At 40.9% G+C, this 144,179-nt stretch overlaps 4 protein-coding genes across 6 annotated transcripts in view; 2 read left to right on the forward strand and 2 right to left on the reverse strand.

Moving 5' to 3' along the window:
• The first annotated feature begins 4,369 nt into the window (after positions 1-4,369).
• RNF207 (ring finger protein 207) lies at positions 4,370-57,376 on the forward strand. The gene is made up of 18 exons (XM_075604966.1): positions 4,370-4,455; positions 7,457-7,647; positions 24,417-24,549; positions 29,222-29,366; positions 31,216-31,297; positions 33,566-33,641; positions 34,648-34,773; positions 37,923-37,969; positions 38,929-39,001; positions 39,180-39,248; positions 40,664-40,732; positions 42,435-42,556; positions 47,298-47,490; positions 50,823-51,008; positions 52,487-52,538; positions 54,404-54,521; positions 55,026-55,109; positions 55,743-57,376. Exons 2-18 carry the CDS (start codon positions 7,457-7,459, stop codon positions 55,915-55,917), a joined length of 1,941 nt encoding a protein of 646 aa, XP_075461081.1. The 5' UTR covers positions 4,370-4,455; the 3' UTR covers positions 55,918-57,376.
• A 6,202-nt stretch (positions 57,377-63,578) lies between these two features.
• ICMT (isoprenylcysteine carboxyl methyltransferase) lies at positions 63,579-77,015 on the reverse strand. The gene is made up of 5 exons (XM_075604967.1): positions 76,572-77,015; positions 73,201-73,289; positions 72,213-72,382; positions 70,853-71,070; positions 63,579-68,796 (listed from the first exon to the last, which is right to left on the reverse strand). The coding sequence occupies exons 1-5, from the start codon at positions 76,788-76,790 to the stop codon at positions 68,614-68,616; spliced, it is 879 nt and encodes a 292-aa protein (XP_075461082.1). The 5' UTR covers positions 76,791-77,015; the 3' UTR covers positions 63,579-68,613.
• Positions 77,016-89,768: 12,753 nt separating this feature from the next.
• Positions 89,769-94,030, forward strand: HES3 (hes family bHLH transcription factor 3). Of its 2 annotated transcripts, XM_075603178.1 has the most exons (4): positions 89,769-89,926; positions 90,084-90,168; positions 90,595-90,755; positions 93,662-94,030. In XM_075603178.1, exons 1-4 carry the CDS (start codon positions 89,831-89,833, stop codon positions 93,671-93,673), a joined length of 354 nt encoding a protein of 117 aa, XP_075459293.1. In that variant the 5' UTR covers positions 89,769-89,830; the 3' UTR covers positions 93,674-94,030. The 2 variants fall into 2 exon arrangements, with proteins under 2 accessions (XP_075459293.1, XP_075459291.1); XM_075603176.1 differs by lacking the exon at positions 93,662-94,030 and having other exon boundaries at positions 89,770-89,926; positions 90,595-92,149.
• A 48,646-nt stretch (positions 94,031-142,676) lies between these two features.
• Positions 142,677-144,179, reverse strand: part of GPR153 (G protein-coupled receptor 153) — a 66,928-nt gene continuing 65,425 nt past the window's right edge. For both annotated transcript variants that reach the window (XM_075604969.1, XM_075604968.1), the window contains exon 6: positions 142,677-144,179. This exon is cut by the window's right edge and continues 2,320 nt beyond it. The gene's annotated coding sequence lies outside the window, so the exon portion shown is untranslated.

The raw sequence follows: 144,179 nt of genomic DNA on the forward strand, positions 1-144,179 counted from the left end.
CGTCCGCACTTGTCCTCCACTTCCGCGTTCGTCTCGATGTGACGTCAGCGGTCTACACGGATCTCCCCCAGTGTAAGGAAGCCATCTAGGGGAAAGATACCTCCTGCATATGGCAACCAACGGCACAAACACTTCTTTCTGCGATCCTCTCTCTTACCTCATCAGAAGAGAGCAGTCTCCTGTAAGCAGGGGGCCCTTTAAGTCAGTTCGCGTCTGGGTTGGCGTCTGTGGAGTGCACCCTCTGGCGGGTTACAGGGTTCGCTGCACCCTGGAATAGAGGGTATGGTTGCTGGGGTTCTCTCTGGCCGCACAGTCCTCAATGCTAGAGAGATCTGTTTCTAGGGATCTCTTGTGCAGCACAGTCTTTCTGTGCATAAGAGCCTCAGGGCTCACTACAATACTCAAGCAAACCTGACCAGAAGCAGTGGAGAGAATCATCCAGGGCATTTTGAACCCCCATTTGTGGATGGCCACCACGAGGACTGCTAAAACAAGGGTTCTTCCTGGAATGTACCACCCACTCCCTAGCCCAGAGTGTCCAATGGTCTACGTTTACTAACCTACCTGTAAGTGCTTTCTGCTTTTTATTATTGTGTTATATAAAGTTATTTCAATTATTCCTGTGTCCTCTGCTTTTACCTTAGCCGGGAGTATCCTGCTTCCCCCCCCCCCCCCAGTGATGACCGGCCACATCTCCGAAGTTGGTTACTTGGAACAACCTATATGCTCATTTTGCTCACATAGAATGTGAGTACCCCTTTTATATTTTTACCAACAGTTGATGTCATTTTAACTACAGTACTACACTTTTTTCGATTTTTTGTTCGTCTCTTTTATATATATATATATATATATATATATATATATATATATATATATATATATATATATATATATATATATATATATATATCCACCGGATGTGAGTGTGCTTGGGATGCTCTCTGCATTTATCCTCATAAGTGGTCTTGGATCGAACCTACCCTTCTGCTGGACCCATCATAGGACATTATATACATCAACGTAATATCTTGGACTTATCATATGATATTTTGATTATAGCATTTGTTGCGCTCGTTTTTTTGCCTCTAGCTGTTAAGTTTATAAAGTTAGCAGTTAAGGTTCCTGTTAGTAAATGCACAGCAATTACAAATTGGAGGCTGAGATCAGGATTAGATAAAGAAACAAAGCGAGGGATTTCATTACTGTGGCAGGCCATGCCCTCCTGAGGAATGCCCTGGCAGGAAGTAGCGATGTGCAAACCTTTCGCTCAAGTTCGCGAACCATGTAAAATGTGCCCTTTTTTCAACCAAAGAAAAACATGCACAATTTTAAAAGTTCGCAAGCAGTTTGCCCAGTAATAGTAAAACTCAATTCCAAAGTCTGACATATGTTTGTGGCAAGAGAGAAACCCCTCTTTCAGGGTCTGGATGTTTGTTTTAATATTGATTTGCCAATTTCTCTAGAAAGTGCCAGCAAAAGTTTCAGGACTTTTTGGCAAAAAAATAAATAAATAAAATGAAAGGGAGTTTTTTGCGAATGTTTTAGAAAAGTTTGTGCGAAAAAGTGACAAGCGACTGGTCAGATCCGCACATCTCTAGCGGGTAGTTCGGGGACAACAAGAGAATTTCACGGAGGTCTGACTAAAATTTAGAGGCAGGTCCAAGCCAAAAGGAAAATCACAGCCTTCCTGTGATCTGGGTGGTACCTGTGATTATCTATTGAAATATGGCTCTCCATAATCAAAAGTAATTATAGTTTGTAAATGATTAGTTAACTACTGTAATCATACAGCAAGAAAACAAGAGTCACATATACATATTTGCTAGTTAACATGTCAACATTTTGATCTCATTGCAAAATGTTCAGTAGGACAAGTAAATGGACATAATAAGTGAACTGTATTAATATGGGGATGTGCGTGTTCTTTTCTTGCTGTGTGGTACCTGTGTAAGCCCATTTTCATTATAAAGCACATTTACAAAGTACTAGAGACAAATAAGACTGTTCACAGTGCATCTCTAATAGAAAAGGATTCATAAGATAGTTTTGTGCTGTATCTATGTTTTTTCATGTGAAATAAATACTAAGCTCAAACAGAAACGGCATTATTGCCTGAGCTACAAGTAAACAAAAATACCTTCTAAAAGTATATAGACATAGCACAAGCACTGGAAAGAAAGATTATTGTGTGGTCTTTCCTCTCCAATGTAAATATTAGAGTGACAGTATGCTAACTAGTGCCAACTGATCCTACAGGTCTGACAAGAATTAAATTGCCACCAATGAACTAATTTAGGAATGGGTATACGACTGTTCTGAAACAGAAGTACCCACAATGTACACATCTGCAGTTAATATTACATACTCATTACTGTGTGACAATGCTGTTATCAACTTTTACAATAGATCGATCTTCAAAACCCCAACTGCTTCCATTAGCTAAAGTTCTGTGCTATATAAATGCAGTCTTCCATACTAAAAAACAAACAAACAAAAAAACCATGAGTGTTTAATCACATCCAGTGTCATTTTTTTCAACCCATTGTTATCCTTTTTATGGTTCTGGGAGCTCCAGCAGAGTTCAACCACACTGCTTCTGTTTCCAGGGACTCCCCTGTTCCTGCTAAATAAACTCTGGAATTTCCCAGACAGCTGGAAAGTCAATATGGCCATTGTGTAGGCCAGGGGTGCGCAAACTGGGGGGCGCATCAGGGGGTCCGCAAGATTTTCATGGGGGACGCAGCGGTTACAGAGGCCCTGCGCTCTTCCCCAATGCATTTAAAGTAAATGTCAGGGGATCACGCAAGGCCTCTGCAACTTCCCTTAACTTGTCTTCGGTGACGTGTTGCCATGGCAACGTGGCGTCAAATGACGCCATGGGGGTCACGTGACATCCGGTTGCCATGGCAACGTGACGTCACTTGACCCCACAGCGTCATTTGACACTGGAGACAAGGTAATGAGGGGGGTCGAGAGCAGGCAGGGGGGCGCAGACTGAAAAGTTTGTGCACCCCCTGGTGTAGGCCATCGCAAAAAACTACAAATGTGGCCATGGGGGATCATTAATACATTGCTGCCACATCTTCCAACGATGTTTGTGGCTTTCTATGGGAGATCCTGGATGCCAGGCTTGTAGATTTTTACAAGAAACAGCAAACAATAATGTAAAGTTAATTTTAAAGGTAAGGCCTCGCATATAGTATGCGCGCGCGATGGTGCGCCTGTAGCTTGAGCGATCCATGGCCTTTGGGATTCGTATGACGTGCACAACGGGGTGGCGTGGCCGTGTCATCACGTGAGTGGTTGGCCCTCATTGGCTAAACCGCTCACGTGACCTGGCCATCGCGTGACAAAAAAAATGTTTGTCATCCGAAAACGCCGTCGCATGCTCTATGGCCCCGTAGCGGTGCGGCCTGTTCACGCCGTCCGGTCACCCACAGTATGGATGCGGCCTAACTGGTGGGATCTCCCGAGCAGCGAGTAGCACAGTTGAGCTCTGGGACCTCCAGTGTCTCCTGAGAAAGGAATAATAAATGTAATTTAAAACGCGCTACCATTTTTCACTTTACTTTCCTGTTCATGTGCTGATGTTCACTTGTATTGATCATATAAGTATAATATACAACATGAGGGTAGTTTTTAACAAGTGGTATAGTTTATTCTATTTCTTTACAACAGAAAGGAGTAGGGTAGCAACATGTCACTGGTGTAGGTACAAATGATTTTCAATGCTAAATTTGGTCCTATTATTGAATAGGTTTTAAAATGATTGGTACTTGTTGTATTGTAGATATCTAGGATCCACATCACTTATGATCTCAGAGAAAATTTCTTATGAGAGATGTGTCAAACGTTCCCTGAAGTTCACAAACCCAGGCAAAATGTACCTATTTTTTTCGGGACAAGTTTCATGAAAATCGTCAAGGGTCAAAATGTTTTTGTTTGTTTTTTGGCAAGCATTAAAAATGAATGTGCAAGGTCACGTGGCCCTTTATATACAGCTATTTCTGCAAAATTCTGGCAAAAAGTGGAAATTTAAAGGCAGAGATAAATCAATCTCTTACCCAATATATATCTTCAACCCCAGCGCTGCCGGTGCAGGCTGCAATGCATTGGCAGTGAAGAGGTTAAGGAAATTGTCTAGGTTGAAAGATTCGTGAAACAAACAAGTGACACATTTGTAGCAAGTCTGCAATAAATAAGTAATATTTCTTCTCTCTTTTTTTACATTATAAAAGAAGGTAGACGTTTTTCAATGGTTGCTACTTTGCATTGGCAATGCTGCTCTGGTTACTGTCTTCACGTCACTGGTATTATTCTTGCCCTGATGAGAGCCCTTACATTTCTGTCATTCCACTCTCTCAGAGGAAGCAGGGACAGGCAGAGCAAGGGGCAGGGGAAGCACTGGAACTGCCAGAGGGACAAAGTGAAGAACAAAACTCTCTGAAGAAGGTGAGTTACTTTACTATATTACTATAGCTAATGGTAACTTGGATCAGATTTAAGCTTTATAATGTGGATATGCACAATGGTGTATAACTCATTTATTCTGAGTTTTGCATGTTAAATGAATTGCACTGTTGTGTGCAGTATGAAGGAAGACTGAGGACATGAAGATCATGTAAAAAGTTGATTTGAAACTTCTACTTCTACAGTACCTCTGATTCTGTTTCTTGGAAGCTGCAAGATCAATCTTTTATCCTTCAAGCTCTCACACTAACCTTGCATTGTGAAGTAATAATATCATATACTATTTAAGGTACAGTAGAGGCTATTTACCCGGCGGGCTGGGTATATAAGACACTTGCGTTATTTAACCAGCAGCGAGATAAATATTGGACTTGTTGAGCCTTATTTTACTGGCAACAGAATAAATAGACGTTCCAGCCTAACCCTAATATGCCAGCTTAACCCTTACACTAATAATGCCAGTCTAACCTTAGTCTAATATAATTGTTTGCCTTCCTATGGATTAATATACTGTAAATACAAATATCGGATTAGTATCTGTCGTCTAAATTTAACATAAGGTGAATTTAATGGAAATTTGTTTTTTTTCAACCTATGTAGCTAATATGTCAGTCTAACGCTTATGCTAATATGCCATCCTAACGCTTACGCTAATATGCCAGCCCAACGCTTACGCTAATAAGCCAGCCCAACGCTTACGCTAATATGCCAGCCCAACGCTTACGCTAATATGCCAGCCCAACGCTTACGCTAATATGCCAGCCCAACGCTTACGCTAATATGCCAGCCCAACGCTTACGCTAATATGCCAGCCCAACGCTTACGCTAATATGCCAGCCCAACCCTTACGCTAATATGCCAGCCCAACGCTTACGCTAATATGCCAGCCTAACGCTTACGCTAATATGCCAGCCCAACGCTTACGCTAATATGCCAGCCCAACCCTTACGCTAATATGCCAGCCCAACGCTTACGCTAATATGCCAGCCCAACGCTTACGCTAATATGCCAGCCCAACGCTTACGCTAATATGCCAGCCCAACGCTTACGCTAATATGCCAGCCCAACGCTTACGCTAATATGCCAGCCCAACGCTTACGCTAATATGCCAGCCCAGCCCTTACGCTAATATGCCAGCCCAACGCTTACGCTAATATGCCAGCCCAACGCTTACGCTAATATGCCAGCCCAACGCTTACGCTAATATGCCAGCCCAGCCCTTACGCTAATATGCCAGCCCAACGCTTACGCTAATATGCCAGCCCAGCCCTTACGCTAATATGCCAGCCCAACGCTTACGCTAATATGCCAGCCCAACGCTTACGCTAATATGCCAGCCCAACGCTTACGCTAATATGCCAGCCTAACGCTTACGCTAATATGCCAGCCTAACGCTTACGCTAATATGCCAGCCCAACGCTTACGCTAATATGCCAGCCCAACGCTTACGCTAATATGCCAGCCCAACGCTTACGCTAATATGCCAGCCCAACGCTTACGCTAATATGCCAGCCCAGCCCTTACGCTAATATGCCAGCCCAACGCTTACACTAATATGCCAGCCCAACGCTTACGCTAATATGCCAGCCTAACGCTTACGCTAATATGCCAGCCCAACGCTTACGCTAATATGCCAGCCCAACGCTTACGCTAATATGCCAGCCCAGCCCTTATGCTAATATGCCAGCCCAGCCCTTACGCTAATATGCCAGCCCACCGCTTACGCTAATATGCCAGCCCAACGCTTACGCTAATATGCCAGCCCAACGCTTACGCTAATATGCCAGCCCAGCCCTTACGCTAATATGCCAGCCCAGCCCTTACGCTAATATGCCAGCCCAACGCTTACGCTAATATGCCAGCCTAACGCTTACGCTAATATGCCAGCCCAACGCTTACGCTAATATGCCAGCCCAACGCTTACGCTAATATGCCAGCCCAACGCTTAAGCTAATATGCCAGCCCAACGCTTACGCTAATATGCCAGCCCAACGCTTACGCTAATATGCCAGCCCAACGCTTACGCTAATATGCCAGCCTAACGCTTACGCTAATATGCCAGCCCAACGCTTACGCTAATATGCCAGCCCAACGCTTACGCTAATATGCCAGCCCAACGCTTACGCTAATATGCCAGCCTAACGCTTACGCTAATATGCCAGCCCAACGCTTACGCTAATATGCCAGCCCAACGCTTACGCTAATATGCCAGCCTAACGCTTACGCTAATATGCCAGCCCAACGCTTACGCTAATATGCCAGCCGAACGCTTACACTAATATGCCAGCCCAACGCTTACACTAATATGCCAGCCGAACGCTTACACTAATATGCCAGCCTAACGCTTACACTAATATGCCAGTTTAACGCTTACACTAATATGCCAGCCTAACGCTTACGCTAATATGCCAGCCCAACGCTTACGCTAATATGCCAGCCTAGGTCGTCTCCAGAGCTGAACCCCTTTAATTTCAGCTCCGGGGACCCCAGCTTCCGGAGATACTTATGTTCGTAATTGGTGCTAGTAGCCGCTCTGCTTGGCTACCATGGGTTCATGTTATGGTGGCGTTTCACAGCTTCTGTGCCCTGCGGGCCAATAGGAAGCGGTGAAGTCATCAAGTTCGGCTTCCTATTGCCCCACGTGACACGGGAGCTTTATACTTTAAAGCCCAGCTAGCCTAGTGTGGCGGCTACCGGCACCTCCCATACAGGTCTGTATCTCCGGAAGCAGGGGGTCCCCGGAGCTGAAATGAATGGGGTTCAGCTCCAGAGACCCCCTGCTTCAATCCTGTGTAAAAAAAAAAAAAAAGTTGCTTGGATTCCTCCTTTTAACTCTTTGAGCTACATACTCATACATTAGTAATATTGATGTTTAAGTGCAACGGGAAACAAAGTCAGTGGACATTTCCTCTCATAATTTAGTTTCTAAATAACTAGGTTTATGTGAAGTTTTTATTTTGCTTAATTTGTTGGTTTCATACAGATGTCTGGAGGGATTTTCTCTCCTCTGGAAAACCTACACGACTTGGATAAAGCAAACTGCCACCCACTGGTTTGTTTCTTGTGCCATGAGCAATATGAACATCCCTGCCTGCTGGACTGCTACCATAACTTCTGTGCAAGTTGCCTTCGAGGACGTGCTATAGATGGTCGCCTTACCTGCCCTCTTTGTGGGTAAGAGACTACGGCCGGAATTATCCTCTCTGCAGACTATTTTATGTGTGGTTTCCAGAGGCTTTACAGTAGATTCAGATTGTTGGTTCAATGTTTAGGTCACTGCAATATTTCTGATGTTATAGAGGGGATGCCACACATACAGATGTTGTACTTTTACTGTACAATGTTCACACATAAACAGGTCACCTATTACCAGGAAGTAAATGTAATATTTTGAGGTCCCACTTGACCAAAACTTATTGGGTAGTTCCAGAAGTTATACATTAAAAGTGTGGACTTCCTGGCTTCAAGGACGAGGGGGGGTTTGGGGGCCCCTGATTTGGTCAGATATTACCAGGCGGCCCAGCTAAGGCAGGCGGTGGTCTGGAATAACCCTCCGACCTCCAACTGGTGGTTGGAGATAGAAACCCACCACGCGGCCCCAACCCCCTCCCGGCCTTACTATGGTCTCAGGCTCACAAAGAAAGGAGGCCCCTGAGATTTGAGCATGGGGCGATGAGGTGCACGTGGTCTACTTGGACTAAAACCAAAGGGAAACATGGCCTAGCTTCATCCCCCTCACAACTCACCCCCATCTTCGGGAACCCGGACTTCCCACCCGGGTGCTCCCGTACTCAATTTGGTCAATTCCAGGACCTAAAAATCAGAGTGGTTGCGGATCTGCTGGAAAGCGATGAGGTTCTGTCCTTCAAAGAGCTCAAAAACAAACTCTCCTCCCCAGACCTCCCCATCTTCAAATATCTGCAGATAAGGCACTTCCTGCGAGCTCTATCTCCAAACCATAAATTCCCAGTACGCACCAGATTCGAAACCCTCTGCCTAAAGGGGGAATACCAGAGAGGATTAATCTCTGAAATCTATAGAACTATAGAGGCCTCCCACCCCCCACCCTCACATACATATATGCAAAAATGGAGCGCGGATTTAAACGTCCCAATAGATATTGAGGACTGGGAGGACATCCGGGAAGCTGCCACCAAAACGTCAATTTGCTCAATCACCAAAGAAAACATATATAAAATCCTATTCCAATGGTACCTGACCCCGAGTAGACTGAGCCAGATCTTCCCAGGCACCACAGATGTGTGCTGGAGAGGATGTGGTCAAAGGGGGGACATGCCCCATATTTGGTGGGCATGCCCAGAGATCCAGAGGTTCTGGACTAGGATCCAGAGTCTCTTGATTGAAACCCTAGGACTGGAGATCCCCCTGGACCCCCTGACCTACGTGCTGGGAAGACCAATTGAAGACCTCCCCGCCCCAGTGGCCAGACTGACCTCAGCGATCCTAACGGCCGCTAGGTGCTGTATAACGGCGGGCTGGAAACAAATAAAAGCCCCCTCCAGAAGAACAGTCATAAAGAGAATAGATATGGTCATGAACATGGAGAGATTGACAGCCATGCTGAAGCAGAGAATGCCTCAGTTTTATAAAACCTAGGAACCCTGGCCAGGCTCAGGCGCTCCATCTCTACTACAAGCACTGGCCCAGACATAATTTCCCCCGGGCTGGGGGGGGCCGGGAGTCCCACCCACTCCAGCCCCCGCTCCATCTCCCCTCTCCCCCTTCCTTCCCCTCCCCTCTTCATCCCCATGTCGTTCCCAACTATCTACCCGATCCTCGTTGTCCCCCATCTTTTTACTACTAAAATAGGAAAAAAAAGGTTTATTGAGCGTCTCAAAATAATTCATTGTCATGTGCCTATGACCTATAATCATTTACTAAGGTGTGATTGTTACCTGTATTTTCCACATGTATATACCTTGCAAGACGCCAATAAAGGAAAAAAAGAAAATTAAAAAAAAAAAAAAAAAAAATGTGGACTTCATAATTATACATGGAAGAGGGTGTCACTAGAAAATGTTGTCCACCGAGACATACAACATCTGGATTTGCATATTTACATTTGACTGCTTTTAAATTTTTATAAGGAGTATTCTGAAAAAGGGGTTAATTGTGCATGTATGGTGTCATCCATGTACATAGCGCTTCACAGCAGTAATATGCATGACAAAATAATAGGAGACATAGGGCCTCATGCAGTAAGCCCCTATAAGGCTTTTTCGGCATTTTATAGCCGTTTTTTGCCCTCCTGATTCAGTAAGCCCCGATAAGTGGGAATTATCGGCAACTTTTTTTCCGAAAAAATTTTTTTCGCCACCCGGCTGCCGATAAGTTACTTATCGGGACTTTTTTTTCCCGCCTGAATTCAGTAAGCCCCGATCAGCTTTTCTGTGCTGATCGGCAGGCCAGATTGGAGATTTTATGGCCAATCCAGCCCGCCAACTAAAGTTGGCAACTTGCTGAAGGAGAAGCATCGGCAAGGGCGACACTTAGGAAAAATCAGCCCTTTTTCCTGCCTGTGATTGATGCCGGGGGTCTCCGGAGCTGATACCCGCACCGGAGCCCCCCGGCATGCATCCGAGGCAGGAAAAAGGCATTTAAAAGCCACTTCATTACCTTAGCGGCTAACCGCTAAGGCAATGAAGGGGTTAACCCACCGTGCCAGCTTTATTGTGGGTAGCGGGGATGGGTGAGGGGGGTATTTGGCCCTGGGTGTGAGTTTAGGACTTGCGGGGGGGATGCGGGGGCACTTAACCCCTTCACGACCGTAGCGGTTAATACCGCTACGGTCCTGAAGGGGTTAAGGCCTCCCGCTACCCACCCGCAAGCCCTAAACAACCACCGTTGGGGCTAATGCCCCCTTCACACACCCCCACTACCCACAATAATAAAAAAAACACACCCCAGCCCCACAATAACGAATTAAATAAATAATTAAATAATTATATATATATATATATATATATATATATATATATATATATATATATATATATATATATATATATATATACCCAACAACACCTATACCCCCCTAACATACAGTATAGTAATGGGCAGAATGACTATTATCCACAAATGGATAATAGTGCAGTTGTCCATTTACAATACATACACAACAATAAAGACTTTAAATACACATAGTCGGTGGTTTGGGGCATAAGTCCCAATCACAGTGCTCAATCCAATTCTGAACCTTTAGACAATAATGAGTATAAGTCCACATATCATGGTGACAGGAACCTGTATCAGCCAGCAGGTAGAATAATGAGACCCAGTGCTATATGAATGCAGCAAGAAGACACTCAGTGTAATGGCAATAGTCCATGTGTCATAATAAAATGAAGGGATAACATACCGTTGTTATATGGGACTCGGCCATACCAAACCCTTAAGCTGCAGCACTATTCCAGGTCATCCAGTATCCCTGCGAGGGAGAAATATACTCACAGCAGGCTTGTTCCAATGCAGCGTGCAGCACGCTCAATATTCACGTAGGGGTTGAAATCCAAAGATTCCTGCGGTGCACAGCCAAATAGGGTAGAGGACCAGCAAGGTGTAGTTTAAAAATATTCTTTATTGAAACAGCATGGTACAGGGGATACACACTCTGACGCGTTTCGGACTGGTATAGTCCTTAGTCATAGAGCTATATATATATATACCCAACAACACCTATACCCCCCTAACATACAGTATAGTAATGGGCAGAATGACTATTATCCACAAATGGATAATAGTGCAGTTGTCCATTTACAATACATACACAACAATAAAGACTTTAAATACATATAGCACTCACCCATGTCCCACTGCCACGATGAAGGCCATCCTCATCTTCATCCTGCCCATGCCCCATCCGCTTCTGCAAAACAGACACAATAATTAAAACATTCTATGTAATGTCCCCTAACCCCTTAATCACCATAACGGTTATTAACCGCTACAGTCATTAAGGGGTTAACCCACCATCACCCACATACCCTCTCCCACTAACCCCCCCAACCCTGAGGCCCAACCACCCTCACCGACTATCCACAGGGGAGTACTACCAAATACCCTTGGGGCCTATACCCCCTCCCCCAGCACATACAGTACAATAATGAGCCAAATAAATATTATCCACATAGGTATAATACATTATTTGGCCATTATTAAACACATTCAATACGGTAATAAAGTGATTTAAATTGTACTAACCTCATCAATAAGAAGTCTCCATCACCAGCATAATCCTTGGTGTCCGTTGCCAAAATAATAAATAGCCAAAACATTTGAATACCAGTAACATAACACTGAACCCCTTAATCACCTTATCGGGTACTAACCTGAAAGGTAATTAAGGGGTGAAGCCATCCTGCAATGCCTACAACAGTTATGCATAACATCCTCAGTGAAATAAAAACCAATTGCCTAACCAAATTCCATTTAATCATTCAATCTGTAGGCTCACATGCCTCATAAAACATTGCATTTACAGTGTATACATGTAGCATAACATGTAAACTGCATGTACACGCTGCAAATCAATGTTAACAATACAATAATCTCACTCAAATCGCCATACATCACAAGAAGTATATTATTTAATCCAATAATCTCACCATCAATGAATTACCACACATCACTTACATCCCTAAACAATTAAAATACCATCCATACCAATTACACAATGAACTAAAGCTATCCTAACAGAGAACAACTTCAAAACATAGTCAAAAGTACACCAACAATTACAATATACTAAAGCAAGGCTTTCCATATCCTACTGTACGGCCTGGAAGCCCAAAACTTACATCTGTCTAAAAATAAAATACATTTAGCACACATCAATGCATAGCCACAATGATTAACAATACAGAATTAGAAGCTTTAACAGCACTATCATTTCTTACCCTGTATATATATCTGTACACATACATACAGACATACATACAGTGGGAAGAAATGATATGCATTATAAAAAATGAAAACATGAAAAAGCAACAAAAAAAACAGTTACATTAAGTACATTTCTTTATTTAACTTACCATTACTTGCCCCCACCGACTCCCGTTGATCAGCTTACTCACGAACCAATCCACGACACCATCCACGACACCATCCACGACACAATCCAGGAACAAATCCACGAACCAAACCAGGAACCAATCCAAGAACAAGTGCAGGAACCAATCCAGGAAGCAAGCCACGAAGAAATCCACGAAACAATCCACGACACGATCCAGGAACAGGAACCCATAAAAGAAAAAAAACAAACAAATTAAACATTAAAATAATAAAACATGACAATCAAGGGTTGTACTAGTTTTATTCTTAGTGAATCTGTATTAAAATACCTTGTTCCGGGGTCTTCTTGACGTCCGGTGCCACGCCCTGGTCTTCAATCTTCAGGAGGAGGTCCTTCCTCCTCGGCGTCTGGCTTCAAAATGAGACGACATAGGCTTTTATAGGCCTATGACGTCACATTTGTCGTCATATGGTTCCCATGGCCCTGATTGGGCCGTGAAAACCATGTGTTTTGGCCGATGTGAAAAAATTTGATGACGTCACTTAAAGGCAATTCCAGCACAGCCAATCAGAATGGCTTTGCTGCTATTGCCTTTAAGAAAACGTCATGAAATGACACATGGCCGGACTCACATGGTAAGCCAGCCAATCAGAGCGTGGGAACTCCATCCCTACTCTGATTGGTTCAGAGTTGGTTTGAGGTCCGGGGACCCCCTGCCCCCCGAGATACAGGCCCCTTTATGGGGTGCCGGTATCCCTCTGGTTTGTTTACAGGTCGCGGTCACGTGATCGGGACCTTTAAACGCCGAGGGATACCGGCACCTCATAAAGGGGCCTGTATCTCGGGGGGCAGGGGGTCCCCGGACCTCAAACCAACGCGGTTCAGCTCCGAAGACCCCCTGCACATGTACACTATGAATAAAAGTTGTTTTTAAATACTTTTTTTGGTGCCGATGTTTGCGCTGAGAGAGCGGCTTGTCTCTCTCAGCTGCAAACATCTATCGGCACCAAAGGCTTATCGGGAGCCTTATCGGGAGCCAGGCTGTATCGCCACAGGTCATCGGCAGCTTTGCTTTCGCAGTGCTTCAGCAGGGATCGGAAGGATTCGGCCCTTACTGAATACTGCGAGGGCAAATCGCCCAAAAAAAACATTTTCGCAATTCGTGCCGAAAATTTTGTATCGGGGCTTACTGCATGAGGCCCATAATGGGAAAAAGCGTTATAGACATAAAAGTAAACATGAAAAAGTGTCCTTGCCCTGAAGAGCTTGCAATCTAATTGGTAAGTAGGGTGAACTTACAGAGAGTAGGAGGGTGTTTTGGTTAGTGTGTCTGCAAGGGGTTATGGTAAATGCATATGAGATGTATAGTACTAGCCAAGTGATTAGTACTTTGGAGCTACTACAAGAGGCTGCGTGGGTTAGACTTGTGAGTGTTGATTAGTGATGAAAAGTAGATTTTGTTTAGCCTGAGAGAGGAATAGGATATATTTGTAGATGAGGAAATCAGCGAGAGTATCAGATTTCCTCCAGAGGCATTCAGAGGAGCAAGTGCAGGAACAGAGCATGCGTGTGTGGCCAAGGTCTGGGTTTAGAAGGGCAAGAATGAGCACGTATGTGCTGTCATCATGCATGGACGTCTGCTGAAGGAGCTCCGGGGACTTTCATGAATAAAAATCATAAAACAACCTAAATAACTCTGCCAAACTTACCTCAAGACTACCAGTCATACAGGAGCACACAGGATGTCCCTGAAATATAAGAAACCAAGGGCGCTGGAGGTGTCGTTGTTTTTTGGGGGAAGCCAGCTCAACGTGGACCCGGCAATGCAGAGCATGCTCACTTTATCTGGAGCTGAGAGAGAGGGGAGTAGAGCGGTTACCAGAGAATACCTAGAAAATCTTTTCAAGGTCTTGCAGAACTCGTTCCAGTCAGACCTTCATAAAGCAGTCAAGGAGTTTCAAAAATAGATTCATTCCTTCAACTCCAGGTCAACACGGATTATGAAGTCCTCAAGTTAATGGAGGAACTAAAAAAAATAAAAGATAACCAAAAGGATCAGGAGAACAGGGAGCAAAGGCAAAACATCAAGATTTGTAACATCGCTGAATCGATCTCAACAGAAAACCTTAACCTCTACCTGAACAGATCATTCACATCAATAGATCCAGCTCTGGAGGAATGGGACTTAAAGATGGACAGGGTGCATAGGGCTCTAGGCCAGGGATCCAAGGACCCGAAAAGAAGAGATATTATAATCGGACTGCATCATTACTTGACTAATGAACATATTATCACCTGCTGCTAAGAGAAAGGGGACATGGTCTTAGAAAATTCCTCACTTTAGGTCTTTAATGACCTATCGTGGAGAACTGTTGCCAGGAGGAGAGGTCTACAACCATTAACTACCCTTCTGAGGGAGAGAGGTATTCGCTATAAGAGAGGCTTTCCCTTCAGTTTAACTGTACAAAGAAATGGTATACCGCATTCGCTGAGAATACCTGAGGAGACCGACGGATTCTTGAATAGCCTGGATATAGACCAAATGGGAGAAGGCAGAGCCCCGTCTGGAGCACAGAGACTAACAGGAGGTAAAACACTGGACTAGATGCCGACCCTGAACCCTGCTCAGACGGACATAAAGATACGACCCAGCTTTGCCAATGGGCCAAATATTTTGCCCTTCCGAGTCTCCTTCCGAGGGGATGGATTATCTTAGATTTTACAGTACCTATGAAAGGACACTTTGAATAGTAGCAGAGTTTCAGGAAGACCCCAAAAGGACCATACTGGCCATGGGAGGACTCAACCCTCCCCCCTCCTCCACTTGCTCCGCTCTCGGTTCGCAATATAAACTTGTGCCATACAATTCAGCTGCCATTTTTGGCTGTGCTGATGTAACAATCGTACTCACCACAAACCGGGCCCGAGCCCCAGGGCGGAAGTGGGGATATGAAAACACTGACCTTAGACCACAAAGCCGGTTCTGGGTTGCGTAGTCCATAGTCAAACATAGCCAGGTCAGGGTTGGAGAGTGCAGGGTAATCCATAGACAAGCCGGGGTCGGGGTAGGCGGCACAGGAGCGGAGGTCGCGGTCACAAGCCGAGGTCGTCATCAGGAAATCTTGGGTGAAGCCGCTTCAGCGTAGAAAGCAGGAAACTGGAACTAAGCCGTGTCAGAGTAGGGAGCAGGAAACTTGGAGCCAACCCGCTTCAGTGTAGAAAGCAGGAAACTTGGAGCCAATCCGCTTCAGCGTAGAGAGCAGGAAACTTGGAGCCAAGCCGCCTCAGCGTAGAGAGCAGGAAACTTGGAGCCAAGCCGCTTCAGCGTAGAAAACTGGAGTTAGGCCGCTTCAGCGTAGAAAGCAGGAAACTGAGCGGACCTGCTACAGTGTAGCAGAGTTTATGAAAGGAGGGAACTGGAGGAGAGGAGGCCATGGGGAACCAGGAGTGCAGACACGCCACAGGAGACGCTGAGGACATCAGCGAGCTGCTTCAGCGCGGTGGAGACGAGACTGCCAGGAACAAGGAGTAGCACTGAGGCTACCGAGCAGGGAGGCCTTGGAAGCAGGAGGTCAGAAGGGAGAGACACAGGCACAAGGAGGCCAAGCCAGGCCAAACAGAAGAGTCTGTGACAAGCACAGTTACTTGCAACAGGTATTGCAAAGTTTATGTCCAGCAACTTCCTGGGGGAAAGGTAGCAGCTAAATAGCAAAGGAAGCCAATCAGGCCAGAGCTGCACAGGAGGCATCAAGAAGCAGGTGATACCTGATTGCAGGTTTAGGGAGGGCTTGTCTGGAAACTGAATAGCCCTGTAAGGGTGAGTTCCAGCCAAACCCAGGAGCAGAATCCTTACAGCTGAGCTGTAAGGGACTTGAGAAGCGGAACAACTAGAGTCTGAACCTTGGAAGCTGAGTCTATGGCCCAGTCCGCTGGAAGCTTAAGACCTAATGAGGGACAAGGGAACGAGGAAATACCCAGTGAAAGTGTGGGGCAACATTTCTTGGTTAAGTTGCTAACCAGTTTATCCTATATCTCATATATGTAACATTTTACCAGAGTACAGTTATGTTCAGTAAGTAGAGAATATAAGAAGAGCTAGAATTACTTTTGGTAGTGATTCGTCTGCTTTTCTCTCTTCCCTTTCTCCACTCCTTTCTTTGGATCTAGAATCCATATACTCAGAGTTATGAAAAGGAATATTCTCAACTACTACATAGAACATATGAATGCCTTAATCCCTTAAATGTTTAGATAAGGCTATGCTGGAGAATCCAATGTTAAAAATATTCCCTGTTTTTGTTCTACATTTTATATTATACGATTCACATGATCCCCACCACAAAAAAATGACAATGGTGGAGAAGAGGGGGCATGTAAATCAAGAAGGGAGGATAAGGAAGAGTTATAGTTCAGGACATGGTTGTTGGGGTCACTAGAGTAGCACAGAGAATAGAGGTAGGAGCACAAAGTGGAGTCAAGAGCCAGTATGTTAATGGAACGCAGGTCTCTGCAGAAATGAGAGTTAGATGGTGGTGGAGGAAAGGAGAATTGAGAGCGAGTAAATGAGATGAGGTGATGGTTAGAGAGAGAAAAAAGGGGGAAATGGAGAAATCAGAGAACAGTTTTAAGTGAAAATCGGTTCCAGATAGCATCCATTCTTGTCCATGGGGAAGGTCAAAAGAAGAGGATAAGGAGATAAAGCAGGGCAGCCCGTCAGATGAGTCATCAATATGGCAGTTGAAGTCCCCAAGGAGAAGGGGAGTGAAAGAAGGAAAGCCAGGATTCAAAGTCAGAGAGAAAGATGGAAGGGGAATGAATAGAGGAAGGTGGGCGATAGATGACAGCCACCTGGAGAAGGAGAGAAGAGAAAAGCTGGACAATGTGAGCCTCAAATGAAGAGAGAGGAGGCATAGGAAAGGGCCGGTAGCAGCAGATGGAGGAGAGTAGCCCCACGGCTACATCCCATCCATCAGGGCAAGGAGTGTTGGAGAAAGAAAGACCACCTTAAGAGAGGGCAGCTTCCAGTGCAGAGTCAGACTGAGAGCCAAGGTTCAGTTTTAACAAAAAAAGAGCAGAGACTGAGACAGAAGTCATGTACTGAAACTTGAACAAACAATATAAAGTCCCCAGCGCTAAAGTCCAAGATACCGTGATCTTATAGGCAGTCTCTGGTATTTAAGATAGTAATTGGGCTTTTGGTATAGATGCTTCAGATGGGATAATGTCCTTGTAAATGGATACACCGTCTGGAATGACAGATACAAGACACACTTGATTGCGCAGCGTATTTCTGCAATCAGAGCCCTATCTGAGAGTGAGAGGAATACTACTCACATAATGGACGCCAATGCAGACAGTTGAGAGGATCTGTGCTTGCTCCCCTTCTCCTCTGCTCCTCTCACGAACCCCACGTGGAGACTGCTTACTGGAGGCGACCTCAATCTTCAATGTCGTCAGTGGTTAACTCGTTGCGAATTCCACCGATATGTGACAAGGATAGGCACAATATAGTGTAGTATGAAGTGACCTTTATTAAACTAAAAACACTTACAAATGATAAAAACACTCACATGGTGCAATACTGGACCGTATTGCTCAAAATGCCGTCCGCAGCTTGTATACCCTTCTGCCGCAATGGAGAGGATCCCTGCACACTGACACGCTGTCGACTCGGCGTGTGACATCAGTGCTGCCGGAGGCTCTCCCTGGGGTCAGGCTACGGGTGCTGAGATGGCTCAAAGGACTAAGCTCCTCCTCCCTACGCGTTTCGTGACACGTGGTCACTTCGTCATGTACTGAAACTTGTTAGAAAGGGAATGGGTATCCTAAAGGGCACAATAGAAATGGAGAGGGGAGGGATGTAGGCCGGGATGTATATGAGGTTAGAAGGGTTAACACCAAAAAGAGGACAAGTTGAAAGTAGGAGGTGAAGATGAGAGTATGTAGGAATTAGACAGAGCCCAGGATTGGGCGAGATATCCCCATAAGAAAAGGGGAGAAGCATGGAAAGAAACAGGAGTGAGGAGGATTTGTAGGTGTGTGTTGTAGGATTTTCAGCCAAAAAGAGCTCGAACAGCCACTTTGCCAAATTTCTATTGTTTCATGAAAGTTGAGCAACAAAACTTGTAATACGATATTTGGATTTTTTTTACACAAGATATTTTTGTTAAATCTATTTTAAGATAAACATAGTGAAATATTAGTATTTTTTTATTACGAGACCATAACTAACATTTTATCTTTGATGGTTACTAAAGATTGATAACATTCACAAGTCAGTCTGTGAAACCTTGGTAGAAGAGGAATAAAAAAAGGCAAAAGAAAAACAAGATGCACATCTTCAGATAACCACTGCAATTTACAATCAAGGGGCCATTTAAGAAATATGGAAGAATCTTACAGCATTATCAGTGACCAGCACTTACTCTGCACTCTGATTGCCTTGTAGTTATTATTATTTACTCCTTCAGTATTTGAGAGGCCTGCAATGCATTGTAAATATTGCTGTGCAGTCCGTGAAACACAAGGGGTGCTGCCTGCTACATTTCGACAATTGAAAAGATGTGCCTCTATAATTTAGGCTATTACAATCTCCCTTACATATGCTCTCCTCAATGTTACTGTTGACAAAGAGACACCTGTATCAATAATCTTTTTAACACAATTATCGACCCTAGTTGTAATTCGTTCATCTATATTTTCTGTATGGATATTCCTTATGAGAGGCTGATCTTGGGCAGACAGTACTGCCTTAGGATATGTAAAATGATGAATACAAAAGGAGCATGAACAGTTGGCCAGTAGTAACTGCCACGGGTGCTCAGACTTCCACAAGGATCGGAGTTCGCTGAGATAAGTAAAGAGCTGGCACTCCAGTGGACTTTTGGTGTGAAGGTTTATTGAGAGGTCAAGACAAGGGTCCAAATAGGGACCGAAACATTGATCTCTCAACAAACCTTCACCCTTCCCCCGAAAGTCCACTGGAGTGCCGGCCCTTTATTTTTCTCATTCTGATACGTAAAACACATCAGCTCAAACCCGAACACCTCTGGCAAATATCCTCAAACGTTTTTTTTTTTTTTTTTTTGTGCATCAAATCCTACAGAATTGATGCTTCATTGACTTTCTCTAACGATATCCAGCACAAAGAAAGCTTGTAAGGGGGCAATTCTATATCTGCAAAAGCTGCCGTTTGGGCCCTTTTCGGTCAAAAATGCCCATAGACTGCAATGGAGATTTTTAGCTGAAAACAGCCTAAACAGAATATGGAATTATATATATGATATGGAATTATATACGCGTATATGAAATTTACCCTATGTGGTTATGGATCTGGGACTTCAGCAAACACGGCCTCCAGTTTTTCATGTGTTGATTTTAAAACCCTATAAAGCACTAGGTTTCAGATTCTTGCTGCTTTTAAATAAACAATAATACTTACACTGTAATTTATCTTATTCACCAATTGAATCACGTTGCTGCTTTAAATCTGTAGCCTTTCCATCCAAACATAAAATAAATCCTTTTAATATACCTTATTTCTACATAATTTTTTTGTATGAAGTACTCTGGATGTGTTTATAATATAATAGCAGTATCCACCTCCTCCTTCTGTAACGTCACGAATGTGCAGGACAGTCTAACGAGTTTGAAAGTATTTATTTTGTGGCCCATTTCATAAAATGTATTGAGCGAGTGGGAAAAAAGGATTGCTGAATATTTTTAAGAGTGTTTTGATTTCCCCAAAACATCGAGGACATAAAGATTTAATTTGTTATTTTATTTGGCTACTAGAATAAAGGTCATGCAAAGTTGGAGATAAACATATCCCCTTGTTTATAACATTGCTTTCATGTCTGAAATGTAATATACCTAATCAGAATTACTTTGGCTTTGAACAGCTGCAGCAGAAGTACAGTAGTTCTGCTTTTAGCTCAGACAGAATGCAGGCATGAGAGCTCAAACACTAGGCAGGAATGTGATAAGGGGCATATCAAGCTGCCAATGTCTTCATATTTATTCTTTTACTCAAGTCACCTCGGCAAATACTGATTATCTCAAAATAATAAATCAATACCCTCTTCTCTGTTAAATGTGTTTGTGGAACCAGAATTAATACCGTTTACATTTACATAACTGGAATACTGCCATCATTGGCCCTTGGCCCAGCACTGTTTTCTCAAGTGTCCATTTTCTACAGAAACAAAATGGGATTACAAAACAGAGATTGTATTGAAATGTCACGATAACATGGGGTTAGGTTGGCAATACTGTTACAGCCCACTAATGCAATGAAGTTCACTTATCAAAATTGTTGGGGAAAACTATAAGAAGTATTTTCCCTTGGCACATACAGCTTCTCTGTATCAATTTATTTTGCTTTATATACATATGACATATGTCAATAGGAGTTATGGCAAATTTAGGTGGTATTGAAACATGTATTAAGTATATGGTTGCCAGGTGGCTTCTCCAAAAATACTGGACACAATGGGGAAAGATGCGACACACACACACACACATCTCACCTCTCTCTGCTCCATGCTGGTTCCTCCTCCCCTTGGCCCCAGGCTCCTGACACCACCTCCTGATTGGCTGCTGCTGGGTAATGCAGCCAATAAGGATGGTGGAAGCTGCCCAGTCCCCTAGTAACAGCCCTGCTGTCTCCCTGCACGGGGAAATCCCGCAGCCTTCTAAAACGGTAAGGTCACTATGTCCAGAGAGGCAATACCAGACGCATACATGTCCAGTATTACCACAAAGTTTTTACTGGACAGTATACAAATATAGAACAGTCCCATTCAATACTGGACACCTGGCAACCCTAAAGTACCTTTTGCTTCTTTGCATTATTATCTATTTTTTTTCTGCCTCTTAGGTACTGTACAGAGAACCTCTTTTTGGTTAAACATGTGTGCTAGATTACTTGTTAAATTTGTTAAACTTTGTTACTTGTTAAATTGGCTATAACTAGGAGCTTAAAATGTTGCCGTTCTTCAGAACAAACCTGAGTAGTTACAATTTTTTCTCTAAATTGTATCATCAGAATAAACCTCTCTTTGTGGCAATACATTAACACAAATCTATGTTGTAACGAACGCCCCTATTTGTGAGCACATGACTGTGTATGTGAAAGAGGTTAAAACATCCAGATATCCAGCCGACTCACTCCCCTCCCCGAGGACACTAAAAATGAACCATAACTACCCAAAAACAATCACACTACACTTCAATTACGCTGCCGCCACCACCACCAAGAATAATTTAAAGTCTTATCTTCAGGAGTCCTGGCCCACTGTTTACTAGAAAAATGTAATTAACACAAACACAATGTAGCAAAATGTGTCCGTAAATAGTTAATCTTTTCAAAAAGGTACTAGATTCAATTAGAAACCAAAGACAGTACAGCTGAACCCCGTTATAACGCGGTGCTTGGGGTCCACATTTATCCGCAATTTTTTTTTTTTTTTGAACACTGAATTGAATGTTTTCATATACCATATCTTCTATTAATCTGCATGGTTGGTTTACAATGGGAAATGTAAAATTCTATATCTGTCTGTAATTTGTTTTCCTAGTTGTCAGTACATTACTTATGTTATTTATAAAATGTTATACCAGGAAGTAATACATTGAGAGTTACCTCTCGTTTTCAAGTATGTCCTGGACATAGAGTTAAGATGACAAATAATACATGGTTGCAATACATAGTTACATAAGTGAACAGGGTATACATTATTTAAAAGACATTTCATGCACAGTTAGAGATAGTATCTACAGTATTATAGCCGTATGTAACTCATATTAAAATATGAGACAGCTTTAGTTTTGAAAGAACTTAGACTGGTGGTGGCTGTGAGAGTCTCTGGTAGATTGTTCCAGTTTTAGGGTGCACGGTAAGAGAAGGAGGAGCGGCCGGATACTTTGCTGAACCTTGGGACCATGAACAGTCTTTTGGAGTCAGATCTCAGATGGTAAGTGAGGAGCTTGTTCAGATAGAAGGGTAGCTTGCCCAGAAAGTATTTGAAGGCAAGAAAGGAAAGATGAACTTTGCGCCTAGACTCAAGAGATGACCATCTTAAAAAAGCCTTTGTGTCTGCTCCCATTCTCATACATCCAGATCACAGCTATCATTTACCTTGGAGGTGGACGTATCTGATGTTGGGGCCGGAGCCATCTTATCCCAAAGAAAGTCACCTCAGGCCAGGCTTCACCCCTGCGCCTTTTTTCAATTTTATTTGCTTCTGCCGAGCAGAATTATGACGTGGGTAACCGTGAACTCCTGGCCATCAAGCTTGCTCTCGAAGAATGGAGGCACCTGTTTGAAGGTACGGAGAACCCTATCACCATCTTAACTGACCACAAAAATCTGCTATACATAGAAGGCACTCGTCACCTAGGAGCTCGACAAGCTCGCTTGTCACACCTTTTTTCCCGCTTCAATTACATTATCCCTTTGTACCAATCCGGTGGCATATCGCCTATGCCTTCCCCCATCTATGAGGATTCCTCCAGTGTTTCATGTTTCCCTACTGAAACCAGTCTTCCAGAACTCTCAATTTCCCTACTCTTCATCACCCCCAGCACCTCTACTCATACAGGAGCAACAAGAATATGAAATTCAATCCATAGTGGACTCCAGGATCTCCAGAGGATCGGTCCAGTATTTGGTGCACTGGAAGGGTTTTGTACCTGAGGAATGGTCCTGGATTCCTTATCACCATCTCCATGCACCCGGATTTCTTCGGCGGTTACATCTGAGATAGCCTCTCAAGCCTTCCTGGAGTCGCCCGGAGGTCGCTCCTGAAGGTAGGAGGGTACTGTAAGAATGCAGGAGTTACGGCGCGCTCTCGCCTTACCTCGGACTGCAATCAGGGCTTCCGCTACCTGTGACTCATCGTCGGGACCCGCGTCTGCCGTCAGCGGCAATGTGCGCAGGCACGCATACAACATGCCGCCTAGTACTGAAGGGGAGGGCCCCGCCTCCCGGTTGCGCACGTGCACAGATGGCGCCGGCCCGCGATGTGCGCACAGTGCATGCAATATCCGCCTCCACTCAACTTATCTGCTGTTCTGCCAGCACCTGTCTCCTGCTCCGCTACACCCAATCTCCGCTTGCGCGGAGGACACACTTCCGCTCCGCCTCTCCTCTCATTGGTCCCTCTCTCTCATATATGCTCAGCTGTGCCACTGGCACATTGGCTCGCTCTCCTCTCCTGTTCTCGCGGTCACGACTCTTCTCGACATCTCCCCCTGATGACATCACTGCTGAACGTCCATCTCCAGGTCACAATGGCGTAGGCCACCCTATGCTCCGTCACTTCGTCAGGGGTTATGCAATTTAGCAAATTATCGCGGAAGCCCGGACACTGCCTCGCGGAACCCCAGTGTTCGGAATCACTCGGCTGATATGTCAGTATACTAAAGGTCTACAATAACTAAGCCACAGTAAAGATATAGTACATGAAGGGATGGTGGAATATGTCTTGTTCTGGGTGATGCTGAGAGATCTGGGGGTGTAAGAGTTTAACAATATGGTTAAAATACCTTGCTTCTACCACACTTAACAAGTCATTTTAGCTTTTTTCAGCATACATTGGGAAGCTGTCCATAGAAGAATGGGTATTACTGTATGTAGGCAACTTTAGGCTCATTACAAATAATAAATATTTATAAGAGGGTACAAATACTGTGTGACCTGGTTTCTTGCGTTTATAATTGGGGTTTCACTTGGTAAATGACCCTTCCTCTTCGTTCTTTTAGAAATCTTCAAATACGACACTGTTTTAAATAATTCTGCTTTATTAACCTGTTTGTAATTGGAATGTATTTTTATGCTATTTTTTATTCTAGGGACACAGGTCTCAATAAGAAATTAAGTTTGATGTTCTGTTCCTTTTCTTTTACACAGACACCAGTCAGTAGTGAAGGGAAATAATGGTCTACCTCCAGTAGACCAACTGCTTAAGTTCTTGGTGGACAGTTCTGCTGACTGTGAAGATGTGGTCCAGTGTGCAAACTGTGACTTTGAATGCAAGAAACAGGTGACCTAAAAGATATCAATGCTTTACAAAATGTTGGTCAGGTCACTGAACATTTTGATTGTAGAACCTACAGTATAAAGAAGCACAGTGAAGTAACCCAAAGGCAATTATTCATGTACACGGTTCTTGGAAACAATATTTTAACCTTGTTAGTGTTGAAGAACCTCCAGTCAAAGTTGTTTTGCATTTCAGCTCCTTACGGTACTGAAAATATCAAATTAACTATGTAAGTATGTACATTCTCTTGTACAGCAGTTATGGTATACACAGTGCAGTACATATGTTTTAGGTAAGTTTTAAGGTACAAGTCCTTGCCCACAGAACTAACAATTTAATTTAGCGCCTGAGGCACAGAGATAAAAATTTGTAAAAAAATGATTAGGAACGGATAATGGAACTTAAATAGGGATCCATTGCAAAAAGGTAGGGTTTTACCGAATCATTCTCCCCTGTTGACCTATCTTTCTCTCAGGATATTATAGCAGAGGTTTTTTTTTTTTTTTTTTTTTTTGAAATATGATATATTTTATTACGCCATTAGAAGAAAGAAAAAAAAGACACATTTTTGGCCTATTTAATGGATCCTACAATAAAATACCCTATTATGTGATAATAGGGGACGGATAATCCCGGTAATACTAAAAGGGGAAATCTCAAATATGGGATATCAAAAGTACGTTTTATTTTTTATTTTTTTTTTCAAATGTTTTTATTAGGCATAAATACAACAATAGTTACAAAACAAGCCAAATTGCCTAATCCAGAGACATTTTAACATTTTTTGGGAAACAGAATGACAACCTGAGTTGTCGAGTTAAGGAAGTGCCTTCAGAGAGGGAAGGCAGTGGGGAGGGGAGGGGAGGGGGGGGGGTGGAGAGGGGATGATGGAGTGGGTCTCCATCCTGGCTGTTGGGGTCCCGACCCAGACAGTGACTAGAGTGTTAGCTCCTTCTATTCCTTTATCCCTTATTCTTCCCAAGAGGGGATGGGTTTTTATCTGATTGGGACGGGTTGCCTTTCTCTAGTAAGGAGTATCCATGGCTCCCAGACCTTGTAAAATGCGAATAGGTTTTGTCTCAGGGTAGCAGTTAGTTGCTCCATGAGCATTACCTCACTGATTCTCCTTTTTATCGTTCTCGTAGCTGGTGTTGTTGTTTTATTCCAGGAGGCCTCAATCTCACATCTAGCCGCGGTGAGAATAAAGGAGATTAATTTCTGGTCGGACAATGTCGGTCATTGGCCTGGCCAGTAGGAAGGTCAGTGGTTCAATAGGTAATTCTAGGTCGGTGACCTCTTTTATCAAAATTTGGACCTTGGCCCAGTACTTTACAATTTCTGGGCATGACCACCAGATGTGGACAATGTCCCCTCTATGACCACAGCCTCTCCAACATAGATCTGATGCCAGAGGGTTGATCTGGTTTAAACGTGCTGGGGTAAGATACCAGCAAAACAGGATTTTATAAATGTTTTCCTTAATTGTAGTGCATAGGGAAGTTTCTGAGGCTACCTGCCAGATTTCTTCCCAGATCTCTCTTTCCACCATTATATTCAGGTCTGCCGCCCACTTGAGCATATAGTCATGCTGTGAGGGGGCCGTCAATTTCTCTAGTTCAAGGTAAATGTCCGATATAAGACCTTTTTGGTGGGTATTGACTTTGCAGGGATGTTCAAATTTGGTGAGAGTGGGGAATTCTGGGAATGGGCATATTAACCGAATAAAATGTCTGATTTGAAGATATTTGAACGTGTCCAATTCTCTAATTTTGTATTTGGCCCTCAGACCTTGATAGCTCAGGAGCTTCCCAAGGCTTAAGAGATCGGCAATCGCCCCAATTCCCCTTGTTCTGAGTTGGTCGAGCAGCTTAGAACCGCATCCCGGGGGGGATTTTGGGTTATCGAGGATGGGTATCAGTTGGGAGCTGGGTGAAGACAGGCCATATCTAATCTTACATTTCGCCCAGACTTCCCACGTGTGTAGTGAGGCCTGTAGTTTAAGGTTATGGGCATGTCTATCTCCTCTGTCCAGGCTCCAGAGGCATGCTTGCAAGGAAGACATCTTGGCATATTGAGTCTCTATTTTTACCCAGCAAAAAAGGACTGGATCTATATTCCACATTACTGCCTGCTTTAAATGTGCGGCTAGGTAGTATTTATGCAGGTCTGGGACTCCTAGGCCCCCCCTGGATCTTGATGCCAGCAGGACCGATCTCGCGACTCTGGGTCTCTTCCCCTGCTAAATGAAGTGGAACAACCTATTTTGGATATTTTTCAACTCAGTGCCAGGAACATGGATCGGGAGTGTCTAGAAAAAGTACAACATTCTTGGGAGTATATTCATCTTGACAGTTATCATCCTTCCGATCCATGAAATCTGGTAACCTTCCCACTGATTTAGGTCTTTTTTGATCCTCTCCCAGAGCTTCGGGTAATTGTCCCGATATAAAGTTTGGTATTGTCTTGACACATTAATTCCCAGATATTTAATGTATGAAGAACACCATCTGTAGCTAAAATTTAGTTTGAGTAGTTTTACTTCGAGGTCTGGGAGACTAAGATTTAGGGCTTCTGATTTGTCGCTCTTTATTTTATATCCTGATATCTTTCCGAATTCCGTCAGTTCCCTTTGGAGGTTCGGAAGGGAAGTTTGGGGTTTAGTCAAAGTTAGAATGATATCATCAGCGAATAGGGAAATTTTGTACTGTACTTTTCCAATGATAATACCCTGTATGTTTGGGTTGTTCCGTATTTTGGTCGCTAGTGGTTCGATTGTGAGAGCAAAAAGGAGGGGGGACAGGGGGCACCCTTGCCATGTTCCATTTCTAATTTGGAACCTCTCAGAGACTCCTCCTGGGAGTCTGACCGTGGCTGACGGATTTTGATAGAGCGCCCAGACTCCCTCTAAAAAAGAGTCTCTGAAGCCAAATTTTTGCAATGTTTGGTCTAAAAATAGCCAATCAATTCTGTCAAATGCCTTCTCTGCATCTAAGCTCAGTAACATTGCTTTTGATCCTGTCAGATGGACATGGTCGACTATATTAATTATCTTACGGGTATTGTCTGAGGCCTGTCGACCCGAGACAAACCCGACATGGTCCGTATGTATTAATCTCGGTAGAATAGGGTTAAGTCTGTTCGCCAATATCTTACTATACAATTTGAGGTCGTTGTTCAACAATGAAATTGGCCTATAGCTTCCACACTGGGTTGGGTCCTTTCCTTCTTTATGTATTATGGCCAGATTTGCGGTTGACATTGAAGGTGGATTAGGGCTTCCTTCCAAAAATGCGTTGAACAAGTTCAATAAGTGGGTGGATAATACCGGTAAGAATTTCTTATAATAGACATTTGTAAATCCATCTGGGCCCGGCGCTTTGGAAGTTTTAGATGCTTTTACAGCTGCCGTCAATTCTTCTATCGTTATTTTTGCGTTCAGCCTAGCGTTTTCCTCCTCTGTCAGGGAGGGGAGCTCTCAATCTTCTAAATAATCTATAACTGACGCTACGTCATTGGTACTTGGGTTAGCAGAATGAACCCTTAGGTTATGTAATTTAGTGTAAAATTTGGTGAATTCTTCTGCTATTTTTTTCTCGTTGTATAGTATCTCACCAGAGCTTTTCTTGATCGCCGTTATTTGTGATCTTTTTTGCACTAGCAGAGGTGTTTTATCAGGATTAATAACTGTTCTGAATTGCAGGTATGCTGATTTCAAACATGGTTGTTAGACATAGAGAAGTGACATTTCATATAGTAAATCTCTAGGGCACCATCTCTTCTGTTCCTGACTGCTAAAATATGCCTTCTGGGCAACTTATATGAGATTTTGGTAATATACCAGTTTTGTAGATACATGTACCAGGCATGTGACATACGTATTCTGGAATATGTCACAAAATGAATTATATAACATTTTAGTATGTAAAAAAGCATCATACAGGAAGATGAAATGCTACAGTGAATAACAAGACAAACAGTGAACCATTACTCTTATGTCCGTGGTGCAGAGCTCCACTAGACATATTGGTTGTAGTTTTTCTTCTTGAGATTGAGGCACTTTTTATTGGTCTAGAGTTTAAATTCCTCTCTTTGTACATGAGCTTTCAAGACCACCAAATAATTTTTTCTAGATGTGTTCATGAAGAATTTTCATGTTGGTTCAATTAAAGATTATATAGTTAGTATGGTAATACCCAGCTACTGTACAAAGCACATAATAAATAAATAACAGCCTCACATCAAATACAGATATTAAACTACTGACACATCCAGAAGTGTCTGATAGCAAAACAATTTAACATAATAACATTGTCGATAAGGTTAAAAAAGGCACACATCCATTATAACAGGACACAATACTCATCCTACATTATTTACTAATATGATGTAGAAGGAGGCAAACAATAAAACCCTAATGAAACATGCCACTATGTTTCGTAATGGGGTCACCCCTTCCTGACTATTAATCGCAATCAGATATCCCCCTGGATCAATGCTCTTCCTGATTTAACTTATTTGACATATTCCTGTATAACTTTCCTTTCTAAAACGATATCTAACCTTTTCTTAAATATATCTACTTTATCTGCCATCCCAGTCTCCTTGGGAAATAATAAACACTGTACAATAGTGTGTTTTAGCACATATGCAAAATGTTCCCTTGTCTCCTTTCCAGGATGGAGATACTATGTATTATTGTAACACCTGCAACCAGCCCCTATGCATCAAGTGCAGAGATGACACTCACAAAGCAAAAATGTTCTCCTGTCATGAGATTGTGTCACTGACTAAACGTGCAAAGGATATACAAAAAAAATGCTGTAAGTATGACTTGATCAATTAAATGTCCCTCCCCCCAAATATGACGTATATTGAAACTGACCCCCATATGACGCTCCGAATAAGCCGATTCCCAGCATAGTTTCCCTTGTTTTTTTCCTAGTTGTTTTTTATTTTATTTACATTTTTATTTGAAGGCCCCCAGCCTGCAGTAGAGTGTTCACATGGCGACTCCTGCTGTTTATTCTCACTTCTCCCCTCTACCAGCACTACAAAGGATCTAATCAGAGAATAATATTGTCTCTTATTCTTCAAAAATAAGGTTCTTTGATGTCTACTAATGTCACAAAGTGAGAAGTTCTTAGGAGACATTTTAATTTATGGTTCGGGCTCATAATTTAGACATAAAATAAAAATACACAGTTTAAAAAAACAGTGCGCAGGAAAAAAAATTAGAGATCTGAAAACAGACATCTTATTGTACAGTATTGTGAAGAAAGCTTTCAAAAATAAACATGCAGGGGAAACTGCCCCTTTAAAGATTTCTTGATGTATTTCCTATTCTTTCCCATGCTTATCCTGGGCACAATATACTTTTTGATATTACAGGAAGTATACAGTCTGTGGGTTTCCAACTTTAAAGCAGCAAACCCTTCTGGCAGCTGTTTTTTTTAAATAGATTTTTCTACATAATTGGGATGTGACTTTCCGGAGCGGAGCAACTCTACTTTTAGCTCTGGGGTCCACCTCGTTCTTGAGACCCTTACTGGTTAAGCTACCGAGTTTAAAGTTCCCTACTGGGGAAATATTGCTGCCAATCTCATTGGATCCACATGTCAATGGGAAACTTCACCATTATGGATTGCGACTTCTTATTGAACAACACTGTTGGCCATATTGAAGTATTCACCGGTAAGTGTTTTGGGAAATGGGGGTGGGTCGCTGGGGACTGAAAGTAGAGCAGTTCAGCTCCAGGGAACCACCCAGTTCCAATTACGTAAAAAAAAGTGATGTAAAATGTTGATTGTCCCTTTATTAGGGAAGGCAAACAAATATATTCAGATTGTTTGCGTGTAAGCAATCTAGGTGCAATAATCTAAATACAATATGTATTGTCTTTGGATGCAAAGTGACATATATGGAGCAACCGGCGTTACTTGACACACATAATATCAGCGGTGGATTTCAAAATTTGCCGCCCGTGGGCACTTACCTGTGGCGGCCGCCTCCTTGCTGCCGCCCTCCTTTTCCTTCCATGGCAACAAGACGTCATGTGACATCACGTAGTTGACGTTTGCAGCGTCATTTGACGCTGAGCTTCAGAAGGAGAAGGACGGCGGCAGCAAGGAGACGGCAGCAAGGAGACGGCTGTCACAGCCAAGTGCCTTCCCATCAGGCCCCATAGGGCAGAGAGTGCAGCAAATGTATATGGGGTGGACATTTGTGTCGCCCCCAAATTTTGACGCCCCAAAATTTTGACGCCATGGGCCCGGGCCTAACAGGCCTACTGCATACTATACCATATGGTGGTCTGTTTTTTGCATATGAAAAAGGGTTAGATTCCATGTTGATGCCATGAACAGAAAGCTTAATCCCTAACTCGCTGCATCAGTGTGTGGGATAATACAGTCTTCTTGATGCATTGTATGAAGCCTGGATTTCAATAACCATGAACCACTTCAATGAGAGATTGCCCTAGTTAAAGGTGTCTGTTGCAGCCACATTTTACAGTTTGTACATTGCATTACTTGCTATGTTTAATTAAACGGTGGGACAATCATAACTCTGCTTTTCCAAACTTCAGTTACATTTGAGGGTCTGTCCAAATATAGTTCTTGCAATTACATTTAAAAAAAAATCTTTAAACATGTGATTATATTTTGTTTTTAGCTCTTCATGAAGAACGTTACATTATGTTTTCCACTGAGAAGAAATCCCTGCTTTGTATTAATTGCTTCCGTGACATGCAAGTGTGAGTAGAAATCCTACCGTGTTACATGCTCAGCAAAACATACAATAATCAGGTGAAAACATGACCTAGTATTCTTAGCCTGAGATTCAGTAGCCGGTAGCCATATTGGTTTTTGTGCAAAGAGAAATTAGATTTTTTTTTGCAATTGTAAATTATGCAAAGATATTTTATGTTAGTATTGAAGAACACATAGGCTATTGCCCTTCATTTGATGAAGGGACCGATTTGGTTTCAGGAAAGCTCATTTACACATACATTATATGTGGTGCAGTGTAAGAAGATATTGATTGGGGACCTTCTGAACGTACTACTTCAAGACAAATTTTTAGGAGAAATACTCCTTCATCGGGTCAGTGAGGTCGGCCATTAAGTACAGTGCAGGTGGAAATGTAAACATACTATGCAATTTAGAATAAAACTTAATATCTTGTTATGCCTCAAGTCATCCAAAGCTTCCTCTCATTAGATGAAGTTGTGAGATACCTGCTTCTCTCAAACCACAGTAGTGGTTTCTGTATTACTGTATAGAGAGGGTTAAAAGGTGAGGAAATGATAGACTACTTTAGCCAATATGATTTCAGTTAGGTCTGCAAGCAATTGCACTAAATTAAATATTTAAAAAGTTGAACTTCAGATTTCACAGAATAGAGCATTTTTATGTCTGTGGTCCCTGTTCATTTAGTGTTATGGGTGGAGAGGCACTTTCACAAAGCATCACATGTTTAGTCAAACATACACAGAACTCTGTGAACATGACTTGATGTCACTCTTATGATAAGATGTGAGACACCTAGCATGGATGTTGATGGAAAATGCAGGTAGAAGTCAAGTTCGTGCTTGTAATTCTGCTCTTCTGACCTTGACACGAAGCATCTTTGAATCTGCAGAGGAGGAAACATCTCATGTAGGTATGGGGGACTAAGATATGGTCTGGTAGGGGTTGTATCTATCTGCATACAATGTGCAAAGGTTGGAAAGCAGTAATGACAGATGGGATCGAGGTGCACCACATTGGGAACATGATCCAGCAATGACTTATCCTCTTATTTCTAAATAGGCTGATATGAAACTTTACTACTGTATCTTTTCGATATTGAAAATAGTATTGTTACAGGAGCACTTTTAATATGAAAGAGGTGCATTATGGTTTTGATGCACTGAGCTCCGTTAAGTCAGGGAACATAACATGAGTCGTGACGTTACCTAAAAGAGGAACGGATGCTATGTTCCCTGAGTTAACATGGTATCCACAAAGCTATTATATGCAAAAACAATGTCCAAACTACATCTCATTAGCATAGACCTAACATCACGTTATTGGAGTATAATGTTGCCTTATCTTCTAATACCATGATGTTATGTCAGTCTTGGTGTTACTCCTATCCAGAACCTCAAATAGGGCTTTTGTTGAAGTGGAGAGAGGAGAGGGCAATAACGTTGTGTTGTTTAAATACACCAGGCTGTGTGATTTTCCAAGTCGGTCTTGATAGAAAAGCATGTGAGTCTGTATGAGAGTCACAGGAAATTCATTTTAACAAAAGAGAGAAATTAATTAAATGTTATGGGTAGTCTACCAAAGTCTGAGCACATGAAGAACACACATCTGGGGATCTTTGCAAATTCATATTCAGCAATCAAATAAAAAAATAAACCACAACCCAGCTTCATAGAATGGCAAAGCAGCAATCCTGCTTACACTTTGCTTTCAGAATTAGACCTATGGTGTCCTCTGCTGCTGAACTGCTTAACCTTTTTAGCTCCAGGGACCTGATCAGGAAATCAAAATGGCTGCAAATCCCACATGTGCTGTGGGCCAATAGGAAGCCACAACGGATGACATTGTATGACGGCGGTTGGCTATCTTTGAAGTAATCCAGCAGCTAAAATGGGAAGTATCTTGGGAGCAAGGGGTTCCCTGGAGCTAAAACAGTGCAGTCCAGCTCTGGAGAACACCCTCGCTCGAATTCTGTAAAGAATTCAATGCTCAAAATGGATGGAATATCTACTGTAAGAGAGGACAAAAATAAAATCACGCAATTGCAACCTTAACACTATCTGCTGGATGTCCCCACAGTTATTTATTTTTTAATTCAAATTAATTGATTCAGCTGGTGAATTATTTAGCAAAATTGCAATGTTTCAGACAATGTTGAATTCTTACATCTTCATTTGCGATATAACTTAATGACCAGGTACAGATGGATCATGTTGAAACATACTTATTTTTTAAAGCTCTGCCTAATACTATTTTGTATCCTGGTTTCATAGAGAAAGCCGTGCTCACTGCATTGATATAGAAACAGCTTACATGCAGGGATGTGAGAAACTGGACCAGGCAGTCATGGTAGGTTAAATTCAAAGGTCAATTTATATGATCAACAGATGTATGACCTGAACTACGAAGCAGAAGTGACGAACAGTATGGCCAACTGTACAGTAATCCCACTAAGGTATGACTATTTTCACCCCGCTATGTGTATGCTAAGTAATGACGTAATATTATTTATTTGGGAGAATTACTGGAGCAAAAAGGTGAATTAAATAGGCCGCATACGGAGCATGTTTATGACCACTAACGTTAAACCATATCCTTTACAATGCACATCGAAAAATATTACCAGGGAAAGGTTATATTAATGGGAGAAACTAACACAGACATTTGTATGTAATTACTGTATGTATATTATTATTTATATAGCGCCATCCAGGTACATAGCGCTTCACAGCAGTAATACCCGTGACATAATAATATAACACATAATGGGAATAAGCGCTTCAGACATAAAACAATAGGAAAAGGTGTCCCTGCCCTGAAGAGCTTACAATCTAAGTATCATTGCATTGACTCATCATCATCTAGTAATAACTTTTAAGATGTGTGAGAACATATTGGTTGTCAATCCATATAAATTATAAATATATTTAAACATACATTTAACTATTCCATTTTGCCATTTTCAAAATAGTTTTATATCTTTAAATATTTCAACACTGGCCATATAAGAATCAGTTTCACACTATTTAGGTGTTAATAACAATTAGATACATATTCTATACTCTAGTTGGTAAGGACAGTATATATACATTCGCATTTAAAGGGAGATACCATGCCGTTTTTAGGCATAGGAATTATGGCGACCCATATACTACACGGATTACTGGGATTACAGGTTTTTTTTATAGATGAAGATGAAGTCGTTATTTTGTGATGAAACAACAACACCACCTTCATTTACCTAGAAAAGTCCACCAAAGAAAGCAAAAGTAGTACATATTTTTCATTGGCTGTATAAGGCAACTTTGCAGTACTATTTTATTTAGGATAATTTCTGTATGTATGTGACATGTAGGCTGTGAAAGAACTACAGACATCAACGAGAGAAGCAATTATTCTCCTTAAAGCTATGATTGAAGAGGTGCGCAATAGTGCAGATGAAGAAGAGACTTCAATCAACAGTCTCTTTAGCAGCATGCAGGTAACCTAAGGATTCCATCTGGTCATATAAAACGTGCTAAGACCTTCGTAGTAACTTTAACTCTTTAGTTCCCAGGGGACCTGCAATGTATTGTAAAGCAGCAAAGGGTTCTTTTCTCATATCTGTATGCCATTCATCAAAAAGTTGTTTCCAATGTTCCTCTAAGGTAGAAAAAAAGCCAATTAGTTGTAGTTTGTCTATTTTATAGATGTACACTAAATTATGTTCCTAGCACTCAGTAATGACTGGTAGGTAACAGAATAAGTCAAAAATCATTTCATATGTAAATTAGAACAACACAAGGTCAAAGGCCCCGAGGGGTATATGTGATAGTGAAAAATGATAATCCAATAAGTGGAGTGAATGACTGTCACAGGAGACCAGGTTATTTACACCTTTTTAGCAGGATCATTCATTGAACAAAACAAGGTAGAGAGATAAATTGTAATTTTTTCGGCATAAATTCGCTTACACACAGTGAAACACAAAATACAGACGAAAAGACACACTTACTTGGGGTTGGGGTTGAAAACTAGACTTTCCTAGGTGCAAGAAACTCTTTGGGAGAGTTTTAACCCGACCGGGACTTAGCCCAGAATCTCCTGGAACCCAAATCGGCATAACATTCCATACGCCACCGCTACGTTCGTTTCTGAGAACTTGGATGCAAAATGCTGGACTTAGACTCTGGCGAGCAGGCTTTTCAGGCTTGAAATCGAAGCCGGGTGCTTTGCGTGCAGTCATTAGAAGTACTTTGATCAAGATGACAGGTGGATACCCTGTGTAAATTCCACTTTACATTTACATTGGATGAATGGGTGTAGGATTTTCTTTTATTGGTGTTGTTTATTCCTTGCTACAAGTATGCAAGTAAAATATTTTAATGTATACTGTAGCTTTCCCGAGAAAGAAAAAATGTTTTTCAGAATAAAGGTCAGTGTTGATTGCAATTTATTTTTGTTGCTTAACTGAGCGAGATGTCCACCTCACCTCCGGGGACCCCTCCAGTTCCTGATCTCTGAGAATGTTGTCCACCGGTTGACATAAAAAAACCCACATGGTCAGAGGTTGCTCCAGCAACTAATAGAAAGTTTCAACGTCATCGAGAGATGACATTGCAACGTTTTATTCATGACTGTAACAGGGACTTATCCCTGTTGAAGAAACTATCTCTAAAATACAGCAGCGATCTGGTTAAGTGCAGCAGGCAATTAACCAGACCCAACCTGGCCAATTAAGTCTATAAGAAAAGCCTCCTGTTGGAAACAGAAGAGAGATTCCTTAGCTCACAATTGGGCTGACATAAGGAGGACAGATCAGAGATTTCCTTAACCCACAACAGGGCTGACCTGAGGAAAATATGATGTCTTGATGCACACAGAAGGACTGTATGTGGACAGCAAGACAAGGGGACAAGACCTCTATACCTGGACACAGAGTGTGCCATAGCACATAAGGATGCTGACCCAGGAGAACAGAGAGACCTTCCCCTACAGCAACAACAGAAACATATAAGAGACTTTCTTGTTGGACTGTTGTATATCTATATCTATATACAGTATATACTACTGTGTTTCTTACAGCCTTTGAAGCAGTAATCACCCCCCAAATGATTTTTGTTAAGTTTTCCTGGACCAGAGTGTCCACCAGAGATGATCTGTGGTCCCTAACATTCAGGGATCCCCCGGATCCCAACATATTTGTGGCTTTTGACACAACTACAAAGATGGCCGCAGGGTCATTGTAAGAGATGTGTGCAGAGGTACATTTAATGGAGACCGATTAGGGTAAAATTAAATCCCAGCTTTAAATGAAAAAAAATATATATATATATATGGGGTGGTAATCAGCTTTGCTATCCACCCAGTTAGAGAGGGCTGGAGTAAAGGTTTAGATATTCTCCAAAATGGAGTAGGCCTTTATTTTGTGTAATCTGTCACTCCTGTTCCCTGTCCTGGCTCTCCCCACACCACCGCGGAGCCCTCAGCCCTCCTGTTGCCAATAGGTCACAGCACCAAAACCACCTGAAAGTAGCCGAGGAGTGTACCCCCAATCTCACGTAGGGGGGATATGATAAAAGGGTTACACATATTCAAGCATTTGAAAATGTAACGAAGATCTCATTACCCCCTTCACTAATTGGAAAATGCACATTTTATATAATGTGGCTGAGTGATCTCTCCATGTATGTTATGTTAGTTATGTTAAAAAGTTAACATTGTGCGATTTGTACTTTAAGTGTATCCACCTCGAATGTGTGATTTTCATTCGAGGGACACAATATGTTAGAGGCAGAAAATGTAATAAAATATGGCGCTATCACATTTTCCCTGCTATTCATTGCCTTGTCAAACCGCACTCTGACATATAGATACCGCAGCTATAAGGATAGGGCCCTTAGTCTCACATTTCTCTCCACATGGTGGCAGTGCAGCCCTATCATTACCCTGAGATTATGCATGACAATATGACATTGAAAGTTAAAGGTAAGAGCTGTATGGTTTTAATGTGGATTCTGGTGTCCATAAATGTATATTGTTATAACAAACAAGGTAAGAAGTCTGCAGTTTGCTCATGGAGAAAAGAAAAGTCTAATTTCAGTTCAGAAACGTTATTAAAAAATACAATAAATTGATAGATCAATAAATTAAGGATCCCAGACCCCACAATTATAACTAAGCTTGTTAATAATAACGATATGTGAAATTATATATTTTCTTAATGAACTTTTTTGCTCGTCCATAACTTCTGGAAATGTCAGTTTAAAGAGCCTTGTTTGCTCCCTTTCGGTATTTAGGGACCTGTGGCAGATTTTGCCAGCCCCAAGAACATAAAATAATATTTCTGTCTGAGCCCCAGGGACATACCAATAACATTGGGTTTTTTTCTAAAAAGATTTATTGGTAAATTTAGACAAGGATATTTTAGCCTGGATGGCTTACTTGGGTGAGACCCTTGAGAGAGCCCACGTCACGGAAAAAATCGACGAAGGGAGGGTCAGGAAAATGGGCTGTAAATGGAGAGGGGCAATGTAATAAATGCTGTGGTGGGGACTATGACCACCCCACTATTCCCAGTTTTGTCCCAGGAATTATTGACAGTGTTTATACAATTTTACCTTTAATTTTGTATATTGATGAATTCCGCAGGAAAAACTTGCAGAACGCAAAAAGATCCTCCTGAAAGCCGTGCAGTGGTAAGGACGCAAAAATATCCGCAAACTAATCAAGTTGCTATTTTATGTGGAACCACTAATAACGCCTGGAAGGAAGATTATTTTATTGTATTCGCTATGAAAAATTAGTACTTTTTTTGTACCAAATCATTTCTGCAAAGTGAGTAACTTATACTAGAGAGGTAAGAAGTTACTTGTTTGGATGAGATTTTTTAGAAATGGAGTTAGTGGATAAAAGATTTTAGCGATGGCAACTGCTAATGTTATGGCAATAAGGCATAACAGAATACCTGTATTGTCATGGTGGGGGAGGGAAATAGAAACTAATCACTGGTCTACCCATTACTGTTAGCTACAATGTAACAGGCCTAACATCCCAAGCTTAAAATCCCTAGGTTTTGGGAAGTGACTTCTTGGATAGAGAGTAACAGCTCAGGGTCTCAGAAAGGGGGAAATGGAGTTTGATTATATTAGTCCAAAGCCATTAAAAGTGAAACCACTTCATGCCAGTTTGCTATTTTGCCTTGAATAACTTGATACTTATACTATATACTTGTCTTGATACTTATTTTAAAAGATTATACGATGTTTCAACAGTTTTAAAAATAGAAAGGACTAGAGAAAGGCTTAAGAAACATATTTGTTTTCATCTTGTAATGTTAGTGTAGGGTGATATTAGAGATGTGTTAATGTCTTCAGATGGGCTGCGCAAAATGTTTTTGCGAATTTCTCATAAATGTTGTGCTTTTTAGCACAATTTTCGCTAACGTGGAAAGGTTTTTCTTTGCCCACAATTTTGTACAATTGGCGCTATCTAAAGGGCCACGAAGGATCTGAATATAGGGTCATGTGACCTGCAAATTGACGTTAAACTATTTTCACAAGACAAATTTAGAAAAGCTCCGCGAACGTTTCTCACGTCTCTAGATGAGATATTACTCCATGTTTCACTCATATGTCTTTTTGTTCCCTGCTTCAAGTCAACACGAGGAAAAGGAGAAAGCTTTTAAGGAGCAGCTTTCTCACTTGGCATCTCTTCTACCGACGTTGCAGGTAAGAAACAATCTATGGGCGGGATTAGGGCGAGAAAACCTGCATAAGCGCTTATTGATTCTCTCCCTATGTGTTATGTTTAAGAAAGTAGTATTCTTGGTAAGATAATTCGTTTTGCCCATTGTCTGATACCGAAGTGATATTTCCGATTAACACTGGTTTTCCTCCTTTTTTCCAGGTCCATCTGGTTACATGCTCAGCATTTCTGAACTCGGCAAACAAGGCTGAATTTCTGGACTTGGGATATGTAAGTATGTAATTAAAAATGATCTTGAGCGACATTTTCTGTTTCATCTTCCTACTATTCATTAAATGATGGCTTTGTAATACATCAAGGGTTTCAACAAGGTAATGCATATTTCAGGGAAGCAGAAAAACATAACTGTATTTGATGCAGCACTGATGCTTCATTTATTAGGTTAACAAAATGTATTATTTTGCACAGCATGGCTATTATAGGTAATATTACACTAATCATTTATATTTACTAATACTAGTTTTTTCTTTCTTTCAATCAAACGGTTGGGAAGGGATATATAACTTAGAAAGCAGTGCGAAGTTGACAAGAAAAGTGTTCTATATATACAATGAATATCAGTACCCTCAACAATCTTTTGAGTGGCTTTATACCTCTTAAAGCTTGACCTGTATCAGACCAATGGACCACATTGGTGACATTATTTAACCAACTCCTGATACACCAGATCTCAGCTAATCTTCATTCTACTAATTGCTTTATTGAAGAATAGTCATCCGAGAAAGCTGCTATCCATTGAAGCCAAACGTTTAAAGGGTTATTTAAAACTGCTGTCAGCTTTTCCATCTCTAGTACAAATCTCCCTTTGTTTGTATACTAATACTTGTTATAAATGTAAAAAATTTTAATTGTATAAATTAAGTATTCAATATCTATGTATGTTCAGTATGTCTATCTTTATATAGCGCCATCTATGTACATACTGTAGCTCTTCACAGCAGTAATACACGTGACATAATAATATAACACATAATGGGAATAAGCGCTTCAGACATATAAGTAACATTAGGAAAAGGAGTCCCTGCTCTGAAGAGTTTACAATCTAAGTGGCGAGTAGGGAGAACTTACAGAGACAGTAGGAAGGTGTTCTGGTAAGTGCGTCTGGAAGGGGTCATGGTCGATGTATGAGGTGTATCAGCCACGGAGCTACTCGTATGCTTCGTTAAGGAGATGGGTTTTAAGAAAGGCCCTACAGGGGTATTGAGGGGAAGGGCATTCCAGAGGTGTGGGGCAGTGAGAAAGGTTTTAGGCGGGAGAGGGATTTAGATACAAAAGGGTTAGACAGGAGACATCCTTGAGCAGAACGCAAGCATGGGGACGGGGTATGCGACGTTAACATTCAAAAATAATTTCAAGTATTCATACACACAACGCACATTTTCTGAAGGTTTGTATTACTTTTTTGTTCCGACATTTTTGACGCAACACAAATTTGAAAACATATGTTAATTCAGAGCCCTCACTGTCTGTACAGTAACATAAGTAAATGAATGAAAGAAGAATTCTTACTTGTAACAGGAGATTTTGCTACCTAAACACCACAAACAATTACTGGAAGGTCTCAAACATCTAAAATGTTCTGGAGGTGAAAGCTTTGAGAAAACAATGTCACTTTTTATTTTCAGCAACTAATGGAGAGGCTGCAAAAAATTGTAATACTTCCCCATCGTTTGCGACCATCTCAGAGCAGCAAGGTAAGACTATTACTGTGTCTTTGTCTTAAAGCAGCAGTCCAAGCTGCAGTTTTCTTTTTTTGTTTTCCTTTAATATGTGCATCAATACTGTACAATCTACACAATGATAAGTAATTAGCCAAGTTGCCAATTGATCCATTTTCCTGTGATCGATCGGCGAAGATTCAGCTTGAGGGTTCACTAAATGGTTGTCAGTGCAGCAGAAGAGGACCAAAGATGCAAAGTTCTGTGGGGAAGATCATGTGACCAGGCAGTCACTAGATACTAGAAGGGGATGTGACTTTGTAAATGGTTGCTATAGAAACAAAAAATGCTTGTTACATTATAATACATTAAAAATGTAATTCAGAGTTGTTTTTTGTTGTTTTTTCTAAATGCTGCAAGTATTTTCTCATAGTACAGAACTGATTTTTTTTTTAAATCCACACATGTAGGATATTGCTTGGTCTGCAGCTTTGAGCAGAACAAATGTGCATACTGTACTATACTCATTTTAATTAGACATTTGTTGCTGTAGCTTTTTTTCAGGCGGAAAGGACTTGGGCTACCAAATTAGTCTGAGAGATATTTAACAGACTTTTAACCAGGAAATAGATTTTGATAGAGGACGTCAATCTATACTGTATTTAAACACAAAGCCTGCAAAATGCGATTATTTTAGGATAAAGCTATTCTATGATAATGTACTGTAGGTAAATCCCAGTGACAGGTCTGTGCGCTTGTGACCTTGGGCGTCTCCAGAGAATACACAGAATTAGCTACATCTTTCTGTGCCTGAGGCACCAAAATTAGATTGTAAGCTTTACTGGGCAGGGACTCATTGTGAACGCAAAATTCTATGTACAGCACTGCGTACGCTGTCAGCGCTATATAAAGGGAAAACAAATATTATGTAATATCATTATAAAGGACCCTGTGACGGAGTGGCCTGTAGGCGAGGTCAGATACGAGTCCACACATGCATTTGTAGGGTGAACCAAACGTTGAGTGATTTCATTCTCCACAAAACAGCAACCAAAACATTAGGGCTACTACCCCTTTAAGGCAAAAACACAATCATAAAACAAATACCTACTCCATTTTAGAAGACTAAATAAACATTACTCCGGTCCTTTCTGTCTGGGCCACCAGCTAAGCTAGTTACCAATCCCAAAACATATGAAACAATATTAGGGAACAATATATATCTGTTACAATATATAACAGTCTTATCTGACTGATGCTGGTCCGGCATCTTCGATTTCTCCATCTGCAGGATTTGAATTCCTGCTGCTCCCAAGAACATATTTTGCCCTATCCATGCAGGCTTGTGCCGTGGGGGGCTTTGGGTTCCCCACTGTTGCCAGGCAAAATCCTATGGTCAACAAGCCTGGATCCCTGCGGGCGGGATCTCTGTTGTCTGTGTTCCTCCAACAAACTCCAACAGGGACACTGACAGCAGCTACTTCCTGCTTTTTATCCCTGCTCAATCAGTCAAAGACCGAGCCACTGATTGAGCCACCAGTGCTGAAGCTGGGACTGATTGAGCCACCTGTGCTGAAGCAGGGATATCCTGAAAACCTGACCTGTGGGTAGTTCTGGATGACTGAAGTTGGCCACCCCTGTTCTAGGACTATAAGGTTAAAAATAGAATGACATTTCAAGTTAGCAACACAGTGATTTGAGTTTAGATGCTTCACATTGTTATCATCTCATTTTTTAGATCAATACAGAGTATGGAGCAGAGTTTGCATGCTGCTTAGAGCCTTTGCTGCTGTTAAATCTACGCCGAGCTGGCAGTGTGAATGGTGGATGTGGTGGCTCAGGACTTAGCACTGGAAGCATGTAAGTGTAATATGTTTGTTTAATAGCTTTCAACCTTTTTCTTTTAATGAAGCCTGAAACACATTGCTATTTCGTAAAGTAGAGATCCCTCGCTACCCAACTGCATTGTATGTTATAATGATCAGGGGTCTCAGTCAATGCCTTCACCAGTGGATCCAATTATTGGATCACTTGCTACCAGGTGTCTCCAAATAGCAGACAATAAAATGATAGGTTTACCAAAAGTGAAATTTGAATGAAAACCAGAGGAAAACAATCGTAAACGTTCAAAACAATTGTCTTTAAAAAAAAAAAAAAAAAAAAAATACATTTAAGCATTTATTTATTCTACCACCCACATTTTATGCATATTGTGAGCATTTTAACGATAGTCATTCAATGAGCTGGATTCTGCCACAGATAGAACAAATGCAAGCATTGCTTGATTGCCTAACCAAATATTGAGAGACACTAGAAAGGTTTGTATCCATTTTATTGTATTACATTTTCTTTCTCGAAGATCACTCAAAAGAATCGGAAATGTTCATTATCTCTCTCTCTACTACTATTCGGTGATACCTTTTTTATTTGACTAACAATTTATGTCATAGGACAAGCTTTCGAGAGTTCTCCTCTCTTCTTCAGGTCTAGCAATACTGATATACACAGAAAGCTATGGCTAAAACTGTGTGTAGAGAAAAAAAAAACAGATATGTACTGTAGATAAGGTAGGGTGTTATTCTCTTTGCTAAAGTCCCTTCACGGGATGAAACGCGTTAGAGGTTTTTTCATGTCCATGTTTTTGTTTCAATAAAGGTTTTTTTTTATTTAATCATGCTTGATTGAGTTCACGGAGGCTAGCAGTGACCGCTGGGATCCTTTTTCCACATACCTTTATTTCTAGCCAATCAGCTTTTCTTTTGTCAGAACAGCTGTCAAGGGTTGGTTTTCGGCTGGAGTGGATCCCAGGGGCAGGAACAACAGGGAGCGTGGTAAGGGTCACAAGCAGAGGTCAGAGACAGGCGGCAGATAGCGTAGTCGGGGTCACAAGCAAAGGTCATAGGCAGGCGACAGATAGTGTAGTCGGGGTCACAAGCAGAGGTCAGAGGCAGGTGGCAGATAGCGTAGTCACAAGCAGAGGTCAGCAACGAGGAGACAGGAACAGGACAATAGCACAGCAGTAAACACAAGAACCTAGCAAGAGCTGAGAACCAGTATAAACAGGCACTGAGAGACAGGAAGGGGAAGTTTATATAGGCAGGCTGATAGGTAGAGCACAGGTGCAGAGTTATAAGGTTTCAGTGTCTGGAATCTTCCTTAGGCTAAGGCCCCGCTCCCTCAGTCAGCGCGCCCGCACTGCAGACAGGCGGGGCGCTGACAGACACAGACCGTGATATGCGGTCTGTAGGGAGCAAGAGCCGGGCGGGAGTGGGAGGGAGGGGCGTGGTTTAAGTGGAGGGGGGCATGGTTTAAGCGGAGGGACCCGCTACCCCCCCCTCCACGGTCTGCCCTACTCACACACTGACACTCAGGCACACACACACTCAGGCACACACAGACAGGCACTCATACACACACACACACACACACACACACACACACACACACACGCAGGCACTCACGCACTCAGACACACACATACACACACACAGACAGGCACTCACGCTGCTTTCCCTCCACACTCTCCTCCCCGCTCCCCGAAGCCTCCCCTCCTCCCGAAGCCTCCCCTCCTCATTGGCTCACAGCCACACCACGTGACGCGTCGACGCTTGGGATTACAATTCTCTTGAATCCCCTAGCGGCTGACGCGTCACAGCGTGTAGTGAGCTGTGCCGTTTGGGGGGACTGGGACCGGCTCGGGAGTATTCCCCTGCTGGTGGGGAACGCTCGTGCGGCCGCCCCCGCGCCACCGGGGGCAGCGGGTCCCAGGCCTTAGCAGAGCAGCAGCAATCCCGGTGGACAAGTATAGGCACTGCAGGCTATAACAAGACATTGAGAGAGTGTCAGCAATTCCGGTGGCCAAGCATGGGTACAGCAGGCTTAGAACATGACAACAGCTCTGAGACAGGGCAGAGGATTGGTCAGGAGGCAGGAACAGCTCTCAGACAGGGCAGGGAATTGGTCAGGAACCTGCAGCCAGGCATTGACTCCTTCCTCTGTGAACAGAGCTCCACAGACACAGATGAGGAGGGAGAGAGTGTTTTTGTAGCTGCAAAATAAGTGTCTGTCTGCAGGGTTTGTTTGTAGCTGCAGTTTCTGTCTATCTAGTGTGTGTGGCTGCTGCAGAGTGTGTGTGTGTGTGTGTGCCTGTGTGAATGGCTGCTGCAGTGTGTGTGTGTGCCTGCTTCAGAGTTTGTGTGTGTAGCTGCTGAGCTTTTGTGTGTATGTGTGTGTGGCTGCAGAGTTTGTGTGTGTAGCTGCAGAATTTGTGTGTGTGTAGCTGCAGAGTTTTTGTGTGTGGGTGTAGCTGCAGAATTTGTGTGTAGCAGCAGTGTGTGTGTGTGCGTGTATAGCTGCTGTGTGGGTGTGATGCTGTTGCTGTGTGTGTGTGTGTGTGTGTGTGTGTGTGTGTATGTGTGTGTGTGTGTGTGTGTGTGTAGCAGCAGGAGAAGAGTTTGGATGTAGCTACAGAATGTGTGTGTGTGTATGTGTGTGGAGCTTCAGTGTTGTGTGTGTGTGTGGGTACACAGAGGTGGGTGGCAGTGTGTGGATATAGATAGCTGCAGTGTAAGTTTACTGTATATGGAGGTACTTTAATGTATTTGCCCTTTTATTTTAATAAAACAAAGCCTACATTTAGCCTACAATACTGTAGTAATAATCCCCTCAGAACAGGGCATTATTGGCCACTAATGCCCTGTTTTTTGTGGATTTTTACTTAATTATAGGTGTATGTAATAGTTACCGACCAGATTAAAATGTGAGACAGCTTTAGTTTTGCAAGAATTTAGACTGGTGGTGACTGTGAGAGTATGTGGTAGATTGTTCCAGTTGTGAAGTGCACAGTAAGAGAAGGAGGAGCGGCCAGATATTTTGCTGAACCTTTGGACAATGCATAGCACAACAAGTTAACTCAAGGTTAACACAAAGAAACCTATATATCTGCACTCAAAGAAATTAAATAGCTGTAGTAGCCCGGGATGTCATATACCAATCACTCACTGGGCATTACTGTGTTAATATATCATGTGTACACAGCTGATGATTGGTATATGACAATTATATTATGTATCATATCTAGTGTGTTTACTCACCTTAAACTTATACAGGTCATATGCATATCGAGCTCTTATCACACACTGCACTCTGCGTCTTCCTGACTGGGGTTGATGTGAGTCACATATGTTTTGCCATTGATTATTCTATCTGTATCCTATTTGATAGTACCAACCAGTGACATTATACTATATTATCTGGTGTATTAATAGAGTACTACCCAACAGGTGACTTCATATTTGGTATTTCCTAGTCTGGGTTTTTTCATGAACCACCCCTAGGGGATTTTATTTCATTGTTGTTATGTATTCATTTTAAGTCGTCGAGGTTACATTAATAAAATGTCTTTATTTTGGTTTTGTGAGCTTTTACTCACTCTGGTGTGTCGTTAGGCAGGAGTAATTATACTCCACCTAGTGGGACAATTGACATCCCAGGCTACTACAGCTGTTTCATTTCTTTGAGTGCAGATATATGGGTTTCTTCGTGATAACCTTGAGTTAACTTGTGGTGCTATGTATGTTCATTACCCATTGCACCTTAGTGCATACTTTTTCATTGCAATAGGTTGAGCGTTGAGTTACTTCTTTTGTTGGTTACCCTTTGGACCATGAACAATCTTTTAGAGTTAGATCTCAGATGATAATTGCTGCATGTGGTAAGGGTGAGGAGCTTGTTCAGGTAGATGGGTAGCTTTCCCAGAAAGTATTTGAAGGCAAGACAGGAGTGATGAACTTTGCGCCAAGACTCAAGTGATGACCAATCTAGTTCTTTGAGCATTTAGCAGTGATGTGTGTTGTAGTTGCATTGGAGAACAAAACTGCATATTGAATTGAAATTATAACGGGAGTGCAGGTAAGTATATCATTTTTTGGACATTCCCACTAAGCTCTAAAGGTGTTCTTGTAAGCAAGGTGAATACTGAAGCTCAGTTGTTAAATATGAGAACCTTTAGGTTTCATATGTATGTCATTTACTTCTTACAATATGGTAAGGACTGTAAGGAGACATGCTGCATGTGCTTATTTACAAATCCATTCCTAATCTTTCTTCCTGTAGTTGGATATGGATATCCTTAGGTTATGGCCCCAGTCCTCACTGCTGTACGCGTGCCTGGCGGCGCGTGCACAGACTACATCCGCGATCGGCAGTCTCTAGGGGAGCGATGGGATGTGTGGGGGGTGGGGTCATGACAGGGGGCATGGCCATGGCGGGTCATATCTGCCCTTCCATTGGCTGCCCGCCGAGGGAAGACAAAATTCTTGTCTTCCCTGCCAGCGTACGCATCACAGCTCTTTGTGCGCCCACACACAGGCCCCCTGCCCCATAGAGGGCTGTGCTGTGGTGTGTGGAGCGCACGCCGTTACACGTGCCACAGCGGCCACTGGGTAACCTGGCCTTAGAGAGCAAGAGCGGGCTGCAGTTTTCATTAAATAGACCCATACCACTTTATTTAGCCCTTGTTCAAGCTCTTGATTAATTAACAATGGGGATGAAACTGGACAGTGCTTAGTTGAAGTACCATGAGCAATGTTTCTGTTTTCAGGATTACAAGCGGTCAGTCCTCCAAGACGTTGATAATGCCTGGATGTTCTGCTTCTTGTGACAAAATGTCCATCACTGGATCCATTATACGGAAACCTACCATGCATCGGTATATAAGCACAAAAGTCCTGTTGGCTGAAGGAGGAGAAAACCCTTTTACCAAACATTGCCATAGTTATGAAGACATGTATAGGGTACGAACTCAAATTGTAATATTACTTAAGGACCTCATTCAGGAAATAGTGGTAGTTCCACTCAGTCTGGTGCATCCATTGACTACATTTGGTAAATAATACAGCTAAACCTTTTCAATAAATGTAGCCCAAAATACAGGCTACCGGTACTCCCTTTTGAAAATATAGGCGCAACTGCTAAATAATGGACTTGTACAAAAGTGTAGCTACACAGAATAAAATCTCACAAACTATTGGGTATTTGTATTGTCTTCTTGTGAATGAGCTGGCAGTGATCATTAATTTGTGATGTTTATTAAAGGATGTTAGTAGCGATATTGGTCACAGAAAGAGTAAAATACTTCATAGGTTGTGATACATTTTAATAGACCAACATACAGTATCAATTGTACACATTCATTGTTTTTGTGCATAAGTTTGAGACTGCAGAGGTCATCTCATGAAGCGACCTTTGCAGAAACGTATGCACAAGTGAATAATAAATTCAGTGAATAAATAGTCGGATGCACTTGTAAAAGAGGGCCCAGGAAATGATCCCAACAGAATATTACAATTAAACCTTTCTGTGTAAAAAATAACAACAATACATTTTGGATTACTTCCTCAGGACACATATTCTGACTTTATTTTGTCTTTTTTTAAATTAATGTAGAAAAATAGAAAAAATAGGCTAAAGCGCTCCAATGCCAGGAAATAAAGAATATTGTAAGCCAAAACCACTTCATCCAAGGTATAAGGAATGAGTAATAGTATTGATGGTAGTACATAATAACCACTTGTATGGGTACTATCCTCCTGAAGACAGGTGGTAGATGGTACAAGCCCACCCACCATCAGTCGCATTGGCAGGTTCCCCTCAATAATAAGCAATACTCACAAATCCTAGGAGTGGTAGGCAGGCTGTGCAGCTTCCAATGGTGTAGTGAGCAGGGATAAAATGGTGAAACAAAGCGCACAAGCAGAAACGGAGCAGGAAGGACCCAAAACAAAAATGAAATAAAAGGGCACTTTAATGTGACAAATGACCCATCCAACGCGTTTCGAACGTCACAGCGTTCTTTTTCAAGGATAAAACATAGTGTAATACCATCCATTAAATACCCTCTTACCTGCAGTCAGATTCGCGCCAAAAACGGGCGCACGATGACGTCATGACGCAATGTGCGTCATCGCGCATGCGCAGAGCGACCCGGCGCCGTCTGAGGACAAAACTGTCCAAGTAGGCAGTGTGAAGCATTGTTAATAAGGGCAATGCATAGGCAACACAGTAATTCTAATGGTGTAGTAAGCAGGCAAATTTGCGCCAAAAACGGACGAACGATGACGTCATGATGCAATGCGCGTCATCGCGCATGCGCAGAGCGACACGGCGCCGTCTGAGGGCAAAATCGTCCCTACAGACAGTGTGAAGCATTATTAGTAAGGGCAATACATACGGCAACCACAGTAGAACAAAAAGAAAATGTCAAAAGACAATAACAAAGAGCAAACACTGAACCTCTTATACCTTATCAAAAACGATCAGGAGAGAAAAATTATTAAAAGATGCATATGACCACAAAGTATATTAAAATATATAATAAAAGATTATAGTATTTAAAACAAAAAGCAAATAATTGAAATAAAGAACGAAAAACAATACTGATTTAGCTTGAAGTAACAGGGCAATAAATATGAAAATACATATAAAGTGAAATATAATAACCTATATATATATATATATATATATATATATATATATATATATATATATATATATATATACAGTGAACACAAAGGAGTGTAATACAAACAAAAAAAGTCAAAAAATATATAATCGGAATATAATGAAAAATATATAGAATCAGAATATGATGAAAAAAATATATATAATGAAAAAAACAACAATGAAAAATAAAAAATAAAAAATGAAAAATGAAAAAACAGGGAATGTATTAAATTGAAAAGATAAATACATATAAGGTAACCAAATATTAAAAATTATCAAACAAAATTTATAATAACTGAAAAGAAAATGAAACAATGATATATCTCTTATAGAAAATGGGCCAATTGCCAATCAATATTTAAACCCATAGGGAAGCGCGTTTGGAGAATGAATATCCAATACGCTTCCCTACGATTCAATAAATTGATGCGATCACCTCCTCTAGGCCTATTATTAATTAATTCAATGCCCAGGAAAGAAAAATTCCTGATGCCCCCCTGACCACATTCGGAGAAGTGTTTAGAAACAGGATGATTAGTGTCATGTAATCTTATAAGTCTTAGATGTTCTAATATCCTGACCTTAAGAGCTCTAATCGTTATCCCCACATATCTTTTGCCGCAGCCACATGTTATAAGGTATACAACAAATTGACTTTTACAATTTATGAAATTATTAATATAAAATTTCTTAATGTGACGGTTGTCATCATCATGTGACTGCAGCAAATTATCCTGAAAAAAACTTTTGGCTGGTTTCATATGTTTGCAAACACTACAGGAACCACATTTGAAAGAACCACTGGTGATAAAATATTTATCAACCCTAGAAGTAGTTATGTCACTTGGGGAAACATATGATCCGATGGTTCTCGCCCTACGGTACACAAATGCAGGACTAGAATCAGTGTATTTTTTGAGCACAGGGTCCATAGATAATACGTTCCAATGTTTGGAAATGATAGATTTAATTTTCCCACTTTGTTGTTAAACTGTGAGATAAATAATGGACATTTATTATTGGATTTTGCAGATCTATTTGTACCGTGCAGATTCACATATTTCTCTGTCTCAGTACCAAGGCGAGAATCACCCATATCCCGAGTGGGCAGCAATGATGCTCGCTTTGTGTTGAGGGCAATGTCAAAAGCAACCTCAATGTTGGATTGGGAATAACCTCTTTCTGAGAACCGTTTACCGAGATCCTCAGACTGAGAAAGAAAACCACTAGGTGTAGAGCAGTTCCTTCTCAGTCTGAGGAACTGTCCTTTAGGAATGGCTCTGATCACATGAAATGGATGGCAGCTATCTGCCCTGAGAAAAGTATTCCTTGAGTTTAATTTCCTATATACATCCGTTTTAATCAATTTATCAATATCCACAAACAATTGTAGATCCAGAAATTCAATGTGATGTGAATGAAAATTGAGTATGAATTTAAGATTATACTTATTACTATTAAGATAATTAACAAAAGAGTGAAGTGATTTTTGTTTTGGGTCCTTCCTGCTCCGTTTCTGCTTGTGCGCTTTGTTTCACCATTTTAAATTAATGTAGTATAAAAATACTTTCTCCTTCAGTGTACTTAGTTTTAAATAAAATGTTATTTTTTTTTTAATCTGCAGACCATACAAATAGAGATTCAGAACCTGAAGGATCAGGTCCAGGAACTGCACAGAGACCTTACTAAGCATCATTCCCTCATCAAGACGGACACAATGGGTGAAATAATACAGAAATCTCTCCAAGTGGATGTACAGATAGCCTCTGAATATTCATCAGTAGAAATTATGAGAACTGCATTTGAGGAGGTAAGAGGGTTCATTACAGAGGTTATCAAAACACGTTTCTTACATATCCCATAATATTTACATGCCACCATGTGTGGAAATACTCTGCCTATCCCAGAACATGGCATGCCACCATGCATGGAAATACTCTGCCTATCCCAGAACATGACATGCCACCATGCATGGAAATACTCTGCCTATCCCAGAACATGACATGCCCCCATGCGTGGAAATACTCTGCCTATCCCAGAACATGACATGCCGCCATGCATGGAAATACTCTGCCTATCCCAGAACATGACATGCCACCATGCGTGGAAATACTCTGCCTATCCCAGAACATGACATGCCACCATGCGTGGAAATACTCTGCCTATCCCAGAACATGACATGCCGCCATGCATGGAAATACTCTGCCTATCCCAGAACATGACATGCCACCATGCATGGAAATACTCTGCCTATCCCAGACCATGACATGCCCCCATGCATGAGAATACTCTGCCTATCCCAGAACATGACATGCCACCATGCATGGAAATACTCTGCCTTTCCCAGAACATGACATGCCACCATGCATGAGAATACTCTGCCTATCCCAGAACATGGACATGTCCCAGTGTATGGGGAATACTCTGCTTATGCCAAAACATGGACATGCCACAGTTGTATGGGAATACTGTGCATTAACGTGCCCTCAGGCACTGCTTACGTTTTTGTTTTCTTTGGACTCCTTCTAAATATCATGGCTTTGTCCTCGCTGTGCTTTTTGAAGTACTAGTAGCTGTATTGGTCCTGGACAACTATTGATTCATTGTAGGTAGTGATACATTTTAGAGTTCTTCATAGATTAAGTTATAGTGTCCAGAGCTTTCACAGGTTTCTTCTTTGGAAGAAAGAAGAAAGTGGAGTTTGGTCTCACCACATAAATGACTTGCTTCAGTGCTACTCATTGCAGACCAATATAGCACATGTCTGTACAGCAATAAAAGAGTTAGGCAATTGTAATATAAAGGTTCAACAAATGTAGATGGAACTTTCCCCCCAACTATTACATCATATAATGTACCAGTACCCCTCAACCTGGTGCACTAAAACATAAAAAGCTCTCTATAATATAATAATATACGCACGAGATATAGGCCCAGCAAAAAATAATGCAGATGAATTCAAAATGGTGTTGATCTTGTGTTTTACAGAAATCAGGGAATAACTGTTCCTAATCCCTTTATGAAATGTTGGTTTTATGTAAATACTGTGTGAAAGTACATCTGTTATCGTATCCATATTTATGAAAAATAGCAAACGATACATAAACCACCCCAAATAATATTTTCTGAGTAGCTGAATGTTTTTCAGTACTTAGGTTGGCTGCTGCCTTTTTAATGGGGTATATTGGCTAAGTAATTGATCTACAATGGCTAGGACACAAGTGTTTTGTTTGGAAGGTATAATTATACTTCTGAGGTACCTGACGAATTCCAGATATTTTGTTTCAGATTTGGGAGGAAACATATCAGAGGGTTGCAAATGAACAGGAAATTTACGAAGGTACTGTAATGTGGCAGAATTGGTGTGTTGAACATCTAGACGTTAAGACTTTATCACAAACCCCTACCTTTTTCCTTATGTAACATTGTTGCCTAAGGCCGCGATTATAGTAAGCGCAACGGCGTGTGGTCGTGAACAAATGCAGGACCACTATGAGGCCGCACATAGCGCACGCGAGCGATGAAGAGCGACCGCGCAGCAGATGTTTGAAATGACAAATCATTTTGTTGTTTTGTGCCACGGACTCGTCACGTGAACGGATCAGCTAATGAAGGTGAACCTGCCTCGTGATGTCACGGCCACGCCTCCCCGTCGCCTCGGATCACAGTGCAGAGACCGCTCGAGCGACAGGCGCACGCAACGCCATGCGCTCCTACTATAAACGCAGCCTAACGTAATCATAGCTACTTCATTGTGTCAAGTACAAAGAATTCAAACCAATGCATCAATATAGTAATCACGATCTTGCAACATTATATATATGTATATATATATATATATATATATCATGTTACAAAACCTTTACTGACTTTTACTCACTAACATGGCATATATGTGTGTATTTGTAATTAATATGAAAAAGAAAAAATGTGAACAAGCGCTAAAGACTAAAACACCAGTGTGACAAGTACAAAATATATATATATAAGGCTGCCTAGTAATACTGTCAGTACTAACAGAAAAATTGAAAACAAAGAAAAACCTGGCGCCAAAAGTTCATTGGATAATCCTGTACTCCTCAGGGGATCAGCACACTTGCTTGACAGGTCATGTAGGGGAAAAAACACAAACAGACACAGATCATAGTGCAACACTGTAGGGTTAAAACAGGTCTACACTAATACACACACTGCACATATAACATAGAGACTCCTAGTGACTATAAAAACTATTGATTTTTCCCATCTGGATGACCAGCGGTATTCTCATTTGTCCATACCATTTTATGGCATAGTTTTTTTTTTTAATAAATAGTTTTTATAGTCACTAGGAGTCTCTATGTTATATGTGCAGTGTGTGTATTAGTGTAGACCTGTTTTAACCCTACAGTGTTGCACTATGATCTGTGTCTGTCTGTGTTTTTTCCCCTACATGGCTTGTCAAGCAAGTGTGCTGATCCCCTGAGGAGTACAGGATTATCCAATGAACTTTTGGCGCCAGGTTTTTCTTTATTTGTAATTAATATGTTACAATGTGCTCTGCTCTACACAGGTTTCTCTAATCTTTTTGTCTTTTATTGTAGAAAACACAAGGGTGTTGGTGTTTTCAGAGTAGCTAATATTTGGCAAAGGCAGAAAAGTATTTTGACAGCAAAAGGAGAGTAGGTTGCATATGATGCTTTATATATATTCCCAAGGGGAGATTTCCAAATGACCAGGGATAGGTAATGTGGGTAATTTCTGCCTGCATGTTGATAAATCAGCGGTCAGTTTAGGTTTCACCTCAGCTCATAAAAGACAGAAGAAGATCCATTCTGACTTGTATTTGCCATAAAGGATAGTGCAAAGGCCAATGAGGTCGAAAAACAGATTGTAGAAGGATGTAATCAAAGGACAAAAAGGAACGAAATTAATAATTGAACAAGTGACACAGGTTAGGACATGCATGTCATATTGCAGAACCTTTTAGCAAGGAACACTACAATCAAAATGAGATATTTTGGGAGGCATGCAAAATGCATAAAAGGTGTTACAAATAGAATGTGAACCAGCAAACATTCAATGATAGCATCACCTACACAGAAAATAAAGCACTAGGATTACAACAAAAATGAGCATTAGAATGACTGTATTTACACTACAATATATGATTTAAAGGAGTAACTATGATGACCTTTGTCTGCCCTGTACAAATATTTTTGGCAGCTCAGCTACATGATCTACAGCAACTGAAACAGGAGAACAGCTACTTGACAACAATTGCAAAACAGATTGCACCTTATGTACGTTCCATTGCCAAGGTCAAGGAACGCTTGGAGCCCAGGTATGGAGGTCCACATGGGTGTAAATAATAAATATGGGTTTCCATAATAAATGGCTCTGTTCCTTTCCTAGCAGACTTAAAAGGTCTAAATGTGTAGATATCATAGATGCAAGCAGGGAAGCTGAATATATATGGTATGGGATGTGAGAGTCTCTGCGCTTTGTGATTACACTCGGAACTAAGGCTATGATGGAAAGTGGAGGATATCTTGGTAGCCTGGGTAACTGTCTTCTGCAGGTGTAGGTCTGGCACACACGGCTCATTCATAAACTATGTTTTGTGATGGCATTGAACTTTATCAAAGGAGAACCAGACCCTAGCCATACTTCACCAAGTTGATCCTGAATAAAATAGGATATACTGTACATTAATTTATATCATCTTAATGAACATCGTCATATATATAATCTGTGTTAGAACCAAGAAAAATGATTTCAACATATCGCACTGTTTTTATTATATTGGGTTAAAAAAAATCTAATCTCTATTATTTAAATAAACTAGACTGAAAGAGCCAAAAGAATGGAAGGAAGATCAATCACAGAAAATATATGATGACATCTCAATGGCAAGCGAGATACACAACAGGTACACACCTCCTTTAAATTGGTCCTATACATTAGTAACAATCTATTAATTGTAAATATTATGAATGAATATATGAATATGTTCAATTTACCACACATTCAAGTGTAATGCCTGCATCCTGGTATGGTGTAAAAACATGACTGATTCAAGTATTAATACTAATAATAAAGGGATTCATCAAATATATTAAACTAAGGTAATAATGAAAATATTTATTGTTATTTTTGTAAGCTAGAAACTTGCAGGTATAAGTCTTGTACCTATATTTACATTCATTTAAAGTAAATAATATTAAGGTACAATAATTGCCCAAACAGTTTTGTGCCCAAAAGCAGAAAATAGTAAAGAAATGATTGCATTTCGGTGTTTCTATGTCCCCATACAGTATACAGATAAGGCCTTAATTGATTCAGTATAGTACTATTTAATGTTGATGTACAGTATGCAAAGGAAAATGCTATGACAATATAAGCTCTGTTCATACTCAGGTGATTCATTCCTTATAAATCTGATACTGGTTACCACTGTAATTCACCACATCCTAGTTTTGAAGAAAAAACTATTACTCAAACAAGGAACTCAAGATGTGATGTCACTGCACAAGCACATTATAATGTATATTTTCTGCTTCAGGAACGATTCGACTGTTTGTTCAGAAGACAATCATGAGAATTCCCTGGAGCTAAAAGCTGACAACCGAACTCTAAGCCTTCTCAACGAGGATCCCTCACTGAAAAGCAAAGATTACTACAGGCTCAAACAGAAGAGTGCAGCAGATGTCCCGAGCTGGAAAGGGTTAACCACTTGAGCGAACGTTCACTCATCAAAATAGCAGAAGGTGTATTGCATTGAGATGTGTGTATACTTAAGTATAACAAGATCATGCGTGTATAATTTAGTATAACAAGATCTAATAACCTTTTTGAATTTATGGCTACAAATCCCATTGTGTCCTCTAGAAAAACACATGCAGTTCACAGACCAGCGTGTTAAGACGTTTTCAAACACACAATCGTAAGTTTTACTTCAAATGTACTAAAATGAACTACCTTAAGTCGAGGATGGGGAATTAGTAAAGAGAACAGAATACCGTGCTGCTAGAAAACCATTCATTTCAACTGCAACATTGTTAGAGAGGCAACAACTGGACAGCACTTTTTTTTTTTTTAACCATAACAATTTTTAATCATAAACTTGAATTTGTTGTTTTTAAATATGATGGTATGAAATACTCATGTCTGTTTTTTTATTAATGTTAATACTCAAAGTTTATGAAAAATGTTACAGCTTTAACATAAATGAAAAATACAGGTAAGGTCGGTATGTGTGCGGTCACAGAAATAATAATGTGTATTTGCATACTTCCCAGGTAAATCAGATGTGCTTATGGGTATCTCTCCACATGTTGTGTACATGACAATGGGTACTCTCCCCTTCAAAATGGTTTGGTGAAATGTCAGTAGAAATGTGTGATGTTTGCCCATTTTTAAGCAATGCGAAATTCTGAAACTTATGAAATTTACAAAAAAAATACGTTTAAAAACATTGCGAACAACTTTTGGACACGTTCCCACATCTCTAATGAACCTTTGTTGTATTCACATGTTCACTTCAAGCTTTAATATTTTGGCATAGGTGCCACCACTTTCCTTATTGTTCCTTTTTTTCATATATTGTATTACATTGTATGGTTAAAAGGCTTACAGTTGGTTTTATTATTTGTAATGGATCAGTAGATTAATACACACTACAGGATTTTTATTTTACAATGCTGTTTCACATACATCAAGTCCAAAGTGATTAGTAGTTTGCGGTGTCAATGAAGGGAATGAATATGTGCCTTTGGTGTATGTCTACTGACATCTATATTACCAATTCATATCTGTTCCTCTATAACAGTATTGTGCAAATTGCTCTGCACATAGAAGTGGAACTTTCAATAAAATGATGACATGCCAGTTTTTCCAATAGGTATTGTTTGAATTAGATATGACTCTAAGCTCCAAAACATGGGAAGCACTGTGATAAAATGTTAATGAAAATGTGCCATACAGTATTGATTTATGAAATTATTACGGTTGGGTTAGACGTCCCAAGCCATGATAGAGGAAGAAGCGATTAAACTCTAAAATAGTGGTATTAATAATTGTTTGTTCTTGTATAGCGCTGCTAGTTTTTACGTAGCACTTTACAGAGACGTTTATTTTTTTTATTTGAGTACGTTTTATTAGTATCAGGAAAATGTAAATAAATATTACAGCACACTGGTTCTGTGTTCATTATTATCTCAATATATCCTATTATGCCAAAGATGGGATAGACTTGATGCAAATACAAGCTCTGCTTATCCTCAGCTTCTGGTTTATTCTTTTTAATCTTTACAAGCATGTGCGCCTCCCGTCCCCCCACCCCCCACCCAGGGTTTAAGTTCGCCCCTCCCAACTTTCTAAGTTAGCAGGTCTTTTTCATGTGACTGGGTTTAGACAGACCCAATGTGGCCATTCTCCCTCCAAATAGAGGTAAATGAGAATTTTAATAGGGTAGTGTTAGGATCTACTAATGGTCATGCCTTGATGTGGCTTGCTGGCTTATAATGTTTTGGCCAAAAGGTTTAACTAAATTACCCTTTTTCAAGAGAATATAATGTATTTCACTGTGTATTTTTGTCATATTGGATGTAGAATTGGGCTTTTCTGTCTTTTGTTGTATCCATCCAATGTAAAAAACAAATCGTGGGGAAAAAAACGTTGAATTGCGTCTTTAAAGCTATGAAACAAATACTTCAGCTCATGTCACCCGACGATATTTCAGAGGTGAGCATTATATATAATAATCCACATAGGACAATATATATACCAAATCAGCCAGGAAATATTTAATTATTTTAGACAGTGATCTTGAAACTGTACTTAAAGATTATATATTCACACTTCGGCTTCTTGTTACTACATTTGAACTCTTTCATATATTCGAAAGTGATTGCAAATGTTAAAGCCGCCGTTTGCACTGATCCTCATTTTTCTGTATTTCATTTTTTTTACTTGACTTAGGGCAGGCCCGTCAAACTCAGAATAGCTTTGGGGGCGATTCTTAAGTCCGACTACAAGACTCAGGTCGCACCAGAATTTTGTTTCGTAAACAGTCACTATAACTTATGCGTGCACTTTTTTTCTTGAGTTTTCCTTATTAAAAATACGTAAACGTCCCTGGTATCTCTCTCCACTGTCCCCCCCCCCCCCCCATTCCACTTCTATCTACCTCTCTCCCCCATCCCTTCTCTCTCTCTACCCCCCAATCCCTTCATCACTCTTGCTCTCTTCGACACACACACACAATACCCCCCTCAACCAATACTCCCCCCCCACACACACACACAATACCCCCCATCCCACCACACACACACACACAATACCCTCCCACCCCCACCACACACACGCAATACCCCCTCTACACGCACATTATCCCCCCACACACAACACCCTCCTCCCCGCCATACACACACACACAACTCCCCCCCCACCATACAAACACACACACATACATACAATACCCCTCTCCTCATAACAAAATACCCCCCACCCCACCATACCACACACACACACACACACACACACACACAATATCCCCCTCCCCACTACACACACACACAATACCCTCCTCCCCATCACACCCACACCCACAGTACCCCCTTCTCCCACCACACACACACAGAACCCTCCCTCACCACACACAACCACACACACACACACACACAATACCCCCTCCCAAACCACACACCTATATAAAATATGTATCCGTGTTAATAAATCAATGTTTTATGTGTTCTAATAGTCAAGTTCCTCTACTATTAGGTATCTGATGCATTTCAAAGCTGAAATAGCTACTGTTCAATTATTCAAGCAAAGAGAAGAGAGACAGTTTGCTGGCCACAAATGAGTGACCTCAGAATATGTACTCCGTGTTTAGAAGCCTAAGTGATCCTGTACAAACATTAAGAACTCCGTTTCTAACAATGCATTGTCTATTCAGTTTCATTGTAGATATCCTACTCCACTGCTGATTGAGTTATTAATTTGCTTAGTTTTTACTGCAGGTCCTTCACAGAAGCGAATAAGGAAAGAGGGTGACGCAGCTCTTTGTAACTACTTACTGAAAAACGACAAAGTTGTAAATTAAACAGAAACTCTGGGGAAATGGGGCAGGGGAAGGAGAGAAATATCCTTTGGGTGGGGACACGCCTAAAATTACCCACATTTGAGCTGGTGAGCTAACAATAAGCGTCCCAGCCAAGGTATCACTTTGTACTGTTAACCAGTATCCCTAGAACGACCAAAGATGAAACTAGTTCATGATGGGTACAGTTTTGGACTCCAATTTCTGGATGTATAGGATATTGGTGAGATCACATAAAAATAAAAATAATTTTAATACATCAAATAATTATTGCAAACTTTAAAAAACTATTAGAAATGTGAGGGTGATAGTAAGGTGTAACACGGCTAATACAAACACTAATGACCGTGAATGTATATGGAATCCTCAATTCAAACTTAACTGGTTAAATGCCAATTGAGGTAATGTCTAGAAATCCACTCACAGCAGAGAATAGAGACCTTGATATACTTGTTGCTATTACCGCTAAATGTCTAATACTAGTAGGTACTAATAATTAGTGAACCTATCTATGGCTTGGTAGTACTAAAAGTATATCGCAAAACTATCCCTAAGTAACAGACAGCTATGTGTCTCTTCAAGTAGAGTACACAGTAAATAAACACAGATTCCCAACAAGCTCTGAGAAACCCCAAACATTACCACATAATATATAAATGTCTATAAGCAAAGGAGTGCTAGTGGGCGTGGCTAAATGTATACAACAAAAAACAAAACAAAGATGCCCAAAGCTACTTCCAATGTGACAAAAATACACAGTGCAATACCTATATATTCTCTTGAAAAAGGGTCATTTAGTTTAGCCCTTTGGCCAAAGCGTCTTAAGCCTGCTGCCACTTTCAAGGCATGACCGTTAGCAGGTCCTGACACAGAGTTAAAATTCTTATTTACCTGTATAATTACAGGAAGAATGATCAGCATTGGATCTGTCGTAACCCAGCAAAATGAATCCAACTTGGAATGTGGGGAGAGGCGAGCTTAAACCTGGGGGGGGGGGGGGGCACTAACCTCCCAGAATCAGCTGAGACCACCTGCACATACAGTAGTTAATAAACACAGATTCACAACAAGCTGAAAAACCACAAACATTACCACATATATATATATATGTCCAAAGGAGTGCTAGTGGGCGTGGCTAAATGTATACAACAAAAAACAAACAAAGATGTCCAAAGCTACTTCCAATGTGACAAAAATACACAGTGCAATACCTATATATTATCTTGAAAAAGGGTAGTTTAGTTTAACTCTTTGGCCAAAATGTCTTAAGCCTGCTGCCACTTTCAAAGCATGACCGTTAGCAGCTCCTAACACTCAGAGTTAAAATTCTCATTTACCTGTATAATTACATTTACACATTTACACTTTCTACAAATGACAGATGCACTCACAATTGTTTATCAAAAAGCAAGCTCAATATGAGGACCTAACCAGAGGCACTTAGAATCAATTATCTGCACTATAATATGTGCAGTCATTTGGATTCATAGCCCTGGAAAACAGATTATTTTGAGATTGTATGTAAGAGATCTTAGAGTCAAAGATTATCCTACAAGACTCACTTTGTAACATACAACTCTATAGAGAGCATCAGCTAGTGGCAATTAGAATCATCTGTCTGTACAATAATAAGTACAGGAAGTCTGATTCATTCCCCTCAAAAACCAGAATACTATATGGTCATTTTTTTAAACAAAGGTGGAATCAAATAAATATCCAGCCGTATCTTTAATACAATTAAGTGGCCAAAGAAACAACGACAAAAGAAACAGCGCAAAAAACCTCATAGTGTAGTAAATAATAAATTATATTGTGATAAAACAGGTGAGTATTGCACGTACATCAGTTTAAAATTTTACTAGCAGTACATGTATATGGACATGTTACCAATCAGCAACAGGTGGTGGGCAGCGGTCATCAGATGGAGTCTCTTCTCCTCTCACGTCTCCCTTGAATGCTCTCTGCACAGCTCAGACCACCGTGAGGTAGGGCAGCAGCCCCACAGCGTGGACACAGCAACCCGATGGAATTCGGCTGTCCCACGGCGTACTCGCGCAGCTGTTTGCGGGAAGGCAGGCTCTCACACACTGGCTTTCAGGCGTCCGAGTTCACCCTTTGTTTCTATCACCACTTTCCCAGTTCACCCTTTGTTTCTATCACCACTTTTGCCAGTTCACCCTTTGTTTCTATCACCACTTTTGCTTAAACACATATTCACAATTTTTTGAGCGCAGTTCACCCTTTGTAATTAAGGGGCCAGCATGTTTATAAAGAACATAGTATACAATAGAAACGAAAGATCTTTTTTTGATACCATGAAGCTTGAATTAGTGCCTTATGCTCAGTATTTGAAATAGGCACAGACTAGCTGTTTTACACCTTTGCCAGTTCTGCCACTTTATTGTTTAGAGTAATGTATCATCATTCTAAAGGATACTTTTTTGAAACTACTGTGTACTCTACTTGGAGACATATAGCTGTATGTTACTTAGGAATAGTTTTGCGATATACTTTTAGTATTACCAAGCCATAGATAAGTTCACTAATTATTAGTACCTACAGTACGAGTATTAGGCATTTAGAAGTAATAACAACAATATCAAAGTCTCTATTCTCTGCAGGGAGTAGATTTCTAGACATTACCTCGATTGGCATTTAGCCAGTTAAATTTGAATTGAGGATTCCATATACATTCACGGTCATTGGTGTTTGTATTAGCCGTGTTACACACTACTATCACCCTCACATTTTTATTAGTTTTTTTTTTTTTTAAAGTTTGAGTGCAATAATTATTTGATGCATTAAAATTATTTTTGTGTGATCTCACCAATATCCTATACATCCAGATATTGGAATCCAAAACTGTACCCATCATTAACTACAGATGCAGCGGCCATTATTCGAACACTTCACGCATTGTATACCTCAGAATACCCATGTCATGGCGCGTGATTTCTTCCAACCGTACCCCCTTAAGACGCGAGTGCAGAAAATGGCATTTTAGTGTTTTGGTTTTTAAACACCTGAAATTGACACAGTAGCACAGTTGCACAGTACTGTCACATTACAATTCATGCATTTCATTGCACACAAAGAAACAGAATCCATGAAATTCAAACAAAGCAACCGCGATAAACACGGGTTCCTGGGGTGATTGGCCACGCTAATGCCGCGTGGAATACAGCAGAGCACAATAAAACGGCTCCGTCATTTGTTCGAATAGCGGCCGCTGCAGCTGTAGTTATCTTTGGTAGTTCTAGGGATACTGGTTAACAGTACAAAGTCATACCTTAGCTGGGACGCTTATTGTTAGCTCACCAGTTCAAATGTGAGTGCCCCCATCCAAATGATATTTCTCTCCTTCCCCTGCCCCATTTCACCAGAGTTTCTGTTATCGCTCAGCTTCCTAGAAAGCGTATATATCCTGGGCGAGCACGCTACAGGTAGAGCGAGCTTCCTTTATTTATCTGTAGTATATTAAACACACGTTAAAAAATATTATAGAAACATTACACAAGCTTTTACTATTTTGAGAACTTCCACGGTTTTGCTCCACGGCTAGAATTGCCGTTTTTAAACACACAAAATGTAGAACTCGTTTCAATCCACAACCCCCAAAAAATAAACTCAGACCATTTTTTACTTGGTTAAAAAAATAAATAAAAGTTCATTTATTTTACAGGATGATTTAAATCAGTTAATACTATTTAAATGCATGAGCCTATAATGGTAAAGTACATTAACATTTACAGATTTACAAGTGGTAAATATGCAGTTGGAAATGCAAAACTTCTACATCTGACTTATATAATTCTTAAAACTGCTTTTTAAAAATAAAAAATAAATAGATACCCTGAAATAATTCTAATGTATTCTGTATTTGTTACACAGAAAATCTTGTGCATATACATCAGTACACTATTTTTACGAATATGAATCTAAACTTGACATGAGAAAAACAAAAACTTTAATACATCATCTTATGTAAAAGTTCTAACCCCAGCAGCTTTTACATGTTATTTGTAATTCAGGATATGTTCAATAGCTTTTCAAATCTAGACCTAGACAACAAACAGCACAACACAAGATACTAACGCAAGGGTGGCCAACTTCAGTCAACAGGTGGCTTAATCAGTGGCTCAGTCAATTACCTAAGCTGTTGGTGGCCCTTGAGGACTGGAGTTGGCCAGCCCTGTACTATTGGATACACAGTATATGCTTCCACCATGGTAATCGTTATGGTCTTAAAACACAATCTGAAGGACTTCTACAGCCCAAGGTTGAAAAGCGCAGGTGTAAAAATGAAGCAGTTATCAGAAAAATACAGTGAGAAACACTTATTTACATAAGAGAAAAAAAACATTACAATTCTGATTTATATTTATTTCTCTTTCAGTATTATTGCAAACAACGTATATTATTAGAAACTTCTGAAACTGTACTAAAAAGAAAGCCGTTTTTAAACCCTTTTTTCCCTGCAAACGAAGGGAGAATTAGAACGGCATTTCCCAAACTTCCCTCTGTTGAATTTTAGTTTTGCCTGTTTTTTTGCTAAAATACAGATGCAATGGCATAAGTAATTGAACATGTTGATGCAGCTTCAGGGCAGTATCCCAAAGAAAATAGCTGCTACAGTTTTGCTTCTCCCTCTTGATAAACGGGTGGACGTTATTTCATTTTTGCTCACAACATTTTGCTCCAGTATTCTATAAAAAGTTTAAATGCATAAAATGTAGGAATGTATAAAATATTGGTGTAATTCAGCAGAGGCTGCACTGATAGAACCAATTACCCATAACCCATCTGTAGTCATGTAGAATGTGGACACGGGGTGGGGGGGGGGGAAAGGTTGTTGAGCCCAAGAAAAGGTTTTTGCACATGTACTAGCAGGTGTCAACAATCCTAACCTTTATTTACATTTTTGCATTGACACTGCAAAACAACAACCACATATTTTAAGTTTCAAAGACAATTATTAATAGGTGAGTACCTCTCTCCAATATAGATTATGGCAAAGTTAGAGCACAAGTTTCCATGACGAGGGAAGTCAAGGGCCCACTTTAAATAAATATATTAAAAATATAAAAGTATGAGTGCCTAAAAAATAAAAATAATAATTATGTGCACTTTCTGGATGTGGGTGCAAAATGCATGTGACAAAAAGGAGACAGACACCTTTAGTAAACAGAACAAAAATAGATCAAGTTGATTGCTGCTCCATAAACAAAAAATGGGAACACAAAGTGTTTTTAGTTACCTCTTGCTGGTGAGTTTTACCATTTTTTGTTTATGGAGCAGCAGTCACCTTAATCTATTTTTGTTCTGTTTACCTACTTGATTGAAGGGACGCCATCGGGGTGCAGTGAAGGATGCATGCAGTCAAACCGTGTTTGATCAGCCAGCGCCAGTCTTAAGGAGTTGCAGGACGGTGAACAATAGTGAGTACAGGCTACGCTATACCGGCATATCTGGAGACATGGGAAAGGCATTTGCCTAATATATTCCCTCTAGATGTCTCCTTCTGCCCTCCACTTATCAATATGAATTATCTAGCTGCATCAATTATCTTCCAGAACCCGAGTTTATAGGCTCCGTCTATATACTATATCCATCTATATACCTACTTGGTTGCTTAACCCCCTAGACCTTGACATCGGTTTTGTTTTCTGACACCTTCAGTAAGGCAGATACATTGACAAAACATGTGAACATTGCTATTATGGGTCTTTCATAACAATCTTTTGGAAACAGAGTTACAGGTCTGTCGACTTTCCATTAAATCCCAAAGGAATGTATTTTACACCATGCAACAGCTTGAATTAATCAGCTCTGAATTAGAAAACACATTAATGTTATGCTTTGCGGCGGGTTCTAGAACAAGTTAGTGATTGGGTTTGTTTTTTTACAATAGACTCAGGAGAAGCCAGGCCCATGTTCTTTTATTTGAAAGATTCCCTTAACATTGCTTGAACCCTTATGCTGCCAGTGTGCTGTCCCCTCTAGCAGCCAAAGAAGTTCATTTTTTTTGTTTCACCCCCTAAAATCTGCTTTTCCAAAGTTATACTTTTTTCTTTCATAGACATGATTTGATTGTCTGCAGGAATATTCAAAGGATTGAAAGTTTGATTCAAGTTTAGAAAATAACCCTGCTTTTGTCTTTAAGACAAAAGTATACCTACTTCAGCCTGCAATCATAACTCAATGTTTAAATGGCTCAATATCTGATCAGTGGGCAATAGTTAGCGGCAAAGTGCCTCAAAGGCATTAACCGGCTTATTTTGCTTCACACGCTCCAGTTAAAGGGCTTGGGTAGAAAAAAAAGTCTCATTTCAAATCAACTTGTGTGGCGTTTCCTTGTTGTATTAAAATCTGTACTCCTGGCCAGAAAAGCCCTGCTCTGCAATTGCTGCTGGCTCGTGCAGCACAGGAGAAATTCACAATAAATCGCTGTAATTAGCAATCATGAGAGCTACAAATAACGTTTGCTAAACCCTTAAGCCCAAAGTTACATACAAAGAACCTTGGCGTACTGAATAAACATCTAAAACTGTTAGTTCTTCTTTTTGATTCAATCTTTGGTCTCAATACCCTGGTATCTCAACTGATATTAGTCCATTTCCTGTTTGCATTAGTTTTACACCTGCCAGCAATGGCTCTTTATCATTAAATCACACGTTGAACATCATGGAACGGACACTAATAATGAGGTATTGCATTTGCACTGACGGCCTGCGAGAACCGATCAAATATGACCAACTACACAAGTCCATGATTTACAATCTAGTTAGACCGTGCTCTCACTACAATCACGAGAGCTCGAGCTGTGGAGTTTTCGTCATTAAGCACCATATACTTTTATAAGACCTTTGGAATTTGCATGAGGCTCTACAGCATTATTATACTAGTCAGTCCTATTTATGTAACAAATACAGACTGTTACAGTTCAGAATGATTGTACCGGCAGGTTTCCTTAGCTTACTGGGATGGTAGTGATCAGGACAATGGTACTAAATTGAAATTCATATTCAGATTGCTTTCCATGTAAAGTGCTGCAAGAAAAGTCATCTTAAGAGAGCTTCTATTTTTCTCCACTAGCTTAAAAATCTAATGTTTTCTATATTTGCCATTTACTTATATCAGCTTGTATGTCCAAAGGATATACCCTACATGCATACAATTCTGATTCGTTACCTAGTTAAACAACACAACAAATAAGATTGTTACCTGTTAGAAATCCATTTCTTATATTAAAATGTATGAATGAGAACTTATATCAAGACAATTGAATGAGAATATGTTGTAAGATTTAGAATTCATATGTAGCCAAAAGAGAGGAGTTGCAGTAAAGGTTTAATGCATAACAGATGTTGGAGGTTGGCTTAAGGATATGATTTCAAGGCCTAGTCTGAAGTCTAACATAGCTAAAGTTTCTTTGTTCAGAAACCCACAAGGAGAAAGGGGGTGGAGTTAGTTATCAATAAATATAGTTGCACTCTGCAAGACTCTTCTACAAGACCTCTCTCTCAAGGTCACTGTCATTTGCAGACAGGGGTGTCTTTGTTCTATCATTACTATCTGCAAGAGCACATGTCATCATTCATTGAAATTTCATCTGTGAGTAACACTAAGAAAAAACTGTAACTGTCTGCTGGAAAACAATCTTCTGAAGTATTGGAATCTTTCCGCATAAGAAATAACTGGAATTATTTTTTAACATTGTCTCACAGTCTGAAATACTATTTTAACCTGAGTGACTTCTTTTAATGCACTTTCAAAATTAATAACTGCAAACCCAAATGGCTTTGTAATAAAGATAATGTTATTTCTAGAACTACATTGTTTGCAGAGTTTAGTTTGTCAACGGTACACAACAATGCATTGTAAGTTCTACTGAATTAATCATGTCAGTGCTATTGCATTCTATATGCAGAGAACTAATGCTGATGGGTAACAAGTAACTGCAGCTCATTGTACTGTACAATTAAAGCTGCAGAGCAAGCAATATCCTATGTTGTTTTTGTTTTAATAAATCCGTTATACTATGAGAAAATACTTGTAGTATATATATATTTTTTTTTTAAACAACTTAATGGCATTTTTAATGTATTATAATGTAACAAGTTTTTTTTGTTTCAATAGCAACCATTTACAAAGTCACCTCTCCTTCCTCTTCTGAAACAGGCTCTGGCACACGCCTTTGAGCCCTGCCCTCTCTCTAGCAGTGCACCAACTGTATCTAGTGACTACCTGGTCACATGATCTTTCCCACAGAACTTTGCATCTTTAGTCCTCTTCTGCTGCACTGACAGCCATTTAGTGAACCCCCCGAGCCGAATCTTAGCTGTTCTGCAATTTAGCTAATTACTCATCATTGTGTGGATTGTATTGATGCACTTTTCTTTTTTTCTTTTTTATAAACGGCAGCTTGGACTGCTGCTTTAATAACCTGAGGGAGGCCTTTAAAATTATTTTAACTTAAGCAAGATGCATTCCTTCCTTCCAGCAAAACGTAATTCGTATAAACAGCAGTCCATCCCACTGTGATAAACATTTTTTTCACACACTGTAAAGTTGACTTACCACATACTAAGTTTTTAGTGAAAACAAAGTTAATATGGGGTTTTCCGGTAACTAACACTGAATTCAAAGTTGCCATATTCAATTTGTGCTCGTTCAACACTACTTCCACTGCTTAATGGCAACACGTGACTCTTCTAATTTAAGTTGTCATACCAAGAGACCCAACACACATACACACACACGGCTAAGGCTTCATTCTAGGGTTGACTGCAGGTTTAAATAAGCTGAAAAGCCTTACACACTGAACAGTTTAACCTTGCATTGTGAATGTGTTCAATTTTAACCACAATGTGTAAATACTCTGAACTTTCATGCAGATACAGAATTTAGAAAGAGGAGTATACATCAGTATCAATATTGTTTTAGGCAAACAATCAAATATAAAACGTTCTATAGAAAAGTGAATGTAGAACTTCAAATTCTTCATTTGCTGTGAGGTATAAGGTAACATATTACCCCCTTCATGTACCATTAGTCATACTGGGACTGTAGAAGATTCAATAACCAATTAGATTATGATAGATGTGCAGATACTAAATCCTTTAATAGTCTTTCTCCTGTTACTGTGTGGTCTGCAACTTCCTTGCTCTTAATGAATCCTTAGAGTAAAGGACAAAAATCAAAATCAAATGGCTTCTACTCATGTTGTTATCCACTGTACAGCACTGAGCTGTAATGCCAAGGGCCTTTCCATACAGGAGTGTTCTGCATCCTCATACATGGAATACATCTCGTGCTCCGTGTCATTCCGTTATGGCTCGACTTTCAATCCATTTATAAAAGGTAAACCTGTGGGAACATTCTTTTTATATTCCACATACTGTTCTCCAAAGAAGTGGATCAATGTAAACTCTTCTTCCTCTATTCGCTCACGAAAAAATCTCCAGGATGCAAGAGTGTAACCAAATATGCAGATTGGGTTACAGAGCAAAACCTAAGCAATGAGACAAAAGAACAAAGGGTCATTTGTACGCCATTTTGAACCACAGGAAGCTTTCTTACATGGAAATATATTTTGGGTTGTAGTGATGAGTAAAGAACAGTGTTTAGGAAAGTTACACCAAGAAATTTTACATATGTTTCAGAATGTTTGTCTTTGTGTCTCATTATGTACATCCAAACTATAAGACAAAGAACAACCCAACTTGGAAGAATTACTTTATGTATCAAAATAAGGCAAACTGTCATGGTCTGGATCCTCTCACACACTCCAAAGGGGGTGTTGCTGCTGCTCGGAACATTAGGTTCCATGTGTTGTACATGGTAGGCTATGTATCTGGCACGTGACATCATGCACCTAGTCTGGTTGGTGGCAGATAAGGAGAGTCAGATAGCTATAAAGTTTACGCACAAAGGAGACAAAGAAAGAAAGTCAGTTGGCACGTAAGGAGGAAGAAAGAATGCTGGAGAAGGAGAGAGACGGAAAGAATTGGGGACATCATAAGTATTAAAGGAAAGTGATGGGAGAAAGAGATATGGGGGAGGGGGTGAGGGGGAAGAGAGAAGGCGGTGGGGGTTGTTAGAGGAGGGGGGGGGGGGGGAGATGGATGAGGTTGGTTTCTTCGAATTTCCAAGCAACGCCGGGTCCTTTCCGCTAGTAGTACAGAACACAGTTATCAAGTACAAGAAAAATAAATATGGTGCTTGCCATGCCAGAATAGATTCAACAGCATGGTGACCCAATAAAGCAATACATTAGAGGACACAAGGGTATATGAAAATAATGAAATGTACATATGACAGTTTATAGATTAAGTATGGCTAGAAAGAGGTCATGGCACACAAACAAAAGTGTACATAACATACACAGCTTTGTATGACATTTCTTATTTCAGTCTTCATGTGGAACATGCAAGATAAACTGCTGCATATTTAAAAACACAGGTGCCTGGATGATTTTGAAGCTAACTAATAAGCAATGTATGCTCAAATTAACCTGCATCTTCAACATTTCATTAGGATGCAGTGGTTCTTAGCAATATGTTCAGGAATTCATTGAAAGCAGTGTGATCTTTTTGCTCATCTCTGACATGGGACACCATTTCTACTAAATTCATATTTATTCTGAATTCATAATACATGAAGGCTCATCCCAACATACTATAGATAATGATGCATTCATTCCACATTTGCAGTGATCAGGGCAAAGTTAACTTAGATTGTAAGCTCTTTAGTGCTGGGACTCATTTTCCTAATGTTACTTTTTAGGTCTCAAGTGCTTATTTCCATTGTGTGTTATACTATGTCACATGTATTATTGCTGTTAAGCACTGTGTACATAGATGGCACTATATAAAGATATACATACAATGAACAGAAAAATGTATCAATATCACCTTTCCATTGAAAAAAAATAAAACAAAAAGTATGCTCCTCCAACCCTTCAATGCCACAGTGCTAAAGGGTTAGATGGCATAGATGGGCCACATACCATTTATTTTCTAACAAAATCAGGTGACTGCTACTATAAAGCAACTTTATAGAAAAGTGAAACCGGGATTAAAGGCAGATGAGAACCAATTAGTCAACCTAGCCTGCCCAGTTTCGTATATACAGTATGTTGTGAAGCCTCAGACCCTATAAAATCATTTGTTCTCTTCCATATTTACTATAGCCATGTGTCTATAATTTTTTTAATTACCTTGCTGTATTTGCTTCTACCATTCCATGAATCCCTCATCTTTTCCGTAAAGTACTTTCTCATATCCATCCCGAGCCTCCCACTCTAGTCAGAGCATGACCTATTTTTCTAGCAAGTCTTACTCTGAAATATGCTTCCCTCCTGTGCCTTATTACTCTGGAGCCTGTCCACTTGTGTCTGATGAATGGAAGATACACATTTTCTCGTTTGAAGACCTATTTGGTTCTACGAGCTACAGAGTCCAAACCATGTGACTTTTTATGAACATTGGTAGGGTCGCTAGCATAGTAATTGTCTGATCAATTATTCATTCTGAAGAAAAAAAAAAGGAGTATGATTTTGAAATTACCTGAGTCCCGATGCTCCAGTAAAACCAGCCAACATATGATGGATGTCTGGACCAGGCATAAACACCAGATGTTACTAAAGTATGGGAATCAGATTTCTCATTCTGTACAATGTGATTGAAATTTGAGCCAGCTGTGAGCATTGCACATTTTCTAAGCAATTCCCCGAAGATCACCATTATCAATCCAACAACACTTAGCCATGTTATCTGCTTCAGCTCTGCATTAGGAAACAAAATATACTCAAATTAGAAACTTATTCTAGAAAAAGATCTGCCATCTAATTTCTTACATGTAATCCAGGCATTAGCTGTGGATTGCTTTTCCTGCCATCACAAGAACAGCTGCAAGTAACTGGATATGTGTTTACATATTCTGACTTTCTGTGGAATACTACTAACAATTATAATATTAATAAAACCACCAGACATTACACAATGAATGCACCAACTTTCACTGTCTCGCTTGAGCAACACATATTTTGCTGAGACAAGAAGACCCTATTCGGTACACTAGATTTTACACCTAGAGGAGACCAAGGAGATGCAGCTGAGCATAGGTACGGTTAGGTTAATATGGCCAGATTTACAGTATGATCAAAGGGATGGGAAACTATGCAAAAACAGAGTCCCTGTTTGGATATGCACTCCACCTTATATGTGTAAATTATACATACTGGAAAGAGGTGGTGTGTACCACCTCCACTAATTTGAAATAATAATTATTTTATTTATTATTGAACAAAAGGAAATAAAAAAAATAGATTAAAACTAAAACTCGCAACAGTGCTTATTGTAGAACTGCAGGTCAATGTATAATAATATTGTCCCTGCTAATACGAAACTGTGAACCTAACCTAACAGATGCGTACAGCCATGGCAGATGTCTGCATATGATAATTACTGTATCCAGGCATATGTGCTGGTGCTTCAAAAGAAGGAGCTAGGTGTACACTATATAGTGTGAAATATTGAACACAAGACCAAGGAGATGCAGCTGAGCATAGGTTCGGTTAGGTTAATATGGCCAGATTTACTGTATGATCAAAGGGATGCACAGATGTTACACCCCCTTAGTATAAGGTACAAAAGCAGCATCGTTGATAATAACTCAGCATATAGTTGCACAATATTTCCTAACTTTTGATTTTATATACATTTACAGGTAATGGTCTATCCTTAAATAGCTGTGATTGTGTTAAACATTGAAGCCCAGATTCACTAAACTATGCTAAGCCTTAGTGCACCCTAATTCCAGTTAAAGGTATGCCAAGTCTTCGCATAGTGTACAAAATCTGCGCTTTACTATTTCTTTAGCAAAAATAATTTTATCTCTCAGGCCGATCAACATGTCACCACTGACCTGGATAAAATGTTTTTTCAAATGTAAATTCAACCCAGGAGGAAACTGCAGCCAATTTGTATTCCAAGCTGTGATTTAGGAGGAATGAGTCCAGAGACAAACTTCTGGGATTGGTCATCGCTGTAATCAAATATTCAGAATAGTGGAAAAACGAGAGGGAGCAAATGTACCTACAAATAAACAAATGTATATTCATGTTTAAACTCATTTTCATTCTTTACCGTGAATTAAAAAGCAAGATTAGTGTACATAAGAAGCAGTTATTTAACCGTTTAATAGTGCATGTTTTAGGACAGATATCTCCTTATTAACCTCCCTCTATCAATCTTCCTACCAACAACACAGCTGCATAATTGAACACGGAACATCAACAATCAAGAATAAAGGCTCATATGTACACAAGGAATACAAAGATATTTACGCCACTCCAAAATCTTGTGAGCATTTTACCCACTAATAGCTAAAGTATCCATGGGGTATAACGAAAAGAACGGCACATTTATTTTTGCCAACATTTTCTGTCTATTTTTTTTTTTTTTTTTAAAGAAACAGGTCTTTGCAAAGGAAAACTGTAATAGACAAATGGTTTGGAAAAATACAAACAACTTCATTGTATAGGTCGGCTTCTTTCCTTACACTGTCACATACAAGTCTAATGCAACCAGCGACTTCTGGTCCAAGGGCCAGAAACATCCGAGAATGAAAAAGAAATCCTGCTGTGCAAAAATGCTGAATGACTGATCAACTCTAAATAAGTCTACTTTAGTGCGTGTAGTTCTGTTTCAGTTTAATTGTTGGAACTAAAAACGTCAGGTTTCTGAGGTTGTGCCCAGGTTCACACCGCCCCCAGGAGGGAGAGGTTCAATGTTTAATGTTTCCAGATAGGAACTAGGTGCAGTATATAAAAATGTGCAGAAGGTACATTAGTACCCTTTGGGTACTAACGGGTTAGAGATAAAATGTATAAGGTTATGTAATTATTACTTACCACCCAAAGTGCTTCCATGGTGACTGAGTGGCACTCAAAAGTAAACCACATCCGAAAGCAAAACCAAGGAATCCTGCCCTGATGGCTATCTGAAAGCAGAGAGAACCCTATTACACACCCAAACTGTGCAAGAAACAACTAATACAGTATAGTGGCCTTGTGTGCCTACATTGAATTACAGTAACATTATATATTCTCCTTACTTCAAAAAGGTAAGAAATTTGATGAACAAGAGTTTATATTTCTTCATCCCAGGTCTGATTCATTTTCTTTGGTTCATAAATAAGAGAACAAAGACTGTCTCAGAGAAATTTGCAATGATATTTCTGCTAATATTGTTGACAAACCAGGCACGTGCTTAGCCAAATATGAAAGAAAGTAATTTGATACACTGATGCTCGCTCGGATGAATGTTCAAAATACCTCATTTTCAATTTAACAAAAACATTTTTCTTTTTTTGCTCGACACCTTTCCTATTGAATCCACGTTTGCCCTCTACCTCTTTTAAGCAGTGTCACTGTAACACAGAATAATCCACTAATCCAAATAGCTCAAATCCATTAACCATATGCTGTGCTGGTGGCGTTTGCAATCAGAAATCTCAATTTTCCTAGCGAAACAGACTTTAGGAAAAGCTTGACACTTTGACCATGACATAACATGCCAAGAGAGAGATGAATCGCAGCTGGGAGGCTCTTTGGCAGCACTGACAGAACCTCAATTAAAAGTGTCTACTTTCTGCCCTTATATTTTGTGATTCTACTGTACTCTTTTTTTTCCTGCAGGCTCATACCCATTACATTAATCTATGTTATTCATCTTTACTTCCCCTTTTCAGTCCCCACCCTCTTTACATTTCCCATTGTATAATGTACTTTAAACATGTCAGAATTCCAGAAGACCTTGACAACAAACTCATGAAACTAGATCATGCATCCTCACTGTAGTTCTATACTGTATACACGTTTAAAACATTTCGGCTCATTGTTGCTTCAATGCAAGACGAGATTTTGAGTGCCACCTTAAAAAGCAGGAAAATAGCATACTACATAGAACCATGCTAAGGGCAGTGTTTAGGGGAGAGGAACAGGGGATTTGTGCTCAAGGAGTTAAGAGCCATGCTTCCAGAAAAGCCTTGTGTTTCTTTTCTACATATCCTAAAACTAGCAAAACAAGCAAAAGAATGAAAGGACAGCTTTCAATATCACAAAATGAACCAGAAAAACTCTTCTTTTACGAGTTATTGAAAGCTGCAGTTCAAGAAATATCCTACACATATTTTTTAAATAAATCAGTTCTGTATTATGAGAAAATACTTGTAGCATAAAAAAAAACAATTTTAAAGACATTTTTAATGTAACAAGCATTTTTGTTCCTATAGCAACCATTTACAACGTCGCATCCCCTTCCCTTTCTGAAACAGCATCACCTTTTGGAGCCCTGCCCTCTCTCTAGCAGTGAACCAATTGAATCTAGTGCTTGCCTGATCTTCCTCACAGAACTGTGCCTGTCAATGCAGCAGAAGATTACCCAAGATGCATTTAGTGAACCCCAAGCATAATCTTCACCGATCGATCACATGAGAACGGATCGATTGGCAACTTAGCTAATCACTTCTCAGTGTGTGTAGATTGTACTGATGCACATATTGAATGATTTTTTTTAAACGACAGCTTGAACTGCAGCTGTAATGTAAGTGTTACCTGTACAACAAAAACTTACAAACTCTAAATTAACCAACATATAAACTGCATAGTTGATATACATGATCAGTTCAATGGTACTATACAATCTAAACACAACTGCCAGTTTGTTTCAAGAAACTATGAGCTGGATATTACATACAGAACTAGGGCTACATGAAGATTCTGCATCTCTCTTCCCTCCCAGCCTATCACTTGGTATTGTGCAAATAATAATAATAATAATAATAATAATGAGGACTTAATTCGCACTCCACCAAACCAAGCACGTATGTATATATTTCACTGCTCCTGTGCAATCTTGTCACTGGTGCCCTTTCTTCCTTTTGGTGACAGAGTGCAGAGCCTCCCAGGGACTACACCTGGCATATTATAGTTGTGATGCTTTTCCAAATCAATACAATCCATCATTATGACTAGTCAATAAATACCCCCAGATCATTTGAACAAAAGAAAAACCTGGCTCAGTGTATCTCTATGACCAGGAGCAATTTGTTAGTCATAATTATCCTGTAGCAAATAGAAGTCTGCTTGCTCATGTGTAAAAAAATATTTGACATAACATACATTTTTATTCCTGAATACTTTCACCATCAGAGGGGTTTACAGCCCTACCGCAGCGAAAGGGTTAAGGTACTAAAAGAGTTTTCCTGCATATATCCCAAGCCTGTATGTGCCCGTGTCACGTAGTCATGTATGGTACCTGTGCCCATCTCATGTAGCTATGTGCCTGTTTAGGACACAAAACAGGACTGGCACTCAGGAAAGGGATCTGATATTATTGAAGACAAGATGAACAGTGACCCCCCCAGTGACGGAACGAGGTGTGAATGTAAACACACACTAAAAGAATACCTACAGATTTCTGTCTATACTTATTTTTAAAACTGTGCCGTACTATTTGCATTTTTCTTTTTGTCTACATATGTGATCCCGCTCCCTCATTCCATTTGCCAGCTATGTACCTGTGCCCATCTCATGTAGCTATGTACCTGTGCCCATCTCATGTAGCTATCTACCTGTGCCCATCTCATGTAGCTATGTACCTGTGCCCATCTCATGTAGCTATGTACCTGTGCCCATCTCATGTAGCTATCTACCTATGCCCATCTCATGTGGCTATGTAACCGTGCCCCTGTCATGTAGCTATGTACCTGTGCCCCCGTCATGTAGCTATGCCCATGTAGCTGTGCCCCTTTCATGTAGCTATGTACTGGGCCATCTCATGTAGCTATGTACTTGTGCCCATGTAGCTGTGCCCCTGTCATTTGGCTATGTACCTTTGCCCATCTCATGTAGCTATGTACCTATGCCCCCGTCATGTAGCTATGTACCTGTGCCCCCGTCATGTAGCTATGTACCTGTGCCCCCGTCATGTAGCTATGTACCTGTGCCCCCGTCATGTAGCTATGTACCTGTGCCCCCGTCATGTAGCTATGTACCTGTGCCCCCGTCATGTAGCTATGTACCTGTGCCCCGTCATGTAGCTATGTACCTGTGCCCCGTCATGTAGCTATGTACCTGTGCCCCGTCATGTAGCTATGTACCTGTGCCCCCGTCATGTAGCTATGTACCTGTGCCCCCGTCATGTAGCTGTGTCATGTAGCAGTGACCGTGACATGCAGATGTCTCGCCGCCGCCTCCCCCGTACACGCTGCTGCAGGTACCTGGTAAAGCGGCGCCCTGTAGAGCAGCAGCAGGAGCCCGTTCAGAGCCGCTATGAAGACAAGCAGCGCTATCCTGCCCTGCGCAGCGGAGAATAGGGTCTGCCCGGGCTCCGCCTGAATCCCCCTGTCGGTTACCAGCGGCAGGAAGATCACGGAGGCTCCCAGTAAGGAGCTGAGCAGGCTCACTCTGCCCTCTTGCTGCAACCACACGCCGACCATCTTGCAGAAGGCAGAGAGGAAGCCCGGTAACTTCCTGTGTGAGAGGGGCTGCTCCTCGCCGCTGAGCTATGGGGACACCTGCTGGACGGGAGCTGCAGGCGGACTCGCGGTGCTGCTAGTCACACAGCGCAAACACTTTGTAACTTGCCGCAGGCCGCTGTGGCACTGAAGAGGTTAAAGGTGCGTATGTCACGTGTGCGGGGGCCCTGCAAAACCAACGGCACCCGTTAACCCCGTGAGTGCCCTAGGGGCCGCAGGGCAACGGCTCCTTTGGCAACCGCAACCACTGACGTGATCGCGCGTTACTGATGACGAACCGAAAGAAGAGGAGTCACCCCCTGTTCTGTCCTCAGATCTCTCCTCAGAACACACGCATTATGTGGGGGACATGGCTACTAAGTCATGGGGCCCCCGGGTCTTTACAAGGCGACTGAGTGACTTGCCTAGGGTCACACAAAGAGCTAAAACACTACAATTGGAATAGTGTTCACTCACCTCAAAGGTGGAGACATGATCACTGAGCTACTCCAGCCCAACACCGCACATTCCTTAATACATATATGTATATATACACAGCCACACTTGTACAAAGATACCCACCTTACATAATGTTATATATATGGTACACTGCTGACATTGTAAGCCCGGGCTTTTTTTGCTTTATGCTTGCTACACCCCTGCTAGAGATCTCTCACAAAATTTGGGAAATAGAAAATTAAAATATATGCTCATACATATGGATCTGGCATATATATTCGAAAACCAATGTGACATATTTGTAACTCACATGAACTTGTAATGTCCTTCCTTACAGCTTCGGTTTTTTTTTTGTTATGGGATATGAAGATTTATAGCATCCATGGTGTCATACCTTACTCCTATGATTTTGTCTGTGTTATCTGTCGCCTGCAGCTCTATTAAAAGTAGTCAAAGAAAGATAATTGGCAAAGTTAATTTCAGGCAGCAAAATCAGCATTTCCTATAAAGTGAGTTTTCTCTGGGTCCAAAACATCACTGAGGGTCTTCATCATAAAATAAGTTGTAGTCATTGTACAGCACATCAAAAGGTTTGTTGAAAAATTACATTCACAAAAATGTCAAACGTTTCTAACATTCAATGCACATAGTTAGAAAGGCAGGTTTACAGCAGCTTATAGTTCAGGGACATGTCATTTGCTAAGAAAAGGCAAGAAATTACTTACACATAGGCCCATATCCACTACAACGTGCTATGCTTTTGCACGCCCTAATAGCTATTCAAATGAATGGGAGATAAGATTTGCTGTAGCGTTGCAACCTTTAGTGAATATGAGCCATATCATTCTACACATCCCATATGGACCAATAATAATACTTTTTATTTTTATTGACATGTGACTTTTACCCTAGTAAAAATGGCTTAAATAGTAACATTTCAAACCAAAGTACAAAGATACCTAGAAAATGAAACAAATTATGGAAATCATAAAAAAAAGAACTTACATTGAACAATTGTATTTATTTGTATTAAAACAACGTATTTGAGGAAATGTAGACTGCTCTGTTTGCCATCTAAACCTTATGTTTCCTTATTATTCTTCAATATTAAGAAATGTTCAATACCAATAAATGTTAATAGTAATCATTTGTTAGTTATTTTCTTTTAATCAATCTTTTATTCAAGGTATAATTTTCTCATGTCAGTGAACACTTTTTTATAACATGAATAAAAACACGTGATTCAAACGTCTTATTTTGTATACAGAAACCTTATTTTCATTTTGTTCATTTAACTCAGTGAAATTGTGTCTTAAGAGTAGAAAAAATGAAGGTAGAAAGGTAAAAGAAAAAAGACTAGTCACTGGTTGAGCTTAAGAAAAACGCTTTAAAATGACATTCCTTTTTCAGATGTTGGTATTTGTTTTGAAGCAGAGTTGTGCCAAATCTAGTATCTAAACAAATTCTAAATCACTCTACAAAGACAATGTTAAAAACCCACACTTGTCTTTCAAAGGGTATAGAGAAGGCGGCAGTGAGTAGTGTGGGAAGCATCAAAAGGAAGTGGTATAAAAGGCCTAGTCCTCATGTCTGATGGGACTTAGAAGGTCTACATTGACTGACTGATAGGTCAGAAGGCCATGGGATACCATACTGATCACTAGACAAAAGATTTTATACAAGAAGTCAGTGACAGAGAATCTGATCCCCAAAAAAGGATGTGCAACAAATGCTCTTTTATTGCAGGTTTAGTAACAATATATAGTTTACTTGCAATGAGTATATAGATATATTTTTGGTACAATATATACTGCAAATATATTTTGTCTATGTGTTCTTAATAAATACATGACTGTTAGGCAATTGTAATTGTAGAAATCATTAAAATAATTATATAACTGAGTAGCCACAACAGTAGACCAGGATGTAGCAGTAGAGTTGGTTTATCTAGATTTCCATAAAGCTTTTTGATGCCACATAATCAGACTTGTAGACAAGGTGATCAGAGTGAGTCCCAAAGTAGTAATTTGGACAGGAAACTGGCTTGACAGAGGGTTGTAGTAAATTGAGTTCATTCTAGCCATGGCAGGGTAAGTTTAACCATTGAATTGCTACTTAGTTGTGTCAGAATAGTTCTCTTCAAAGTCTTTATTATTGAGAAGGTTAGGCCAGGGACACGTGGTTTGCAAATTACACAGAAATATTCAGCAGGGTTGATTTTGGAGGGGTGTGTGGATGTATAGATTGATCTAGCGGAACTAAAGAACCGGGGTTCACTGTGGCAACTACAATTCAATGTAAAAAAAAGTTCAAATGTATGCACTGTCCCAGGCCACAGACATATAAGGGCAGGATACCTACTAAAATATCAACATTTAAAAGGGAATTAGGATGTCACCATAAAATAATAATGTTGCTTTTCATTGTAATTGCTTCAGGGGTTATGGCCTTATACACAGGGAATACTGCAGGGGTTGTTTATAAAGGCTAATAGGTGGAGCAAATGTAAAAAAAAAATGCAAAATGCTTTACATGTTGTCGCTGTACTCTCAGCACAATTACTAATCATATTATTTGTCCCCAGAGACATCTTAATAATTGGATGTAAATTATGAATGGAGTCAGGAGGTTGTGGTATGCAGAATTTGAGATTCTCCTCTGATGCAATTCAAACTTCTAGATGGAAAATAAAGTGTTCTCAAAATCACAGCTGATTAAAAAAAACAATTAAAAAGAAAATAATTAGTAGCCTTTTTTTTAACTGTTGCATGATTAGAGAGTACCTTTTGTTGATCATTGGTACATAATTCGGAATCCCACAGCACAATTATCACCAAGCCACCTCTAGGGATTGTATTTGACAACTATGAGCACAATTTCAGGTATATTGGTTTTATTTTGTAATTTGCACCATATTTTATGCTTTTAAAAGAGTATTTATTTTGTAAATGATAGTTCAGACTTTCTTGACCTGTTGCCTTGGCTGCTTTAGCAGGTTAATGGATAGCAGCGAAGACTTTGAAGTCATCTTAAAGACACCACACATCCATCATGAGACTCTTTCAAGATTCTCAAGTCCTTCTCTATTCTGCATCACTAAGGAAGGTACATTGTACACTTGTACATATATTACATACATTAAATGCTAACACACTTTTCTATTGCGCTTATCTTTTATCTGTAGTCTGGATAGTTTTTCCTCTGCGTTTTGTGTTTGCTCATTAATTAAAACTAATAATTGTGCATACTTTTTATTTACATTTTAATGATTACAGAAAGGGAAGTAGTGGAATGGAAAAAGTAAACGTGATCATAAATCCTACATAAACTTTGTTATGATGACGTGGGGCACATTATATCCCAATTCAAAATGAAATAATCATTAGCTGCCTCCGTTGTTACAGAGCCCCAATCTTTAGCTCTCAAACTTCATAGGGGCCTATGATTTTATATTAAAAATGATGTGTCAATATCAGTGCTTCACAGTAATACAAACCTTCAAGCAATTTGCGTCTTATGTATGAAGACTTTATACATGTTTGATTACCCGATTGATACAATTTAAATTAAAACGCAATTGTGTGTTTTTTTTAATTTAGAACTAGTATTAGGAAAAATCAATTGTTCTATTAATAATATTTATAATAGCCATGCCATGAAAATAATATTTTTCATTACCCTCTTTAATGAAACATCCATGTTGCGCTAACACCTGAGTCCAGTCTTTTTAGGGTTTACACCAAGTTGAACCTTGCGGACAAGTTTGACACAGTGTTAATTAAATTTGTGGTGCATAGACTTATTCTTTGTTTAGTACATACCATTTATTTCTGTACGCCAAGCTCAATCAATTTGACATGTGCCAATCTTGCACCAAAAAAGTATTTTGCGACACTTAATGCATAGGCCCCAGTATATGAATCAATTCTGCTAGGCACACGTTTTCAAGTATGCTATATTTATTCCATGCTTAAACTCCATTGTTTCTATTGCAACATGCAATCTTCAGCATTCACTGGACCTGTAGTGCCAGGCACAACAAATAGCATCTCTATCTCTGTACCACATGCAGATAGCACTACAGCTACATTTCTCTCTTTTGTTTCACACACTATGACTTACAAACAATTTCTTCCTTCATTATCTTTATTTTGATATATCATCTTAACTTTGATACACTTTGGGTCGATGGACTTTATTCGGGTTGGAAAGAAACGTTAAGGTTTGTATGTGATCCTAAGCAAGCACTATCACCTACCAATTGGCAATTATGGTTCCAGTCCCCTATTCCACAACCATAGTTATAGATGTACATTGTCCCTTATTACTAGTAGGTTTCATATCTAGTTAATTGTTTTTATATTTGGTTGTATTGTGTCATTCCTTTTTGCAGTTTTATTTTAAATGGTTATATCATTAAAAGTTAATCTCTATCCTAATAAAAACATTGGGGGAAAAAAAAAAAAGTTAATCTTTATCATCTAGAGCAGGGGTGGCCAACTCCAGGGCCCAAGGGCACCAAAAGGCCAGGTATCAGGGATATCCATGCTTCAGCACAGGTTGCTCAATCAGTGACTCAGTCAGAATGTCAGAGAAAGAAATAATTGTGTCGGCGCTTACTTAGTGCATAGTGTCCAAATAGTGAAAAAAAACTTAAATAAAACTGTAATAAAGTGACTTGAAAATATTAAAGTGAACTGTGATCAATTAGTGAATATATATGGTGACTTTTAAGTCGACAATAAAAATCCTTTACACCACCAAGTGTATAGTGCTAATTGAAAAGCTGCTCAGAAAACCCTTTAACAGACTGTTCTCTAGTCTCTTGGATCCAAATGTTCTTCAAACGTTCAGGGGAGCGCCAGTGTTCACATCAACGTCATGAAAGAAACAATAGAAGCGACATAGTGTAGTACAATTTCAACCAGATTAATTGTTGTTTAAGTGAAAAATAGTTCCACTCACACATTTCTCCTTTTCAATAAAGCAGTACCGAGATACTTCTCTCTCTGAATAGAGCAATGGATCAGGAACTCTGCATATGAAAACCCCTTTGTTAATGATTTCTTCCCATCCATGGTTAGGGAACCCAGGAAAATAATGGAAAATACTAATTGCGCAGTATATCTCAAATTGCATTAAAAAATAGAACAATAAAAACATATGGATGTGCACTCACATTTGGTACATAATAGCAATTCGTGGTACGAAATCCCGACTTTCCTCTATGCGTATTAACCGGTACACACGCTATGAAGCTCACTTCTGCGTCTCGGCTCTCGTCTACGTCACCTCCGGCTGAGTGAAGTTGAGGGCGGAAGGGCTGTGTAGAGGGATCTCCGGCTGCCAGGACTTCGCGTCATGAATGAGCACTTAACACTGATTCAACGCGTTTCGTCGGTACGACTTCTTCAGCAAGATTCCTCAACTTCACTCAGCCAGAGGTGACGTAGACGAGAGCCGAGACGCGGAAGTGAGCGGTTAATACGCATAGAGGAAAGTCGGGATTTCGTACCACGAATTGCTATTATGTACCAAATGTGAGTGCACATCCATATGTTTTTATTGTTCTATTTTTTAATACAATTTGAGATATACTGCGCAATTAGTATTTTCCATTATTTTCCTGGGTACATTAACCATGGATGGGAAGAAGTCATTAACAAAGGGGTTTTCGTATGCAGAGTTCCCGATCCATTGCTCTATCCAGAGAGAGAAGTATCTCTGTACTGCTTTATTGAAAAGGAGAAACGTGTGAGTGGAACTATTTTTCACTTAAACAACAATTAATCTGGTTGAAATTGTACTACACTATGTCGCTTCTATTGTTTCTTTCATGCGTTGATGTGAACCCTGGCGCTCCCCTGAACGTTTGAAGAACACTCAGTCAGAATGACTGATTGACCCACCTGTGCTGAAGCAGGTATATCCTTAAAACCTGGCCTGTTGGAAGACTGGAGTTGGCCACCCCTGCGCTAGAGGTTTTTCTTAGACTGCTTCTAATTGGAATGTTTTGTATCCAGTTATGTCTAGTTATTCTATAGCCCCCTCTTTTTGCAATAGAGACATACAGGTGAGCAGGGAGTGGGACCCCCTTATTGTGTAGCATTACTGTGCTATACAATATTATTTTTATAATGCATTTGTAAAAAAAAAATCCCACACATATAAACAATGTTTTAGCAATGTCCCAGAGTAAGAAACTTCCCCACATGTGCTGTTGCCCATCTACTATATATTTCTGAAAGTGTCCTATGTGTCCGGGTCTGTATGTGTCTCCCTGTGCCCCTCCCCGTGTCCCTAGCGGCAATCTCATTGGACCTTGGGCCAGGCCAATGAGATTGCTCCCTTGGGCCGCCCGCCCCCGCACACCTCTCATTGGCCTGAGGCGGAGTGAAGGGCACACACATCACTATACGCACACACATCACTATACACACACACACACACACACACACACACACACACACACACACACACACATCACTATACACACACACACACACATCACTATACACACCCACATCACTATACACACACACACACACACCCACACCACTATACACACACACACATCACTATACACACACACACACACACACACACACACACACACACACACACACACACACACATCACTATACACACACACACACACACACACACACACCCATCACTATACACACACACACACACATCACTATACACACACACATCACTAAACACACACAACCCCCCCCCACACACACGGTGTTACATACATTAGCGGGGCTCACAGTGTTAGCAGCACATCTCCCGCTCTCTTCCCCACCGGTCCCGGAGGCTCCGCCTCTTCCTGTTTCCCGCGCTTTCACCCCCCCCTCCACGTGGCAGCTACCGGACGGGTGAGGGAGCTGCCGGACGGGTGAGGGAGCGACCGGACGGGTGAGGGAGCTGCCGGACGGGTGAGGGAGCTGCCGGACGGGTGAGGGAGCGGCCGGACGGGTGAGGGAGCGGCCGGACGGGTGAGTGAGCGGCCGGACGGGTGAGGGAGCGGCCGGACGGGTGAGGGAGCTGCCGGACGGGTGAGTGAGCGGCCTTCACCTCCCCTCACCCCCCTTCACCTTCCCTCACTCACTTCCCCTCCACCCCCCCGGCGCCGCTATAGTCAGCGGGGTGAGCGGAGTGAGCGAGCGCGCACCCGGGACACAGCAGGGGAGCGGCCACAACACGCTGCCTCCCGCCTCAGATCCACGTGGGAGCTGCCGGACGGGTGAGTGAGCGGCCTTTACCGCCCCTCACCCACCCCTCACTCCACTTCCCCTCCCTTCCACATCCCCTCCACCTCCCCTCCCCCAAACCCCCTTCACCTCCCCTCCACCCCCCTTCACCTCCCCTCCACTTCACCCCACCTCCACTTCACCTCCCCTCCCCCCAACCCCCTTAACCTCCCCTCCACCCCCCCCCCCCCTTAACCTCCCCTCCACCCCCCCTTTAACCTCCCCTCCACCCCCCCCTTAACCTCCCCTCCACCTCCCCCCTTAACCACCCCTTCACCTCCCCTCCACCCCTTCCCTTCACCTCCACCCCCCCCCCCTTAACCTCCCCTCCACCCCCCCCTTAACCTCCCCTCCACCTCCCCCCTTAACCTCCCCTCCACCCCCCCCTTAACCTCCCCTCCACCCCCTCCACCCCCCCTTCACCTCCCCTCCACCCCTTCCCTTCACCCCCCCCTCCACCCCCACATTCACCCCCCTTCACCTTCCCTTCACTCCCCCCTTACAACCTCCCACCTTCCCACCTCCCCACCACCCCCACCTTCACCCCCCCCTCCACCCCCACATTCACCGCCCCATCCACCCCCACCTTCACCCCCCTTCACCTTCCCTTCACTCCCCCCTTACAACCTCCCACCGTCCCACCTCCCCACCACCCCCACATTCACCGCCCCCTCCACCCCCACCTTCACCCCCCTTCACCTTCCCTTCACTCCCCCCTTACAACCTCCCACCTCCCCACCACCTCCCCCCCCTTCCCACCTTCCTACCACCTCCCCCCCTTCCCACCACTTCCCCCCTTCCCACCACCTCCCCCCCTTCCCACTTTCCCACCACCCCCCCCTTCCCATCTTCCCACCACCTCCCCCCCTTCCCACCACCTCCCCCCCCTTCCCACCCCCCCTTCATCTACCCTCACCCCCCCTTCACCTCCCCCCCACCCCCCTCCGCCCCCCCCCTTCACCTCCCCTCCGCCCCCCCCTTCACCTCCCCTCCGCCCCCCCTTCACCTCCCCTCCGCCCCCCCCCTTCACCTCCCCTCCGCCCCCCCTTCACCTCCCCTCCGCCCCGCCTTCACCTCCCCTCCGCCCCCCCTTCACCTCCCCTCCGCCCCGCCTTCACCTCCCCTCCGCCCCCCCTTCACCTCCCCTCCGTCCCGCCTTCACCTCCCCTCCGCCCCCCCTTCACCTCCCCTCCGCCCCCCCTTCACCTCCCCTCCGCCCCCCCTTCACCTCCCCTCCGCCCCCCTTTCACCTCCCCTCCGCCCCCCCTTCACCTCCCCTCACCATCCCCCAACACCCCCCCCCTCACCACCCATCCTCCTCACCTCCCCTCCGACCTCCCCTCCGCCCCCCTTCACCTCCCCTCACCACCCCTCCGACCTCACCTCCCCTCCTTCAATGCCTTTCGTCCGCCCTCCTGCCTCTGCCTTTCGCCCACCCGCACTTCTGCCTTTCACCCGCCCACCGCTCACACCCCTGCGCCACACAGCCGCCGCACGCACTCAACAGACACCCGCCACACTCGACACACACCCGCCGCCTCTCACCCACCCCACACACTCGACACACACCTGCCGCATCCTGCCCCTACGCAACAATATCACTGACCAGCTGTCACCCGCACTCGCCACACACCCGCTGCCTCACACCCTAGCAGGACCCCGACCCACAGCCAGCACTCACTACCCACCCTCCGCCTCACACACGCTCACACCCTAGCAGGACACACGCCTCACATTTTCACATCACTTATGTCACCAAAATATACATTGTACTGTGGTGTGTTTACAATAAACCATTTTTATACAACATCGTATTACATTTTCTTCCATCTTTCTTTTCAACATTATTATCCAACCTTTACAACAAATACTCACCTATTGTTCCACCATTTATAAATAATACTACCTATTACGCATTTACATCCCGGGCAACGCCGGGTCTCTCAGCTAGTGATGAATAAAAGTTAAGATGAGGAATAGCTGATTAGAATACCGCAGTCTGGCAGACATACTGTACCTAGCGCCTAACATCTGTTGACATGCAGAAGTTACTGTAGATAGTGGTATGAAAATGCCTGATTAAGGTTTAAGATATTTATTTGGGACAATTAAAATGTCATTATGACACACTAGTGAGATTTAACAATTTAACGGTGAGCTTTTGCTTTGGAAAGTCTCGATAAAATACTGTTCTTGGTGGTTAATCGCATTTGCAAAATATCTTCCAGTGTAAGAGCTCAAGTCTAGTCACATTTACATTCTTGAAGCATATATATTCCTGATTGTCTGAAGTCAGGGTTAGTTATTGCTGCAGTATTTTAACACTCAACTCCAAATGTGACATTAAAACAGCCTGTGTTCATCACCTCGTCTGCACCATTTTCTCACTTTTTCATGTTCTCCTAAACGTTATGTCTCATACAGTGGCCATACCATCCCAGAAATGCAATCATTTGTATAAGAAAATATTGCACAAGAAGTAAATGAATAAACTGGTGTTCACGTTAAAATATTCTCATCTGTGGCACAAACCAACCAGTCACAAACACAACCTCAGCTCTTGAGAGAACAATGCAGTTTGTATGTATAGTCTGAGCAGAGTTTGAAGCATGGAAAATAGTCAGTCCGCCTCCTTCTCCATGCTGTCCTAAGAGATTCGACACACTCTACCACAAAAGGCTGGCTAGCTCCTGGGAACAGGTCCTTCAACCAATAAATCAACCCCCTGGCACATCTTTTAGAACGAAGAGTTTAAGAATTAGTTGATAAATGTGGCACTTGCATGGAAAAGCATATTGAAGAGGTTGAGCTTTAAAGCCAAGAGCCCAAGGTTGAACCATTACTATTGTTGAGGTTTTGATATTGAAACTATTTTCTTAGGTGCCACAGTTTAAAACCGACAGCACAGTAAATAGTTGCTATTCAATATCGATTGACCTTTACTGAAGATAGCTGTTAAACTCCGATTGGAGGTATTAATGCTATTCATTTGATCTTATAGTAAGGTGACCACTAAAGACAAAAGTATAACTCGTCTTCCCATTGTTTAGCTTTCAGTACAGTTCTCTGGGACAATGTTCAGATTATATTTCAAAACTGGTGTGAAGAAATGATGTTGCTGTCCAGTTTCATTGAAAAAGCCCAAACGTGCAGAGATGTACCGTGTAAATGTTCCCCCACTTCCCTTCTCCAGCCATAGAAATGTCCAGAAAGATGACATGTTCTGATAAGGAGGTTTTGCTGGATTTAATGATTGGTTCTACAATGAAGCATGAAGGAAAACTACAAGAGGGGAGGTTGAGGGAATTAGTAGCAGAAAATTGTGATTTTGTTAGAGGATGAGGAGCCTCAGTTAGAGGATCAAGGGGGGTAGGTGGGGGGAACGAATAGGGACCAGCAAAGGAGCCTTGAATGGAAGTGCCCAGCCGCCTGCTGACTCCTTCTGAGCCCACCCACGCCATGACCAGGCGCATTAGCAGCAATTTTACGGAGGATTTTATAGTGATCTCTGTTTCTCACCCCACACATTTTCAGGTCATGTCCTAGCGCACAATTGGACGAACCCTGTAACCAGTTTGATGCAACTTTTGGGTGAAAAAACATACGTTTATGCTCTGGGGTCATTGTGGTATAGTTTGGGGGAAATGTATCAATATGAGTGTTTTGTTTGATATATCTGGTACAACTGTTTTGCCCCCAAATGGTTTCACTTTTGTCTTGATACATAGATATTGATGTTATTTTGCATCGTCTCTACAAACATAAATATGCTAGACTTGAAGGATAGACAATGGACAATTAACCTCTTCACTGCCAGGTGTCTATCCCTGCGAGGCTGTTAAAAGTGTGTTGTATTGAATCGAGACTAAAGGGAAAAAGCTGCAAACCACATGACAATAATAAAAAAGATACAACTACCGGTGCTCCTGGTTCAGGATTCTCTGTGATGATCCAGCTTACAATGGAAAGTATAAGAAATAGGGCTCCACACAATTTTCAAGATAAATTTATTGCCAACAAATTGACTGACGTTTCGGCCACAATTGGCCTTTCTCAAAGCAGAATGCCATTCTGCTTTGAGAAAGCCCAATTGTGGCCGAAACGTCAGTCAATGTGTTGGCAATAAATGTATCTTGAAAATTCCGTGGAGCCCTGTTTCCTATTGAATCGAGAAACATATTTTGTGTAATGTGACACAGCCACACAGGGTGGCTTTTTATTTACATGGAGGCTGTTCCATTCCAAAGTAAATTGCTATCCACCTATAAAATTGACCCCATATACCAGCACTGTTTCCATTGAGCAGAAAATGATGCCAAATCAATCTGGTGAAACCAGAAATGTTACTTGGGTCAATGTCCCCACTGATAAAAAGCCTGTTATTGTCCCAGTTCAGGTATCTGACTAGATATATGAACGTTTTAATGTGAATTGTGATAGTTGAAAAGTCAAAACCATTTTAGCCTAGAGTAAAAGTTTGATATACATTGCTTAAAAAAAAGTATTTTTGCATGGCAATACACATGTATGTATGTATGTATGTATGTGTGTATGTATGTATGTATGTATGTGTGTATGTCTTTATTTATATAGCGCCATTCATGTACATAGCGCTTTACAGAAGTAATACACATGACAATCATATAAATAACGAATAATACAAATAACACATAATGGGAAGAAGTGCTTCAGACATAAAAGTGACATTTAGGAAAAGGAGTCCCTGCCCCGAAGAGCTTACACATATAATACATCTTTCAAGTCCGGCATATTTATATTTATAGAAACGATGTAACTGCAAGATGCAACTAGTCAGGTACAATACCTTTCAAATAATATGCACAATATAGTGTTTATCAATGACAGGTCACATTGTACAGTAATTTTAGTTTCTGCATGATAGAAACAGAAAGGCCCTCTTTATGCTGGGCAAGACATCAAGCCATTCAGATGCAAACAAGGTCCAGGATAAAGCAGGGACATTAGTGCTTCAGAGGGGTTGTGGTGAGTGACACTGTCATCAGTAAACATCAGATGCATCTGAAGGAGTGGTGAAGTTTAAAAGACAAGTTATCTATGATACTTCTAATAAGAAATATGGTAACATGAAACTTCTGTCCATCTAGTACAGGGGAGGCCAAACCCAGTCATAAAGAGCCACCAACAGGTCAGGTTTAACGGATATCCCTGCTTCAGCACTTGTGCTGAAGCAGGGATATCCCTTTAAACCTGACCAGTTGGTGGCCCTTGAGGACAGTTGGCCACTCCTGATCTAGTGTCTTCTAACTGTGATCACTCTTTTAGATGTCCAAGCCAGTGATGGAGAAGAAAAGACGGGCCAGGGTCAATAACTCTTTGGAGCAGCTCAAAGCCTTACTTGAAAAACATTACACCTATAATGTAAGTTGAACTGATACTCATTCATTTATAAAGTTTGTGAAGATAAAATCATGTATATCCATAATGCTATCTATGCTTTGGAATGTGTCACTTGATAAATCAGACTATTGATGTCCTGCTCAAAGTCACTAGATTATCTTTCTTTCTCTCTGTTCAGGCGAGGAAGAGGAAGCTGGAGAAGGCGGATATCTTGGAGCTGACAGTAAAGCACATTCAAAAGCTGCACAATATGAGGCAACAAGGTGAGTTAGAAATCTGCAATATAGGCTGCTCATCATATAATGAAGCACAATACATAGAGGGTTATGCTTCCATTTAGAGAAACTATGAGGGTGAGGGGGGGGGGGGGGAGCAATGTACTTGCTGCAGGGAAACACGGGGTGTACTATTATTAAATACATTAAGCTTGGTGTTAGGCTTGACACACTTTTGAAGCCCCTAACTATTATATATTATCCTCATGGCGGTGGCATCCCCTCACTCCTCCTGTATTGTCATCACAGGTCAAATAATATCCTGACCTAAGAGCTAGTTCTTTAAAGGGAAGAGATCAAATACTTAGCATAGTACAGTATATAGAAATTCAGCGTGGCGTGAGTTTCTTTCACTGTCACACTTATACAAACGTAGCCTTGATGTGTTATCCTATAATCTTCTTCCCATTGCAGGAATTGCTATTGTGGATCAGAAAGGGGTCACTGAGTATAAAGCCGGATTCAGAGGTTGCCTGACCAGACTCAATGAGTATTTACTGAAGACAAAAACCTCAGAGGAGAAACTGGGACTGAGGATTATTGACCACATGAAATCACTTGGCTCTGTCACCCATGTAAGTCAGAGGCAGGTATCAAGGACCCCAAGCAGCCTAATAATGCAGGGGAGTTCTCTGTCTACAGCTCTGGCTCTTAAACAAGGGCTTTCAAATGACCAATCTATCTCTAGGTCTTCAGATTCTAAAACCATAAGAAAGACGACGAGCCTGCAAAGTAAAATCAGGAATACAGACATTATACCTTGTTCTATTAAAACTCCACCAAGGTTAGGTCATTTAGAAAAGAAACAGTGCGAAGTGAGCTATCACCAAGAGGTTATTGTAATGCACTTTATTCCTCCACCATGCCGTGAAACAAATGACTATCCCCATAACACATTTCAACAGCCACTGCAAAAATGCTGGCGCCCATGGTGAACAAATTCACTTTGACACCTAAAATGTATCCCTACTCATACAAAACCCTATAGAAATCCCGTGCATACTGAGAGAATATTGGTGAGTAATAAATGAAGATAAACTTTAATCCACCGAAGATCACCAAATTATAAATAATTGTATGATACTCAAATGTAATAAGAAGACACGTGAAGCAACTCAAGTTTAATATTATAAACTGGGACACTTTTATAGTGGACATTGTATTCTCAACCACGGGGGATTGTCCAAGGTTAAAGCAGCAAAACATGTGACATCTTATATGTTTTTTTTTTTTTAAATAAATCACTTCTGTAGTATTAGATAATAGTGACTGTTTTTTTTTATCAGCATTCAACTCTTAATGCCATTTTAATGAGGTTTAATGCATCCTTTGATTTCTATGGAAGGTTTTAGCACCTCTCCAGCTGCGAAGATTGTTGCAACACTTTTCTGTTTGTGATCATTTGCTGCCAATATTCACAGCTGTTTGAGCTGCAAACTGTAACAATAGTCAATGTTACTTTAGTAATTTCCAGATACATTGTACTGTAGCTACTAAGGTTCACTGAAGGATTGATTGAAACGGAAAGGCAGCCATTATGTTAGGCACACAATCAGGATTTGTACAGATTTATAACAGGAGGACCAAACAATTGCCATCTTAGGTAAGAATGTAGGGGGAGGGGGTAGTATTATTGCTTTAAGCTTTCTTTGATATCCTTCTGAATGGTATTTGTTCAAAACTGAGTTTATGTAGAAGAATATATGGGGGCACCATTTCCACTTAGAAGTGAGCCAATTACTTTATGTATCTTGAAAGTGATCCTATCATTGGTGGCATTGGGTAGTAATTAAATAAACAGTAAATAATGTTTTTTCCCACTGTGCTAATTTGTACAGCCTTGTAATTGTAAACTTGTTGCTTCTGCTTAATAAAGACGTGTTGGCAATCTGCTTTACCAACCAGTCATGATCTTGTAATGAGATTGCTGTTTATAGTACAATAATTCGCCATTACCAATTGTTCATAAGCATTTCCACACATTGTTGTTATTTTCTTATGTTTTTGTGAATAATCCATTACTGTATTGTTGTTTGACATACTGTAAATAATGAAATGCTATTAAAACATAAACATACAGACTGTTCAAGCTCTATCTTTATTAAAAATATTCTTTTTGATCAAGTATACCAAATCGGCCACATTTTTGTGTCTTTTCCTTGCTCTTTAAAGTAGGAACTCTTTTTTAAGAAATAGCTTTGACTGCACACAAAGAAAGTACATATAAAACTTAAGTAGGTGTGTATTCTTTGGTAAAGTAGGTGCGTGTTCTTACCCCCGTTTTGCAGGCTTTGATAAATGAGCACCCAGAAAGTACAACAGAGAATCCACATTAAATCAGCTCTGCTCTTCTTAGAGCAGCACACATTTATATGTCTGCTTTACAAGACGGAAGCATATAGTGGAAGGATTACTAAAGAATCAGATCACTTCAGCCTCCCTTTGTTAATTAAGTTCTCTAACTATGGGACACGTCATCGAAAGTAGCGTTAAAGTGGCAAATAACACACTTAAATATAAAGTAAAACTGAGAAAAGTATAAAGCACAAGTTTCAATCATCTAATGTCTCTATATAAAGAGAGGAACACCTCCTATTATTACATACAATTATATGGTTGCAAATTCATGGTTACATTAAGGGTACAGGGCTATACGTTATTTATAGAGACATTGCATGACTGTTAAAGATAATATATGTTATAGTCCTATGGAGCAGTTACAGACCAGATTAAAATGTGAGAGCTTTAATTTTGTGGCGCAGGCTGGAGGAGTAGCCGAGCGGTTCGCCCTCATTGGCTGAATCGCCCCGTGACCCGGCCGTTGCGCTACAAAAACAAAAAAAATTGTCTCATGAAAAATCTGCCGCTTCATACCGCGTGGCCGCGCACTCTATGGCCTGCCTCATTGAGGTGCTGCCTTCTGTTTGCGCTCACACATGCGGTCACAAGCAGTATGGAGGGCCTAAGAGAAGGCGGCGCAGTTAGCTTGCCCAGAAAGTATTTGAAGGCAAGACAGGTGAGATGAATTTTGCGCCAAGACTCAATTTACTTTAATCCCTAATTGTTGGAGTTACTCACAATTGCAAGTAACAAAATAAAATGCAGAAACCAATGTTGTTTTCTAATGAAATCTATTTTATTAATACTTTGTTAAGTAAAATTCCTGCTGTAAACATTGAAAACTCCTCCTAAATGTCTCCTATTGACACTCACCCTTCCCTCCGTTATCAACAAGAAGTTAAAGCATCAGAAAACAATGGCAAATTGCTTTGCTCTCTAAGCTAAAATACTTGTTATATGAAAGGTTTAGTTGAAAGCACCTGCTGTCTTAAATGCTTCTATTTATATATTATATTTAATAATTGGATGCTCTTCAGGAAATCCATCTACCATTGTCTCTTATGATGTGAGGGATACTAACAATATTCTCACCTGAAACAAAAGCAATATTCTTTTCACTTCTCTTTGTTTCCAAATGTAGATTAATCATTGAAGGTTCATCTCAAATAGGGAAACAGAATGCAAAAAAAAACCCTGGGGCTGGGTGCCAGTTTCTGCAGAGATCACCTCCATACATGTATGTGTTCATACTTCAGGATATTAAGTGTAGACAAAAGGTTTGACACTTTGTAACATGTGTTACATATGTGTATACTGTAGTTCTATTTGCCAGAGAAGATTCCTCCCCCTTACACATGGAAGAGGTTTTCTTTGACCCAGCTAGAGAATAATTCTGCCAGCAGATATAGACATCCCATTATAATATGCTCACCATCTATCTGCTCTTATTTCTCCACATATCTTCATATCATAAATGAATGGAAACTGGGACAAATAGTTTTATACATAATTGAAAGATACATTATTTTGTTCAAGAGAGTTTTACAAATAGAAATTGAATACTTTACAGAATATGTGCTGGTTTAAAAAGTTGTCACTGTAATTATCATGTTCATATCCTCAATAAATCCTTTGCTTTATTGTCCTTTTTTTTGTATAATACATCACCCCTTAGAGAACTGGCAAAAGAACCCCCACATAAAACATCGACCATTCAAAAGTTGCTTTATTAAACAATAATATTGTCATTAAATATAGGCCAAAGTGACAGTTCAGGATTACATTAAACTGCAATATGTACAAAATAAGAAAAACAAGCTGCTCCAGCTCACATACAGACAGATTTGTAAGGTATGACATATGGCTTCAATTTCTTACCATTATGGATCACTGTGATAAATTGATGTAGTGAATATGTATTAATTCAGGTGTCAGTGACACTGAGGCATGTTGACATCATTGGCAGAAAAGTGTCTTTGAGTCAGATTGATGGGATCATTAGCCCGGCGCTGCCTTTAGGATCAGAGCGTGAAGCTAGGGGAAGAGGGGACATGGGGCGAGAGGGTGGGGGACTGAATTGGAGCATGATTCTCACTTCAAACCAGACCTGACCATTACTAATTGCTGGATTTTTCGGTTACTTTTCTACTGGTTAAGGATTTGTACCGCACAAGTAACACTATATTCACCATATGTTTCACAGGGGAAGAAAGGGAAACAGAGGGTGGTCTGCACATCTAATCGGCTGTTGTATAAAAGCTGTTGGATATATTATTAATCTGGTTATTGTTTGCAGTGTAGTTATGCAACACAGAGGCTTGTTGCTGTTAATATACCATTCAACATGTATTTGTATTATGCTATCTTAATATGTTATGTAAATAATGTAAAACTCGGTGAATAATGATAATATTGGGCTATTGATGATTTGTTTTGTATTATAAACTCAGTGATTTTATGAAGACAACAAATAAATAGAACACACCCATTGTTATTCTTAAAACTCAAATTACAAATCAAAGAGCTATCACAAGGGGGTGTACATGGTGAGTACAATGCACTATTCATTGTATACTCGGCGGCTATGTATTAAAGTCTCCTTACTGCCACACCAGGGGAAAACTAGTCCAAAAACACTGCCCAGATGTAAAGCAAGAAATCCCCATTGGCTTCAGTTGGAATGTTTTTCCCTAATAAATCCGGTGCAATGTTGATGGCCAAATTTAGCAGTGGTCAGACTTTGTAAAAAAAAAAAAAAACAACCTGGAAAAATGTACTTTGTATGTACTCTTCCATGTATGAAGTAGACATGGGGTCATAGAGTCAGCTATCCTTTAGAGATGTATATACAGCATCTGAACTGCATGAATAAATATTAATAGTAGAGACTAAAACTGGTACATGTGAATAGAAGGGGAGCTGGTCTGGTATACACAAAAGGCTTTGTTCTCTTTTTGATTCTTCTGTGTCATAGTGTTTGAAGTGTGTTTTTTGTTTCAATAAAAGGATACAGATCTACAGTGTACAGCATCCATGTATAATTACATTTCATTCTTTTATTGCTATACTACAAGCACATACAGTATATTATACATATATGGAGCTTTCCAATTTCAAGTAGCATAAAATGAAACTCTGAGAATATAATCCCCCTTTAAAGTGTTACCTCGTTATATATATCGGTATGTATTGTCTGCGTGTATCAGCATAACAACGATCATTTGCTTACTAAAGGAACTTCATATGAAAGACTTGCAGAAGCCAAAGGAGTTTATGACAAGGAAGAACATCATTAGGTAACAAATTACTCTAAACAAGACTTTTAGTTATCTTAACAATAGGGCCTGCATTGTTACTCTCACTCACTTTCTCTGAGACAATAGACACGAGGGCTCCGGTGGGTGTCCCAACAATGCAGCAAATCATTTTCTATACGTTACTGTGGTCAGTTTTAAATGAAAAAGCGAGTTTCGTCCGCGTCAAAGGCTTGAAACCAAGCGCACTGTGCTCACACGCTTGTGAATGATTGAAGGGAATTCTGCACTCTAAGGCAAAGACAATGAGAGTATTCTACTCTGATCTCAAGATGTGACTAGAAAGACATCGTGCAGCTGTATGTGATAGAAGAAGAAACAGTTAGTCATCCAGGTGTAAAGTACTTTAGATTGCTTTGATTATACTCAATGGAGTAAGTGTGTAACTGTAGAGTAGATAATTTATTTTATCTAATGAGACACAACTCTCTGCACTACCTTGGACAACGTATGGGTTAATTACAGGCTAGGAAAGTGGGTCACTGTTTTCAGAAAAACCTAAATGCATTTCAATAAAAAATGAAAACTGTGTGAGATCGAAAAATAAGTAGTGGTAATGCAACTGCTTGTGCCTGCACACTTCCATATTTGGTGCAGGTCTTCTACTGCTTATGCCCCAGTTTTGTACATTGGAGTAAATTTACATACCCCTTTGTATTCAAAGGGCGCCAAAACATCAACTACATATAATGGCACGTGTAATATTACAAGATTACATTGATCTTGAAAATTAACCAAAATACCAAACTAATCAAGCTTGTGCTTTGTGCTTTTTTTCTCCTTAGTAGCTATATAGCCCCTAGAGTACAATTTATTTGAACACTAGTGACAATGTCTGTGCTATCACAATGCTGCATCTCTCTGTTAAATACATGATTAGTGTACTCTAGACACGTCATCTGATTAATATAAATCCTATCTACTTGTTAGAAACATACATAATACAAAAATAACAACTAACATAAAAGCTTCTGATTATTTTTATCTTGATAAATAAATCCCTGTAAATTGGTAATAAGCCATTAATTTATGGTTTTACTGCAGTTGGTGAAATCTAAATCAGTGGGGGCATTAATATACATTACCATATAAAGCATCCAAAACGTGTGATTATGTATAATGGTGACAAAAACAAATAAAATAAAAACCCACAAATATGTTTGCTTTTGTCTGAGTTAATTGCAGGAACCCTATTATTTAACTGTTTTATATTGATGCAGATTATCCTATTCAATATGCTGTTAAAATGCTTCGTAACGTTGGAGAAGATTCATCTACATTTAAATAAATGGGATTAAAATGTCTTCAGACACAGGGAAGCAGCCTCACAGCATATTGAACAGGAGCTGTGCGAGTTTCTGACACCTCTGGTGTGGATGCAGATTTTCGATGTCCAGAAAAATGAAAAGGAAATTGTGCCACAGTAACTTACATCACTGTGCTCCATTCCCCTTTCCCCTTTCCCTACCCTTAAAACTTAGTCTGTTTAAGGACGATCCAGTTGATTAGTCTTCACTAGTCAGCTAAGGACTTGCTACACAGTCAGTGACCACCAGGACTTGCTCTGACCTTGCTTATTTACCCCGCTACAATAATACCCTATTTGCAATAACTCATTAGATAATTAGAAAAGACGAGGGGTCAAGTCGTGGGCCAATAAAGTGCGTATTTGATACTAAGATGAAGCGAAGAGGAGAATTGTACAGTATGCTGCACTTCCTGCATCAGCTTGTGATTTTTGAAGCAGTTTCGCAGGAGTCAGGGAGAAAGTGAGCGAGTATATGGAATTCTGCACGTGGGTCGGTATTTGTTGCCATCCCAGGGGAATTTGCACTAGATTTACAGACTTTAACATTTTTATACAGTTTCTCACAATTTAAGAGGACAAAAAGTGCATATGATCTAAATGCTCTTTTTGGGAGTTTGATATAATCCTCCACACCATTTATCTATTTAAAAAAAACAGGGGACATAGAAGGTTTAATATCGTAACTTTGCTTTGATGTAGTTTAATATGTGCTTGTTTTAGACATTGTTGACCAGTGTTTGGTTGTAACATCTGTGCAGTAGGTTTCTAACCACTACTAACTAATAATACACGTATAATTGCAATTAAACCACATGCTTGCTGATATAATAAATCCCAGTCGTTGCAGTCACTTTTCAATTATGTTGTTTAATAAAAAAAAAAACCTCACATAAACCTAAACGGATCAGTAGAGGTTTATCAACTTGTTGAGTTAGTTATGCAAGCCAGATGTTTAGCAATTCAAAGTAACCTAGTGTCAAATGTCACGTGTATAGGAACAATAGCATCGGGCTTTATGTGCTTCAGGAATCCTTTGTGCATATAGGGAACAATGAGGGGTTTTCACAATAATCCTATAAATATTCGCCAGTTGCTTTTTTAAAATTTATTTTCAACACCCAACCATACACAAAGTCCTGTTTATATGCGCTTGTTTCCAGTTTAGCTATTCATCAATATACAGTTTTCCTACTGCCTCATTTGTCAATTTTCAAGCCAGAAAGCCTTAAACAACTTTTAGAAGAGTCTATAGTAACTCTCCAATCTGTCTGTTTGGTTACAGGACAATCAAAGGGCAGACGCGTGCCTATAGCATTACCCACTGCTGTATAGATTTTCATATCTCTACTGCTACTGTATTGAAACCCACCCCGTGCTACTATACCTATAAAGCAGCAACGCCCCGGGTTAGGGGAGTGTGCCATGAAATGCTGCCACCAAGTTGGGAAGGGACTGAAAGTTGAGGGCGTTGCTGCAATTTGCCACGCTGCAAGGTGCCATCCTGAATCAGAAATACACACAAGGACCATCTCCTCTGCTTACAGAAAAGGAGAAAGTGCCATTAAATGATCCAGCAGACAGGATGCTGCATGCTGCTTTATGACAAATGTAGATGGAATAGGGAGGGTGCCTTGGGACACTTGAAGAATCAAATATACTTTTCTTTGATGTTATTTGTCTAAATAGCATTTATTTTTCACTAGGGCAGAGACAGACCCAACATTAGCTTACAAAAAAATACCAAGTGGTGCCATGTTGTGATTCATTAACAAGGGATGGATCAGTGCAACGTTTAGTGATGATGTTGTTTTGTATTTAACCCCTTCTGTTGAAGAAATACCTTGTTCTGCAATACCCTTTGGAATGAAAGGGGTTAATATTCTTGTGGTTATGACAAATGTAATGCACCTATTAGTATGTTATGTTACATTGTAGGCACATTATTATTCTATTTTATTTGAATGGCACCAACATATCCCACAGAAGCATGGGGGTTATGTACTAAACATTACAAACGGCTCATTGGGCGCAAGGCAAACTCAATTTCAGTTGAGCTTCTGTGCAACTTGAAATCTCACATTTTCACTCCAGCTGCATAAAAAATAATAATATATTTTTTCATTTGTTTTAGAGCACAGAAATGAAGTGCACTTGGTGTACAAATGTAAACGGTATACTGTATACTGTATACTACAAAATAATATTTTTGCACGCTATTAAAAGTGTCAGAATCATCCGCCATGTTCAACTTGAGAGAAACCCTTAATAGGCCATTAATATTGTTAGCGCAAATTTAAGTTGCTAGGAAGTTTCATGATAAAGGTTACAACATGTATTATTTTCACAGTATGGCTATTATAAATCATATTATAATAATAATATTTACTAATGCTAGTTATAAATTAAAAAAAAATACATATATTTCTGTTTTCATTTAAATTGTAACAACCAGGTATTCAACACAGGATGCACATTTTTTAAAAAGTTTGTATTTCAATTTTTTTAAGCGTTAACGCAATTTTGAAAAAATATATAGTTCAGAGGCCCCTGTTTGTTATGAAAGTTGATGGCACCACAAAGTTTTCAGTGTTTGGACTCAAAGGTTGTTATACAGTATATCAAAGTCTCTCAACTGTAAAACTGGAGCAACACCAGAGTTAAAACATTGCATCGGATTTATCAAAGGAAAAGGTCCCGGATGATACAATGAGATCTTTTGCTTTCATAAATATGGTGCGGCTTGCTTGCTCCAGTTTAGCAGCCATGAGACTTTGGGGCCGATTCACTAAGCTACGTTAACTAGCGCTAAAATGGGTTATATCGCTCGGCCGCAAAAGGCTGAAGCCATAAGCGCTATTCACTAAGGCTGCTCGGCGCGTTTACGGCCGGCCTTGGCCAAAAGGGCCATAGTGCACGATCACCTTTCCCCCCCTGTTATCGTGCTAAAAGTTATTTAGCACGATAACTATTATAAACAAAGAAGCCTGTAAGAACTGCATGGAGACGCTGCGTCTCAATGCACGGCTCTTACAGGCGATCGTGCTGGCCAAATATGATTTTTAATAGTAGTATACATGAGCAGGGGGTCTTCTGAGCTGAACCGCATTGGTTTCAGGTCCGAGGACCCCCTACTTCAGGAGATATAAGCCCCGTTATGGGGTGCCGGTATCCCCTGCAGAATTTCAATGTCCCGGTCACGTGACGCGGGAGTTTTAAAAGTGCAGGGGATACCGGCACCCCATAACGGGGCCTGTAACTCCTGAAGTAGAGGGTCCTCGGACCTGAAACCAATGGGGTTCAGCTCAGGAGACCCCCTGCACATCTACACTAGTATTAAAAAACAGATAACAATAAATAATAATTAATTACCATAGCGGCTATCCACTATGGTAATGAAGCTGCATTAATGTACATTTTAATAATAGTGTGTGGGAGCAGGGGGTCCCCTGCTACCACACAATATTAATAAAAATACATTAAAGCAGCTTCATTACCTTAGCGGCTATCCGCTAAGGCAATGAAGGGGTTAAGGCATAATAGCATGTTTATTGGGGACAATTGCCCCCAATAAACATAGCAATATACCACACACATCCCCCCGCCCCCTAATACACACACTAAATTAATGTGCAAAATTACTATTATCCACATATGGATAATAATGCATTTGCCCATTAAATATACATTAATACAATAAATAGATTAAATACATGTTGTACTCACCCTTGTCCGGCACCCACGATGAAGGCCAGCCGCATCTTCCTCCCCGTCCATACACTGGGGCGCTGAAAAATATACAAAATAAGAAAAAGTGCCAAACTAATGTCCCCTAGCCCCTTAATGACCTTAGTGGTTATTAACCGTTACAGTCATTAAGGGGTTAAGCCACCCTGACCCGATACCCACTTATTTGTACAGTGGCTTCATCATGTATATATATATATATATATATATATATATATATATATATATATATATATATATATATATATATATATATATATATATATATATATATATATATATACTGTATATGCATGATTAACCAATATACAAATAAATACTGTACATGGCCAAATACAAATCTCTCCCAATATCTACCATCACCAAGTTCAATCAATATCTAATAAATCAAAATACAGACATTCAATTTGACAATGTGTACACGATACAAATAATCTTTGCATCATATATGCTATGTCAAACAATGCTCCAAATCAAAGACACTAATCCAAACAAGATACAGATACAATCATTAAAGAAAAACAAAGCATCAACACAATTAATTTACCATCAATTAATCCAATCACCAATCAATTACAATCCAATTCAATTACACACTTCAAATCCTACATTCAAACCATTGTGTAAATTAATCTATGACAAAGTAACCATCAAACAACATCTATATGCCAAAAATAAGCCAATAAAATAATCTATAGAAACCAGCCATTAACTAAACATTTGCAAACATTAAATGTACATTAGCAACACATTTTTACACAAAGCAGCAAATTACCATTAAAAAAAACATCCAAACAAGGCAAGCCAACACGTTTTTATTATACCTGTATGTATGTCCATCTATAGTTTACAGACATAAATACAGGTGCAATAAAAGAGCATTAAAAACAATTTAATCACATTAAAAATGAACATACAATACAACCACTGATTTGTCCTGTACGTATGTATACCCATAGTGACATACATACATTCAGGACAAATAAATGGACATTTAAAAAAATGGATTCAGGGAAAAAAGTCCAAAAAACCTGTAAAATAAAATTAAAATACATTTTCTTTTTTTACTTACCATTAGATGAACCAGTCACAGCAATCAAGGGGAACCGGAACCACTGGAGCAGCTAATCCAACAACAGGAACCAGGTAACCATAAAATAAAAAATCCATTACAATCCACAAGTGTCTTTATCTTCTTTTTTCTATTTGTAATCCATTGTGGGGTCTTCTCCGTCTTCTTCTGTCTTCTTCTGGGGTCTTCTTTCTTCTTCCGGGGTCTTCTTATCTTCATCTGCCACACCCTGGTCTTCTTTCTTCATAGGAGGTCTTTCCTCCTCGGCGTCAAGCCTGAAAATGAGACGACATAGGCTTTTAAAGGCCTATGACATCACATTTTCGTCATATGGTTTCACGGCCCTGATTGGGCCGTGAAAACCATGTGTTTTGGCCGACAAAAAAAAAATGATGACGTCATTTAAAGGCAATGAAAGCACAGCCAATCAGAATTGGCTGTGCTTCAATTGCCTTTAAGATAAGATCATGAACTGAAAGATGGCCGGCCTCACATGGTACGGTAGCCAATCAGAGTGTGGGAACTCCATCCCAACTCTGATTGGCTCAAGTAGATCATGTGACAGAGGCTTTGGGGAGAACGGATGTGACGTTCTTGAAAGCCTGTCACATGGTACTTGAGCCAATCAGAGTTGGGATGTATTTCCCACGCTCTGATTGGCTAACGTATCATGTGAGGCCGGCCATCTTTCAGTTCATGACGTCATCTTAAAGGCAATTGAAGCACAGCCTATTCTGATTGGCTGTGCTTTCATTGCTTTTAAATGACGTCATCATTTTTTTTTTGTCGGCCAAAACACATGGTTTTCACGGCCCAATCAGGGCCGTGAAACCATATGATGAAAATGTGATGTCAAAAGCCTTTAAAAACCTATGTCGTCTCATTTTCAGGCTTGACGCCGAGGAGGAAAGACCTCCTATGAAGAAAGAAGACCAGGGTGTGGCGGATGAAGATAAGAAGACCCCGGAAGAAGAAAGAAGACCCCAGAAGAAGACAGAAGAAGACGGAGAAGACCCCACGATGGATTACAAATAGAAAAAAGAAGATAAAGACACTTGTGGATTGTAATGGATTTTTTATTTTATGGTTACCTGGTTCCTGTTGTTGGATTAGCTGCTCCAGTGGTTCCGGTTCCCCTTGATTGCTGTGACTGGTACATCTAATGGTAAGTAAAAAAAGAAAATGTATTTTAATTTTATTTTACAGGTTTTTTGGATTTTTTTCCCTGACGTCCATTTTTTTTTATGTCCATTTATTTGTCCTGAATGTATGTATGTCACTATGGGTATACATACGTACAGGACAAATCAGTGGTTGTACAGTATTGTATGTTCATTTTTAATGTGATTAAATTGTTTTTAATGCTCTTTTATTGCACCTGTATTTATGTCTGTAAACTATAGATGGACATACATACAGATATAATAAAAACGTGTTGGCTTACCTTGTTTGGATGTTTTTTTGAATGGTATTTTGCTGCTTTGTATAAAAATGTGTTGCTAATGTACATTTAATGTTTGCAAATGTTTAGTTAAAGGCTGGTTTCTATGGATTATTTTATTGGCTTATTTTTGGCATATAGATGTTGTTTGATGGTTACTTTGTCATAGATTAATTTACACAATGGTTTGATTGTAGGATTTGAAGTGTGTAATTGAATTGGATTGTAATTGATTGTGATTGGATTAATTGATGGTAAATTAATTGTGTTGATGCTTTGTTTTTCTTTAATGATTGTATCTGTATCTTGTTTGGATTAGTGTCTTTGATTTGGAGCATTGTTTGACATAGTATATATGATGCAAAGATTATTTGTATCGTGTACACATTGTCAAATTGAATGTCTGTATTTTGATTTATTAGATATTGATTGAGCTTGGTGATGGTAGATATTGGGAGAGATTTGTATTTGGCCATGTACAGTATTTATTTGTATATTGGTTAATCATGCATATACAGTATATATATATATTATAATATATATATATATTATAATATATATATATAAATATATATATTATAATATATATATTATAATATATATATATTTATATATATATATACACATGATGAAGCCACTGTACAAATAAATGGGCGAAGGGTGGGTATCGGGTCAGGGTGGCTTAACCTCTTAATGACTGTAGCGGTTAATAACTGCTAAGGTCATTAAGGGGTTAGGGGACATTAGTTTGGCACTTGTTTTTATTTTGTATATTTTTCAGCACCCCAGTGTATGGATAAGGAGGAAGATGCGGCTGGCCTTCATCGTGGGTGCCGGACAAGGGTGAGTACAACATGTATTTAATGTATTTATTGTATTAATGTATATTTAATGGGCAAAAGCATTATTATCCATATGTGGATAATAGTAATTTTGCACATTAATATACTGTATGTGTTAGGGGACGGGGGTATTTTTTTACAGTCTTGTTTAATTTTTGGGGGCACACCATTGGTACCGCAGGCTCGCAGGGACCCCCGGACTCCCCCGGACGGCCGTGGGGACCCCCGGATAACCCCGCGGGCCTGTTGTATGGATGGTGTGCCAGCAAAAAGGTAAACAATGAAATTTTTTCTATATCCAGCTTCTTTTGCGCCTGCCTTTTCCTGGCGCGTTTGGCGCGTTTTTTAAGGCCGATTCACTTAGCGCTGCTTAGTGAATTGGTAGTACTGGCAAAAATGAGCGCAATAGGCTGATCGTGCGCATTTTGCGCAGAGGGCAAAAAAAAAACATTTTAAGACTGATAAAGCGCCGTTATCACTGCTTAGTGAATCGCAATGCAGCTTTATCGGGCTTAAAGGGTACTTTGCGCTCTTAAAGCCACTTAACGGAGCTTAGTGAATCGGCCCCAATGATACATAGACCCCATAGAGAAAAGGGCTAAAGCCTTAACTTTGTGTGTGTCTGTAACAGGGGAAAGCTTGTTACCAACAGTTAGGACTGTTGGGTGTTGGCCAGCAAATAGTTAATCACTGCCTAGAGAAAGCAAGAGGATAAACGAGCCCAGCAGTGTTTGTAAGGTTAAGAAGCAGGCAGGATACAGCCCAAGGGGTTGCTGTTCCTGGACTACAGAGGGGAACTGTGCTGTGTTATGTATATAGACTTTTGCTTGCTGGAGCTGTATTTTGAGTTGCTGAACTTTGGCTGAATAAAAGCTTACATTTACTTTTCCAACCTGCAAGTCTTTACCTCTGCAAGCATTTTGTAGCTACTATGTCATAGGGTCTGGTACTTCAGGGATCCCATGACATAGTAGCTAAGTCATAAATTCCCCCCTTGTTTTTTTATGGAGCTCAGAACATGCTCTATCCCCCACTCCCCCCACTCACTCCCCCCACTCATGGAGCGATCATGTGACAAGTGCCGGAGGTTACTGTGGAATTCTGGTGCCGTGGTCCCTCAGGCACTCATAGAGTTAATACATGGCTTGATATTTCTCAAATTGCATGAAAGAAGGGCACAAGAAACGTCACACTGTGAAGGTAAGAGATTCAGGACTATGATACCAATAATGAAATGTTTCCACAGAGCTGAAATACTGGAGCAAAAGTTGATGTACAATAACACAAGGTTAAATAAAAGAAAGCTATAGGGCAGTGGTGGGGAACGTCAGGCCCAAGGGCCGTATAAGGCCCTCGAAATCATTTGGTCTGGCCCTGCTAAGGCAACTGCTATAACCGGGGTCGCGCTAATTTAAAAAAAAATGGCCACTACGCCCGATCGGGAGGAGGGAGGAGGTGGTTGTGAGGCGCCGGCAGCCCTACATGATCGCCAGCAGCCACCGTACTTCCCCCGCACTCCCCCTGCAGCATTCCCCGCACTTCCCCCATGCTTCTCCAGCAGTTCCCCCCACACTTACCCCAGCATCCGCCCTACATGATACCCCCAGCAGCAGCAGCAACTACCAGAGGTATGGGGGCGGGGTTCTGTGTGCCTACATGCCTGCTGTGTGCCTGCCTGTCTGTGTCTGTATGGCCCGCGAACGATGTTATAAATATCTAAATGGCCCTTGGCAGAAAAAAGGTTCCCCACCCCTGCTATAGGGAGTGAAGGTGGAAGGAGGGGTGAGCTTTGTATCAAATTCGTTGGCTGTAAAACTGGAGAAAAAGCCAAAGAGAAAAAAATCCAGTTGTGTTCTTGACCTTCCCATCCATCCATACACATTCAATCTCATTGGCCTGCATAACACTGCTCTCTCCTAATTTACTTCTTACCCATCACTCAGTGACTCCTTTGCTGACATCCTTTTTTCCCTCCCTTTCACAGTTTGTGTACCCCAGACAGGGGAGTAACTAAAATGTTTGGGCCCCCTGACAATTTTTCTTAAAGGGACCCCCAAATAAAAAATGCTATATAAAGCTAGTTTCCAGAGGAGCTGCCTCTCCTCTCTTACACTCCATCCCCCTCTCACACACCTCCTTGCTATCTCATCCCCTCTATCTCCCCCTTCTCACACCACTACTCTCATCCTCTCTGTCTATCTCTGACTCCCCCTTTCACTGTTCCTCCCTCTCTCTCCTTCTTCCCCTCTTTCTCTCTCCCCAACTCTACCACTCTCTTACTCTCCCCCTCTCTTTCTGTCTTTCTACCTCTCTCTCACTCAATCCCCCCACTCACTCTCCCCCTCCACCCACTCTTTGCCCCCTCCTCCAACTCTCTCCCCACTCCTAGCACTCTTTCCCCCTCCTCCAACTCTCTCCGCTCCCTCTCACTTTCTCCCCCTCACACTCAATCCCCTCTCACTCAATCCCCCTCCCCTCTCACTAAATACCCCATATATAACCCCCTCCCCTCAATCCCCATCTCTCACTTAATCCCCTCACACTTAATCCCCCTCTGCTCTCACTAAATCCCCCATTTTTCACTCTGTCGCCCCCATACTTAATCCCTGTCCCACTCACTCAAAAAACCCATCTCTCATTCAATCCCCCCATTTAATAATTGTACCTGGGTGGGGGTGTGGATAGGTCTGCTTGAAGCTGGGTCATGTCAATGGGAACTACTGCATGCTGCATGCAGAGTTTAGATGGCCACATGACGCAGGCGGAAGTTTACACCTGCCCAACGTCCGGCCCCCGAGTCCCGGGGGAATTCAAACATACAGGAATTGGGAGGGAGGAATTGGCTGCAGAGTGAGGCCTCATCCCCAGCCAGTCCCCCCCTCCTACCCACATGGGCCCGGCCCCACAGCAAGCAGAGAAGCGGAAGAGGCCCCAGCCAATGCCGGATGCGGAACTTGGGCTCAACTTCCAGCGCCTGGCTGGCTGTGCCCCAGCGCTTTCGGGCTTTTGTGGCATACTGGTTATACCGCTGACCCCAGATAGCTATTACAACCATTTGGTTTTCAGTATAAACCACCTCTCTTCTCTTAACCTCTCCCCCTCTCTCCTGTCTCATGTCACTACCTGTCTTCCTTTGAAAAACAGAACTTGTAATTTCCCTCCTATATACTTTGGGAAGTATATATTTTTTCCCTGCCCTTTATTTTTTAAAGATTTTTTTCACTATTACTTAGGGCACTTTTGTTTTTTTTAACCAGTTTTAACTACACTATATTTTACACATAGCACATATAGTGCCTCTCAATTTGAACCCTGTAGGCACTGCATGCATGTCACGCATCCCATGCTATTGATTTCAGTGTATCATGCATATACTGTATAGTGTATTCACTGAAAATTGCTGGACTCTATAGTCATGAAACAGAAAGCTATAATCATATCCCAAGATCCAGACCATATAGTGGTACAAATACAACATCTACTATATATGAGCAGTAGCATGTCTTATATTGGATCTAGAATAACTCACATAAATCAGAGAAGCTGCAGCAAAATAATACATCCACCACTCACAGATGGTGTAATATAGTTATAAACAATCTTAATGGCAGAATAAGAGAAATAGCCACTATTATCTGTTAAGTAGCAAGCAAACACACTACAACCAAATGTGAAAGATACAGTATGCTGACCTCCGTGATTAAATATCTTGTTACAATTGTAACGCAACACAGCGATATACAACCAGTTTCCACAAGGGTAAGGGAGGTTCATCACGTTCCTCCGCGGACGTCAACGCGATGATGTCATGACCAACGAACGTTTTGCGCTAGGGATATGCGCTTTGTCAAGGTAGGAGGTACTGATGTGTGTCATCTAGCGCCCTTTATACCTCCAGAGTGGGTGTGGCTAATAGATATCACCCAATGAACTAGCTTAAAGTGTCTATGGGTGCTGCCTGCACCCAAATCAAATAATGTATAGTATAGACAGGGACATTCTGTAGTTAACCTTATGTTGTCCTTGTAGAAAATGGACACATTCATAAAGGCAACTCTATGCAATGGATGTTTGAATGGGAAGTAATACGTGGATGGTTAGGCACTGACTGAACACAAACCAAAAATCAACATAACTGATAAATGATGTTTGGTGAGGGATGCCACACTGGTAGATGGAGATGGCAGTAGGATAATATTGGATAGGAAGTCTCAAAGTATAGAGCATAACAAAAGCAGACCAGACAATGTAAGTGTAGACTATAGGAATGTACTAACCTACTCTGTCAACGCCACAGGTCAAAACGGACATCTAAGTTTACACTGTATCCCTGGATCCCCTCCACATGGTGAGAAATAGAGAGTATATTGTCTGCTGCGGTTATCCACATTAGGCTCTACAGAAATGGGGAGAAAATATATCCTTCATTTAAGCCCTGAGGGCTAAGTGTTTTCAATGTGTAAATCCATTTACACTCCCTCTGGAGTAACTTCCTATCCCAATCTCCTTTTCTCGGGCCCCATTGTATGTGATCAATGCCAATAAAGAGTAATTTTCCACTGTCTTCACTGTGTTCCTCAATTATATGCTACTGGTGTATCAGAGGCGTTCCGAATGGTTCCTAGATGCTCCAATATTCTGATTTTAAACTGACTATGAGTCTTTCTGACATATAGTTTCCAACAGTCGCACACAATCAAGTATATTATGCCTGTGGTGTTACAGTTAATAAAATCTTTGATATTACATTTTTGCTGTTGGGATGAATCTGCAAATTCTTTCATTGTTGGCACATATTTGCAGGTTTGCACCTGCCACATGAGTAGGAGCCTATCGGTCTCTTGCCCAACCGAGTTCTTGTGGGTTTAACTGAGTAGTGGCTTTGTACCAGAATATCCTTTAAGTTGCGACTCCGTTTACTAATAAGATTTGGAGATGGATTAAGAACATTACTCAAATCATGATCATTCATTAGAATGAGCCAGTGTTTGTTAAAAATCCGATACATAGTACCCCATTGATCAGTGAATGTGCCTATGAATCATAGGTTTTTTATTCACACGGGGAACCATCGGGGTCCCACTGGCTAGTAGTTCAGTCCTTGTCGTTGTGGCCACTCTCCTATATGCCTAGCCAAAATCTTTCTTAGAATGCCCACATTCTAGGAATCTTTGTCATTCCTTATGACTGGAGTTTGTATTCCATCAGTGTGGAGCAATTTCTCCTAAGAAAAAGATATTGGCCCATGGGTATGGCTTTGATGATATGACTTGGATGATGGCTCAACAGTTTGTCGCTGTACTTTTTTTGAAATATTGTGGTGTCCAGTCTCCCACAAGGACTCTTAAGGATGGTGATATCCAAGAAGTCAATACTGGTTTTACTGAGAGTGTATGTGAGTTTTAGATTGTGTGTATTGTGATTCAGTTTATCAATGAATTCACATAACAATGCTTGGATACCCCTCCATAGCATCAGGATATCGTTAATAAACCTTAACCATAACTCTATATAACCTGTGTAGACCTCTAGGGCCTCGCTGAAGACCACCGTCTCCTCCCACCAGCCTAGATATAAATTGGCATAGGTGGGAGCGCAGGTGGTACCCATAGCGGTGCCCCGGATTTGGTGGTAGTATTTATTGTCAAATACAATATAATTCTTAGTTAGGCTAAGGTCCAGTAACTGGAGGATAAACTCATTATGTTTAGCCAGATCAAGTCTTCTTGATTTAAAAAAATGGACAACTGCCCGCATAGAGCAAAGTAGAAGATCCAAGGCAACTTCGGATTTCTTTAGAAAGAATTAATCAGCATATAACACAACGTTTCATCCCTCCTAGGGGACTTTCTGAAGTGACTGGCCAGTCAGATATCCAGGCAGATATCCCTGAACCAGGCGCACCGGTCTTAGCAAGTATCTTTGTTATAATTTATGGTGTGCAGCTTCACATGTTATATTACAACTGCCCGCATACCCACCGGGTGAGGGATGCTCGTATAGAGCTTCTCCACATCCAAGCCTACAAGTAGTGTACCAGGGTCAACAGTCACATCCTCGAGTTTTAACAGTGCATCCTTTGTGTCGCAAAGGTATGATGGTAAAGCACTCATGAAGAGGCGTAGCAGTTTATCCACATAGACACTGGCATTGGATGTGAGATTTCCAATGCCAGAGACTATTGGTCTACCCGGAGGGGGAATTCTCCCCTTATGTATCTTGGGAAGTTGGTAAAAGGTTGCTACCCTTGGTTGTTTGACATAAATGAAATCAAATTCTTTTTTAGAAATTACTTTGTTTTTTAGACCATCCTCAAGAATCATCAGTAATTGTTTTTGGGAGACCTTTGTCGGATCGCCAGCCATTATTATATAGCAAGTTCTATCTGCCAATGATCTCATACATTCAGCAGCATATGTTGTTTTGTCCAACACCACCACATTACCACCCTTATCAGATGGCTTTGTGATGATTTGATCTCATCTCTTAATTCTTTAAGTGCAACATTTTCTCTAAAAGTAACATTGTATTTACTTGTAGTGTTATTTATTTTCTCCAGATCTTGTGTCACTAGTCTTGTAAAGACCTTGACATGTGCACTTCATGTGGTGGTGTGAAGGTGGGTTTATATGCCAGTACACCGTCTGCAGGAAATAGGGTACTTCGGGAGATTTTTGCTGTCGCCCCTCTTTTGTTGTATAAAAAAAAGGAAATACTCTGATTTTTTTTAAGGTGTCAGCTAGCGACATATAATTTAATAAACATGTCCCTGTCCTTAGCTCTCTTTATGGTTTATATATTAAAGTCTCCAGGTTGAAAATCTCAGGCAAAACTGGTACAAAAGTACCGTTACCAGATTTATCTAATTATAGAATAATACCATTTAGATTTAATAGGAAAATAATACATTTGGTCAAGTTTTACAGCATTGTAATTAATGATCCCTCTGGGATCTTTAAGAGACATTTAGCAAAGTTGTATTGTATTGTATGTCTTCGAAAGTTCGAAACCACCTGAGGCAAATTATTTTACATGACATTCACTCCTACTACATAAAGCCTCCATGCAGTAAGGCTGTTTATGGGTCCCATTATTCAGTGCTGCGGGGCATTTGATCTATCCATAATCTATTGTCTCGTTTTTAGGTTTCTTTTAACTGCAAATCATTGGTTTCATTTCAAGTTGTAAAGAGAACGATAAAAAGACACTGCATGCGCAGTAAAGCTATAATTAAATAACAAATTACTTTAACAGTGCTCCTAATTTGTTAATTTGCTGGTGAAGTGTTGCACACCCCGCTGTTTTAAAGCATGGGATGTTTGCAAGGTAGAAAGGCAGATGGGTTCCCTGTTATTGTGTGACTGAATTAGAGCCACTCAACTATTCTCAAAGGCACCACCACTTTTCACGGTATCTTAGTGGAAAACAGTTTATGTCAACACTTTCATAAGATGTGTCAAATAAGATTTGGTAAAAGAACATGAGAGAAAATGTCAACCTTTTTCAAGTCTCTTGAAATGTCTCCTAATAGGTGTTTAGACTTCTAATGCAACTGCCTAAAAAATATTTTACATATGTTCATAGAAATGCTCAACAGGAGAATGCTATTTCCTACTGATGTTCTCAGTTAACCCACATATATACACCATCCTTGACTCATAAACTGTAGTATAACTATTATATATAATGTATTCAATACCCACAATTGATCTGAAAGCCCATTTTTCAGCTATGCACTTGACAAGTTCTCAAAGACTAAACATTTCAATGTATAATATGTGAAATGAACTCCTCCAAGTGATTTAATTCTTCAATATTGTGTTTTTTTCTCCTTTAATCGATCATGCAGGGTATATTTCAGAGCTATTTGGGCTGCAAAGAAATGTCGAAATGTGGTGAAAATACAGTACCAGATTCATCAAAGAAAAATATATATTATGTTTGTAATTGGACTTTGATACATCTATTTTTGCACTAGTTTTGCGACCTGATCACTCTCCACTCTTGCGATTTCTAAAATCTATCGCATTTTCCGCGGCATTTTCTTTAAAGACCTTATTTAAACAATTCAGACTGCAATTAAGAGGCGTCTGTGAACTCTGATATACAGTGAGGGGGGGGGGGGGGGGGGTAGTGTGAATAGGGTAACAGACCTTCTCTTCCATATACACTTTGGTGTTTTTCAGGACACATCTTTTTCTTTACTAAATTCACTCTTAAATGACTGAGTTTTAGGAATTTGGACTTTAGAAATGGGAATTTGAAGCGAGGAGAATCTGAGGAACGCCTCCAGTCTCCATTCTATTTTCACTGATTTTCCACACTCACTTCTGGGGAGAATACTCCATAGGAATACCAATGTTATACTGACAACAGCAGTATTCACTCTTTAAAATATTGTGCTGAATGCACAGTGACCGTGCATGAAACAAACTGTTGAACTGTATTTAAATTACCTGTCTCATAAACAGATGTTGTTTGGAGCCTGAATAACTCTTCCTAACTATTTTTTTCAGCCACACTGAACCTGATATAACCTCATATTTGTGGCCACACTGACGGTGATCTGGTTTATTTAAAAGGCGGAATTTTCTATCCATTTAGCTTGAATAGTTCACCTATTTGTAGTGTCTACATGATTTACACATTTCTTGATTCAGGCAGTTGTTTGTTCTAATTACAACATGATGTGTAATTTTATTTAATTTCAACTCTAGGCTTTAATTTATAAATCAAGTAAAAATGTGATTTTTTTTAATGCATACATATAATGAAGGTCTCACAGTGGATAAGTAAAGAGAGGGGCATTACTAAAGTCAGGATATGCTAACTACTGTACAACGTATGCTATTCTATGTCTAAATTAAATGCGGGAACGTGGAGCTTCCGAAGTACAAGAGGCAGAAAATTGCTTTTTTTGTTAGACCATTAGCCATAGTAATGTGGCCCTGCTGTCAGCACAGAGCGTGAAACCCAGGAAGAAAGGCCTAAATTGGCATGCTGATTTAGCCATATCTCCATCTCTCCCCGGGAGTCTCCTTCTGGGGAGATTTCTTGCAGTGACTGCTCTATGCAAATTAATGCACGTGGCTATTAGAGGGGAATAAACATTCCCAGAAAGGAAACGTTTACATATTGTATACCATTGATGTGCTCCGTACCAAATGTTTTTTTTTTTCAGGATTGCATTACATGTTGTGATTAAAAACGGGTTGCAGCTGCAAAACACCAACTGTATATGTAATGTTGACATGTTTTTAACCCACACACATTACTATTATATATATATATATATATATATATATATATATATATATATATATATATATATATATATATACATATATATATATTTATATATATATTATAAATATATACATACACACGTGTGTGTATATATTTATAAATAATATAAATATATACATACACACATATGTGTGTGTATATATATAATGTGTGTGTATATATATATATATATATATATATATATATATATATATATATATATATATGTATATATATATATATATATATATATATATATATGTATATATATATATATATATATATATATATATATATATATATATATATATATATATATATATATATATGTATATATATATATATATATATATATATGTATATATATATATGTATATATATATATATACACACACACACACACACACACACACACACACACACACACACACACACACACACACACACACACATAAAGAAAGAACGGGTTACAGAAAGTACATAAAATTTAAAAAAAATGAGAAACGTTTCGATAAGTAACATAAGTTCAACTGATGAGTGCCTTGTACGAGAGAGAGAGAGAGAGAGAGAGAGAGAGAGAGAGAGAGAGAGAGAGAGAGAGAGAGAGAGAGAGATTATACATCAGAAGTAAATATGTGTTTTAAAACCAGACTTCTGAAACAACTGTTCAATAGAAAGTAGCTTCATTCAATCAAAGTATCATTTGAATGAGTACATGGTTGGCTGGGAATTGGAGTGATGCTTTCTCTTTTGATAGTCAAAGGCCAGAGGTCAAGGGGTGCATTGAAATGTAAAACAAGTGACTGTATAAATCCCAAATTCCTTCACTGGCACTGACCACTCTCTGCAGAACCTCACTTCCCACTGAACGCGCTGAATCCCTGATACAGAAAAATGGTGACTAATTCTGAAACACAGGGGAAAATACCGACAGGCAACTTTAGAAAGGTTGGTTTAGTGTGAAATTGTATCTGGGGTAATTCTTAATATTACTTAGATGTTAAACTCTCTGGGGCAAGGATTTCCTTTCCTATTGTGTGACTTTGTTGCACTTATTGTATTATTATTAATATTATTATTATTCCCTGTACTGTATTATATATTTGTAAAGCGCGGAGTACACTGTGGGTGCTGTATATATAAAGATATACAAACATACATATTGCTGCTTTTTCTATAGGGTCCTATCAGTAATGTAATACTAATTTCTGTTTTTTTTTTCTTGTTTAGATATCAAAACCTTTGATGGAAAAGAAGAGAAGAGCAAGAATAAATGTTTCTCTGGAGCAGCTCAAAACTCTGCTAGAAAACAACTATTCTCAAAATGTAAGTATCTGGTTGCTTTTAAACGTTCTCAAGATACAGAGATTTTGCTTCTAAATCTGAGTAAGCTTCAATAATGACAAGCAAAACAACTACAGTATTTCTAAGCATTTCATTGATTGTGCTTTTCATCTTTTCAGATTCGAAAACGCAAATTGGAGAAAGCAGACATACTGGAGTTGACTGTAAAATATATAAAAACCCTTCAGAACTCCCTGCAAGGTAAATAATCAATCACACTATATATTCATAGGTTTTGTTATGTATGGCATGATAAAATAAACATTTGTGCTAACCACTTGGGGCTCACATACAGTAGTATCAATGTTGCATTGGTGCACATCTGGTGCAATCTTTAGGGATGAGGGGGAAACTGCAGCAGATGTAACAGAGGAAAGAGGGTATTTAAAGCAATACATGTTTTTTTCCTTTGATAAACCTCGTGTATTTTATACCAAAAAATCTAGCCACCATAAACTAACTAGTTTTAATACGGAGCTAGAGAGTGTGGTTTAAAACATATCGCTCTATTCCTCTTTTCTCTTTCCTCGACTGTCTCCTATCCCTCTCCTCCCATCTCTTTCTCTGTATCTACACCCTCTCTTTCTCCTTTCCTCTCTTTCTCATTTTTCTTCCACACCAGATATTAATCCACCCTGTGTTTGTATGTTACAGGTGTCCCACTGTACCGAAGTACTGAATACCAAGCTGGTTTCCGAAACTGCTTGAACGGAGTGAGCCAGTTTCTGAGAACTTCCGAAGAATCCAGTCATACTGTGCACATCAATCTTGTCCGAGATCTTGCTAGAGCTCTGCCTGGAGTGAGCGCGTCTTGTTTCAGTACCAAGGACAGCACTTCAGACGCTTCTCAACTCTCCCCATGCAGTCCTACATATGAGCAAGCACTCCTAAATGTGGGAAACGCCAGCACTTTTATTCAGGCCACTAAACTAAATGTAGATCCTCAAGAAGCATTTGATGGTCAGGTTAGCATAGACTTCTCTTCAAAACCCACAACAAATCAAACTCAGATTCACTTTGATCAGAATGGCAACATGAACACAATGCAGCCTCTATGGAGACCTTGGTGAAGATGTCTTGATTGCACAGAAGGAAGCTCGAGTTGAGCAGACTGGAACTTGTTCTTTATAAGAATGCATGTACTTTGTAATGTGGTGTATGCCATTTCTGAATGACAATTAATGATATTTCAATTTATTGTATAATTATATAGTTTTATTTACATCAATATGATTTTTTTTAAATATAAATATGTTTTTATTTGTCTTTGTACAAACAAAATTCGTATGCATTTCTTTAACTTCCCATCATGTTTCTAATGGTGAAGGTTGAAAGTCTGCAATCATTCCTGTTGAGTGCGTTTCTGTGTACATGAAATAAACATGCAAGACGAAATGTAAACATAAAACGATATTATGTGTTTGCCTTTTCATATGATTATTTTTGTCTTGTCTTTCTATCCATGCTTCTCCTCCTTCCTTCTGGGGATATCTCTCCCAATCCTGGTCCCTGTCTTATTTCTACATACTCTTGTCCTTGCCTGCCAAATGCAACTTCTACTCCTTCTGGTGTCAACCCCTCCAACCTCATACCTGTCCCCTGCCACCCTCCCTCCTCTCTCCCGTTCTCCTGTGCCCTTTGGAATGCTCGCTCCCTTTCTAACAAGTTAATCTCTGTGCGTGACTTCTTTCTCTCTCACTCTCTGCTCCTATTTGCTATAACTGATACCTGGATCACTCAGTCTGACTCTACTCTGGAAGCTGCCCTCTCTTATGGTGGCCTTTCTTTCTCCCACACAGCGCCCTAAAGGCAGGGTTGGAGGCTTGGGGCTCCTGCTCTCCTCTCTCTGCCTTTACTGAACCCTTCCTATTCCTCCCTCTCTTGCTTTTCCCTCCTTTGAGGCTCACACTGTCCAGATCTTCTCTCCCTGTCCACATGGCAGTCATCTATCGCCCACCTAACTCTACTCATCCCCATTCTGAATTTCTCACTTTGAATCCTTACTCTCTTTCTTTCTCTCCTAAGACTCACCTGTTCTTCTCCTTGGGGACTTCAACTGCCATATTGATGACCACTCTCTCCCTTGGACTTCCCGCTTTCTCTCTATAACCTCTTCTTTTGGCCTTCAACAGTGGACTGCAGCCAGCACCCACAAGGATGGCCACTACGTAGACCTGGTTTTCACTAAAAACATTTCTCTCTTATTTCTCCATTTACCCCTTTCCTCTCTCTGACCATCACCTCATCTCATTTTGTCTCTCTTGCTTCTCCCCTTCTCCATCTCCATCTACCCCTCATTTCTGCAGAAACCTGCACTCTATTAACTTACAAGCCTTTGGTTCCACTTTACGCTCCTCCCTCTCCTCTCTCAGTTCTGCTCCAGACCCTGACAACCTGGTCAAGAACTACAACTCTGCCTTATCCTCCTCTCTTGATCTACATGCCCTGCTTTCTCTCTGCCATCCTCGCCCTTCTAACCCCAGACACTTCACTAATCAACATGCACAAGTCTAACTCAGGCCAACTCTTCTCTGTCTTTGACTCTCTAATCAAAACACCCTTAGCTGCCTCTTCTTCCTCCATCTCACCTCAGGACTTTGCTGACTATTTTAAGGAAAAGGTGGAATCCATACATCAGAACGTCCCCTCTGGCAACTCTCCACAAAGAACCCCTTACAGTGCACTCTCCTATATATAAATACATTTGTTAGCTGCAATAGGACTGATCATGATGGTGCTTCATATTGGTATAATCTAATAAAATTATTCCTTTTGTGGATTGATTAATTAACTAGGTTAAAATGTTAATACTTTAATAAACTCAATATATAAAATAAAGCGGGGTATAAAAACCTATACACATACAAACATAAAGTCTGGTGTATTATACTATAAACACACTAGAGGGATTGTCACCTCTCTTACATAAACCCTCCTTGGGATTAAGTTTTAATCCATACAGTACTGTAGTCTCTTAAGTAGTTTGACTGTTTGGGGTATATTTAATTGTATGACCAAATGGTATGCATGAACCGCGTTCTCAGTATTCCTCATAATTGGATCACACGAAATATCTGATAACCTCCTTATGTCTAGTAATATCACCTTTATATATTTACGGCATATCCCAACTTGGAATGTATATTCTCTATTGGTAATAGTCAACACTAATGTATGCTTCTTAGGAATTAGGTGGATATGGGCAGTATTTATATTGCAGCCTCAATCCCACTAGTGATTACTCTTTGAACCACCCATAGATTGCAACAGTATTGCACTATTGCTGTGGTGTCATAAGTAGAAGTGCATTGAGTATACTAATTTGTGTCAGCAGCGCGTTCCCCGATGAGCAGCAACGCTTGGATCTTACCCAGGTGGGATCTTACCGGAGTAATTGAAACAAGGTATCTGTATCAAGTTGAGGTTACTAGAGTTGAGTCATCGTGGCATAAACCAGGTAGGTACATATTTCAACCACTGCTAAAGTGATCATGTTGTTGATTCACTGTAGAGTGCATATAGGGACCTAATATTATGTGCTTATTGTTTTCACAAAAGCTGAAGTGCATCATTTTAAAGTGAGAGGCCTCTTATCACTATCACCATGAACATAGTATCAGTTCGTCATGGAGTGTAGACTGGCATACAATGTATCTCAAGCAGCCACTGTGTTTGTGAACATAGTACTTGTTTACAGCACAGTGTAGATTGGTCTTGTTTCTACAAAGGCCGCGCCTATAGTGCCTGCGACAGCGACGTGACGCGTGACGTCACCCGTCACCGTTACCGCTAGCGAAAGTTGTATTTCGCTTTTCGACGGTGTCACGGGCGACCAAGGCATTGATTGGTTCAGGAGCTGTCACATGAGGCGACAGCCCCTGAAAATGCAAATATTCCCAGCTTCCTGAAAATCACGTCACCACGTCGCCCCGTCGCTTTGTCGCCGTTGTGCGGTGACAATGCATTTGTTTTCAGGCGACGTTGCGTTGCCGTCACTATAAGCGCGACCTTATTCTGAGTGCATTGAACACAAACCCTTAGGCCCGTTCTATACTGTGTGCGGCCGTGTGCACGCGCGCGTGCACGTGCCGCATGCTTTTTGTTGGTATAGAGCCTCAGTGCTGCTGGGAGCGACAGGTAGTACTGTGTGTACTGTATGTGTGTGTGTGTGTGTGTGTGAGTATATGTGTGTGTATAGATTGTGTGAGTGAAATAATGGCTTAAATAAGATTTTTTTTAAAGAAAAAAAAAGTTGAAAAAATAATTGTTTTTTTGTGCAATCATTGACACATACATACACACACACATCCATACAAACACACATATATACATACACACATACACACACACATATCCATACAAACACACATATATACATACATACATACATACATACACACACACATCCATACAAACACACATATATACATACACACATACACACACACACACACACACATATCCATACAAACACACATATATACTACATACACTCACACATATCCATACAAACACACATATATACATACACACATACACACACACACACACACACACACACACACACACACACACACACACACACACACACACACACACACACACACATATCCATACAAACACACATATATACATACACACACACACACACACACACATATCCATACAAACACACATATATACATACACACATACACATATCCATACAAACACACATATATACATACATACATACATACACACACACACACACACACACACACACACACACACACACACACACACACATATCCATACAAACACACATATATACATACATACATACATACACACACACACACATATCCATACAAACACACATATATACATACATACATACATACACACATACACACACATGCATACATTTAAATTGGCGGTAGTGGCGCAAAATCTTTATTTTCTGGTCTTCCCCGCTGTCTGTCGGCTCCACGCTCCCTGCCGTGCGCACGGCCCTTGTATGAAAGGGCTGACTAACCTCAGCCATCTATAATTGCCGCGCGCGCATGGCGTAGCACGTGCACGCAGTATAGAAGGAGCCTTAGAACACTGCCCCTATAGATACAGCTTATATTCATCGTATGAAGCAGGCAGGCACACAATATCATTAGAGAGCCCACTACTTCTGCGAGCGTGTGATCTGTTCACCGCAGAGTGTAACTACAACTCCCATTCCGTATTATCTAACACTGCTGTATTATCTAAGGCTCCTTCTATACTGCGTGCGCGTGCTACGCCATGCGCGCGGCAATATAGATGGCTGAGGTTAGTCAGCCCTTCTATACAAGGGCTGCGCGCACACGGCAGGGAGCGTGGAGCCGACAGACAGCGGGGAAGACCAGAAAATAAAGATTTTGCGCCGCTACCACCGATGAAATGTATATATGTGTGTGTATGTGTGTATGTATGTATGTTTGTATGTATGTGTGTGTATGTGTGTGTATGTGTGTGTATGTGTCAATGAGTGCACAAATAAAAAAAATATTTATTCCACTTTTTGTTTCTTTAAAAAATCTTATTTAAGCCATTATTTCACTCACACAATCTATACACACACATATACTCACACACACATATACTCACACACACAAACACACACACACACACACACACACAGTACCTGTTGCTCCCGGCAGCACTGAGACTCTATACCAGTGATTCCCAACCAGGGTTTCGTGGAACCCTGGGGCTCCTTGAAGCAGTCTCAGGGGTTCCTCCTATGGACCACAGACCCCCCCCCCCTGGGGGTGGTTTTTTTTGGTATGTATTTTGTAGGGTGGATTGAGTGAGAGTGGGATAATTGACGGAAGGTAGGGGCAAGTGAGAGATGAGAAGGGGCAGGAGGGAGTGAGTGAGGGAGTGAGTGAGGAAAAGAGAGAGTAGGAATAAGACGCAAGGGATAAATACATGCGAGGCGGGAGGGGGTAGAGTTAGTGAGATGGATGGGAGAGAAATACATGGGTAGAGGGTGGGAAATAGAGGTGGCTCCTGAGGTATGAAATGTTATGACTGACCCCTGTCGAACCTAATATGTGTCAGCCAGATAGGGGTTCCCCGAGATATTTCGAAATACTTCAAGGGTTCCTCCAAACAAAAAAGGTTGGGAATCACTGCTCTATACCAACAAAAAGCATGCGGCACGGGCACGCACGTGCGCATGGCCGCACACAGTATAGAACGGGCCTAACACTGCTCACACAGCAATTTGGGAAATAAGAAGAACGTCTGTGGTCTAAAAGACGTAAATGCTAAATTTCCAACATCCAGAGAACCAATGCAATGACACCAACAGTTTTAGCAAGAAAAGAGAAGTTGCGCCAAAAAGAATAGGTAGAAAAAAGGGGAAGGGTCCTCAGGCGCGTGCAATGACACCAACCACTGAAATATTACAATGTCCTAAGTTGCACTTTGTCGTGGAACGGCATGTTGACATGGGAAAGTTATTCTGACCAACATGATGTGCAGTTATTACAAATATACACGGAAATAGGCACTGTACTTTTCTTTTGAAGTGTAAACTTATGATATCTAAAAACATAATGTTGCTGTCTGAACACTTCTAGTGAGAATGATAGACCAAATATAAGCATCTGCTCTGATGCAGTAATGAAGTGTATGTGGTGCACTTCAAAAAAATGTATAACGTGAATAGATAATAAATGATTACCAGGGTCCCCTTAAAGAGAGCTGATACAGCAAGAGGACGGCACAAAGGTCACAAAATCAGTTATCACTATTTATTCATGTTGTTTGTTTGTTATTAATAAATAGTGATAAGTGATGTTTTTTACATGGGGAGATCATAGATTTAAACTTTTTTACTCTGATACAGTAAGGTTGAAACACAACTAAATATAAAACACCTAGAAACATGCAGTGTGGTGATAGCTTTGATGTTAGTCATTGAAAATTTTATTATGTGTTTTTTCTTTTTATTATTATTTGTGTTAATGTGTTGAAATTTGAAATTATAAGTATGATGAGCAGTACTAAAAATAATTTTGTGTAAAAGTATGTTTTTTTGTGTTTCTTATTGTTTTTTTCTGTATTCTAATGTTGTAATGTTGTTGTTTAATGCTTGTAAACAATAAAAACAAGTATTAACAAAAAAGAAAAGTATACATTATAGGATATTAAATAACAACTCAGTTTATATCAAAAGAAGGGAATGTATAAATATATATATATATATATATATATATATATATATATATATATATATATATATATATATATATGCAAATATAGCTGTATGCTCATCTGCATGTCTTAGGCAGGTCTGCAACCCCGCCTTTCCCCATTATCACCCAGCATACAGCACTTCCACTGCAGCAAGGGATTCTGGGAAATGACATGCAAATGAGCACACAGTGTCACTTTTTGCCTCAATAACCATTTTTAACATGGTTCCCTATATATATATATATATATATATATATATGTATATATATATATATATATATATATATATAATTGGTTAACTGGTTAATAATTTAAACCAAATACAATCATTTAATAGTCAATTGATAAATTGGTATACTTCTGAAAAGCAGAAATCACCAGCTGGTGAAAATAAAGGTGCAAATAAGAGCACTTTACACATAAAACAATATAAGGGGCTTAAAACCTTCGTTTTGCAGGAGATACAACAATGGATGTGCATATAGTACATATTATTGTTATTATTATATTGTGATAGGGATGTTGTTGAGCACCAACCCTTATATAGACTTTAAAAGAGCACAGTATAGACTTTTCCAGAGAAATAAACCATTTGCAGGTTGTCATATACTTGACTGAACCAACATACAAATTATCCATATATACTACATCCATCCATGTATGTGATGGATTTATCTTTGTTATATTAGTCAGATAACTAGAGGAATATTTATTGAATGTAGAAGTCATTGTCAGTGGCAAATAATTAAACACACAACCAAACAATTGAATTGTATTGATTTAAAATTCCACCAGCAAAATTCAGTGAGTTTTGTGTGAAAAATATTAGTTGTTATGGCTATGGACAAAAATAAAAATTGATCAGCGATTTATATAAACCAGTATATATAACATATGGAAAAACCTTATATTTCAACTTTTTTCCAAATAAAAAAAATAGTGGATGTTTTCATGGTATATTTTATTTTCCTACTAATATCAAATCAATATAAAATTAAGTCACGCCAAATACCATTCTTTTATGAAGCACCTCCAAAGGGCCTGCATACGTATAAAGCCACACTTGACATTTTATAGTTAACATGCAAGAATAATTGCTACAAACTGTTTCTAAAGCCATTCTTGTTGATTGCCTCGGTTAATAGCACAGCTCATTCTAACTTTTAACTAGTGGAACATTTGCTGACATGTTCCCTTAAAACTAAAATGTTATGCTCTCAGCAAGGGGTGAAAAACCCCCTGTGATAAGATGGGACTTTTTTTTTCAATGCGTTGAATCAGTTTCACGCTCCAGCCACAGGCCAATAACACAGGCCAACCCTTCCTGCCAATAACCAGCATGTTCCAGAAAATTTGCAATTCCATGGTTGGGACCAAAGTAGCAATCAAAAGAACTAATCATTTTAACTGGTTCCATCAACAGCAATATTTAACAGGTGTGTGTGGGAGCCACACTTTAGTGACAGAAAGTATACACCGATTTGGCTCAGTTTTCCACTTGGCAAAATAACGCCCGATATGTTATATATGTGCTGGGCAGAGTTGAAAAATTCTATTGAGAACCAACACCAGTCCATGTCATATCAAGCGAGATTTGGCTTTTTAATCTACAGTTGCATTGCAATACAAGTAGTCTTTTCTTTATTAAGACTTTTACAGGGCTGGAAGTTTCACTAGTTCCTTTGCCATCAATGGTTATGTTATTACCTACAACTGTCTGATTTATACCCTATATGAAAAGCCATTAATTTAGATGCTAAAAGGAGGTTAACGCGAATGGGTAGTTTCATGGTAAGCAGGCCCTGGGAAGAGAGAATCCAGTTGAAATGCACAGTCACACTCAATAGGCCAGAAAAGGCCAGTCACCTGCAGCGAAGAAAATTGTAGAACCGCCCATTATCTATTCACTTGTTGGCATCACTCTGCACACGGCTGTCTGCAGTCCCAAAGCTTTTATCCCCAGCACTATACAATATCCTGCATGATCTGTGGATGGTCCTGGCTTTCAAATCGTATCTGATATGAAATATGTAGGGAAATGTTATACACAGGTCTGTAAGAAATCCTTTAGGCACGCGTCAGCTTTCTCAGATATAATCTCAAATCAAACAGGCAATCTAAGAATTTCTATAGACTCGACTTCTAGTTGTTTAAAGCTCTTGAGTTTGGATTGGAAGACAATGAGGCTTCTCTCAACTGTGCATCTGATCTGAAAAGCTGAACAGAAGGAGACGTACTTATTAACATCGTATTGTGTTAGTCAAGGACTGAAAGCAGCTAATAAAAGGGAAAGTAGATTTATAGCAGCATTGTTAGTAAATGCTTTTTGTGTCTCAGCTCTGGAAGAAGAAGCCTAAATGCTGACAAAAGAGACTACCTTCATTCTTAAACATGAGGAGTCTCTCATTGTTTGGTATGAATTAGTAAACATCTGTCCTGCAACTAACCACTTGAAATTGCTTAACATAAGAAAGGAGGACTAACGTTTATGTAGATGCTTTGAACACTGTGAGGATACAATGCACAGAATGAAAAGTTACATTCAAACTTCAGTAGTGGCATTATTTTGGCATACTAAGAATATAGATTACAAATATTGCATTTAATAATAATAATAACAATTAGATCTTGTAAATCTATAAAAAAAAATTATCGGTATTGTAAATATATTTTTGGAGAAATCGATGCAATTCCACATAGTAGTTTTTGAGTTGGAAGTAGTGGAATTTTTTGCCAAAGTTAGAATGTGTCGTTTTTCCACAATGTCCCTATAACTGCCTGTCAGTCTCATCAAGAGAGCTGTTTTGATTATTTTTGACAATGTAAATGTGTGGTTTCCATGTCATGCTGTTTGGACGTCCTGCAGAGGACAATATTTATTGTTGTACATGAAATATCATTAGGAAGATTAGTAAATAATTCCAATACATTACATAAACTATTTTAGGGTAAGATTTTAATACACAGGACCAAATAGTATTCATGATATGACGTCTCATTTATTATTATGGTTAAATCAATCAGTTTTATGTAATCAGATTTATATTATATTATTCACATATATTTGTATGTGAATACATCAGATTGGAAATATGTGTATGTGGATCTCCAGGTTTCAATTCAATATCCTCAGTAACCAGTTGACATTGTTTTATACAAGTATACACGTAACAGCTTTTATAATACCACACGAATTAATTTGTATAACACACCAAAAAAATATTACAACAGCAGCTGGAAGTTAACTTTCCAGCCAGAGAATTGGTGTGGACCCAAATCTTTCAACTTGTTGACATCTGAGTTTGATGTCTCCCATTCATGGGGCCTCAGCCTCTCACTTTCTCCACGATTTTGTGTATTTGTCATAAAAGAGGCGATTGGAGGACAGATCATAGCCTTGTGTGTGTCTGATGAATAGGTATCTTCTGTTGGCATCAGTCCAGAGAAAGTATGGTACCTCAGAGCGAGGAGAATCAAGGCACCGCCTTCAGCTATTCACTGCCATATCCAATCTCTGGGACAGCCTGCAGAAAACATCCAGTTCCCAACAGGCACAGCACAAAACCTCTAAACATGAAATCTCATTTTACACCAGACCACATCAGCACCATAAATACCATATAAATTTTATACTTATAAAGTGGATACGATTTTCTCTACACGTGCCTAATTCTGACATTTGGAGATGCTAAGAGAGAGAAGCAATACATTGCTTGATTGTTAACCTGGAATCAATCCTAAAGGACAAGAATCCTGGGGAGTGAGAATTTGGGAGGGGGAGAGAGGAGGGAAGGGCGAGAGGAGGGAAGGGGGGGTGGAGGGAGGGGAGAAAGGTTGTATTAACATAACATTGTGCTTAGTCAGAAGGTGCAAAGGCACTGAGTAACAGATAAAGAAGTCTTTGTACCTTCTTTGCTAACAAATCTTTTGTGGCTGCATTTTTCCTAGACGGAAAAGCTAAAGGCCAAACGAATAGAGAAGCCCTCGTTTTTCAAGAGAACAAAATGGTTCTGAAAAAAAAAGCTTCTGTTAACAAGTTGCAGACGCCTTAAAAAAATGTTACTTACTCCTTTTTTTTTGCAAAGTAAATCATAGACACAAACATACCTATTACAGGGGGTTGTGTCTAATACAAATACCACCAAGGCTCGAAACATTGTCTCAAGTGCAATTTTGAGACCGGTGAATAATAATCACATATACAAGTTGATTGGATGTTAGTTTGAAGTTATAATCTCATTTTCATACAGGAATCTCCGTTGATAATGGTGAATACTATATGAAATTCTCACTTGTATCCCAAAGAATGACTCCCTGTATCCTCCTGTTCTATCACTTTATATTGTAGTCAAATATAGAAATAGGTCTGTTTTACAAATGATTACGTCTTGTGATGCATACAACATAACATTTAATATATAAAAGTAAAGTACACATTTTCCATGTGAATGAAAACATAACTTCCATTTGTTTCTTACACTAGGCTTGTATCCAATAATGTCCACATATAGTTTACAATGGCATGAGTTTATGTTACTTTTTGCAGGGCTTGGTAAATATGAGGCATTATGTGACAAAACCTTCCAGAGTACAGAAACAAAATGACTATATATCTGCCCTGTGCTGGATTTTAAACCTGGTTGCACCCGCTGAATAGTAAAGTCATTTAGACACAATGCAAATCTGGGCACAGAGATGAAAATGACCAAATGTCATCTCACATAGTTAGTGAATTGTAGTTCCTATTACCTATACAGTAATGCTGTAAAGTATTCAGCCTGGTACATTCCAGAGACTGTACATATCAGCATGCAAGCAGAAGTGAAAAGCCAATGTAGTCAGCCATATATAGCTTCAGTATATGAGAAAATCCATTTAGGATGGACCATTATACAGGATCAAGGGGTAAATGAAAACCTCCAGTGATGGATTCTGGCATCTGTAGAACTCATGGAAGCAGCAGAGGTTAACAATATACTTTGAATAATTGTACCCCTTTACAGACACTATCTGTGTTTTTTCTTATCCCTTTGTCCCAGGTGCACTAAGCTCTGTTAGCCTATTTAACATAATGTTAGTCAAAATAACGTCATGTAAATCCTACCGCGTATGCATTAAAGAAAATAACGTTATGATAACCTGAGTTAACCAATGAACTAATGTATCGATACATTTCTATGGATGTTACACTTACCATATGCAAATCAGATGCCAGTGAATCATTAAGCTAACATCGCTGATGCACTAAACTCTGTTAAGGTTAGCACAGGGAAATAACATTACAATAAATAGATCAAATCAAAACTTGCATTTATTCCCAGCCAGACCATGATTATCCTAATGTAATTTAATAGAATTCCCTATAAAGACATGTTAAAGTAAAAAGTGGTACCCTTTTGGTCTGGCACTTAGCACTTTCGATTAAAATAGTTATGTGTCAGAACAATATATTTATATATTATAAATAATAAATAATATAACTTTAATAAACACATGCGTTACATATTTAGAATGCAGTTATGCGTTATTTGTAATACAGGCAGTCCTCGGTTATCTAACGGGATCCGATTTGGAAGTAGCGTTGGATAGTGAAACCGTTGTAAAGTGAGTCCCATGTTTATCAGTGGCGGTGAGCGTTGGATAACGCATTCCGGCGTCGAAACAGCCCATATGATTGCATTGTAAAGCATTGGATATGCCATTCGTTGTAAAGTGAAACATTGGAAAATGAGAACTACCTGTACAGGTTATATTTTTCCCAATGTGGACGCGCATTGTATTGCTTAAGGCGTCTCTGCGTTATTAACGTAAGCGCTTAATGTTTTTATCACCATGATACTGCTTATGGTGAGGGATGTTGTTTTTGCATAAAATTATTTTAGTGAATACCCAATTAGGTAATCTGTAATTATTTGCCCTGATTTAACGGAGCTTAGTGCACCTGACCCTTTGTTCCTGAAATAGTGAGGTGGGGATGGATATTAGTTAGGAGGCATGAACCAGGTAAGTGTGTTGTAATATGGACTGGGCTGGGTTTAGGAAATTAATAAGCAATGGTCTCACTTCAAAAGGCCCATATATGTATATATATTCTAGATAGAGAAATATATTGATAGATTGATAGTGACAGAGAAAGGTCCTAGATTGAAACAAAACATTGAACACTTAATTACCTTTTTTCATTTTTTTTGCTAAAGCCCTGTGAGTGTCTGATTTTTCTTGTGTGTATGTATATATATATATATATATATATATATATATATATATATATATATATATATATATACATACACACATCACCCTTGTCTGTTGCATTTATTATAACGTCCTGTATTCTGTGGTCTGTCTTTATTGCAAAGTGCTGCATAAATAAAAATACATATATACTCCTATTATGTAGTCCATAATACATTATTTCTATCATTACTAAATGTGTAGAATGACAAATATTTAGGCGTCACATTATTTACCAGGGCCATTTTTTTATGCATTACAACTATTGAACTATATATGACCTTGCTACTCAATTTGTAATGCTGAATGCCTCACTGTTACCCAATCTATATAGGTATGTTATTGCATAACATTCTATTAGTGGATCAGGACACAGGGACGATTTACAAGGTGGTAAAGTCAATTTAGTGAATAATTGCTGTAACACTAGCATGAGATGTTCTCAGTGTGAAGTGACAAGGTGATCCAAGGCCTAATAGTGGGTGGCATGTATTCAGCCTTCACTTTTCTCAGGCTTCATCCCAAATCCATTTCACGCACTGGGCCAGATGACAGACAGTATTCTGACTGAATACTAAATAAGGTTTTCCCTTGCAAACCATGCATTTGTGGCATGGCATGGTTTTCTAGTACAATAAAATATAACAACTATATTTATAGTTACCTGCTTAGGCAGGTACTGTTTTCCTATAATATATAAATAAATATGTCGTTTTTTTCAGTATTACTGTGGATTTAGCTAGATTATTTCAGATTCTTTTACCTGTTTTTTTTGGCCAACGTGATAATACATTTAAGTGATCTTATGCATCAGATTTTAGATGCATGACCCTTTCCACTTCTGTCATTTGCTATGTAAATTGTGGACTGGTAATCTGATAACAGGAGTTTGCTACAAATGGGGCTATGAATGTGTAATGCAGAAAGTCATTGTGAGTGGGAGACGTCCTCCAGAGACACGTGAACCATACATGTGCACACCAGATACATGCCCCAGGGTCACAAACAGCTTTCCCGGGGCCCAGGACTAGAGTTTCCAGTAATCCCCCCCAACCCCCGTGTTGGCAGCCTTGTGAGACCACCATCTCTCACATCCCCATCTCTCGCCCCTAACTCTCTCTCTTTCTCTCCCTCTTTCGCCCCCACCTCTCTCTTGTCCTCTCTCTCCCAGGTCTCTCCCTCTCTCGACACCATCTCTCTTTCCCCCCACCCTCTCGCCCCAAACTCTGTCTCGCCCCAAACTCTCTCCTTCTCTCGCCCCCCTCCTCCAATCCTAACACAATAACCCGCCCATTTCTAACACAATAACTCTCATCACACACAAACACACACACAAACACACACACACACCAACCCCCCATCACACCACCCCTTTACATTAGGGGGGCGGGGTGTAGAGGCATCCGGTGTTGCGCCAATCCAGAAATTGGGCCTGACTTCCGCCGTGCATGCGGGGCTAAAACCGGAGGCCTGGCCCGCTGCAGGGGGGGAGGAGGCAAGAGAAACCTGGCCTGCTGCAGGGGGGGGGGCGAGAGAGGCCTGGCCCGCTGCAGGGGGGAGAGAGAGGCCTGGCCTGCTGTAGGGGGGGGGGGGAGAGAGGCCTGGCCTGCTGTAGGGGGGGGGGGGAGAGAGGCCTGGCCCACTGCAGGGGGGGGGAAGGGTGAGAGAGGCCTGGCCCGCGCATGGGGTGGGGGGTGGGCCGAGAGGCCTGGCCCGCTGCAGGAGTGGGTGGGCGAGAGGCCTGGCCTGCTGCAGCGGGGGAGGGGGGGGGCGAGAGAGGCCTGGCCTGCTGCTGGAGGCAGGGGGGGGGGGGTGAGAGAGGCTTGGCCCGCTGCAGGGGGGAGGGTGAGAGAGGCCTGGCCCGCTGCATGGGGGGGGGGGGCGAGAGAGGCCTGGCCCGCTGCATGGGGGGGGGGGCGAGATAGGCCTGGCCCGCTGCGGAGGGGGCGAGAGAGTCCTGGCCCGCTGCAGGGGGGGGCAAGAGAGGCCTGGCCCGCTGCAAGGGGGGGGGGCAAGAGAGGCCGGGCCCGATGCAGGGGAGAGAGAGGCCGGGCCTGCTGCAGGGGGAGAGAGGCCTGGCCCGCTGCATGGGTGGTGGGTGGGCGAGAGGCTTGGCCCGCTGCAGGGGGGGGGGGAGAGAGGCCTGGCCCGCTGCAACGGAGGGGGGCGAGAGAGGCCTGGCCCGCTGCAAGGGAGGGAGGCAAGAGAGGCCTGGCCCGCTGCTGGGGGGGGGGTGGGCAAGAGAGGCCTGGCCCGCTGCATGGGGGGGGGGGGGCGAGAGAGGCCTGGCCCGCTGCATGGGGGGGGGGCGAGATAGGCCTGGCCCGCTGCGGAGGGGGCGAGAGAGTCCTGGCCCGTTGCAGGGGGGGGGGGGCAAGAGAGGCCTGGCCCGCTGCAAGGGGGGGGGAGGCAAGAGAGGCCGGGCTCAATGCAGGGGAGAGAGAGGCCGGGCCTGCTGCAGGGGGAGAGAGGCCGGGCCCGCTGCAGGGGGGAGAGAGAGAGGCCGGGCCCTCTGCAGGGAGGAGAGAGAGAGGCCGGGCCCTCTGCAGGGGGGAGAGAGAGAGGCCGGGCCCACTGCTGGGGGGAGAGAGGCCGGGCCCACTGCAGGGGGGAGAGAGGCCGGGCCCACTGCAGGGGGGAGAGAGAGAGGCCGGGCCCACTGCAGGGGGGAGAGAGAGAGGCCGGGCCCGACACCAGCACTGGCTGACTGGGCAACCCACAGCCTCTGTCGGCAGCCCTGCATGCCCCACATCCAAACACAAAGCAGAGACATGCATCATATACACACAGCAGAGACATGCAACATATACACACAGCAGAGACATGCATCATATACACACAGCAGAGACATGTGCGCCACACAGAAACACACACTGATATATGCACTATACACACACTCCAGATACATACAGCCATCTCGCTGCAACCAAGTTGCCAGCGTTTGGCCACAGAGGGACGCTTCGCCGCAGCTGCTCCGCGACTTGACACTCAGCCGCCGGCTGTTACGCCGATAAGGTAAGTTAATATAAGGGCCTTTAGCGGGTAGAATAGGGCGTTAAAGATAGGAGTTAGTGTAGGAAATTAGGGTAAGGGGTTAATGTTTTTAGGATACGGGGTCTTGGGTAAGGGGTTTTAGGCTAAGGGGTTAAGGTTTTTAGGGTAGGGGGTAGCGTTAGTATTAGGGGTTAAGGTTAGGAGTTTTTAGGGTAAGGTTATTCACTGACTGGCACTCTCATAAAAACATGACTGTCCTGCAGTATCTGCAACTATTTTCCCAATGAGAATCAGCTTGCAATTTGGGTAGTGTCAAAAGTAGATGCTAGCAAATAATTTAGCAACACAGGTAACAGCTTTCACTGCACTCACCCAGCACAATTTTCTTTGCCTTGATACATAATAAACACACAATCCCAGCAAGTTCAAAACCCCATAATACATAACCCTCACTATTGGCTGTGTCCTCTGGTGAAGATAAGGCTGCAGCGCCCTCTGCTGACTAAAAATAGCTTCACAATGTTTCTGACAACAGAGCATGAGAGCAGGTTTGATTCCATCAAATACTTTCCAAGCTTCTTATGCATTAATCTAACCAATGGGCATTCTCTGTTGCTGGGCTCAGTGACAGTCACTGGGACATGTCTTCAAGTTTGCTTTGCAAAGTATTTCGCGCTGTTCTCTTAATCCTTTAAGTGCCCCATGACATATCTACCACATCATTGGGTCTGGCTCTCCAGGGGCCCCATGATGTACTGTATGTAACGACTCGGGTTTTATGCTCATAGCTTGCGGGGATGGAGTAATAGCGATGGGATAAGGCTAAGGCCCGTAATATAGTGCCTAGTTAAATGTGCAAATAAACCCAGTGATAAATAGCACTGAAATAAACAAAATACTGTTGCTCCATATAATGAAATCCTCAGGTCTGCGAACTCCTAGTTGACCTCATATGAAGACAAGAACACAAATGCAAAGGGTATAGTGTATTAACATTCACTCATGAAGACAAACAACACAGAGGGGAATGGTAACAAACTCACATTCTCCCTGCTGGTATATGAGCAAGAAGTGACTTTGGGCGCACTTCAACCCTCCTCCCGTGGTGACTGCTCCTCAATCAGCTGCTCAGCTACTCGGCATGCAAAAGAAGAAACAGGCTGTAATCTCCTCAGTTGGTGTCTCCCAATCAGGATTCCTTAGGGGGCGGCCCCAGTCACCCCCTAAGGCCGAGACGTGTGCTGTGCATTCAAGCCCCGCCCCCAGTCAGACCGGTCCCAGTTCCTACCTTGCCATGCTCCTTTTCCCTGCGGTGCGCGACAGGTTTTCAGGCAGGCAGGGAAATTTATGAGCAAAGTTTGCGACGGAGGTGTGGCCACGCCCCCGCCGGCGGTTCAGCCAATGAGGGCGAACCAGCCGTGGGACGTCATGGCCACGCCCCTGCAATCCTACCGCCACGCCCCCTCCCATCGCAAACGTTCTCTCTTCCCTCAGATCGCGGTGTAGCGTTGTGCACGCGCCGCCCCCCCCGCCGGGCACGCATGCCACAGTGAAGACTGGGGACTCACCCTTAGAGGGTTGATACGGTGGCCTCAAAGGATCAAAAGGCCCAACATGTTTCGTCAAAAAGACTTCATCTGGGGTCATTTTGTGTATTTCAGTGCTATTTATCACTGGGTTTATTTGCACATTTAACTGTACACTTTTTGTCACTTTGCGCCACAAGCACTTTTTGGTTTAGGTTGTTAAGCTGCGATTTGGGGAAACCGCTGGTGTTCAGGTAGCAGCTTGACTTTTTCACTATATTTGTTGCACTTTAAGTTTTTTGTTTCACCGTAATATAGTGCGTGCGCTTGCTCCACCGTGCGCGCGTGCGGAACTTATAATTAATTGGGTGTGTTAAGCCTGACTTTATATAGTTCGGCCGCGCGCGCACACGGCAGTAAGCGTTGAGCCGGCAGGTTGGAGGAAAGACTCTGAATAGAGTCTTTTTGAGCTGCTACCGCTTGACGTCACACTGTATTACCCAACCGGGGTGTATATATATATATACCAGAAGAATGACCTAGGCGCAAAAGATAGGGAGAAGAGGAGAAAACATAGGGTAGTATGTTCAGAATTGTTGACACTCTTAGGGCTCGCTCAGGCTGCCAGCTGAGGACTCGAAAGGAGGGCGGGAGGCAGGCAGTGCTGGGAGTTTGCTGGGCGACATGTGATTATCCCCCAGCAGACTTTTCAGCGTTGGGGAGGGGGCGGGGCTACAGACGGCAGGGTAAAGTATCCAAGCTGCAGTCATGAAATCATTCTGAAGAATGATTTCATTGGCTGCCTTGGTCCCTGTGACGCTGCTTCAGCTCCAAGAAACGAAATTTTCGTTTACTGAAGCTGTCGTCAGCAGCAACTCCTGGCTTCGGAGGCAGGGCAGTAGCTACCCTGACAACAAGTATTCAAATTGAATACTTTGTTGCTCACGGCAGCACGCACGTCAGCACGCCCTGCCCCCGAAGCCAGCACCCTGAACGAGGCCTTAGGCTGGTAAGATATGCACTCAGTTAGTCAGACAAATTAATGCCTTTATCCACACAGGGATCAGGAACTCTGCATGATATTTCAGCGCACACTTTACCCTTTGGGATGTTGGTCACTGCTCCACACACTTCAAACAGGTTAGACACGGGGTCCCCTCAGGTTAGATTATAAACATGCTTCCTCCGTCACATGGATTTACCACGGACATGTAAAGCAAGGTAAGGGACACAATATAGTATAACACCATTTAATAAACAATGAATTAAAGTACCATAGTAAGTAAAAAACTCACATTTCATGAGTAATAAAAAAGCAGTTGAGAATATTATCTGAGTATCTCACACTTGTTGCTGATAGAATACCGGCGTCCGCATGCACTCACAGCCGCTTCCGCGTCATGTGATCGCGTCTCAGTCTCGCGAGGGGGGACCCACAAACCTCAATGAACTGAAGCAACGTTGTAAAGAAGAGTGGGCCAAAATTCCTCAACAACGATGTGACAGACTGATAAAGTCATACAGAAAACGATTACTTCAAGTTATTGCTGCTAAAGGTGGTTCTACAAGCTTTGAATCATAAGGTGTACTTAGTTTTTCACACATGGCTTCTCCATTTTGGCTTTATTTTTGTTAAATAAATCATGACACGGTGTAATATGTCATGTATTGTTGTTCATCTGAGGTTGTATTTACCTAATTTTAAGACCTGCTAAGGAACAGATGATTGTTATTATGTCCTGATATGTAAAACCATAGAATTCAAAGAGGGTGTACTTTCTTTTTAACACAACTGTAATTAGAATACAAATACCCTAAATGTTATGTTCACTAAAATAATACAGTAAAAGTCTACATTTTAAATGTAATTTTTTTTAAAGTTGTCAAGTTAATTAGACTTTGTATAAATCGTTAATTCAATATCACACTTACTGTACAATATCTATGTATCATTATGTTTGGTGCACTCTCTAATTTGCCCTGCTCCTCCTGCCCCCGCTCTCCAGGCAGGCAAAATTAAAGAAATTAAAGCAGATAGCAATGTTATAATATATATAAATATAAAGAACTATAATAAATAGATATAATAATTAATAATAAATAAATAACTAAATAGATATAATAAATAAATAACTATAATAAATAGATATAATAAATAATAAATAACTATAATAAATAGAAATAATAAAAAATACAATAAATAATAAATGAAATAAAATAAAGCTAGCAGCAAGCAACCAACAAGCTGCAGGGTTTAAAGCAATAGAACTGCTGTATTTGCAAACACATTTTTTCCCTCTTTTTGTTTTGAAAAATATATGCTCCCATTGGCTAGCACTAGCTGGCATATGATTGGTTGATGGGATCCAGTCTGTGATTGTCTCCCTGGCGCACCATGAGACACGTCGCCGCACGGGATCACAAACCTATTGTAGCCCTTGCTGGCTGACGAGTCACAGTATGCAGTGAGCCTGGGAGCGAGGAGGGACCGGGGACAGCTAGGGAGAAGGTAAGGGGCTGGTGAGAGGCGCGCGCGCCGGCTGCACTGGGGACCTAGCCTGAGGAGGCAGTCTGTGCCATGAGAGAAGGATTCCAGGTTGAGGTTAAAGTATTGGATGTATGGATGAGATCTCTGGACCAGAGTGGTCATAACAGAGAAAGTCTAAGTAACCCAAGTGATTCAGAACGGCGCTAAACAACACAGTGTAAAATAAAAAGTGATGTAGATATTTAAGTAAAATTAAGTGTAAGGTGAAATAGAAAAATTCTCGACCTTCAGAGGGAAATGTACCAATTCCCTATAGCAACAGTATAGATCCAGGGTATGAAGGGAGCGAAATTTCAGGAACACCCCAAAACAGAGAAGAATAAATGATGGTGCAGTGAAATCACAATTGAATGATAGAACAAAACTTGACTCGTATAGAATGCCTACTTACAAAAAGTAAGTGAAGAATCAGCATGTAACAGGGAACAAGATATGCAGGAACTCAGGAGGGCTCTTTCCCACGGTGGAACTCAGGAGGAAACACAGCAGTACCTCCGCTGATCCCGGCGTCTCAAAGCTGGATCCAAGTGGACATGAAGACATAAAGGAGGAAGCAGACAGGAGCCTTTCTGTAAGTAACTTACTTTGTATTCAAAGCATCAGAGCAGGTATATACAAAAACGTGGCGTTACAGGACAGACACGTCCTCTCCTCGAACCATACACCTTCAATTTCGCTCCCTTCATACCCTGGATCTATACAGAACAGAGAAAGAACAGGTTTGTTGGAGGCATTGGGAAGCAGTAAGTTGGGTTTGTATTGAATATTACTGCCCCTTTTCCCCCTCTACAGATACGACTGATTTTGTTTTGGCAAATAAGTGCAAAATAATGGTGCAGAGAGACGCATCTTATTATATTATGCACATAGTGCTAACTTAGCTATAGCTTAGGGCCTCACAATATGAGGGCCTCAAAAGTAGAAAAAAAATGACTGCATTTCAAGTTTTAAAATCTGATGATAAATAAAGAAGATATGGGGAAAATAAGATTCTCTATATATATGGACATTTTCGTTCACATATGATTCTAAGCATCATGTGCATCAAAAGTGACAAACTTCGTAGCTTATCATTTGAAGACATAATCAATTACTTTGCTTTAAAAAAAAATGAAAGAAAATGTTTTAATATTAAAATTAATGTGATGTGCAAACACTGTTCACTTTACACGTCCTCTTTGTATGTATGTATATATATATATATATATATATATATATATATATATATATATATATATATATATAATGTAACAATGCTAGTATAATGCTTTCATTCTTTTCAGTTTCATCTTTATATTTTCAATAGTCCCTTCAGTCAGAATAATACATCTATTTCTAATTTTTAAAGCCTTGTGACAGGGCCTTTCCCTGAATTAAAAAGGCACTACACCAAAAACCTGTCTGTAGCTGAGCCCAACAAGGAGCTGGTTAATGGCAGTTAGAGCCAATTAACCAGTCTCCACCTGGCTCATTGCACAGGTTTAAACGGTGTGCTGCACAAACTGCACTGGGTTGTCTTGAGGAGGACTGTGCTGCCAGCAAGATCCCAAGGAACCTTCTATTTCAGATCACAGCGGTCACTGGAACCCGCCAGAGGGTGCACCCCACGGACACCGACCCAGAGACTGATATAAAGATCCCCACTGACAGGGTACCTCGTTGGACTTTAGGATCAGAGGCTTGGTAAGAGGCTTATCCTCCCAGCCCTGCAGATAGGGACTGGGAAGTGTAAGTCATCCCTTACAAAAGGATATTACGCTGACAGTTATGAAACGCGTCAGAGTTTTTTCACAAGAAATGTTTGGTTTTTCGTTTCGTTAAACCTTTTTTAAACGAATATTACGCCAAGCGTTTCTTTACCGGTTTCAGCAGTGCACTGTTTTTTTTTTCACTTTTTGAAATCTCAACTGCAAGCAGGAGCACGCCAACCACAGGACATGATTTTGCTGCCGTCCGTACTACATCAGAGGCTTCAAGGTAGCGAGTGCTGTTTATTACTAGCTATTTGGGTTGCTTCTCAGCCAGTGTGTGACGGCAGGGAGATTTTCAGTGGAGTGCTGGTTGGTAGCGATCGGTGTTGGAGGACACACCCTAGGGTGGGCTCACCGACTGCCGGTTTATCCTTCCCCCGTTATTCTCCCTGCATATATTATTTTTTGTCCACAAATACATGGGCTTCATGAACATTATGCCTACAAATCCTATTGGTTTATAAAAGACTTTATATTTTTATAGAAGCACTGGATGTTTGAGTTTTCTCCGTATCATGGTAGCATCGGTGACGGGACAGGTTCCCATATTTTGCTTACAAAAGGATAGGCTGTTTTGTTTATGTCTCCCTGGTTATACCTCTGCACTCACCTTCTACATATGGTGTCAGAAGTTGGGATGAGAAGTGGCCCTTGAATTTCAAAGGGGCCCGGAAGACCGTCCGGGAAAATTGTTGTTTTGCCTACAGTTCCTGCAACAGCTTGAGCAACAAAACCAGGAACCACGTGCAGAAGTGACCAGAATTAAAGGGCTACTCATCCAGGCAGAAAATTTACATGGCACTGGAGAAAGCCACAACCCCACCGTCTGACTGGGGGGGACTGTGACAGACAATGACCCACACAAGGTATTGACTCTGTGACCAAAGTCTACCCCATCACATGTGCAGGAAAAAACCATGGGTTTTTAAAATGGTCACTAAAAAAGAAAAAGTCTACAGAGACGCCTGTGAGAGCTCCGAACTCTGCAAGTGAAGTCTGCCCACCAGCATATACAGAGAAAATCATTGCAATAGTTCCTCCTGTCATCAGGGGGAAGAATACACCTGAAACGGACAAAATGGAGTGCAAAATGGGGTGTTCTTTTAAGAATCCGGCCACATGGAAGAGTGTCCCTTCCGGTCCTATGAGGATACTCATGAGGAGGAGGATGTCTCTCTTATGTGGGCCCAGAAATGCAACGCATCCACAAAACACCTCTAGGATGGTGGCGCTGTCTGGACTCTGTACGTACCAAAAAGGCAGGTCTTTATGACCGTAAATATGATTAGCGACAGCAAGAGCGGGAACAGCTGAACACCGAATATTTCAACCAGCTAATGCAACTGCAAGAAAAGCATGGTGGATGCTGTGAAACTGCTGAAGTTTCAAAAAAGAAGGAGATTCCAGTATCCCAGATGGGACAGAGTCATCTAAAGAAAATGGCGGAAAAAGAAAATGAAAAAAGGTTTTCTGCTTACCATGGAAGGGTCAGACATGTCTGAAAATCCTGCTGAGAGGGGGGTTCAGATATGTGGAGAAACATCAGTCCGTGTCCTGGTGGAGTGGGCCGGACCGGCAGTGCTAACACAGAACTTAGGCCCAACTTCTGAAATCGGACGCCCTTGTCCACACGTAGGGCCCGAGGTGGGAGGGGATGCATATACTTGCACCGGGCCCATAAATCACTCACTTTGCACGTGTAGGGTGTCTTAAGACTTAACAGTGTTTTAATAAATCTTGACTTTAATATCTTCACTTGCTTTGCCATGTCCACTATTTTGGAACCAAGTAGGACTTTCGATAGGTTAGAGCAGGGCTGTGAATCTATGGGAAATGTCGATGCACTTTTTTGTCTTTACTGAACCTTTGATGCTGTTATTTGTTTAATTGTATAAAAGCACATTGTCTATAAAAGTACCTATAGACAAGTCTAAATGGCCTACTCATTTCAGCAGTTAGGATTGGTATATTGTACCACAACATCTTTACAACTGTGACATCTGTAGACAAAAATATTCCCCAGGTCATAAAATGCCAGGGTTACAAATGACTAAACCATTGCTACGAATGTTCATTAGATGGCTGATGATTAATTACCATTGCATACATTTTTCCTTACATGAAAAACTTTTTTTTTTAAATGGATTTGATAGGTGTGTTTTGAATATGGTAATTAACTTCTTATTTGCAATTAAATATCGTCAAGATGCATATTGTGATTTGTTTAGGAATTAGGAGCTAAAATATGTATGAGACGCAAACATTTATGAACTTAAAAATGTACAAAGCTGGGAAAATAGGAAGCAGGTTTATATATGTAAAGATACACAATCCTATATACTGATACATTCATAATTCAGTCAAACTACAGTTGTTTAATATCAGAAAGTTATACACAGAGTTGTATTCTAGTTCGTGTACACAGATCAGATACATAAAATTGTACATACCTACTTGATAAAATCAGTGAGTTTCAGGGCCCTAAAGTATTAATTATACAACAGCATATTACGATAAAAACACTAAAGATACAATGATATAAACAAACAAAAAGCACAAATAGTATTCTATTTCTCTCCATCAAAAATAAGCAGCAAAAAGTGAACATGTCTTCAGCAGTTAAGTATTTTTCTCATATCCCTCAGTTATTTTAATACAACCTCAAATGTAAACCAAATGCTACTTTTTAATGGGACAACAACATAGTTATTCATAGATCAAATGTTAGTGTACAGGGCCTCCAAAATGTCACAGGTCTCTTCCTAGTGTGCACGAACCTGAAAGGTACCTGCATAGAAAGGATTTATATTCCTCTACATATTCTTGACATAAATAGCTGCTTACAGTAAATATTTAGACTCATACATTTGATTTAAATACATGTATTTATTCAAATTCACTTGTAACAATTGTAAGAGCAAAACAGAAAAAAAATACCAATAGGAAGCCAGTGTTGTCAAGAAGTGTAAAAGATAAACAAATCTAGACCAAAAAAGGAATACATTTTCATGGTAACCATATTCACTGGTTTTAAGGTGTGGACATGCTATCTTCAACTCTTCAAAAACTGTAACAATCAGAAAAAGCAAGATATGATTAACTTGGATGTTCTGAATATATGGTGTTAAATCCATTTAAAGTCGGATTGCCTCACGCTAAAGTGGCATTGTACAAAACACACAAAAAACACTTTTACGGGCTCTGATTCTTAAATTGTTGTTGCATTAAGATTGGAGAGTTTGACATTTTTAGTACTCAATAAAATGTACCTGGTTCAGAGATATGTTGATATGCATAATAAAGCCAAACAGTGATACGAAGTGTTACCATACCCACATACTATTTCTGCGCTGCTGATAGCCAGCTCTGAATCAGCAGGGATGCGTAATGTATAAACGAGTTGAGTATCCAACTTGCTTTAACATTAATAATGCCTATTCAGCAAAGTGTTTGGGATTATCAACATGACAAATAAGGTAAATACCGCTGTCAATATTATGTCATGCATGACCATTTCAGATTTATACAAATATTTGTTTTATATATATATATAGTCAGTGTTCGACAATTAATGATAACCACACGCCCATGGCGTGTGGATTTAGGCCGCTGCTGCGGCTCTATGAATTTCCCCTGCTCGCGCCAATTTAAAAAAAAAAAAAGTAATCCCCCTCCCTGATTGGCCTTCTGCGAGGAAGAGGCTCCCCCCCCCACCCCCACCCCTCTTGCTGCCCAGGGCTGGATGACAAGGTAGGCGCTTCCCCTCCGTCCCACGCTCCTTTGGCACCCGCGCGGGCAGGGTAATAGAAGCGGGGAAGAAGGGAAGCAGCCTGGGTGGGAGGTAGAGGGGTGCGCGCGAGGGGGGTGCGCGCGCGCATGCGCTGGGGGGGGGGGGCACATGGAGTTCCCGGCCATGATTCCCATCGGGGAGGTTGGTGTGGCCGTGCGTCTGTTCCCTGCTCACCCCCGATCCCCCGTCGGCCCCCGATTCCCGCGCAACTAATGCCCGGCTAATGTCTGTCTGCCTGACCTCCCCCTGAGCCCCCTCCTGGCTGCAGCCTGGGTGCATGCACGGCTTGCCACGTTTCCCATCGGGGAGGTTGGTGGGCGTGCGCCTGTCCGGCTGTCCTCCCGCTGGCCCCCCGATCCTCCCGCTGGTCCCGCTGGCCCCCGATCCTGCTGCTGGCCCCCGATCCTCCTGCTGGCCCCCCGATCCTCCCGCTGGCACCTTGATCCTCCCGCTGGTCCCACTGGCCCCCCGACTCCCCCTCTGGCCCCCGATCCTCCCGCTGGCACCTCGATCCTCCCGCAACTACTGCACGATCCCCTGGAATGTGAAGGACAAGCAGGCCCTGGAGGAACAGGTGGGCCCCCTCCCTTCCAATGAATACCGACCCAGTCACCCACCCAGTGAGTGTGTGTCTGTGTGTGTGTGTGTGTGTTTGTGTGTGAGTGTGGGTGTGTGTCTGTGGGTGTGTGTGTCTGAGTGTTTGTGTGTCTGTGAGTGGGTGTGGGTGAGTGTGTCTGTGTGTGTGTGTGTGCCTGTGAGTGTGTGTGTGGGGGTGTGTCTGTGAGTGAGTGTCTGTGTCTGAGTTTGTGTGTCTGTGAGTGTGGGTGTGTGTGTCTGAGTGTGGGTGTGTGTGTTTGTGTGTTGGTGTGGGTGAGTGTGTGTTTGTGTGTGTGTCTGAGTGTGTTTGTGTGTGTGAGTGTCTGTCTGTGTGAGTGTGTGTGTGTGAGTGTCTGTGTGTGTGTGTCTGTGTGTGAGTGTCTGTGTGTGTGGGGGTGGGTGTGTAGGTGTGTGTGTTTGTGTGTCTGTGTGAGTGTGTCGGTGTGTGTGTGTGTGGGTCTGTGGGTGTGTGGGTGGGTGTGTTTGTGTGTCTGAGTGGGTGTGGGTGAGTGTGTGTCTGTGTGTGTCTGTCTGTGAGTGTCTGTGAGTGAGTGTCTGTGAGTGAGTGTCTGTGAGTGAGTGTCTGTGAGTGTGTGTGTGTTTGTCTGTGAGTGTTTGTGTGAGTCTGAGAGTGTGTGTGTCTGTGAGTGTGTGTGTCTGTGAGTGTGTGTGTGTGTGTGTGTGTGTGCATCTTAGTGTGTGTCTGTGAGTGTGTCACCCTCTCCCTGTGTCACCCTCTCCCTGTCTCACCCTTTCCCTGTCTCACCCTTTCCCTCTCCCTGTCGCCCTCACCCTTTCCCTGTCGCACTCTCTCTGTCGCACTCTCTGTCTTTGTCTCTCATTCTCTGTGTGTGTGTGTTCTCTCTCTCTGTGTGTCTCTCTTTCTCTGTGTCTCTCATTTTCTCTTTCTCTGTGTGTCTCTCTTTCTCTGTGTGTCTCTCTTTCTCTGTGTGTCTCTCTTTCTCTGTGTGTCTCTCTTTCTCTGTGTGTGTCTCTCTTTCTCTGAGTGTGTCTCTCTTTCTCTGTGTGTGTCTCTCTTTCTCTCTGTGTCTCTCTTTCTCTGTGTGTGTGTGTCTCTCTCTCTGTGTCTCTCTCTGCGGGGGTGTCCAGGCACTAGTTATGGGGTTCAGGAACATTTACACACACACACACACACACACACACACACACACACACACACACACACACACACACACACACACACACACACACACACACACACACACGTAACAAGGACTAATTGTAGTATAATGTAATACAATAAATAAACTAATGTCAAAAACGAATGTTGTTCTTACTATGAATTTATAAAAAAAAATTAAAGTGGGTCTGGCGGCGGAACTAGGGCGGGGTTGGGGCGGGACTAGGTGACGAGTAGATTTTTGGGTGATTTGTCAAACACTGTATATAGTCATGTCATCTAATTGGAGAAAATCATAACACTGTAAGGAGCTTACTCTATACCCACCGGAGAGGCTGACTAGGTCATTTTTGGCCACAATTCTCTATTGAAGTCAATGGTGAATTCCGTCAGTAAGTGGGCCACTGTGGCTGTTCCGGTGGGCATAGAATAAGCCATTCAGTCTTGTTGTTAATTTTAGGCTAAAACACTTCTGTACCAATTTAAACACTTCATCCAGAGCATGGGCATGAGAGCATGGTGTGAAATGATTAAAGTCATTCCCTGTTGTTATCTTAAGTGTGGAACATTGTGACCGATTTGCATAGACAATAGTTTTTATTACACAACAATATGACTGTCACATTACTCCCTGTGGAAGTAATACTCTTACACGTTGGACTCAAAGGAGGCTACTAATAAAGGTTACACTGCGGCAAAAAAGCAGCAGGTTTCACATCATGGGATTATGCTTTTTACCTCTTGGTAGCCTCTAGTAGCCCCAATGCCCCAGGTTATTGGCCACCTGATCACTATAATAATACGCTGTGGATCCCTCCGCCTGGTCTACTACGGCCAGAGATGAGCTCTGAAAAAGCAGAATATGATTAAGGAAACATCTTAATCTATGACGAGACATCATATATTTTTCTTTCAAAGTTTAGAAAGCATTAGAGACAATTCCACGTAGAAAATACCGGGTGTGAAAAGTATACATTTCTGACGGGATTCATTCATTTTCTAGCTATAGAAGAGAGTGGGAGCAATGCCTAATTACAAGTCTGTTCCTCGTGTTTTCAAGCCCTAACCAAACCTGATAGTTCATGTTGTGCTAAACTATCTCTAACTTTATTTAAATCTTATTTTTTTTTGCTGGGTTTTCACTTATTTATACTTTCATTGACATCAGCTGTTACAATGCTGGAAGAGGGGGGGGGGGGATTTTAATCAACGGATATCGCTAGAATTCAATTACGGTTTAAAAAGGGCAGTCTTGCTAAAAACAGAAGCCAAAAGGACACTGCAATGACAAATAGCAGGACATTTATTTTTTAATAGTGAGTAGAACAGATTGCCTCTGCAAGTATAGAAGTGTCTTGTGTCCCCTTTCTATTTTAATGAGGTTAGGGAGGTAACTTGGGGGTGAACATGACCTCTTGAGAAATACATTGTTGAATACGTATTCTTGCAAAATAAATAGGTGGGCATTATCTTGTCTTACTAATAGCAACAAACATTCTAAATGGG

Source organism: Ascaphus truei, chromosome 6, assembly GCF_040206685.1.
Source record: "Ascaphus truei isolate aAscTru1 chromosome 6, aAscTru1.hap1, whole genome shotgun sequence".
NCBI classification, from domain to species: Eukaryota; Metazoa; Chordata; class Amphibia; order Anura; family Ascaphidae; genus Ascaphus; species Ascaphus truei.

Coding starts and splice junctions, on each gene's coding strand:
- RNF207 (XM_075604966.1), top strand. CDS start 7,457: ATGTCTGGAGGGATTTTCTCTCCTCTGGAAAACCTACACGACTTGGAT. Junction 7,648..24,416: donor CTTACCTGCCCTCTTTGTGG/GTAAGAGACTAC, acceptor TCTTTTACACAG/ACACCAGTCAGTAGTGAAGG. Junction 39,002..39,179: donor CTCTTCTACCGACGTTGCAG/GTAAGAAACAAT, acceptor CCTTTTTTCCAG/GTCCATCTGGTTACATGCTC.
- ICMT (XM_075604967.1), bottom strand. CDS start 76,790: ATGGTCGGCGTGTGGTTGCAGCAAGAGGGCAGAGTGAGCCTGCTCAGC. Junction 73,290..76,571: donor ACAGGGCGCCGCTTTACCAG/GTACCTGCAGCA, acceptor CTCTGCTTTCAG/ATAGCCATCAGGGCAGGATT. Junction 72,383..73,200: donor CCATGGAAGCACTTTGGGTG/GTAAGTAATAAT, acceptor GTTTATTTGTAG/GTACATTTGCTCCCTCTCGT.
- HES3 (XM_075603176.1), top strand. CDS start 89,831: ATGTCCAAGCCAGTGATGGAGAAGAAAAGACGGGCCAGGGTCAATAAC. Junction 89,927..90,083: donor AAAAACATTACACCTATAAT/GTAAGTTGAACT, acceptor CTCTCTGTTCAG/GCGAGGAAGAGGAAGCTGGA. Junction 90,169..90,594: donor GCACAATATGAGGCAACAAG/GTGAGTTAGAAA, acceptor TTCCCATTGCAG/GAATTGCTATTGTGGATCAG.